At 44.3% G+C, this 144179-nt stretch overlaps 2 protein-coding genes across 9 annotated transcripts; one reads left to right on the forward strand and one right to left on the reverse strand.

Annotated features, from left to right (window-relative positions):
• The first annotated feature begins 27688 nt into the window (after positions 1 to 27688).
• Positions 27689 to 44766, forward strand: SPACA1 (sperm acrosome associated 1). Its single transcript, XM_072855937.1, has 7 exons — positions 27689 to 27833; positions 31581 to 31637; positions 35604 to 35705; positions 36086 to 36192; positions 36718 to 36853; positions 44251 to 44395; positions 44673 to 44766. The coding sequence occupies exons 1-7, from the start codon at positions 27689 to 27691 to the stop codon at positions 44764 to 44766; spliced, it is 786 nt and encodes a 261-aa protein (XP_072712038.1).
• A 26651-nt stretch (positions 44767 to 71417) lies between these two features.
• On the reverse strand, positions 71418 to 89653 carry CNR1 (cannabinoid receptor 1). Of its 8 annotated transcripts, XM_072855441.1 has the most exons (5): positions 89516 to 89653; positions 82123 to 82215; positions 81621 to 81677; positions 78322 to 78453; positions 71418 to 76577 (listed from the first exon to the last, which is right to left on the reverse strand). In XM_072855441.1, exon 5 carries the CDS (start codon positions 76514 to 76516, stop codon positions 75095 to 75097), a length of 1422 nt encoding a protein of 473 aa, XP_072711542.1. In that variant the 5' UTR covers positions 76517 to 76577; positions 78322 to 78453; positions 81621 to 81677; positions 82123 to 82215; positions 89516 to 89653; the 3' UTR covers positions 71418 to 75094. The 8 variants fall into 8 exon arrangements, with proteins under 8 accessions (XP_072711542.1, XP_072711543.1, XP_072711540.1 ...); XM_072855442.1 differs by lacking the exons at positions 78322 to 78453; positions 81621 to 81677; XM_072855439.1 differs by lacking the exons at positions 78322 to 78453; positions 81621 to 81677; positions 82123 to 82215; positions 89516 to 89653 and adding exons at positions 88570 to 88607; positions 89090 to 89213.
• Between the last annotated feature and the right edge of the window lie 54526 nt (positions 89654 to 144179).

The raw sequence follows: 144179 nt of genomic DNA on the forward strand, positions 1-144179 counted from the left end.
GCAATAAACAGGCTCAAGGATTTGGATGGAGAGAAAGAGACCAAAAGGAAAAAAAAAAATTTAGTATAATTGAAAATAGGTTTACTGCTTTCTTCTCCTTGAAACTGGATTATCACATTTCAGAAACAACATTTCAAACCCATTTCTTATGGTATTTTTCAGTCTTCTGGCTAGGAAATATGCCTCAACTTCAAGGTAAAGTCTTGGAGGCAATATATATCTCATGCTACAGGAGATACAAGTTAATTTGTCTTGTTCTCTGGTTCCTGAAGCTCAGGTGTGTTAAATGGGAGAGAAAGCAGTATTCTCAACTAAAACTGGATGCCCAGTATCTGATTTTCAAAAGCTTCTCAGTCCCTCAAAGGCTCAGCTCAAAAGACCTCCTCCAGCAAAATCTGGCTTTAAAAATGTGAGTGGTCCCATTGACTTCAGCAGAACTCCCATAGGCTTCATCAGTGACTTCTGTAATTTGTTGGATTAAGGCCTTCATGTGCTTACTGTGCTACAGACTTCAATGCCACCACATGCTCCTAAAAATTAGGAATTGTTCTCTCTTCAAGTGGAGACATGGGGAATCAGTATCTGGCCAGACCTGTTATGGAGGAACACGATGTTCTCAAAGTCAGTGGTGCTACACGGACTCATCAGACTTTTCCGACCGTGGGTTGTTCTGTACATGCGCAATAACGAACTAACTTTTAGCTCCAAAAATACAGCGTTCTTATGAAAAAAAGAGATGCCAGGGTTTCAGGGAGTTTCTCTAAGCCTGCAGGGCTGGTGGGGTACAAGACAGTGGTGGGCACAACCTGTGGCTCTGCTGCATGTTCCCCAGGCAGTGTGAGCAGAGCTGGCTTGGTGCCGGAGGGAGAGTGCGGCGCGGAGAGTATGGCAACCTAATCTGTCTCTGCTTGGAAATACGGGAAGGGGCTGTCCTGGGCTGGGTGCCCAACTTGCTGCCTGCCCCACAGGCTTCTCCTGCTACCACGGGCAGACCTGGGCAGGTCGAGCGGAGGAGGCAGCAGCCTGTGCAGCAATACCCACTGCCAGCCCACATCCCGTGGAGCAGCAGCAGGGAGCCCTGCTATACGGGCTCCCCTCTGGCCCCCGTCCCAGGCTGACCCTTCCTCCTGCCTCTGCCAAGAGGCCTGGCCTGCTAGTCCCTAGGAGGAGATGGCGTTGATGCCATCAAAGGTTGTGGGAGATGGGAAAAGCGGTGCCTTTCTCCATTCCCAGCTCCCTGAGCACCTCAAATTCCTTTCAGCATCTCTTCACCACAATGGTCCTCCTGAAACACCTTGCAAGGCCTTGCAAACATGCGCCTTTCCCTTTCCTGCAATCTCTCTGATCCCTCTTCGCCCCAGGCGTCACCACCCAGAGCCCATTGACGCTCCCCCAGGTCTCCCACTCCCCTTCCCACTATTCCCAGTCTTCCCTGTTTCATTTTAGCACTGGCATCAAACCGCATTTTTCTTACTCTGTGAAAAGCTGCGGCTGGTTCGGGTAAAATCCGTTATTTGCACTGCCTGAGAAGAAATGCTTTGCAAATATTTTGTTCTTCCTGATTTGCAACCCAATCAATTCTGCGTTGAGTTTAGGGCTTGGAATAAAAATCTGACAGTGCTCAGTGTGGTCCTTAGTCAAAGGCAATTTCTGCTTCTGACTGGAAAATGAAAATTCAGTATAGCCTCCATGCGAACCTATAAACCACCACAGGCTTAGAGAGGAGCTTTATGGACCATTCAATCCACCTGGCTGCTGAGATAGATAAATGTATAATTTTACAACATTTCCAAGCAAGACAATGTTTGTCTGTTTTGCCTACGAACCTCTTACGTAGCTTCGGCAGTAACACGAAGTCCCGAACTGGTGAAAGCTGTTGCTGAAGCAATGGCCTTATGCCAGTTTATACCATCTGAGACAAGCTCTGTCCAGTATATATAATAGCAATTATAGTGCAGGGTGCGCTGTACATCTGACAAACCGAGCTGTGGCATAATCAATAAACTTAATTACCTATCACAGCCTGCCCACGTAGTACACAATTTTAATTCAATTATAACTCCCCAAAAAATGATACATAGCAGAGCAGATATATTTATCACTGAGGTCTAAATCAGCTGCGTGTGTCAAGGCTGACACTGAAAAATGAAGACGTTTATAGTTTCTGGAGCCCAAAGAAACCCACATAAAAAAGCACATTCTTTTCTTCTCAAAATAACTAACAATGATCTGTCACTGATGGAGGATTCTCTGCCCAGAAAATGAGTCCAGAACCACAGCAAGTAGCACATTGCCTCCCCAGAGCCCTGAGCATAAAAATAGACCCCCCTGTATACACGTGGCAGTGGGGGGAATCGCAGAATCATCTCCAATGAAGCGGCCAACAGACTCCCCCTGCCTCCACCATCCTGGTCTCTGGGGAGCAGCAAGTCAGGAAGATGCCTCCTAACCCAACGGGGCCAGAAACGGTCCCCAGCCTGCCTAGCACGATATTAAAAACCAGAAGCCTTGGTCACAGCTATCGCAAGTGCAAAAACTTCCCACATATGTCCTCACCTGAGAGTTTCCAGTTTTCATCTTTAGAGATCTCGTTCATCTGTACATCTGCCCCTGCAGGCAAGCAAGTTTCAACAACTGCCCCAGTTTTTAATGTTCATGTACCCTTTACCCTGAGGTGTGATTTAGGCAGTCCCTTCTCTTTTCTCTCCCTGGCTTTCTCTCACCAACATCAGGAACAGCTTTTCCCATCTCCTGCATGACTTGGGATGTGGGCTGGGGGGGTGGGTTAGGTGCTCTAGCTCTAAATATGCCTTTCCTATGACAAATACACTGGGATGTTACACCCTGAGGAATTAAAAATGACTAGCTGGCAAGGACCATAAAGCTAATAGCAGAAAAATTAATCAGGAACAACAGCCAGGGGATTCGCTGCACAACTTAAAACCAACGGGGCGTCCTGGTCACCGAGGCAAGTCCTTTGCTATTGTAGACACCATGTCTTGTAATCATATTCACAAATGTTATTCATGGCCTGTTCATACCCTTTTGTTCTTGTGCAAGTGCTGTCCTTCAGCATAACAGCTGTTTTCCTTCCCTGGTGTCTACCCCCAATATGTTTATAGGCAGCAATCAGATCCTTTGTTTTGCTAGCTTTAACAAGGCGAGCTCCTCCTCCTTCTTCTAAGTGAGGCTGCCTGTTCCCTGTAGCATGTCCCTGGGTCTGTTCCAGCTGATTTTGTCTTTTGTGGATGTGGATACCAGGTTGGCATGGATGGATTGAGGTCTTACTGGTGCCTTCTACACCAGCACGGATCTTTCCCTTTCTCTTGTGCAAAATACATGGCCTCTGAATTGCTTTGACTGTTTTTTTGCAACAGCACTAGGTGATTACAATCACCGTTAAGTCAGGTTTGACAGAAATCAGCCCATGCCATGTCTCCAGACACTTTCCATCCCAACCCCTGCCTAAGTCCTTCCAGAGGCTGTTTGTCTGAGATATAGTCTTGCAAGGATGGGCCCATGCCCAAATTAAAAATGTCACCTTGCTTCTTTCTTCACCCTTAGGCAAAGCCTATTTTAAAATCCATTTGGGGTCTCTGGTCTTGAATTGGACTCATTTGCTGGTTCCAGTTGTGTCTGTCTAGTGCCAGTGACTGTAATGCCGGATGCGCAGGAGCCTGCAGCCATCCTGGAAGGAGCCATGGCCACCCCACACTGGTGGGAATCCAGCAGGGCCTCTCCAACTGGCATTGTCGTTTGCTCCCAGCATCTTAAACCAAAGCCGTTCTTCATCCAGATCCTAATCCCATAGGCTTGCTAAGGCTTATGCAACGCTGTTCCTCCATCTGTCTCTGCAGAGAAGTGCCTTTCCTCCGTGGGACAGCTGTATGTCGTTTTTTCCTGCTCCCGCTCCTGACTTGGCTGCGGGAATGGGGGAACCCCAGCAGCCATTTCAGCACTTCTAGGAAACCTGGTCCAACATGCCAGGAGCTGGGACAGTCAAAGGACCCCTGAATAAATGAAGCTGAGGGAGGCTCATTCCCTACAATCCCCCGTCTCTCCAGGACAGAGGTGCCAAACACCTGCTCTGTTGGCTCACTGTGTCAGGGCGGTTTATGTGCCTTTATAAATTGGCCTTATCTTCATCAAGGAAAAAGACTGTACTCCTGCTATGTATCAGCTGTGGCTGAGGCTATCAAGACAGTTTGTAGAATTAAAACAAGCCACTAGGGCAAGATATAATTTTCTCCTTCCCCATTCTGTTAATTTTGACACGTAAACAGGCATGAAAGCTACAGATTGTCTTGGCTTCAGTAGGGTTTTACCCCAGCAGTACTACACATAGTGGCTGAAATAAGCAAACAGCATACCTTTCTTTCCCTTGTAAATCCTCTGTTTCTGCAGAATCTTAACTGTCATTAAAAAAAAAAAGAAAATAGAGTTTCCAGCCTTTTTGCTTACAAATTAACCCCTAAATTGTGAGCAGAGCATAACTGATGCTGCACAGGGTTCCTGTTGCTCCTGGCAGCCTAAAACAATGGCTCGGAGATGTGCAAAATCCGCTGTCCTTGTTAATGCACCAGCAGTGCTAGCGTGAATACTCAGCAATAACCCCAAGCCTGACAGCGTTATAATTTCACATTATCAGGAGGGGTCTGAGTCGAAGAGGAGCCGGAGGCCTATGGTGGGATAGGGAGTCATTGCAGAGAAGGGAAAGCAAAGGGAAGTAAGAGAGCAGGGGTAGGTGTCTGAGGGATCAGCATTGCTACCTCTTCTCTCACCTGGCTCCCTTGGGGGCTGTCTGTTTGGAGGGGCTCTCCTGTCTGGTTACACACGGTCACTGGAGGGGACCTAGTGCTAACGATCAGTTCTTATGTGGTTGCCCTGTTACTCTGCCTGCCCCTGCTCCCCCATTCCTCTGACACCAGCAGGACATGGTTGCACCTCCAAGGTTAGGATGAAGATTGATATTTATGGAACACCCCACAGACAGGGGTCCAAAGACCTTCTGAAAGTGCACCTGGTGGCTCAGACTCAGGGTCTTTCCCATTCTTTGTTACCCAGGACCAATATGCTGGGGGCAGAGTAAGATCTGGAGATAGTCATGGTCCTGTTTAAGTACTCTAGGAGACAGAAGTAAAGAAAGAGCAGACAGGAAAACCCAGAGAAGGCTTTACCTTGCCATTTCTTTCATTTATTCATCCTTCACCGCTGGCAGCTAGCAAGGAAGGAGACGAAATCTGGGGGAAGATCTCACTGGTGACAGATGAAGTGTGGGGGGGAAGTCCTTCCCTGTCCCACACGCTGCCCCAACAGAGGTACAGGGAAATGAAATGAAAGGGGCAAGAGGCACTCTGAGGAGCCTGTAGGAATTGGAGGAAAGTTGGAAAAAGGGATGTGATTGCTGCTGTGTTTGGAAAGATTTTATGCTTGGACAATGGCAGGAAGACTTTTAAACAGAGTGAAAAAAACCAGCAGAAAGAGGATAAGAGAAGGGCGCAGATCAACGTGAAGGTCTAGGAAATGCATTTTGTCAGAAGGATTTTGGATGGAAGGTTATATGGAAGAGAGGCTGGAGAATATAAGAGACAGTGGTGTGGAGCCTGGGATGGCTAGTCTGAGATGCTATTGAGGCAGAGGTGGCTGGAGGTGTCTCTCATCTGACTTTGGACAGGAAGATTCAAAATCTGACCAACTGCAGAAAAATAAATATGTTGGATGTGTGATGGGGGACTGAAGAGTCAGATCTACCCACAGGCTAATAGTCTGATAGCAGATGAAATGGCTGGGAGCCTAACCAGGTTTAAAAGAAATAATGTGAAGAGACTTCTGCAAATAAAACTAACCTGGCACTTCTGCTCTCAGATGCAAGGATATATTTATGGTGATTACGGTGGATGAGCAACGAATGTTCAGTTTTTATATTTTCTCTCCTGACATCTATTCTGATTTGCAAATGATAGGCCAGCACTCTACTGATTACAGGATTATATGACTAACTTCCAGCAGAAAAAGAGAAATCTGTCTTTTTTTCTGCTTGAGATGGAAGCAAAGTCATCAGCACTGAAGATTTGGCATCAGGGCTCTAGTTTATTTTCAGCTGAATATTGAGAATTCTGGGCAAACTCAGCACAGTTCATCACATTCAGATCTTTTCATGTGAGACTTAGCAAGACTCACGGCACTGACGGAATAGAGGAGAATGCAGGAATTATTAATGCCAGCAGTATTATGTAGTGCTTGGTACCTACCTTCCAGGAATAGTAGGAAACATTGCTGACATGCAGTACAGTTTTATTTATTTTTCACTACTCAATCTGTTTCCAAATTGCATGAATCCCACTTGTTCAGGCTGAGATGTGAGGCAGGATGATCTGGGGAGCGAAGTGGGAGGAATCTGCCTGTGTGCAGATATTCTGCATAAGATGTGCCTCACTGTGATGTCCTGTGTGAGTCCTCATCCCAGGCGGGACTAGCATCTGCTGCTTCATTTGATATGTCTGCAACCTGCTCCAGAAGGATATGCATCATTTGGAAATCCTCTGGAGGTCCTGAGGGGTAAAGCTACCCCTGCCTCTGACCCTGCATGGCCATTACCCACTCACTTAGCTTTCCTTTTACTTTTCCATGAAATTACTCTTAATTACATTTTGAGCATCACAGCTGTGCTGTGGGCCTAAGCTTAATGATATCGGGAATATATGCTGTGATCGTATGACAAAACCAGCTCCTGGGTGTGCCATGGGTCTGTGTACCACGGTTAGGATTGGAAGCAGGACCACAATATCGGACTTTTAGCCAGAAAAGTCCCTGCTCCTGGGTAACACATACAGTCCCAAGAGCATGGGGTGAAGGAACTGGGGACGAGTGCAACTCCCCATGTAGGAATGTAAGGCAGGGGCTGGGGGGCAGAGCAGAAGGGGGAGCTGTCAGCCTTCCCAGTCCTTATGATAAATCAGCACCGAATATTCAACTCCTTCACGAGCCCAGTGGCGATCAGGGTTTGTGCAGTTCCTGGAGAACTAAATGTTCCAGGTAAGTGCTATTATTAGGTGTCCTGCAAGCAGAGGAGCAGAACAAGCAAGCAGCCAGCTTTGTAACCTACGGATACTGAATTTGAAAAGTCAGGAAGGACAGAAATGAGAGGGACTGGGAAAAGGAGATGCTCTTTCTGCAGACACAGAAGCTGCCCTGACAAAGATGTGCTTATAGAGTGGGCAGAGACGCAGGGTAACAGCAAGGTTTGAGCTTCAGCTTAAATGATCTGACTTTTGGATCTGCACAGAGCAGCCTTGCAGAAGGAGAAATGCCTTGGGATGCCAGAGAGCTGGCTTTTTTGCACCTGGGGAAGGAGTCACACCTAGGAAATCAGAAAAGGTGCATGGGCGGCAGTGAACAGGGAGTACTTATTCACTGTTTCTCCTACAACATGGCTGGCACTTCCCCTGAAACAAGCAGGCAGTGGACCTAGCGCTCACTGTGCCTGTGTGTTTTTTCACCCAGTGCATTGCTAACTCACTGAATAGTCTTTAATAGCCACCACATTTAATACGTGATGATCCAGGTATGATCTGCTGTGGAAGCAGATGAAGCACAACTCCCTGGAGCCTGGAAATCTTTGTCTATGGAGGGAACCCTCCGTGTGTGCCCTGTTTTGTATTCGCAACAGACCTTTTGCAGGATGAGCCCTGGTGTTCACCCCCGGAGTGTGTCAGACTGAGAACGGGTGAGGATGGTGAAGCGGAGTGAGCGATTCTGCTGGGCCTTTGGGGACTGCCGCTCCTGCGTGCTTCGAAGCGGCTCCTCTGATGCTCTACGCTCCCATCAGAGGTTGGCAGAGCTGGACCTAACCCAGGGCCAGCTCCTCCCATGCTGCCCGTCCGTCCTCAGTCTGCGTGTGTCACTGCTGAGAAACTGGCCTCCGGCAGGATGATTTGGGGTGAGACTGTGCGAAGTTACTTCCCTGCCTGGAAGACAGCTTGGGAAAAATAAGACCAAGTGAAGGTTCCAGACATCCTCTGCCTAATGTCTGCCCTCACCTGCAGTAGCAAGCTCAGTTCTAAGTTTGGTTCTGACTTTGGACTTAAGTTTGGTCCTGAGTGGTCCCTAGATATCATCTAGACCCTCACCCTTGTCTCCTGAGCTGACTGGCAGAGAACATAGCTCCTGCGTAAGCCACTGGTTAATCCAGAAGTACAATTTGGCCCTGGAGGAGCACTGCCTGGCAGGCATGCTGCCAATGGGGATAGCCCAAAAGGACCTGGAGAAATTAAAGAAAAGATCCCCTCCCCGCAGCGAGCCTTACAGCTGCTGCTGCGTGCTCAGCTGCTGCCCAGACAGCAGGCAGCAACGCCTGCGGGAGCAGGGGAGAGGGAAGGGAAGCTGTCCCTGTCCCTAGCTCCGAGGATGGCTAGCATGGCCCAGGAGCACGGAGTCCAGCGTGCAGTGCTGCCACGGCTTGCATGGGAAAACAGGACAGGGAGGCAGAGGTGCGAGGCTCCCCCATGGCTTACGAGCTCGTCTGCCCGCCTGAAAGTGCTGCTGGCCGCCTGGCCGGTGTCGACAGCAGGGAGCCTGGCCTCAACACCTCCCCAAGCTGGGCTCAGGGGGGTACCCAAGGAACTGCTGTAGGAACACAGAACAAAGCAAAAAAACCCTGCCCGTCTGTAACCCCAAAGTGCAATGCTCCCCGGTCTCCGGGCTCGGGGCTGTACACACGCACAGCCAACCCAGGGTCCCTGCACCGGAGAACAGAGATCCCCATCTTCTTCCTTCTCTCAGGAAGCTTCCCTGGGGACTGACTAAGCCTAATGGCAGAGATCAATAATTACTACTGCTTAATCAGGACTGGTTTAGGATAAATTCTATATAATGAGGATCCATTTTGCATGTAGCAGGCAATTAAAGGACGCTTAAACAGGAAAAAGAGGTGTAAGATTCTGAACACGGCTTTGTGCAGGGACAGTATGAAACAAAGACAAAAGCCTGTATTTTGCTGAGTGTTTCCGTCAGTACCTGGAAGGATGAAAAATGAGTCTCTTTGCAACCCAGGCCACTGCACCTTCGCCAGGATGGTGCTGTGCGTGTGCGTGTGTGTGTGTGCAGCCACACCAGAGAGCTGCCCCCGAGCTCTGCGGGAGACCTCGCGCCTCACTTGGCACGGAGCAGCGAAAGGCAGCGCAGTGACCAGAAAAACCTGCAGCCCACCATGTGCATGCTCCAGGGATCGCTGCATGAATCGGGGAGGGATGAAATCACTGTGAATTGAGGGATTATCTCACTATACAGGACAAATGGAGGAAAAAAGAGAAGCCATTTCCAGTTTCATTATCCTTAATATCCCATTCACCATTGTGCCCTCCTATGCATCTCTGCCTTTTTTTTTTCTTTTTCTCCCCAGTATAGGGTGTGCTGGTGGGCAAGCAATGCTCTGACGTTGGGGGAGGAAGGCAAACTGGTTTTGGACAAGTTTGCGTGCACAGCATGGCGTCTCTGAAGAAAAAACGCCCTTCCTCACTGACACCAACAATGGTAGCTACTGACAGAGGATGGGAAAAACTTCAGGGAAGGCAGTGGCTTAAATGATACATAAATAAAAATGACACATTCAGATTTCACCTGCCCTTGGAGCCCCCTCCCCCTCTCCTGGCTTTGTCCTCCTGAGCCTTCCGTATCTCCAGAGGCAACATTTTAAAACCACAAAAATAGATGTGTGGGAATGAGGAATGGCTCAAATAATTTCAATTCCTCTCAGCAATCCCAGAGGCTTCTACCTCTCAGCAGCAAATACCTCTGGAAGGCAGCTCATACCAGCTATCTTAGGCGCTTGTAGCTGAGGAGATGACCAAGATGACCAAGACCTCTGGAAGTGACTGTTTCTCTCTGTCAACACGATGAGGGAACAAGAACGACCAGTTTAGATTAGGCATCCAGAGAGAGATTCATCTCGCCGAACTTTAAAAGCCTGTATCATAACGATAACAGTCTGAACTCTCTTTATAGTTGATGGAGAAAAAGCCATTTCTACATGTGATTCGCTGGATCTCTTTTAGACATATTTTTTAGGATGAGATGTGCTTACGCATCAGAAGTGCCTGTTTCTCTTCATTGCCTATAAAGGAGTCAGTATGACTAGCTCAGCTGTTGACGTGTGCACTGTAGGAATCTAAATTTGGGCAGATGAATCCCATTTCCAACTTTCAGACTGCTGAAGTTAGGTAACATGAATTCCACTGTGGGCATGTGCTAAATATTTGAATAGATGCTATTTTTTAATTCACCCTCTCCTTGCAAGACGACCACATCAGTAGGGTTATCTGTGGGAAGAGGAAATAGTGTGTGTCATTAAAACCAGAAGACATCCAAATTCTGTACTTTTTTCTGGCACAGATTACCATGTGAGCTACAGCAGATTCCTTAATCCCTCTGCTTTTTAAGCTTTACCACTATTCAATTTTCAAATGTTAGCTTACAATTTAATTCCTGAACATGCAGAAGATACTTTTTAGCACTTCACTGTTCTGTTTTTTCCTCATAACAATTTTATGTGAACATATAATTTTGTGTCCAGATTCGTTACGTTTTGACTGTTTTGGCTTCCCCCCCCCCCCCTCCAGGAACTGCTATGCATTTCTTTCATAAATCTGAACTCTCAAGCCTGAGGAACGGCACTAGTCTTTAATATCAGAGCAGTACTCCTCCACATTTGCTAGTTGTGAGACGAGTACTTCATATTTTCTCTCCCTTCTAATTTTCTTATTTTCCTTGAGTCTTCAGTTCTTTGCTGATGTGTAGGGCAGTATGTTCTGTTCCAGAAGAAGACTTGGGAACAAATGCCTGCCAGAGAAAAGGCTTTTATAATCTATTGTGTGTGTGCCATTGTGCTACTGGGTAGTTTGACACCTATTTCTGCTTGGCTCACAGTTTCTTCTAGGAAAGGCTCTTTCACTTTGGAGACTTGGGAGAGAACCATGGAGGGCAACTATTGCTTTCAGAGATACAAACACTCACCCCTTATCCCACATGGCAAAAATGTGGATTTCTTGTTCGTGGTAAACATTGATTAAAAAATCAACAGATGAGGCTTAAAATCCACCAGAAAAGATGCTGTGTGGGGAGGCTTGTCACCATATTCAGATCATTCTGCCTCAGAGTCTATGAATTTTAAACGGGGGCAAACATCATTGCAAGCACCAGCAGGATGTTCACCACCTCCGAACAAAGGAGCAGGGAAGCACTGTCAGTTCCCCGAGGAGCTCAGGACTCGCAGCGCAGCCCAAAGAGTGGCCCGAAGAGAAACAGGGAGGGAGAGCGCTGGGGCGTCTTGCCGAGGTCACGGCTAAATGGCTGGAGAGCATCTGAAGAGCTTGTGACAGCCTTTGAAATGAACAGGAGTATTTTTCTAAAGAATGCACACGAAAGAGCCACAAACATGGAGAAAGTGTAGAACATGCACCCACAAAGACTAAATTTAAAAGATGTGCTTAGCAGGGAACACATGCATAGCATATGGATGCAGCTGACGGAAGAGCTGTTGGACTCCATTCAAGATACCACTCACATAGCAGATGAACCGTCATAAATTTAAGCTACACATGTCGCATCCTTACCGCTAAGGTTCCCTTTAGTCATGTGTGAATGCAGTTTAGTTGTTGGATCCTGGCTCGCGAGCTTAGTCGCTCTCTGAGCGCATAAGCATGGTGGGCAGGACACATAACAGAGAGAGATCCCCAGCTGTTCGTTACCTTTCGCGATTTATTAGCCCATGGGCTTTCTGCAGCCGCTACCTTGGCATTTGTTAGTCCCGGCACTCGCTGCATAACGGGCGTTGCATGCTGTCCTTCAGCTCTTCAGCTGCTCGCTGACTGACAGGCCAACTTCTTTAACATTTGCTTTGATACATTTTCTCATATTAAGTTAAGCTCCTTGAGCTGATTAAAAGCCTTCCAAGATTGTATCATTGCCAAGCCTTCTACGCACACGCACACACGCACAAAGACAATCATTCTGAAAAGGAAGACAAATAATAAAACCTATTCTGGATCTCTCCAATTAGGATGCTAGTAGCTAAGCCTCTGTCCTCCAGCCAATTTTTTATATTACTGAGCCAATCCACATCTCTGATGGATATGTAAGAATGCCAGGTTATTATTCTTCAGCAATTAGTTTCATCTTTCAAAGTCTTTTAATCCAAAATACAATATAGTGACAAAACTGGTAGAACAGATGAACATTTACAGAGCAAAAATCAGACCTTCCTCCACTTCCATGTAGCGCTGGAGTTGTAAGAGATTCCTTGCAGCTGCTTGCAAGGAATTAAAGTTTTAGATTTGCACTATCCTTTGGAACCTAATTTTATAAGCAGCTGCCGACAGTCCATTAATTTGAATCCAAGATGCCCTCTGAGTTAGACTAGTGCTAAAGAAAGCATTAGTTTCCATTCTAAAATGTGCTTTATCACACATTCCTGCTGCCCCTTTTGCATATCTGTTTGACTCAAGGCAATAGTAGCATGGTATTTAAGTGCCAATTACATTTTGGTAATCCACACAATATTTTGACAGGGAGAGAAAGACTGAATGACCTTAAACCTTGTTAGGATCAGAAAAAATACCCCAGACTTAAGCATTCACTGGAAGCATTTTTAGGGAAGCCTTGCATATTTCTTGGTAGTGAAGCTTTTTAACATTATGCCTAACACTCAGATTTTGTGGATGTACAAAACTGGAACTAATTTTTCTGGATTTTCAGGTTTCTTTTTCTCTAATGGGTCTAATTGAAATAAAAATTCAAACACATTCTCTCTTTCTTTAGAGTCAGGTTTAAGCAGAATACTGATATTTGTCACTAATGAATCTATATTATGGTAGCAGCCGGTGATACTGCTCTGTGATGGCAGTTTCTTTCAGATCTGGGGCTGTATGGTAGAAACACAGATGCAGAGGCAGTCATATGATTTGGGGCTGTATGGTAGAAACACAGATGCAGAGGCATCTGTGATATGATTTAGAGGATAACCTGCTGTTTGATGACACTGTAGCTGGTGCAGGATTTGGAGGTTTCTTTGGTGGCAGGTTTTGTTGCTGATATTGCTGTTATTGACTTGTGGCAAAGAGGTAATGAAGAGAAATAGCACGAATGTAAAACTAAGCTGGAGTGGAAAGTATAGGAAAGAAAAATTGTCACTGAGACAACTAAGGACAACAGTGTTTTGGGTTTTTTTAAGATCTTATACAGAGGTGAATATTAGTACTGCTGTGAATATGGAGATTTTCCCCAAATCTAAAATGCATCACGGGAAGAAGATGCATCTTTTAGACAGAAAGGTAGACGGATAGGCAGAATAGGCTGAAACTATTCTGCAAGAAATGGCATGGTTAGTGTCAGAATTTATTCATCTAAATAGAACTGGTGAAGCTAAGAAATGAAAGGCCCTAAATGCACAAGTGAGAAATTTTGACTAAACCATAGGATGCACTTGAAGAGCAGTGTGTTGTGGCCAGAGATAAGTCTGAAAGATGACCCGAACAGTTAATAATTTAAATTAACTTCAGGGAGCTAAAATTGCAGAAATGAAAGGCAACGAGAAAGGAAGTGTTGATGGCAAAAGAAATTGAGCTTCTGGACAAGTATTATAAGGACGAAAAGGCCAAAATCTAAATGTGATGTGGGAGAACTGGGTCAAAAGTAACACATCTGTGGTACTGGAGAAAGATGGAAAGAAGGCAGAGTTTCACGTAGTGGAAAAACAAGCATCAGTTTAGCCATCCTGAGTTTAAGATTACAGCTATGAGATAAATAAAGTCAGAAAGAAAATTAAAGGTGTGGTTTTCATCAGAGGTCTGGATTTGCAAAGCACACCTGAAATTTCTCATCCCAAAGTAGATAAAGGGGTGCAAGACTTGAGACTGTAGGAGATGGGCCAGAAGGTCAGATCCTTGTTGGACTCTTGTAAACCACCAGAAGTACAAGGGGACCACAACAAAGTGAAGGAAAGCTGAGAATCGGTAAAGGACTATGTCACAAAACCCCCAAAGTGAACAGGGCTTCAAGAGCAAAACGGCAGAGAAGTTTGAAAAGCAAGAGGGCAGAAGATGTAGTAATACGCTGAGGCATTGTATTTGTCCGCATCTACCTAGTCACAAAGCTTGTTCTTGCATGGTATGTGTAGAAATTCTGCACCTCAATAATTTTTATTTTATTTTAAATTAAATTGACCAAGATGTGCCTATATAAGATTCATAATGTTTCCATCTGCCTGGAACTTTGTACTTGCGAGCCCTTAAGAAGAAGAAAACATCTTGTATTAAATTTTTTAAGCAGCCAAAGTGCTTTTCATTTTCCCCCCCCGTAGTTTAAATTTAAATTAATGTTTCTAAATTTACATATTCAAAAACTTAATCTGAAACCTGTTTGGAATTTGGATGTCTCTTTTTATCACATTTCATTTAATTGCAGCTACTTCTGCAATTGAGGCATCACCCCTGCAGCTACTGGATGTCAAAGGACAGAAAAAATAAATTGCTTGAAAGAAAACTGAAGCCACATTTCTATTCTGCATTTGAGCTGCTGACATTTTCTAGATAACACCAAGAGATGTCAGAATACTGGCTGTTAAAGCAGTCTATGTTTGGAGCCTATTAAGTTGAATTCTGAGAGTGAAGGGAAATGTGAAGACTTCTGGAGGGACTGACATATACCATTACTTGCTTTATTTCAATTTTATAGGGGAAAAAAAGGAGGGGTTTTCCTACTTTTTTGCCCAAGAGCTCCTCTTAAAACGTGGCAGGTTGCCAAGAGGCTGCAATTTCACTCTAATTCCTCTGTGTATTCGAAGGCTCCACAATACAGCTCCTGCCCTTCTGATGAGGAAGGGCTGAGAGGAACTCCTACCAGAGCCTCTTACTCTCTCATTACTGTCAGAGGCCACTGCTGACCTGTCTTCCTCTTTGGCACCAATAATTCTGCCTCTTTAATGCTCCCACATTACATTGCTCAAGGGGTCCAGATTGCCTCTTCTTGTTGATAAAGCTGTAGCTCCACTGAGGTCTTTAGAGTTACACCAGGGTAAAGGCATCTGGAAGGAGGAGGGGGGCTCCGAGTGTCTTGCTCGGGTCACTTGTATGTCATGTAAAGCAACCAGAATGATCTCGGTCTTGCTTCCTAAGCACCGTCTTGTCTTCTGATGCAGTGGTAAACCTAGGGAGGAAATCAGTTTCCTGTCAGCTGAATTCTCCCTGGAGTTCCTTGGCATTCACAGGCAATCTGGCAGGACATCCCTCCAGAGACCATATTCCCATCCCTCAGCCCCTTGCTCCAGGTCCTCCGTCCCATGCACAGAAAGAGCTGTCTCAGCACAGACCTTCCCCCATCCACTGCACAGGGCACTGAGCCTGAGACATGCTAAGAAAAAGCATGAAGGAGTGAACAGACCATGAATACAACCAGCTATGGCTTCCAGAGGCAAGCTGCTTTTCTACAAAGCTTCCCACCCCTCCACACTCACAGCCCTGGGAAGGATGCATAGGGCTGGGCAGTGTGCATAGGGCTGAGTAGGGTGTATATGGCTGGGGAGGGTGCATCGGGTTGGGCAGAGCTGAGCCTGGACTGACAGGCCCAGATGGACTCCTTCCAGACCTAGCTGGGACATCTCTGCCAACCTGCTAATCTTGATCTTAGGTTAACAGACAGCTGGTGGCATTTAATCAGAGGCCCCATTCACGTATACCCTCCACACCAATGAGTCTCCTGAACTGCGTTGTGCTGGATAACGCAGGTCTATCAGTTGCTTCCTTCAGTTGCTCCCAGAGACTTTTGTGTTTGCCAGTTTATAGATCATCTTAAATATTGTTTCTGACTTCAAAGATAAGTGGATGTATTTAAAGGCATTTGACCATCCATCACATCTGAGCAAGAAATATTACAGAACAGCTTCTCCCCCTGCATAGCAGTTGGCCAGAGGTTTTCTACTGAACCTCCTGCCTCAGCCTACACTACCCTTAGCATTGACGTTCCCCGTTTCCCCACACCAGCCTGCTCTCATGGCACAGTCCTTCAGGAGTACTGCTGTTGCCTGCCTCAAGGGCAGCGAGGGTGTGCGTCAGCCTGATCGGGGCTGCCACAGAACCACGTAGACCCTTTGCCAAGCTACTGGAAATTTAGAGGAAACAATCCGAGCAAGCAGAGCTGCATCAAGCAATGCACATCTCGGTCTAGAAGGCTGAATCCAAGCAGAAACAGCCCAAGAATCCGAAATCCTTTGTATATGCCCATGTTACTACCACGTGAAGTGATTTGCAGCTGGTTTCACCAAATTTAGCTTTCTAGTGATGCTTTTCAGGACCTAATTCACCGTTTCCTCAGTTTGGATCTTTGTGTTATGACTCGTTGTGATGAAGGGTGCAAGTGGGTGGGGGTAGATAGCTGCTGTCTTTACCAGCACTTTACCTTAACTCAGCCCCTGGGAAGATCTAAGTGCATTATATATGGCTCAAGCCTTACTGCAAGAGCTCTAGGTCCCTGATTAGCTAAGCCAAGGTCAACTTAAAATTCAGTGAAACACGCGCTACTTCACAGGGAAAACACAAGAGGCTGAATGCTTTTCAACCTAAGCAGTAATGTTTGACTCTTCCCAAGACCCAGCGATTATCAGCTTTTACTGGTGAGCTAGTCAGGAAAATAACAGGCTTCATTCTCCTCTCAGACTAGAATCACACAGGAGATAGTCCACCAAACTCGGTTCACCTAAGAGGTACAAATGTAACGCAAATGAAGAATGAGGCCCACACAATTTTAAGGTTTTAACTGTTCTCTTAGTCTGAAGGAAAAAGACTGCCTTGAAAATACCAATAGCTATTCCAGAGGAGATAAGAGAAAAATATGTAAACATCCCAACCAGTACTGAAGGCCCTGCAGAAGGAAAAAGGATTGCTCAGAAAACTGAGACAATATTCCAGAGGACAAAAGAATGAAATAAACCCCTAAATTACCTTCAACCATGCATTCAGGGACACAATTACATTATTTTGCTCAGTCCATTCTTTCTTTCTAATCAGATTAATAAATATATACACCAGGAAACATTTATATTTTGTATATGTGGGAGATGATTTTATTCAGCATTTTGAAAATCCTTAAGCCTGCTGTTTATTTCGATTATTTATCATTTTGCAAAGAGAATGCAGGCACCCAGAGCTCAGAAAAAGATCAGAGAGTCCAGCTCTCCTCAAGGCTATTTTTTCTTTTTAATCCTCAGGGACCTGATTGAATTTTTCTCTGTTTATTATTATTTTATATTTCTTCTGCACATTCTATTTATTTATTTTGATTTATAAATTATATTACCATGCTAAGGGCAACTGTCCTCTCTGAATCATTCCTCTTCTGCCTGTGACATTTGTGCAAACCTCGTGTCTGCCTTCCACGTTTCAGCCCTCAGCCCCAAACTACTTTAGGCCACTGTATTGTTTAATTTTTTCCTCACTTGGCCAAGCAGCCTGAAACCAACTGCATAATATTCTATTTGACATTAAGCCTCACATATACTTTACAGTCTCTAAGTTCTCTGGGGCAATAGCTGTCTTTTTAAATTATGTATAGTGGGGCCAGCATAATGGGGCCTCAGGCCTTGAAATGGCTCCCTCAGGCACTGCCACAATGCAGCGTGTATTTCTAACAGCAGAGGAGATGAACCACCAGAAGAAGTGCCCAATTCTCTGTCCCTCGGTAACATTGCATCCCTGCTGGAACACATGCTACAGCTAAACACGAGTTCAATGTGGGGGTAAATGATGACATTTAAGGGCTCATGGAGGTCAAAAGAGATGATCCAATGGTCCCTCCCAGCCTTCGATCCATGAATCTATGAATACAGATAACAGCAATTAAAAAGCAGCTCTGTGAAAAGGTCTCCACAGCCACTGCTGCAGGGACACCGCGAGAGTTTTGCTGGAAGACTTCTTCAGGAGTGAGGCCATGGAGCAACTCTGCTTGCGATGAACAGGCACCACCTCAGGGGCAGAAAACATCTGCCGGGGGCGGCGGAAAGAGATGTCTCTCGAATAACGTCATCTTAACTAAGCTGGAGGTATGACGACTCTTGCCGATTCCAAAGTGCTGCCACAAATAAATGAATCAAATTCTCCACGCCTAATTTTTAGGAGTGAGCAACCAGGAACGGTGAGCGGCATGGATGAATTTCGAATCGTTCACTGACTGGCTGTTGACCCTCCTTTAAATTCCCACCAGTTTTGGAGTTGCTCATCTCTGCTGGCTCTGGGTTCACACTGTAACTCAAAGTAAGCTGCAGCTAAGAGAAAAAAATAAAACTATCAGGACATTATTTGCAGGTGTGGTCCAGGCAAGACAAGGACTAGGACTCTCAGACGGCACAGCTATGGAAAGCTTGCTAAGTGAGGCAGAAGATATGCAACATCCCCAGACACCCAGCAGCAGGTCTTTGAGTCAGAGCTGAACCTCACCTTGTTTGAGCCCAGAAAAAGACTCCCTGTGGAGAAGAGGTGGGAGTCAGTACATGCCCGGCTGTTAACTTTATGCCCTTGCTATACCTTCGCACAGCACCGCCAAATGGCAGTGGATCATTTATGGACATGGAAAAAAGGAGCTGCCTTTTTCAACTAGCCTACTTACTTAAGCAGCAGGCATCAGCAGTAATTGGCAACAAGAGCAAAAAATAAACTTTGAGCAACCTCACCCTCCCACCAAATCCCTTCCCAAACATGTATTGTTTTGCAAGCAGATAATATTTCTAGTAATGAAGCAACAAAGCAAATACAGTTCAGTGCTCTGTAAACACGAATACACACAGACCAATACATGAGCCTTGGAATAAAATTCTTCAAAAAAGCACTTCTTCAGATGCTTCCCAGTGATAGAGTACCTGCCAACGAGAAATCATGACTTTTCAGAAATTGCTTTATAATGCAAAAGCACTGGAAAACATAGTCATGACTTTCCAAAACAAATGATGTTCAGGCTCTGCTTGGGTCAAAGATGCAACAGGAAAGGCTAGAAATGCGAGGCTGCTAGCTGGTGGGTCTTGGCTTTGACTCAGCTCCCAGAATGACCCAGCAACAATTCCTCTTCACTTACCATGCTCTGCATTATTTTGGCACAGAAACACCCCTAGTTCTCTGGCATGTTTTCATGACAAATTGTTTGATCTTCGCCTGCACGTTTCTGCAAGGCCTTGTTTCTCCTGCTGCAGCGTGACACCTTCCTGACTTCTTTCTGTCAGTGCTGGCATTGCCGATAAGGAGCCGCAAAAGATATGTCTGGGTAACCTCAAGCTGCTCTGAGCAACCGTAAGCCCGCAGGACTCTCATGATGCAAGTCAGCTCCAGACATCTCAGAAGTGCTGGCAAAATTGAATTGTGTTGCAAAAGAGCAGCAGCAGAGCCAGGGGAGGGTCCTGGAGAGGCACACTTTCCAGCTCTGCTACGGCAGAGGTGTCGGGGGAGCAAAGGGTGGATGACAACAGTTGCGGGGAAGCCCTTAGGTCTTCACTACTGCCATCAAAGGCCACCCCAAGTGTCCTGATTCCTCTGGCAACAGCCACCAGGCTGGCTCTCCAGGGCACCCGCACTGACAAAGGCGGCTGCAGGAGCCTGAACTCACTCTGGTTTCACCAGCAGTCTGTTGCCATAGGCAACTGCCTATTTTGCCTATACCTAGAGCTGGCCCTGAGCAATATACGCAGCAGGATTGCTATGATGAGATTAACACTCTTTATTATACTATCCCTGCCCTTATCACCAACCCCAGCTCTCACAAATTCAAGATAAGGAAATTTCCCTCATGTACTTACCATGGTCTTGAACAGCACTTTAGAGAGAAGCAGTGAACGCCACTGTATTCACATTTACATGGGAAAATTTAGGAGCCGTTGCTATTCTTGTTTTCAGGTCCTCTGAACTCTTCAATGTCCCAGTTCTGGTCTGGTTGCTTATCAGTTACCCCAGCTTGAGTAGCTTGAGGGTGTCCTCTCTGCACTAGGCTAATGTCAATATGGGACCAAGGCATCGTAATCCCCTCAACTGTGGCCCGTAATCTTCTCCATTTGTTAAAAGAAAAAGTGTCTCCCTCCTGATCCTTCTAATACAGGAATAGCCTGTTTCTTAGGCCAGCTTTAGCCTGCGCACCACTTCACTTTTGGTAGCTGGGATAGAGAGCTACATCAGGTAAGCATACCTGTTAGCTTACAGGAAGGTAAAACATCTCTCAAAATGCTCTAAGTCTCACTGAAAGCCAGAATAGGACTTACTCCCTAGAGACTCAGACACGCAACCAAATCACTGCCGCTTAACACATTACCATCCATCAGCTGAGCAGCTCAACTGCAGGCATGGCTGCATTGCACTGCCCTGGTCTGACTTGGGATCACCACAGGGAAATGGAGTGGACCCTAAATTGGAAACGGTGAGCCTAAACCCTTTCTTGCATGTATTTTCCATTCAGGTTCCTCACTCCTTATTGAAATACCTTGTTGATTGTGGGAAATACCTCCTTGAATGTAGCCCAGATTCTCAAATACTGCTTTTTAATCAGAGTAAGGCATCTAATTCCTTTAAAAATCTTAGGCTTTAGATCCTTCAATACTTGCGTAGCTCTAGAATTCTGAGCCTCAAATTGGGTTCTGCAGAAAGATATTTATGTAATGTGAAATCCTGTTGTATTAAACAACAAATAGAGGCCTAAATTGACCTGACAGTGACCTTTTTAATAATAGAAAATCATCAAAATAAACAAAGCACAATGCAAATGCAGAAGATTTGGTTACAGTAGATTTGATCAAATAAAACAGACAATCTAATTAACCAGTGATTAGATTAAGTAGAAGTCTCTGTACTGAGTGATGGATAATTAACTGGAATTGTATTTACTTTTTTTTATTGTACTGCAGAACAAGGCACATCTTTGCCTTTCTTTCCTTTCACTGCAGACTTTTAATTAAACAAAATTATTCTGAATGTTTTACACAGAATCTAGGCCTCTAAGTAAACACGGTAAGTTGGAAAGGGAAAGGCAGCCCTATACTGAGATTTAGTTGTCGATCAATACTGTTTGTATAAATCTCATCCACCGTAACAGTTACAACCCTGGCTTTTCAGAGCTGCTTGGCATTTATAGCTCCAGCTGAGTGGAATGTGAGCTGCAGGTGCTCAGCCCTTTGGAGAGCCATGCCATTATTGTTCAAACCTAATTTATGCTTGAGAACAAACAAACAAACATATTCAAGGCAACTCCTAATTTCTGCACCTGAGTCGATCAAGATTTATTTTTATCAGGGCAAAGGCACATAAGGGAATGGTGCACAGCTGATCAGCATCTAAGACAGAAATGGATCTTGCACTTTGAAATCCTTATCAGAAATGGCTGTGGTGACTTTTAAGTGTAGGTTATGGAAGATACAGTCTTTTAAAGTGATTTAATTCCCTCCTTTTAAGAACTGTAATCTGGAAGATTGCTTTGGCTCCCCATCACTCCCAGGAAAACACTATACTATTGAAGAAGCCCTTTTAATAACACAGCTTGTCAAATGTTAGATGTTGTTTTATTTTTTAAGCATTTTGCTAATTGCATATTTGCCAGAGCCTCTGTGATATCCTATAAAAGCTGTCATAGCAGACAATCACTAGGTTCACCGTACACATGGGTTGCATATTCACATGTCCCTCTGTTCAGAATGTATAACAGTTAATTTGATGAAATATCTGCTGGCAAAATTTCTCCCCTAGCTGTGGGACTACTGTCTGTCTGTCTGTCTAGACACTCTTACTGCTCTCATTACCATGGTATCTCAGTGCATCCAGACCCATGGATATCTGAGGAGGAGTTAATAAGCATTAGCTCTTGCTAGGTCTCTTCAGAGGATGCTTCTGCCAAACTGCAGGGGACAGCAGACGAAAACAGCATGATTCCTGAATGCGATGAGCTGCCTGACGAGGAAAGCTAGCAGGACAGTGTGGAAGCTCTGGCATCTATTTAGCAGTGCCTTGCAGTCTGCCTCTGGCTAAGTGGCAGGGCATGCGTGTGTTGGCTTATACGCAGGCGTTTTTCTCGCTTGTGTGCAGAGACGAGCAAAGCTGGAGTTACTGCAAGCTCTGCGCTAGCGAGGATGCCAAGGAACACCATGTGGAGGCGGGTGAATTCTGGATGAGAGAGTGGGTAAACAGAAAGGCTGAAGCGCCAGGGGTAGCCTCGGGGGCATTCCCTTAGGGAACAAACAGCAACTGAACTAGAAAGTAAGGCCTCACTAGAGCAATTAGCTTCTCGAGCTGATCTAAGGTATCAGCTAGACTTTTAAGAGAAAGACCTAGTTGACCAGGTGACATGCATGCCTGTAGCTGCTGTATTTTAAGGCTATATTTTTTGGTCCTGAAATGCCAGTCCATGAATTCACCCATTTACCCATAAAACCTGGAATCTCTTTCATGGTGCAGACTTTATTTTCGGTGGTGCCGAGTGCAAGATGGAAACAGATAAAACCGCACCTTCTCAGCACTGTTGATGCCCAGGTAAGAGAACTTCTATTGCCCTTCTCAGGAGCAGGCTTTTAACTAATTTGACTTGTACTCAGTCCCCACTTCTGAACAACCTGAACAATCACTCTGACCAAAAATGGCTGTAACCCTGGGAGCAAAATGTGGTGTGTGGTATGTACAGAGGCAGAAGGCCATTTCAGCAGTCATTCTCCCAGTTGTCAATCTCCCTCTCCTCACACGGAGTTACTGTGCCTCTAACCTTTCTCACTAAAGTCTGTCCAGAGTAACAGGAAAATGGATGGGACTATATGAGAAAGTCTAAGAATATATGTGAATCCTCTGATATTTCTAGCATAAAATATTCAACAGGTATTGTTGTTGAAAAAGCTGGGTGTCAGGAAGGCCTGTGGAGCTCCTAAATAACATGGACAGAATCATATCATCACAGCATGCTATTGCCCATGGACAAAAATCTCAGCTGAATTCCCTCATCTTTCTCTTCACAAGGCTGCCAAGACAAAGAATTACATACAAGCCACAGGACTCGAGAGTGTTTTCCAGTGTCCACCAGCCTAGATGCATCCTGACTCCGTCTCGTGCCAAAATCCAGACATGTGTCTTCTTTCTCCCCTACTCCTTTCTCCTCTTGTCTTCCTTTCTGGAAGGCCAGATGTGTAGATGTAGGCATGAAGGCCGCAATGCCAGCAAGGAAGAAGGAGTTGTAGAAGGTAAAGGAAAGGTCCTCCAGCTTTGGTGAAAGCAAGGAAGTGGGAGAATGAGTAGATATGGAATACTAGTTCTCCTGAGAAATGTCAGATAAGAGGAAAAGAAGTAGTGCCTAATTTTTTCTGCTCAGTGGTGATATATACATGCAGACACCAGCCTAGGAAATGTGGGGGAACTCTAATGAATCTCTCCGAGTTGTGTCTATGGTGCTGATTACCACTGTTCCCGCAGAAGCCACTTGTATTTGTGATTTGGAGATGTTTTCAGCAGGCAATGAAGTATTAGTCACTATTTAAAAAATGTACCACATAATTGCAGAAGATAGCATGTTCCCATTCCAATTAGAAGTGAATAACTGCAATACCTGAAGGAGCCTTGTGCAGCATCTGTAGGTAAATACCACTCTTTGTAAAGGAATCTACACATAGAAAAATGCATAATAGGCTTGTGAATGGTAAGGTTTAGATGTAAACTACTGAAGTAAAAGAATCACTATCCCATGGAGAAATCTAAGCAGAGTTTGAGATGTTTTTTCTAAAAATGCAAAATATATTGCTAGAAAATTGTGCTCTCCTTTATTGCTTGTATATCAATATGGCAAGCAGAACACTTTCTACCTGAGAAAAGTTTGTCCTCAGCTCTTCACGTTAAATTCACAAAAACATTTAGACATGGCAATGCTTCATCTTCACCCACAGCCTGTCTTCATACGTTAACCATGCCTGCAGCCATTCTCCAACACTGAGGTCAACTAGCATCAATGGCCCATATTGACTCTTAAAACTCCTACACAGCATGGCTGTTGCAAACTGTTTACTGGGAATGGGACTGTTCCCAGTAAACACCTAAATTAGCTCACTGCAAGTGCTGAGACGTGCCCTAGCTGCTAGGTTATGTAGGGGAAACGTAGGGGCCTCTATTCAACATGTACGCAGTCTTTTGGCATGTGTAGAGCAGATGGGCAGATTCTGATGATCTACATGTTGAAGGTGGTTGCTGAAAGTGGCAGTGCAGTGACTAAAGCCATGCTTTTGTAGTTTCAGCCCTCAACATTTCACTCCCACCCTAGAATTAGTAGCATCTACTCAGCTTGAACCTATGCTGTGGCAATATGTCAGGTACCTACAGAGTGTCCATGAACCAGCGAATGAACTTTAAATCAACTGAAAAATCCCACTGATTTGTGAATGGAACTATATCTGGACCCTCAGCAAAAAATGCAACCAGTTCTGCAGCTTTGGTGCGTTCCTGCATTTGGTGAGGTGTTGATAGGCCTACAAGGGCCAAGTTCAGGACTTTGATTAAGCACACGCAACTCTACTCTCTTGACAGAACTGCACTTGCCCATTGAAGGTCTGATTCAGACCCGAGATCTTTGTACACCATGTTTATGTTGCCTTCTTTGCATAATTATACAGTGCTGAAGGATCTTTGAACAAACTTATTTTATAAAAGGGAATAGAAATATATATGGGGTATGACTGCAGGCTTGCAAACAACATAAATACCTGAAAAACCCTCTGTTCTGCTATTGATCCAAAGGAGTGCTGGAAACATTACTATGGCAACAATTCTTACCCAGTGGAAGAAGCATGCCATTATGTGTGCATAGGAACAAAACAAGAGGAGGCGTTTTTCAGAACTGTTGCCCACCTCCCCTTGACCTCTCCAGATGTGCTGACCTTCTGGCATGAGCTCCTGCTGCAGGAGCTTTCAATGAGATATGACTTACAGAATTATTTAGTGGCCCATGCACAGAGAATAAAGAAATTCTATTGATGAACAGAGTCCTGTCGCAGAAAACAGCACTGCATGGAACTCCTGTTTTCTAAGAGTATCAAACATCTTCCTTACCTCGTTAACAACCTGGGTTATCGGTGTGAATAAAAGAGACAAGGCTGCTCTGGCTCCCTCTAAATGTTGTCTATGTCATTTGGCTGCACACTACTCGAACCTTTCGCAAGTACAGTTATTAACTCCCAAAACTACTGAGCATCTAATCTGGCCATGTTCTTACTGAGAATGAGTTCAGTCTAAAGTACAAATCTGTTGGCGTTGTGGTAATGGTGTTATTTGGTCTATTAATTAGCAGCTAGACTAATAAAGTCAGCAAGAAACCGGTTTGCATTATATGGCTAAATTGAAAGTCCACATCCCATATAGCCTGAAGGCAGAATCGAGAGCTAATCATATTCCAGGTGTTTGTAACACTTAAGAAGCTCTGTCTGCTGCTCCTGGCTGCACCTCTCATCCCCAGCCTCACATATGGGTAATTTTAAGGAGTACTGTGACTCTGCCCACCGTTCCTAACCCTGGGGAGGGGAGTGATACTGGCTACAAGTCCAGGCAGACTGCTCTTCCTGTAAATGGCTGAGGAAAACGATTGTGTGGGAGATGGTGCCAAGTGAGGAGAGAAAAGGAGCAGCCTGGAAGAAAGCTTCCAAATACACACTCCCACTGCAGAAACACTTTATGGCTGTCCTGAGGCTGGGGAGGACAAGAAGCAGCTGCAAGCTCTTTCCAAGCTGTTTGTTTGCCAGTCTTCCCTCTGGGCAGCCTGTGGTACAGCCAGCGGTGAGAGCAACACGAGTAGGTGGAACAGCTCTGCCCACTTGGGAGCTCACTAGTGCTCCACAGATCCACCTAACAGCATGAGCCAAGCGGATATTGCCCATTGCCATTAGTATTGTTATCCCCCTTTTTAAAAAAAAAACAGAAAAATAAGAAGGGTCAGAAAAAATGAGAGAGAGCCTGGGCAGAAGATAGACTGTACAAAGAGACTAAGACTAATACCAAGTATGTGAAGTGCAAGGAAGGAATGGAAAGGACATTGCTACTATCTAATCATGTTGAGAAAATACACAAAATGCCATCCAGCCTTTTACTAGGTCCTAGCCTAAAAAGCTGAGTTCCTGCTTATTCTGTAGAGATGGTAAAGATCTATTTTTTCTAGAGAAGTATGTAACCCTGCTGTTCCTGGAAATTATTCACCTTTCCTTCATGGAAGATGTCTCCTGCATCCCATCACAAGCGGCCACAGTGGCACGGAATATATGTGCATCTGTGTGTATGTATACATGCATACACATAGATAGGAAAGTGTGTTGAAAATGTCTCGATGAAAGAAAAACTAGAATACACACTTGGATTTAACCTATTTGGTCAATCTTTTTCCCTTCCCTAGAGGCAGCTGGTTTTATTCAATATTGACTTTTTTTCTAGTTCTAGGTGACTTTGGGTCCTGAACATATAGAAATAGGGGCTATTATAAAGGACATAATTATTATTTTGACAACATCAACTTTGACAGCTTCATGAACTTTATTGAATAAACAATGGTTCATTACCCACCAAATAGTATTTTCCCACTTCTCCAGCTTTCTCTGCCTTCAACATCTGTGAGCCTCCCAGGTATTTTATACAAGTAATAATCTCTCTTCTACCCTTTAGGGAAGTAGCTTGATCAGTTCCAGGAATTTTCTTCTGTATTGGTTGTTGCACGTGTGAGAGCAAGTGTCCTGGGAAGAAATTATTAAGAAAAGGTAAGTCAAAGAAATAAGATACACGGATAGTCTCAAATGCAGGGAAAACTCTGTTCATTTTCAGCTCCCATGAAAGCGAATTTCACACAGCCCAGGTCCATCTCTGCACTCACAAGCAACCCCTTGTTGGCTGCATTTCTTTATTCTGGGGAAAGGCAATAGCCGATGGAAGTCATGCTCACTGAGAAGGAAGTTCTCACCCAGATTGCTTGGGACATCTGCAGAGGCTTTCTGAACATCGAAGCGGTGACTACAACATAGATTCGGTGTAAAATGTGGGAGCATCACTTGCAAACACTGATGTTGGGTGGTGGGGATGCTGACTGCAAGCAGGCTCTTATAGCCTCTACCTGCTGGCCCGGGGTCCCACTCACAACCAGAACTGTTGTCCAGCGTGCCCATTGTACACGATTGCCAGTTTCCCGCTCTGAACACAGGTGCATTTCTTCGGTTTGTGCAGCCCCCCTTTGCACAGGACGCTGGCATACGGGGGGTTGAAAGGTACTGTGGAAATCCTAGGATAACATTTTAAGAAACAGGAGTGAGCCACAAAGATTTGAATCTAAACCTGCCTTTTCTGGACTTTGGAGTAACAAAAGCTTTAGTTGCAAATGCAAATGTTACTATCCAAGATCATCTTTAGCAGGTAGCCACAAAGTTTGAGCGCCACAAAGTTTGCCACCCATTTTATTAGAAAGGGGGGCTTGCGCTCCAGCGTGCGAGCGCCGTATTGCCGTCACCAGTGACCGGCAAACGAAGCGGCTGCAGACTGCCCTCACTCCCGTTGCCAGCTTCAACCTACGACCTCGGGGCTCCCGGACCAGCCGCCGGGGCCGGGCCGGGAGCTCCGCCGGGGCCGGGCCCGTTGTGACGCGCCCGGGGTTGCCGGGCGGCGGGGCGGGCTCGGAGCGCGGAGGTATGGCGCTGCGGGCGGGCGGCGACCTGGCCCTGCTCCTGCCTCTGCTCCTGGCCTTGCCGGCGGCGGGCTCCGTGAACGGCAGCGGCGCGGAGGCGGCGGAGCCCCTGCGCGGGCGCGCCGAGCCGGGCGAGGCGGCCCCGGGCGGTGCGGGCGCCCTTGGCGGGCGGAGGCCCCGCTCGTCCCCGCCACCTCCGGCCCGAGCCGCGCCCGCTGGCGCCGGGGCCCTTCCCCGGGAGGTGCGGGCGCTGGTCTGCCCTCAGCCCGGCCGGCTGCCTGCTCGTCTCCCCTTACGGCTTCTCCCGCAGATGCCGGTGATTCCCGCTCCCGCCACGGGGAGTTTCCCCCTCCCCGCCCAGCTTCCCCCTCTGGAGGCAGGGGGTGCGCGGCCGGGGTGCTTCGTGTGGAAGAGGAGATAGGGCCGGGGTGCAGGGAGACCAGGTTTCGTGTGGAAGAGCAGATATTTGCGGGGCTGCTCGGAGTCGTGCTTTCTGAGCAAGGCTTAATCACCGCCAGGATGTAACGATCTCTCCTCGGTGTCATATGCAGGCAGTGGGAAGGTGTCAGAGTGTATTCGGTGCTTTATTAAGCCATGCAGCATCACAGGGGCCCTCCTGAAGGGGGAGGCTGGGGAGACGGGGAAAGCTCCAGATCTGCTCGTCACTCTCGTAGCCAAAAGTGTGGGCTACGGAGAGTCGGATACGTGCAAACCCCCTCCGTCTGTCGTTGAGCAACGAACCGCACAGGTTCACAGCTGACGTGTTGTCAAGTGCAAAGGCAATTGCCCATGGAAAAGATTTCCGTCCTGGGAAACCTGCGTCCCCTTAGCTGCCTTTGTGGTACGACTTTGGGGAGGGAGCAAATGCTCTGCACTTTGGCCTTCGGGACCCCAGAAGTACTAAAGCCACAATACTTGGCAAGAATGAGATGCCCAATGCAGGAGTCAGCGAGTTCCCCTAGGGTGCGTGGCCGTGACTTTGAGTGCTCTCTGTTGACATTTTTAGTAGGACTTCTGTGGGCTTTTTAAGCGTTTATCAAAATAGTCTGCATGTATGCTGTGATGTGGCCTGTAATTAAAATGGTGCATAATGGCAAAGATTTCTGTTCTACATAACTTTTACAAGGCTTCCAAATGTAGAGAGGAATACAGACTGCCTTTGCTGTGCTGGTACTAATTGCAGCCCCCTGACAGGAATGTAAATGCAGTTCCTTAGCACATTCTTATCTCAGCATGTGTGGGATTTACATATATAACTCCTATTAATGCTAATGGAAGCTATATACATAATTCTCTTTGCACAGGGCTGACACTATATTTTTATCTGAACCTGATGCAACTGGAACCAGCCATCTTATATAAGTGAAAAGATCTGTAGTTTCTTACCGGAAGCTTTCTTAACATTTTGGTTCATTTAAAATGCAGGGAGGAAATGCAAGTAAAGGAAGCAATACAAAACTTTGTATTGTGATATTGGCATGGAAGGTTCATAACATTCATATCAAAAGTGGTGTGTTATCCAGATGATTATCAGTGAACCTGATCCTGTTTCCCTTAAAGTTTCTTTTTGTTGTTTTTTGTTTTGTTTTTTTTTATTTCATTAAATCAGAAATCAGGATTGGTGATTCCTGATTAACTCATTAATTTAGAACCAATCAACTTTTAATGTTTAGTGTTTAAAGGTTTATTTGGAGTATTACTACTTAGAAAACACAGTATCTTTTTTATTTAGAGCTATAGTCAGTTCACCATTATGAACCTCTGACAAAAGAGTCGCGTTGCGCATTGTGGTGCTCCTGAAGCCAGAAGCATCCTGAAAGGGTATCATGGTTGATACCTTCACCTATCATTAGGAGAAGTTTGCTTTCACTGCTTAGCAAAGTCCCTCAACCTTCTATTAGTAATATCTGAAGTTTTGTGTCTCTTCTTGTTTCTAAAGCTTTTTCTTCTTCTTTTTTTTTTTAAAATTTGTGTCTGGATGAGAAGTGGCAGCTTCTCCTTTCAGATATCATGATGCCCTGCTGTGGCTACACTCAGCTTGTCACCTCAGAATTGAATTACAGTAATGCCTGCTTTCAGGGTAGAGGTTTGGGGCTTACCAGAAGCTGATAGGAATTGTCAGAAATCTATTGAGTTGAGAATTTACATCATCTGAAGCTGTCCTAGCCCTCCCTCCCTGTTTATGTTTATTCTGCACACAGGAACAAGTGCAACTCACGTTGTACCAAGTTGAAAACAGGCATTTTTAAACAGGACTGTGTTTAGACTGTAGACAGGATCCTTACATTCCCCTCCTCTCTGCTGTGCTGTGGTAGTTGCTGTTAGACAAGACTGTTGAATGACTGCCCCATTAATTTAAAAGAAACTAAGGGAAACATGATAGGGTGTCCATGGTGGGCACCATCTTCTAAAGAAGTTCTTATTTTTTAAGGCTCATTAGAGATAGAGTTTGAGGATACAGTAGCTGTTTTAAAGGTTATCTCTGTTTTCGTAGGATTTTAGTCTTATCATTTTTTTCCTTATGTTTTGGCTAAGGTTGGATTCTTTATAACTCATCTGGATAGTTAATTTATTGTGTAAGGATTGTTGTGCATACGCTAGAAGACTGTTCTGACGAGCACAGCTTATATGCTGAAGTAAATGTCAAAACCATAGAGACAGATAGAGATAACAGAAGAATAAGATTTTGATGGCTCATTTATAGTGTTGGGAAAAAGAGTTCAGTATCAGTGTATCATTGTGGAGAATGCACTGTGCTGCTGTAGTGTAAATCCTTTACAATGGAGGAATAAAGGTTTTATATTTGTATAGCACTGACTGCAAGAGAAATGGATCTGTTCCTTTCAACCTGAGAAATTTAAAGTTTTGGATAGTGTGTGAAAACTGTAAATGTTACTCAGAGATTTAGTAGCGAGAAGTGATATATAAACTTGAATTGCTGCACAGAAATAACATTTTGTAAACATAAATCTTGAATATAAAAAACTGAGAGACAGTGAAAGCAAACTTTACATTGGTAAGTATTTGTTATCAGAAAAAAAATAATCTGAGTAGGCGGGACTGGCAGTGTAGACTTGTAAAAACAGTCATAGTGACTTTCTCTTTGCATTTGGAAGAATTGGAAAGACCTATTGCTTACTTAATGAATAATTTCCAAAGGAGCTTCACTAAGTTATTTGCTCTATGGAACAGTTACTGTATCTCAGTATCCTTATAAACAAACATTCAATTTGCATGCTATTAGGAATAAAATATATAATCCAGATTTGAATCCCAGATGGAGATGAGAACCTTTTGCTTTTGTACATTCTGTGAAACCCATTCTGTAACCTCAAAGTACCATTAAAAAAATGGAAGGAACCCAATCACAGTGATTAAAACCCCTGTACCTAATTAAAATACTGTACCTGGTTGACTCATCTTTGTGCTGGCTGTCTAAACCTGACCTTGAAGTGTGATGGGGAAAGAATCGTGTGGGAAGGCGTATGTTAGCCAGAAAGAACAAGGAAATGAGTTAACTGAATATTGTTTAATGAAAATTCTTCTTATCTCTTTTCAGGGAAGACCTATAATTTGCATAGAACCTAGACACTGTACTTCCCAGAGCATTCAGTAGGCTAATTTAACATCATAGACTGGTTTATAAGAAAAATACATTTTTTCCTTTTAAAGAATTATCTTAAGGTTTAAACATAAATGCTATTCACACTGGATTTTATGATAATTTTTTCATAAATGTCTTGTTTTTCTGGTTTAGTTAGTGAAAGCAAAAATGTTGGCAAATTTCATATTTCAACTAAAAAGTAGTAAAGATTTCAAGGATTGAGTTTCCTGTTAATAGGGCATTTCCACCCCTGTCATTGTATTAGAGATGTAACTTTAGACTTTGTGTTCAGGTCTGAATGCCACTGTGTCCACGGAAGTAGAATTTGGAGTATGCACAGTTACATGTGGTAAGTAGGAAAGCAGATGAATAAAACATATTGTCATTTGTTTTTGAAAAAAAAAAAAAAGTGCTAACTGTAGCATTTTAGCAGTTGTAATTTGCTTGCCCTCGTTCACCTCTCATTGATTTCAATTGCCAATAACTATAATTAACAAAAACAATCAGGCTGATTGTCATTAGGAGTTTAGGTCAGATCTGTTGTTTTATTAATTTCACAGCCTGCAAGCTCCTATTTTAAACCAGTTCCCTACATTTATTGGCACATGAGCTGCCTTCCCCAAAGTAACAATTTTCGCTATTTGTGAACATCTGTGAGATGTTCAGAAGATGAAAGATCTTCTGATGCTTCTCACAGATGTCTTCCCACATACAATATTGCCAAAAAATTGCTTGCCTGCAGTAGCCTGTTCTGTATTCCACATTTATACAATTTATAAATTGTGCAATGGAGAGGAGAGGTATCATTCTGGAGTAGGAAGGGAGAGAGGAAAAACGAGATGAGCCTTAAGAAGACATCTCTGCGTTTGGGGTGATGATAGAAACTGCTGTGAGGTGGTAATTATATTGCTTAGGAAGCAGTCTTGAATCAGAAAAGCTATTAATTTTTTTCTGAACAAATTCAGTTTCTCATAAGACCACAGAAAAAAGAGAGATGAGTTTTTGCCCCATCAATCTGACGTTTTCTAGAGTATGCCTTTTTATTTTTTCTAGCCACTTTTTGATATTTCCAATGACAGAGCTTCCTTGATTCCCTCCTATTTCACATCTTAGGACATTATGGGTTTAGAAGATTTTTTTGTTGCTTCTACATACTTTAATATTTCTCTTTCTTCACTTCATAATTTCAAACCTGCTTATATGTTCCATATACCAATGCCATATAGGTATCCCTATACTCTTAATAACCGCACTTGCTCTGATGTAGAAATCTTTTGGATACTAAGAAACTGTTCCTTATGTCCCATTCCTCTAGCAGATGTCTCAATGTTCTGTATTTCCAGGGAATTTCACTAAATTTTGGCTCTGTTTCGTCTTTGGTCCCTCAGAGTTAATGTTGACTGGCTGCCAGGTGCCCACCAAGCCACTCTATCACTCCCCTCCTCAGTGGGACGGGGGGAGAAAATAACATGAAAAACTCACGGGTTGAGATAAAGGCAGTTTAATAAAGAAAAGCAAAGACCGTGCACAGAAGCAAAGGAAACAAACAAACAAAATTATTCTCTACTTCCCATCAGCAGGTGATGTCCAGGCACTTTCTGGGAAGTAGGGCCTCTGTATGCATAGTGGTTGCTTCAGGAGACAAACACCTTAATAAAAACGCCCCCCCTCCCCCTGCTTTCTCTTAGCTTTTATTGCAGAGCACAATGTCATATGCTATGGAATATCCCTTTGGTCAGTTTGGGTCAGCTGTGCCGGCTGTGTCCCCTTCCAGCCTTTTGCCCACCCCCAGCCTACTGGCCTTTGAGGGGGTGTGAGGCGTGAAGAGACAGCCTTGCTGCTGTGGGACCACTGCTCAGCAGTAGCCAAAACATCGGTGTGTTATCAACACCATTCCAGCTACAAATACAAAGCACAGCACTATGAGGGCTGCTATGGGGAAAGTTAATTCCATCCCACCCAGACCAAATACAAATGTTTAAACCCTTTAATACTGAAAATTATATAGTCTTACTGAAGAATCAGGAAAGGGAAGCTCTAACAAAAAAGAAAAAGGCATCGTCTCATATCTGGCATCATCTAGTATCTGGAGTTCAGATCATGTTTGTAGCCTTCATTCTAGTCTAGGCTTTTCAATGCATGGCATGTTTGTCTGCTGAAAGGCTGAAAGGTAGCTTCTTGGTTCTTCCAGTAAAGCCGTAATCTCTTTGTCTCCTTCATATTCCTTTTTGTTCCCTAGATTCATCTATCTAGCCCTTTCTATTTCTTGCTTTCTGAACGGATTCCAGTTTCTTTATTTTTTCCCCGTAATGCTGTGGCTCAGATCCATTGCTCCTCTATTCATAGTCCAGGTTTACAGAGGCATTAAAGCACAATTAAAGCATATGTTAATGATGTCTTGTCATACCTGCCTCAAATTTGCCTTAGTCTCTTTGTGGTCTAATTGTTTTGGCCACTCTGACCTCTAAATTTCTCTCATAACTGCTGGTTTTGTATTGCTAAGTATTCAGTTCTTTGTGGATCATCCCTCTTCACCCCCTTCCCTCCACCAGTCTATTAATGTACATTTCTCTAGGGTAAATTTCATTTGGGTAATTTATTTTACTGCATTGTGGCCAGTTTTCTGTTAGGTTAACTTGTATGACTTGTTGAAGTTAAGACTTCATTTGTTAGAGCATCTCAGTAGATTAATTTCATCAGCATTGGCAGCTACTAAGAAGAGGTGGGGAAAGGAAACACGGGAATGAAAGAAAAAGCTGTCCAAAAGGAAGAGGCAAAGGAGTACCAAGAGAACTTGCAGATCTAATTAAAAGAGCTTTTTTCATCAACCCTTTGAGTGGGATATAATTCCCAAATTTTAATATTCCTGTAGGTAAGACACAGTGAGATTTTTCCTGATGAATGTGACTACAGTTAGCCAAGCACCCAGATTTTATCAAGCCAGCTTTTTGAGTTTTCATAGGTTTCCTGTCTTTTTTTGTTAGCTAAAAAAACTACATGGCACTGAAGAAAGAGGAATGCCTTTAATAAAAGTGTCAGTTCACTGCCATTTACACCTCTGTCTCTGCATCCATGAGATGAGACATTCTCTGGAGTGGAGAACGATCCTCATTTTGTGTCATTTTCAGTAAGTGGTGTTGTCTCCCTCTGTCACTTGAAGTACTGTTTCACGAGTTACATGACATCTCTGAAACATTCTGAAATCCATTGGTTTATATAATACACATTTAAGGAATGCAGATGCATCATAAATGCAATATTCAAACCAATTTCCTATTTATTATTCTACTGCAAGGGGGGTTTAACTCTCCTCTTTCCATGTCTATTAGTAAACAAAATGCTTCTGGAAAAATGGCAAAACCTTCAGTGTTTACTGGGCCTAAACATATTACTCCTGCCTCCCCCACAAGCTATGTCATTCCAATGAACTGTGTACACACTGTTTGGCAAAAACAATTATAGCACTTGTTTTGAATTTGTTCGTAATTGTTAAAATGAGGATGTTCCCATTGAAATCCTGATAGTGAGAATGAACGTTGTTTTTGCTTCCTTGAACATTGTGTGGGAATTTTCCTTAACTTTTCACATTTGTGATAGGTTATCTCCTGTTCTTTGTCTTCAGTAGGACCCTCCATGTTGCAGGTGGAGTCCTGCTGGTCAACACTTGATTTCACCAGTTTCTCAGGAGAAGCTCTATGTTACTGACCACCAGCCTCCGTGTTCTGAGAGGCTTCATTTTGGTGGCTGTGGGTGATATTCCTGTATCACTCATTGTTGGTCACTGTTAGGTAACTTCAGACTCCATTCCCAGTGCCAGGAGGTTTTTAGTGCCTTCAGTTTCTGTTGACCTTGGTGGGAGTTGAAGACACTCAGACAGTCACAAGACTGGAGGCAGACTGAGTTGGCAGTCTGTACAGGATTCTCTGTGCCATCTGATTTGAGCATTTAAAGGCCAGAAGCCTGAATGCTTTGATATTTAAAGTGAATTAACTGTTTTGCAGAACATATATTAGTTTCATTTCAAATTCTTTTTCTGTAAGAAAAGTTTTGAATTCATTTTGAATTCTTTTTCTGATACATGATGATCCTAAGAATCTGGCTCCTTCAGTACAGAGTCTGACAGAAGTAAATGTTGTCTTGAAATCTTAGATGCCAACATGGGATAGCTTTAGCAGGCACTCTGAGAAGATCTGTTTTGCCTGGTATTTGGTAGATACATCATATTAACATCCAGGATAAAGAAAGAGAAAGCAAAAACAGAGTTTGAAGGAAATGAAGAAATGCAGAGTGAAAGATTCTTTTTTTTCACCCAAAGGGATTGGCATTCGAGAAGTTCTGTTAACCAGTGGATGCCCTGGGACTGAAGCAAAATGTATTGTCCGTGTGGAGGAATGCTGGGGGCCGGTAGACTGTGGATGTAAGTGGAACACTGTGATAGAGTAATCTAGAGCAAGTAAGTTGATTTGAAGGAAACATCCTTATTCTCTGTTAGTGTGGTGGAAGCGGAATGAAGTGATTGCGTTCTACCCTCCAATTACCCTGTTAAGCAATCCAGTAATGTTTCAGATCTCATTTCTGTTCTGATGTGCGCTTGATTTCAAGTCCCTGTAAAATACCATTTTTCTGCTATGTGCTTCATTCCTGACATTAGACCAAGCAAAAATTATTTGAAGTAATTTTAAGGGAAAGGATAATTTCCAAGTAACATTCTGTGGTTTGAAGAATTATGAACTTTATGATCTATACAAAGATGTTTCATATAGTTGATGATGTACCTATTAAAAATTCCTCCTGTAGGGGGAATACCAATTTCTGAGGGCCTTGCCTGTGTGAAGATGCCTTGTATTTATATACCTCCTAAAAATCGATTTAAATATGTTTGGAAGATGTTAATTCCAAACAAGGTGAGTAATTGAACCCCACTTTGTACAGAAGAATTGCATACTGCATGTATTTACCTGCAGGTAAATACCTGCAGTTCCATCTGAATTGTACAGACTTCTGGGCAGGTTATTTCCTTTGCCATCATAATGCAAATAAGCCCTGATTTATCACTGGCGAGCTGGTAATACAAGGACTTGCATGGCTTTGCTCCTTTATGCAGCTTCAATATCCTGTTTATGTGAGGGAAACAATAATTTTAGAGAGTAATGTTTACTGTGGTTTCAGAAAAATGGGAGATAGTGGCTGGTGAGTGCATACATGTCAGCAAGTCACAACCACGTTGCCCTTCCCAGTTGTTCAAGTAGGAGGTGCTGAAGAAATGGGAGGAATTTTCCCAGGGGCCAAGGGGTCCTGACAGGTTGAAAACTGTTGGGAGTAGAATAAGCACTTTTCTGGGCATCTGACACAATGCAACTTGTCTTTGCAGATCTATTTGAAAAAATACAACCCCTTTTTTTCTTTTCTTTTCTTTTATATATGGCTAGACAGCACGCATTCTTCCCGATGATTCAGCTATTATGGAAGTTTGCAGAGATACCCGCTCGGTTACCTTCCAGTGTGAAACTCAAGAAAATGGAAATATAATTGCCTCTGTAAAATACACAGTCTACACAACAACTGGTGAGCTGATAGAGATGCTTACAGTCTTCTAGTGATAGGGCCATGTGTTTTTTATGTAGTACTCAGTCTTTGTAAGATTGCACGTCACCAGTAGTATATAGGCAGGAGCTTGTGCACTGTGGTAACGACTGTCATGAAATGTGGGCCAATAAGAGAGGCATATAAAAGGAAATTACAGAATGGGAATGAAGAGGTTCCTTGTGGTAGGAATGAGTATTCTCTTTACCCTTTGTAAAAATTCAAGCTAAAATAAGGAGGTTTTCCTATTACCGGCTTATTTTTTACTGCACCCAGGTTGGTTAACATAGACTTCTTTTTGCCTCGCTAAGCCACGTAGCACCATCTGCATGGGTTCTGCAGTTAAATCTCCTTTCCACTTCAATACTGAAGCAGGAAAACAACCTTTGGGGGTTTTTCTTTTAGCAGCCATCTGGAATTTGCTTATGCACAATGGATTTAGCAAAGCTTAACATTAAAAAGAATACATCATAAAACAAGTTCCCCAGTACTATCTTTCTCACCTCTGCTAATGGGATTTTTGCTGACTTCATCAGGAAAGGTAGCAGTGTGCTGATTTTCTCAAACCATGAGAACAGGTGTACAGAAACTCCATTTTTCCTAATCAGAGAAAGGGTGAAAGTGTCTTGCTCATCAAAATTTAAAGTTTATCCTGAAATAATGTAGATTCAGCTCTTACGCAAAATTATGGCAGACGAGAAAGAAAGAAATCCTTGGAGATATCCCTCACTACGTTTCTCCCCTCTGTGTTGTTTACCTAGGTAAAACTGGCCTGGGAATCCTGCTTTTTTTCCTCTCTCTTCATTAAGATAGGCTATTTCCTCTATCTCTGTTGAAGTCCTTTCTGCCATTGTACAGTAACATGGAATTTGTTTATTCATTTTCTAAATCCATCTGGCAGTCACAAAACACCCAAAGCTTTTTTTTTTTTCCTTCTCCCACTATTCAGTCTCTACGTTCCTTTTTGTACAGAGGAAGCTTCCTTTTTGAGACCCGAATTAGCGGAGCACATAATCTGTTTTAGGCTGAAGCATGCAAATGGCCCCATTGACTTGAGTCGTGAGTCATCAATAGGACGACTCACACACTTGTGCCTAAGCTGTGACTGAGCAGTCTTGGTGAAAAGTGGTCAGATGAAACCCGCCCAACAGACATACCCACTGAGAACTTCTTACAAGGACTGAGATTTATTGGTTCAGAAAATGTTTACGACTATAAAGAAATCTGAGGGGGACAAGCTCTAAGGTTTATTAAGTACCTTAAAAGGAATGGGTTGTTCTGCTTAGTGCCAGATCAGCGTCCTTTGGCTTGGTGCAGAGGTGTGTAGATGCCCAAAGGAGTTTCTGGGCTTTGCTTCCCCAGGAATGACATTGTTGGGGCTTTAGAAATTATTAACTGTTAATTAGGTACATGGAAGAAGTTACCAGCTGAAGTTTTGATTGAGAATGTACCAGGACTTTCATCGTACAGATCTAGTTTTGCTCTCTGTGGATGGTCAGAAGTCTAGCCAGATCAGAAGATGGCATTTACTTTTCCAACAGGATCAGGAGGAAATGAGAAAGATCCTTCTGACAGCATCAATGGACGCAGCAAGACTCCTTGTGTTTGGATGTAGATTTTCTTAGCTGCTGCCTTGTATTTTGCAGAGCTGCTCTGTTCTCTGGGAGCACGTCTTGCTGTGTTGTTCAGACTTTGGAAAGGGGTAACGTTTCTGCCCACAGTACAATGCGGCCTTTCCCAGTTCCTCATTAAAAGACTTTTTGAAATGAGGGTTGGGGAATTTGAGACTTAAATTTATCATCCCTGTCAAGCAAGATGGTTTCTCTGCCTACTCCAGAAAATGTAAGTCTTTCTGTTGAGTGAACGTCTTTTTCTTTGCCATTTATCTATCTGGTCTCCAAGCTGAAATGTAAAGAAGGGCAGCATCACAAAATTGGTGTCAGAAATAGTCAAAAATCTCCTTTTTCAGGTAGCCTACAGGACTGAACTGGATTTTCTTCCGGTACCCAAAACTGGCCACAGAGGTTTCTAGTCAGCGTGGGTTGGGTGGCTGTGGTGGGCTGACCCTGGCTGGCTGCCAGCCCTACTCCGGCAGGTCCGGTGGAGCCGGCTGGAACCGGCCGCGTCCAGCACAGGGCAGCCCCGGCCTCTCCTCACAGCGGCCGCCCTGCAGTCCCTGCTGCCCGGGCACCGGCAGCTGGTGCGACAGGCCAAACTGTCTTAGGGAGGGGGTCTCGTGTAGATTTTGGGAGGTCTATTTGAACCAGCTGAAAGGGCAAATCAGTTTTAGTCAGGAAAAGAGCAGGTCCTCTCTGTTACCTCCTGAATTACTTTTTTTGTCTGATCCAACTGAGACAATTCTGGCCATCTCTCTGCCTCACTCAGGTCAATAAGCTTAAGTTTGTATATTTTGTCTTTCTCATCACCTAGCTCACTCCTTTCACCATTCCACAGAGATACATTTCTTCATTCCAGAGCTACAGAACAGGGCAGGGGAAGTGGAAATGTGTTTGCTCCATGGCTGGCCTTTCTTCTTGGCGCTTTCCTAGAGAGAAAGCCTTGAAGTCGTCAACAGAGCTAAAAATTATCAATGCAGCCGATAAGGGGTGAATGTGTTTGCTTTTGTCTCATCCTTCCTCCTCTTTCCAGCACTCTGATGTTTTACTCACATGAGCAGCAGTGGCCAGATTCAGCAACACCATCTGCAAGCCTGGCCCCAAAGCCACCACTTGAAAATACATAGCGTGACACTTTCTGCTTCAGACTTTGAGGCGTCTGAGGTGGGAGGAAGGGAAGACATTTTGAAAAAGGGCAGGTAAAACCTCACAGGAATTTGTGTGTATTTGCCATGTGGCAAAACTTCATATGAGTTAGTTTTAAATCTGTGCACGGAGAACTTCCATGTGTCCTTTACCAGTGATTACTACGCTTCTCAGTGACCTTTTGATGAACAGTCATAATGACCTTTTTGCATAAGTGAGTGGTCTTTAGTAATTTGGCTCTTCCTTTTGTTTTCAGAACTATTCAGACCTCTTTGTCTTTTATAGCAAGAGAAACATAATGGGAAAAAAAAGTATTTTATCTTCATCAAAAATTATGGGGATCTCTGCAAGGAAAATCCCATCTTTTTAATAACTGACATTTCTATATGTCCTTACTAAATCACTACCCTGAAACACTGAAGGATGTTGTTTCACACTCCCACCCGTTGTGTTGTTTGGTGTTTCGTGAAGACTTTGGAGCTGGAAGGCGGTTTATTCATATTTACTAATAATAGTCCTGTGAGGAGGGAGGACTCTGCAAGGGAGGAATACGAGAGCAGAGAACGATCCTCATTAGGATGCTATGTGAAGGGTGTCAGCCTACTGAGATCCCAGCTGTGCTCCGAGCTCCACGCTTCTCATGAGCAAGAGAGCGAGTTGGGGTATGTGTCTAGTGGCACTTCTGTCGAGAAGATGAAGGCAATAGCGTTTCTGTGTCTCAGAAGCCATTCTAGCCCCCATCTCTTTTCAGTTCATTTCCTGCTGATGACCTCAGTGCCAGAACTTCCTTGAGAGAGAAAAGTCACGTCTCTGTAACCAGCTACTGTGCAAACATGTAATCAGCATGGCCACATTGTCCTTGCATTTGCACAGAAATGAAATGGGGAATCCCAGTACCCAAGATTAACAGCCTGGATCTCCTCTGTGTATATAATCCTGCTCTCTCATTAGCATATATCCATCCATTTTTAATACATAGAAAAAGGCTTCTAGATAATCTAGAAGGGAAACAAAAAAGGTATGTGTCACCATTATAATAAGGGGAAAAAAAACCAAAACCAGCCTGCAGAGGCAGAATCTCATTCCCCTCTGCCAAACTTTCTGGTACATACTTTCTGGATCTGAAAACTGGTGGAGAGAATTCCTGTTGGCTGCTGGACCGTATAAACAATTGGTTGAGCGTCTGCTTGTAGATGGAGCACTGCTGTACAGTCAACATCATGGTCTAGGAGGAACTCCAGCTCAATGAAAAATCCAGGGGAAGAGGAGGAGGAAGAGGAGAAGTGCTGCTGGCAGAAGTAGTGGGTTTTCTTTGGACAGAAATGGTGTCCCACTTTCTTTATGTGTATAGTTTACAGTATTGTGAATCTCTCTCTTATTGAAGAAATGACTGAATAGAATGCAGAGACAGAATTTGTATTGCTGATATTTTCTGGAGGGAAATGCTAGCAGTGGCAACGGATGCTTCTGAATGTATTTGGATTTAAGCAAATTAAAGGCCAGAGGGTTCCATGAAGGCGGAGAACAGTCCAGAGATGCATTGCCCTGCATAGAAAGCAAAGCAGCTTTGTGGAACTATGGTATGCAATGCAAATATGGTTGCTGGGCCACACCGCAGCAAAGAATGTGCTCTCTGTTTTAGAGCTATTCTGCTCTGGTGCTTGGTGTGAGAGGTATGTGATGTATCTCTTTCGGCCCAAATAAGAAAGCAGTGAATTTCTAAGGTCCTTGAGCCAGGTCCTGCACGGTGTCTCAGACTAAGTATCTTGTTCTGATTGCAGAAGGGAGGTAAAAAAGCTGTCAAGCTTCTTAGCAGCTGGTAATGGCCATACAGACGACACTTTTGGTTTCCTTTAATCCAGCCTGTCGTTCCCCCATTGGCATAGCAGATAGGATCTGGGGTGGAGGGAGTGTATGGTGCTTGGACCGTTTGAGCTGTTGGGAAGGCTTGCATGAGCTATGACCAGCACACTCTGGAGTTTCTGCCACAAGGGCTGGCCTCAAATCAGCAAGCACTGGTGGAAGCTAAGAATTAAATCTGAGAATTCCTTCTTTTCCTTCCTTCCTGCCTTGTTCTGACTTGCACAAATAAATGGATCTTCATAGTTTAGATCTAACAGTGCCTACAGTCTAAGTGCAGTATCTCACCCTTGCATTTGATTTAAGTGCATTCCTCTTTTAGTTAAGATGAATATAAATAATCAACAGGTAAAGTGAGAATGCCAACCTTCCAGTAGGGCTGGAGGCAATCTGCTTGAAACAGTCAGATATGTTATCAATGTCATTTTCATTTGTAGAACCCTAGAAAATTTCTAGTGGAGTGCACGCAATTTTAGGATTTTTTTGACAATGTAATTGCACAATATATATGATGATAGTGCTTTCTATCTTTTCTTTATAGTGAAGTGGTCCACATACCTGCAGTAGGCTGTAGACTTTAAGTTGAAAGTCATTGAACTAGACTTTGCATGTTTCAAAGAAGAATTGTTCTTCCTACTTCTACTAAGCTAAGTGGACTTTTTAAAAAAGTTGATGTAAATACATCTTTGTAACCTTAACTGTAAGCTGAAGATGTTTTTAAGGCATATTCTGGCTGTTCCAAAATTCTCACTGACCAATTGGGAGTGTTGCCTGGACTTTCGGAGCGCAGTCAGGGGCTTAAAAGTGCACCTGATGTGAATCAATCTTTGCTCATTGTAAACCAGCTTATTGGGAAGCTGCTTTCCTGTCTGCTTCCTGCTTGCATTTTAAACACGTGTGTTTACTTGGAAGGCATCCCCTCTGTATTATCAGGTTGTCTCTTGGGCAGTTCTGGTTCTTGACTATTGGAAGAATTTCTTGCCTAGGAAGAAAACTTGAGTAGATTAGCTGTGGATAACATGAAACTCGCTTTTCTCTTCAGCAGCCTCCTGTTGCAGCCTGTAAACAGAGGTATTCTTAGAGCTCTAAATTCACATCTTGCCAAGGGGAAAATATATTACGTTCATGAAATTGCAAAATCAAAGATAATTTTCATTAACCTCCATGCCCCACAACTGCATGTAATTCTAGAAAGACACAGTCCAGTCAGTGAAGTGAATTAGTCTAAAAGCAGTTAGCTCTACACTGTATGGAAACCCCAGTATTCAGACTTATTATGTATGATATTCTCAGACAGTTCACCATTCTTACCTGTCCTGTATCTTGCAGAGAGATCAGGAGAATCTTATAGATGAGCTGTGGTTTAAGAATATCAAAATGAAAATTCTGTGATGCAGGAGAATGAAGCTCAAATGATGCGATGGAAGAGTTGCTTAGATACTACAGTGATGACAGTGGCACAGGACCTTATATAGAAGTAGAAACAAAATAGAAATAGAAATGGTTTTCCTGCAGTCATTCTGCTACACAGAATTCCTACCAGTGTAAGCATGAATTTTGCATACCAGTCAGCAATGAGATAGCACCTTATAGTTTTAGAAACTATATGAGGGAAAATGAAAGAGAAATTAGGGTTGGTTTGTGTAAAATTGTCAAAGCTGGAGGGCTCTGGGAAGATGCATGATGGTTCATTAGTTTGGTTGAATGTGGCTGAACAAATAAGGTCAATTAAATTTCAGAACAAGGTGACTGGGTTTGGTTTCCAGGCATTTCTTTATCCAGTGTCCAGAAACAGATGGGGGAAGTTCGTTGACCATCTTCAGCATTTTCCACTCTTCCTGGGTTGTTTCTTAGAGGGATCTCCTAACTGGTACGTCTGGTCTTAGAGAAACAGCCCAAGTAATGGCAGGACCCTCAGTTTCCTTAGGTGAATGGTTGAACAGGCTGCAGCATTGCAAAATTGCATTTTTACTTGATATCCTTGCTACATTTTTCACTTCTCAGCTTCATGCAGCTGGTCCTCACTATGCGTTTCTGGGCCATGCAGAACAACTCCTTTCCATGCGCAGTGGTTATTTGCTTTACATAAAGGCTTTGCAGGCCTAGATAGAGACAGGGAACTAAAAAGCAGCACTTAAGTCCTTGAATCTGGTCTGTTAGCGTACTCTCTTTTGGCTTCATTATTTTCATTATTACTGCAGCAACTACCATTGTTAGAATTCTTCTGTAGCACGGTGGTACCTTGGTGCCTCAGCCCTGCGTGACGGAGCACCTGGTACCAGGCACAGAACAAAGAAGTCAGCCTGCCTCGAGTGGCAGATAGCCTGTGGTAATTCACACATCTTACATGGATGTTCCTTGAAATCTTACATTAAGGCATTTCTTAAAGCAAAAAAATTGTTATATTAGTAATTCTTAACATGTACCAAATAGACACACTTCCCTCTCTAATATTTTCCTTGTCTTCAGGAATTGCAGTTCTTTGTGTTTCACGGCTGTTAAGTGACATGTATCCCACTCCACATGCCTTGATCTCCATTTCTTTGTATCTTCTTTGGTTAGATATGCCTTTGCAAAGAAGGTATAAAATGTTAACTATTCTAACTTTTGCTGATACGGTAAAGGCCCAAAGGTTGTGAAAGATGTCAGATTGTAAATAATCAGGCCCTGCTCCTTTTCAGTCCTGTTCATGAGATTAAATGCCTGATTCATTTGAAAATTTCAACGTAATAATGACCATGTATTTCTTTTCTTCAGAAATGGAAACAAAAAAATCAAGGAGAATAGAAACTGGGAAATCGAGGAGAACAATGACAGATGCCATCCTGGTCTTTTGCCTGGTAACTGGAATCATTGTGACTGTTGGTGTGATCTTTGCCATGATCTGTATGATTCTTCACTGGTAGGTGGACAGCATACAATGTGATTTATGTTTTATTTGATGAAAATATGGTACTACTGATGACAAACATGACCTGGGGTGAACTATTTAAGTTTTTCTGCAGTTTAATATTTGTGTTGCCAGTAGAAAAAACAGGAGCAAGCTTCTGGAGATTTGAAAGAAGTACTTTGCAGAGCAGTTACAGTGATTGTGGATGTTCTGGAAGGGAATGATTCAGAGCAATTTATGTAAACCTACTTAAAGGTATGTTTTTGTTTAATTCTTTTTTCCATTTCAGGGCTGTTGTAAAATCTATTTGGGAATCAAAATCTGGGCAAGACAACCAAGGCAAGAAGCTGGCCAACAAAAGATCACTGTGTAACACGGAATAAATAGCCCTTCCCCCCAGGGTCCGCATTGGCCTTTCAAGGAATTGGAGTCTCTGCACCTGCAGCTACACTGTTCTCACCATCTGCATTAGCCATAATACAAGAAGCGGCAGAACCTTCACTCACAGAGGATGAAGTACAGAAGTCCCTCCAGGACTTGCATAATGAACAGAATTAGAAAAAAAAAATCATTACATAGAAATACTGTATAAAGAAGATTAAAATATGTTTGAAATACTGGTTTTAAGATAATAAATAAATAAAAAAATAACAGTTCATTCACTGTCTTGGATTACTGAACTTTAAGTGAAATGGGTAAAAATACTTCTATTTTAAGGTGGACACCATTCCCCAGGTAGTTTAATTCCCCAGTCTAAGCACCTCTGAACTGGAGAACCAAAGCCAGATTTTTGTGAGGATGGTGAAAATGATATATTTAACATGTCTTAATTTTGTGGAGATGTTAATCTAGACTAGATGAAACTAGGCATATAGTGTAGGCAGAGACCATTTTTTGTAAAGTGCTCCTTATCTCCTCAGTGATCTTCCAAGCACAGCACCTACTGTGTAATCACTGCAATCCAGTTTCTTCTTGACGCATGGAAGGATGTGTAATGGTAGAAAAGATCATTAAAAGTTTCTTCATAAGATTCATTAAATTTTTACCTGCACATTTGCACACATAACCATTTCTGCCATCAAGGGGACCAAAATATGTGAACAGAAGAGTAGCCCCATAGGGTCACACCAATGATTCAGCTACCTCTGTAATCAAATCAATGGACAAAAAAAGGATGTCTAGGGAAGAGTACAAAAACAAGACGAGGCTGTATGATGTTTTTCACAAGTATTCCTCCAGCTTCCAGGCATTTGGAGGCAATTGCATCTTCTAAACCAGATGCAATTTCTGAGCAGTTGGCAATCTTGAATAGATTTCTTTTCCTTGGCTTTGCTCAGTGTCCCCTTGTACCTGTGTAAGCTTCTGTCACATAAACCATCCTACGGCAAGGAGATCCACAGCACAACCACATCTTTTGTCCAGCTTGAACCCACTTCCCAGCTTCATTTGTTACACCTTACTTCTTGAAAAGGCAGTGAGCTGTCAATCCACACTGTCCTCTCCCTGAAAGTGACTGTCTTTTAGACCTCTAAAATATTCCCTGGTTATTTTCTTTCTGGACTGAAAAGTGCAAGATAACTTAGTGATTCTTCATCCTGAAACCATACCATACCTCTGACCATCCTTGCTGACCTCCTCCATTACATGACTATCTTGTTTATGAAGGTGCTTTCTGTTTGTGTAAATAAACATAGTTTGATGAAAATAAAAAAACCTGAGCTGATGACATGTTGAAAAATGGACTGTGGATTGATTAAAATGTTTAATAGATTTTATGATTAAGATTTTCTCTTGAGTATAGTAGAAGCTCTGAAAAGAGGCCAAATATTGAACACTCCAGGGTAGAGAATGCTTCTCAGTAAAGAACATTGCAAAAAAATTGCAAAAAAAATAGATTGGAGGTAGTAACTCATCCTCTCAAAGAATTCCTGTTCTCTTCAGATCCTCTGTTGCTGCAGATGTTCTAATTGCACCATCTGCACATCCTTAAAAAAGCATTATCATATTTTTCAGAGATACATCATTTTGTTTGCTGTTTAGTGAAAAGATCATTTACATTTTTGCAAATAAAACATCATATTCAAAAATGACGTGCACTTAATTCTATAAAAATACCTTTTTTAAAAAGGAAATGATATTTTTGGTAACACTATCATTAGCTATGTCATTTTATATCATTTGGTAGACAAACCTAAAAGTCTTGCAACATAAGAAGAAAATGCATAGAGAAGGAAAAAGCAGACAATAACAATTTTGCAGTTTGCAAAACTAGCTTACACGTTCAAGGTGAGTTTTTCATCCCATGCAATCAAAGACAGCATATTGTGGTGGGTCTGGGATTAGGGCTGGAATGCTGGTCTTAAAAATAGACCAAAACCAGTTGTTATTACTCAGGAAAATGTTTCCACTGAAAGTATGGTAAATATGAAGCCCTTCCCTCAGCTCTGCGATTGACTTTTGAACTCTTGCTTTCATGTTGTAATTAGGGTGTAGCATAACTCTAAGAGAAAGAGAGGGAACTAGAATATTCTTTTCCATTATGATGCAAAGGTGTACTATTATACAACCATTTTGCATTTTAATAACATTTGCAAAGAACCTCCAGTCTTATTTGGGTTGATATTCTGAGGGTTTTAAATTTCCATGGTCTGCTGGCAAATCCAGCAAAAAGTAATAGATACATAAGCAGAGCAGTTCAGAAAATGAAATTCAGAAACAGCTGAACTAATCCATACTGGTGACTGTGGGAGTCCTTAGGGTAGATCAAGGAGGTTTTGTTCTTTATGGGCTTATATTTTGTAAAATATTATTCTGCCTTTTTTTTCCTCTTATAACTCCTTAAAGCTACCTGCAAGATAGAAAAAAAATTGCTAGAAAATTTGATGCAAAAACTGTAGCATGAAATACGAAGAGTGCCTTGCTGCTCAACAGATAGGGTAACCAGGCTGTTCCGTTGTTGAAGCCGCAATCAGAAACTCCACAAAGTGAGGAAATTCCTGAAGTGAAGATTACTCTGTCCAAGCAGCCATTGCACAACCACTATATTATCATTCTCTCACCCTAAATATAAACTTGAATGAATTGCTCTTTGTAGTAGATACAGTATAAAACACATAGGAAGTGTGAAATTATTATCTTAGGACAACCCATAGCAACCTTCCCTGACTTTTGAGCCCATAATCTGAATAATATACTTACTAGTTTGGTAACAGTGGACAGCCATGACAGATAAACGACATCTAGAAATAAGTGGTTTAACTTAAGTATTTTTAAAGAGATAAAGAACATGTTGCAATCTGCTTGAACACTTCTGGCAAGAAGTGTTCACCATCTAGGATATATAACTGCACTTCATGTAACTCCTTTTATCTGCAGTGCCTGAGAAATGTAAAGAATGTTGTCATTGTTACTTTCTGATAGTGGGTTAATTAAGAGAACCAACAAGAGTTTCTCCTTTTCCACAGATTTAAGTACAGTATTTCTATCTCCTCCTGCTTGCTGACTGCAGTGGAAACATTATCTTTACTGATCACCCCAAGGTACAAAAGTATTCTTATTCTCAGACCTTAGGCATAGGCCCAACTCCTGTTTAAGCCAGTGGTATTTAAGCGCTTGAAGTGAGAATCTGCTGCATTTCTAAGGGGAGAAGCACAGAAGAACTAGAAGCAGAAGCGACAAAGGTCACATTAAAAATATGTTCATGATCTCGGGAGCTTGTGCTGCCTACAAGAGCTTTTGGCCAATGCAGATTAGGCAGCCTCCCTAGTCTGCTCTATCAAGTGTGGTCTGTACAGAAATCCCAGCGCTCTGGGAGCTCTTAGCTTTGCCCTCATTCAGATGCCCTCCTACACCACACCTTGGAGGGCCATCAAGCTCAGTTCATCTTCCAGGAGACCTTTTCATGTGTCTTAGCTGTACAGAGGACTTCTAGTATCTCCTCGTACTATTCCAGCTGCTGGATCCAGGACACAGGGGCCAGAGTGAAGGTGGAAATCTCATCATGCTTAAATTTAAGCTTGTACTTACATTCTTTCCTGAACTAAGATGTCCTCATTCATGCGTTTAAGCAATTTCCTGAATCAGGGCCAAAATGACTGTGTCATCCCTTGCTTTCATTTGCTTTGCATTGTCTAATATTGCAGCATAATCTTGTGGGGTTTGTTTTAATTTAATAGTATTTTAAACTTTTCCCCACTATTCTTTCATCTTCCCTTTCTTATTCCTCTTAAAGAAGAATCTTTTTGGAATGCATATCTTGTCTGTGTATGATCCACCATCTGTCTCAGGAAATTTAGGATGCATTTATATAGTTATTTAGGTCTTGATGTATGCGCAGTTTCATTTATGTATGGTCTAATAGTATATACCATAGAAATGAATTTTTTTTCTTTGACAGCTTTACTGGCTCTTTTTGGAAATGAAATTTTTATGGCGAATTGCAGAGATTTTCATTATTTTTTTATAACTTCATTTAGTCAAACACACTTAACAAAATAATAAGTACTCACGGTTTTTCTTTCTTTGCTGCTATGCATACAGGAGAGAGACTGCCACAGAAATATGGGTCATTTTTTAACCTGATGCTCTATAAAATAAAATAAAGAAATGCTAGTTGAAAACCAATTCAGTGCTCCATGATTGGTGGCAAAATTTCAGCATTGTGCAGCTATTACAGGGAGAAAATAAGCAAATAATTTGATTTATGATTTTATGAATCAGAAAGCTACAGCTAAATGTTAAGTCAAATGTACAGCATTTTGTGTGGGTTTTGGAAATAGAGCTCTGTGGTTTCCAGGTGTTTATCTGTAAAGTGTAGAGGTGGATTTTTCAGGAGCTGAGCATTCAGCTTCTACTTCATTATGAGACTCTCGTTATATTAGGCCAATATTGTTCACTTACGATTTGCTAAGTTTTTTACTTAGCTGTATAGAAAGCTTTTGACTTAGAACTGGGTCAGAGTGCTCAGACTGGAAAATTCATTATGGTGAATTTTCAGGACAATGCTACTTTAACAGGAAATTGTGTTTGTGGGCTGTGAAAAGATAACTGGAGAAAAAGCTTGCATGTCTGAAGCAATTAAACCCCAAATCCAGCATGGCTGGATATGGATAATTGGTTATTTAAAATTACTTAACCTACATGTGTTTTGCACTCTATCCTCATGTTCTTATAATCAGAAAGTTACGGGGCAAAATGGGAAGACTTGAGCTGATTAAATCTTCATTTTGGACTGTAAGCCCTTTCCCAAAGAGATGGTTTTGTAGTATATGTGCCTACGAAGTCTTACAACATGGTGTCCTGATCCTTATTGAGGGTATCACATGGTACCACAACATAAGAATTAAATAATAGTATGAAGTTGTTATGCAGATGAAGCAGTTACTATTTTGGGATAACATTAAGTTGTATTACACCTAGAATAATGGCAAATTGTTAATTAAGATCCCTTGATATTTGCAATGATCCAGTTTTCTGCTACTTATAACTGCCAAATTTGAGTCTTTAAGGCATAAATTTTCCATGATGAATATGTGATCCTCAGGCTACTATCTTCCTTTCTGGGTATGCAGAAAGTGCAGTCAAATGTTTTATTTTTTCTGGGGACCCACTCAATGGAAAAATAGGCTGCTAATCCCATCCTGACCGTTTCTCTTGCATTCCTAGTTTCTGCTCCCATCCCAGTTTCCCCCCTCCCAGCCTATTCTCCCATCAGCAGCTCTTCCTTAGTGTGGTAAGACTAAGACTGAACAGGGAAGGAATGACACTGTGACTTGGAGATGATGGAGGAGAAGTAAGAAAGAGCAAGAAGATTAAGACATTAATCTTCTTGAGTATTTTGAGAGTGGCTGGTGAGAGCAGGCTGGGAGGGGGGAAACTGGGAAGGGAGCAGAGACTGGGAGTGCTAGAGAAGTGGTCACGGAGGGAAGGCTGAGAAGAAAAAAGAAATTAAGCAGCATCCTGAGATTAGTGGGACAAAGAGGCTGTGCTTAGAAACCTGATGGGAGTGGGGAGAAGGAGCAGATACTGTGAAAAGAGAAATGCCTGTGAGCAGGATCCTCACCGATGGGAAGAACTGGCTGGATAGAAATCCAGACAGGAATTGTGAGGAACCTGGGGAAGGAGACTGAGATTGTGAGACCCTGGGAGGCAGAAGGAGAGATCAAACAGGGAGCTGAGCATGCTGAACATGAATATGGAGAGAAGAAAGGCAGGATGAAGACATTGAAACTGGGGAAACAACCTGGGTCTGAATGCTGGGACAGCAAGGCTGGGGGACTGGAGTGATGAAGAGCAAGGCTGGAGGGAAAGACTAGGACTGAATAGGTAAGAAGACAGAAACCAGGGTGAAAAACCTGAAGAGTGGAGACTGGAAGTCACTGGCAAGAAGAGACTGGAAGAATGAGCAAGGGAGACACGGGACTACAGCAGGCATCGTTTTTGAAGGGACAAGACAGAAGAAGTCAGAACAGAAGATTTGTTTGGAGGTACCTGTGTCCATTTGAATACTCTGCCATCATGAGCCTGGATTAGGGGCAGTTTTTCTGAGCTTCCTTGTACCTCTGCTGCTAGCAAACATCTATAAGACCTGCGAGCAAACTATGTCTCTTGCCTCCTGCATTGGCAGTTAACTTGAAGGGTGAATATGTTACTGCATTAGCTCAAGTATCCAGAGCCCTGTCCTGGGGCTGAAAGTCCTGACCCTGTTGATGGTGTACGTTGTTATGAGTATGGTGCTACCTGGTAGAACATCTGAATTGTTAGTATGGAGTTTAAGAAACCACAGAAAACTTTAAAGGAATTGCAAGTTTGAGTGTTAAGAAATGTCATGTGTACATGGGCTGTACAGCACTGGTCCAGCCCCTGTCTCTGGTGTGCACTTGAAGACAGAGCGGGGTGCAGGCTTGTTCCTGCAACACACTCACACAGAAGCGGCAGAAGAGCTGGGGAGCAGAGGACCAGCCAAAGCTGTCAGGATCGGTAGGGCTGGTTAAGCAAACCTGGGGAACATACCCAAGCAGATTAACCAGAAGGCATTTTAAAGGCAAAACAGAGGCTGAAAGACTTCCTCCCTTCTCCCCTGTTAAGTTTGGCCATAGACTGATGTGGGGCTAGGACTTCATCCAAACAACTGAAAAAGGAGAAAGAGAAGGCCAGTAAGAAATATAACGGGGCAAGATGCTGAGAGACAGACCTTATAAACTGGTAGATTAGTGTGCGTGTTTACTTCACTGTAAATGGTCCTGAAAAGGCAGTCATGTTTTTTACTTGTTTTTCACTTTGAATCCTGCAGATTTTTATCTTTGTAGATAAATGGATAAAGCTAAATTCCTTGTCTCATAAAAAGTTCATCAGGTGAATGATGTAGTTCTTTCAAAATGTCATCAGTCTTCCTGGTCCAAGTGGTATTCGCAGCAGGTTCTCAGCCAGTGGAAGTCAAAATGTCAGCTCCCTTTAAATAGTGTAGAGGCAAGTCATGTATAATTGAATCTCTTATTTTTATTGTTGAAGCACTGGTTTTTATCCAGGCTGCCCATGTGCTGCACTTGCTAATCTCAGGCGAAGACATTTGTGTTTTTCTAAGAAAGCTTTAAAGACCTTAAGTTCTTGTGTTCACAGAGCACACACTGTTCCAGAAGGACCCGCTGGATCATCTGGTCTGATCTTGTGTCTGTAAGATGCTCTTCCCATTCTGTCTGTTAGTCTTGTGCTGAGGCTGGTAACTCGACTGAGGTCTGTGTTTAAACAATACCTGTGAGAAAAGCACCCAGCCTTGCTTTGGGGACACTGAAAGACTGGAAGCCCAGCACTTCCCGTGGCAATTTGTTCCAGAGGTTTATTGCCTTCTGTGCTAAACAAGAATTGCTCCTCATTCAAAATATGAACACATCTGGCTTCATCTTTCAGCCACTGGTTTTTGGTTCTGCTAAAATCAGCAATCTTTTAGTGCTTCATATTTTTTCTTCATGGAAAAATTTTTCTTCACCAACACACGCTAATCAATCACTTTTCAGTCTTCTTTTATGACTAAGCTCCTTAAAGGTCTTTTCAAAAGCTTTTCTCTCTCATGTTTGGGTACTTTTTCTGACTCTTTTTGACAGCTGCTAATTTTTCAGCATTATCTGTTCAGCCAAGAACCATATATGCCCTATGACACTGATGTCTGTGTTCAGCTGCTTGCTATCCCTACATCCTCAATCCTTTGCAGAGTCGCATCTTTATAAAACACAGTTCCTTGTTCAGTAGATACAACCTACATTCCTTGTTCCTGAACCAACTTCTCATTTGGCCCTGGTAAATCACACGGGGATAAGAGCTGTTGCTATATGTTCCTGATTGTTCCATATGCTTGTCCCAACTTAATTTACTGCTTCATCCATCTTCATGTCCTCCACCCATTCTGTCTTCACCAGGAGCGGCTCTTGGAGCACAGCTGCTATTCAGAGAAGGATTCAAGATTCGTTGGCCTGAATGTACAAAGGTGCTAGTAGGAACACAACCCTGAATCCTGTTCAGTTTGAAGGGGATGCCTGTGTCTGGATTTTACATTAGACAGTTGCATGATGAAATAAGAGAAGAAGCACAGACTGCTGTTTCACCACTCGTAGCCTCTTAGCAGTGAGGCTACATAAGGGCAGGTCCCTGATTTCCCTTATGCCATACCCCTGGAATCTCTTATGTTTCTATGGACTGGTTCAACTTGAGTAGAGAGGGTGGAGTCTGGGATGCAGGGAGGAATTCTGCATGTTAACCCCTAGCCTGGTAGCTGAGGTGCTTTTCCAGACCAGACATAGGTCTGCATTTCCTTCAGCTGAGAAAATGGATCTTGGATGGGGTCTTCTGTCGCTGCACATTTCAGCAGAACAGGAGGTTAGTTTATAAAGAGGACAGTCCGTTAAATTGCACTTATAAGTGCTTTTTGGTGCTTTGTCATTGCCTCTTCTCTTTGCTGGAGACTCTTATTCCCTTCCCTTCTGACTCATACAAAATATCGCACGGTGCATGCATCTGGGGAAGCTCTCCTCTGCCTCTGCCTGAGGCTAGTGCTGGTCCAAACTGGATAGATTCTTCATACTGTATTTCATTCTAAAGAGTGTAAAATTCATGTTTCAACATTTTAAATAATGAAAAGTTGGAGTTCCAACTTTTTCTACAAAGTTGGAACCCCATCTCTCTATCTTTCTCCCTTCAGGACAAACAAAATGAATAGTGGTTCATGACTGTGGTCACCCCCAATCTTTCTTTGTTTTTCCTTCTCTTTTTGTTCAAGCTTTTTTAACTGGAGAGGGGACAGTGTGGCAAAAGAAAGCCTAGAGGCCTCTAAAGTTTCAAAAGTTAAAATGGCAAATTTAGTGTCTCATTGTCACGGGTTTTCTTGTTTATGGTTTCCATAAAGCATGTCGTGGCAGGGCTGTATTCAGGCATCACTTACAGCAGGTCCACACCACCAACTTCGGTGCGTTTAATTCCTAACTTAAACCCTTGTGATAAAACTTCCTTGCAAATTCTGGAAAGGACTTACCATACCCTTCAGTGATGTCTTAAAATTTCAGCTTGTGTTTGGCAAGATTGGTTCATCAAGCAGTGACATGTCAGACCTTAGCAGAGAAAGAATTATATCTATCTGTCTCTGGCAGACTGATTCACAGTGTTGCTTGAAATGTGAATTGTATTGCTAGACTTTTCCAATGTGAATGAAAACACATTAAATAAGAAGCAAAATGGAAGGATCAGAACACAGTGTAGAATCGTTCTTTTCAAGTGTCACTTGTAAATCCAAGTATAATTCACCTAACCTTGCTGGCTACAGAGCAGATTTCTTTCCTTCCTTCCTTCTTTCCTTCCTTCCTTCCGTCCTTTCTTCCTTCCTTCCTGCCGTCCTTCTGTCTGTCCTTCCTTCCTTACTTCCTAGAATCACAGAATCATAGAATCATTTAGGTTGGAAAGGACCCTTAAGATCATCGAGTCCAGCCATTAACCTAGCACTGCCAAGTCCACCACTAAACCATGTCCCTAAGCACCACATCTACACGTCTTTTAAATACCTCCAGGGATGGTGACTCAACCACTTCCCTGGGCAGCCTGTTCCAATGTTTCACAACCCTTTTGGTGAAGAATTTTTTCCCAATATCCAACCTAAAACTCCCATGGCACAACGTGAGGCCATTTCCTCTTGTCCTATCGCTTGTTACCTGGGAGAAGAGACTGACCCCCACCTCACTACAGCCTCCTTTCAGGTAGTTGTAGAGAGCGATAAGGTCTCCCCTCAGCCTCCGCTTCTCCAGGCTAAACAACCCCAGTTCCCTCAGCCGCTCCTCACAAGACTTGTGCTCCAGACCCTTCACCAGCTTTGTTGCCCTTCTCTGGACACGCTCCAGCACCTCAATGTCTCTCTTGTAGTGAGGGGCCCAAAACTGAACACAGTATTTGAGGTGCGGCCTCACCAGTGCTGAGTACAGGGGCATGATCACTTCCCTAGTCCTGCTGGCCACGCTATTTCTGATACAAGCCAGATGCCATTGGCTTTCTTGGCCACCTGGGCACACTGCCAGCTCATATTCAGGCGGCTGTCAACCAACACTCCCAGGTCCTTCTCTGCTGGGCAGCTTTCCAGCCACTCTTCCCCAAGCCTGTAGCATTGCATGGGGTTGCTGTGACCCAAGTGCAGGACCCAGCACGTACCCAACCCTTGTTGAACCTCATACAGCTGACCTCGGCCCATCCATCCAGCCTGTCCAGGTCCCTCTGCAGAGCCTTCCTTCCCTCAGGCAGATCAACACTCCTGCCCAACTTGGTGTCATCTGCAAACTTACTGAGGGTGCACTCGATCCCCTCATCCAGATCATTGATAAAGATATTAAACAGAACTGGCCCCAATACTGAGCCCTGGGGAACAGCACTTGTGACCGGCCACCAACTGGATTTAACTCTATTCACCACAACTCTTTGGGCCCAGCCATCCAGCCGTTTTTTTCCTTCCTTCCTTCCTTCCTTCCTTCCTTCTGTCCTTCCCTCCCTTCTCTTGTTCTCTTTCTCTTTCTCTTTCTCTTTCTCTTTCTCTTTCTCTTTCTCTTTCTCTTTCTCTTTCTCTTTATTTCTCTCTTTCTCTTTCTCTCTCTCTCCCTCCCTCCCCCCATTCCCTTTTTACCTCCTCCTTTCTTTTCCTTTCTTCCCCCCTTCCCCCTCTCCCCCTTTCCTCCCTTCCTGCTCTCCTCTGTCCCTCCCTCCCTCGTTCCTTTCAAAAACTATTAGCTCTGGGTAAAAGGAGGCAGTTTTTTAAATTAAAACTGACATAGGGAAAAGTACAATGTCCTGCCACCTCAGCCTTAGTTCTGAGGATTCCAGGATTGTCAAAAAATAGTTTTTGAAAGCACAGAATTAGCTCAGAAGCTTGGGTCAACTCTCACAGATATCAGTGAAAAGTCAGGTCATGATGACTAAAACTGCTTCATAACAATAATCTCCAAGTAATAATGAAAGTCTAACTCTTTGCTTTGAGAACCGTGGCTGAGCTCCTGGGCTGTGTTTTGGGAGCGCAGGCGCTGGCGGGAGGCGCAGGACACGGCCAGTGGGAACCAGGCAGCATCTGCTGCTCCCGGTAGCTCCTGATAACAGTGAAGCTACTGGAAGGTTTTGCTGAGCCTCGCTGGCTGGGGGGACCCCAGCTGCAGAGAGGGCAGTAGGGTAGGGCCAGCACCAGCCTACAACCGGACACATTTTGCTGCCTGTGCCAAGGCCATGCCCACCAGCGCCTGGCCGGCTGGGGGGCTGTAATCCACACAGGTGGCTTTAAAATCCCCTTTGCCTGGGAAATAAGCCGCATTGGCACTAACTCATACCCAGTTGTCCCCCACATGCTGCTGTTATGGCTGAGCTTCCCAGGCCACGGCGACAGATCAGGCATCCTCCCTCCTCGGGCTCTTCATCCCATGCTGAGGATGAGCCCGGGGAAGCCACAGGTTTCCTTACACCGCTCTTTGGGGTCACGGGCATCACTTCCTCACCCCAGGAGTTACTGCTGCCAGTCCAGGGGCATCACTGGCAGCGTCTGCAGGCTCTGCAGAGAACCTGTCTCTGCCAGAGAAAGAGCACCTTTCTGGGGATTGCAGTGAGATACCATGCTGCCCTGCACTCCCTGCAAGTAAGGGCTGGGGACAGGTCTCGCCTACGTGCAATGAACTCTGCTTTGTGTGTTTGTGCTAGGTATGCCTTCTGCTTTGGCTTTCTATTTCTGATGGATTTCTGGTGCTCCTAGGGCTTTGGACATGGGCAACCACGGGGGACTAATGCCTTCTGGCTGGAATCATTTCACCACTCCCCACATCCCACTGCCCCACTGGGTGTGTTTTCCCAGATGAACCTCCCTGCACAGGAACTGGCCACAGGGTTGGAAACGTCCTGTTGCTGAGATCGTCATCTTGTGCCTCAGATGATTTCTTCCTTCAACAGGGCATGCCGAGAGCTTCAGGTAACCAGCAGCCCTGGTGAGGTGGTGGGTGCAAAGGACTGTGGGGTGAGTTCATGAAGTTTTCCTCCTGCCTTTCATAGTCAGCTCACAGGAATGAATGCACTGTAGAAGATGGCAGCTGTGTCGGAGCAGCACCAAAGAGCTACATGATTTAAATTCTGGTATGATAAACACTTGCCAGATAGCTGACACTAATCAGTAAATGTCATCTAATAACAACAGACTGCCATCAGACATGAACTCTATCCATGAGCCTTTCACCTTGGATTTACAAAACACCTCCTGAGATCAGCAGTTGGGCTTGTTACGTTTCTTGTGAACTACAGCTCTGAAATTCTTGGCTTACCTCTCTCTGCATGTCAAGGCAATTAATGTATTTTTTTTTAATTTCAGGTTGGGTCAGTCCACGTATACATAACAACAAAAATGATGCCAATAGAATCACATGGCAGGAAATATAATGTTAACTTGATCCTGGCTGTGCTTTTTATGCTTAACAAGAGAAAATGAGGAAATAAGGAGAGTGTTGGATTTAATTTTGAATTTCCTGGCCCCTTGCTGTTTGTTGTCTTGAAGATAACACCATCTAAACATACAGGGTCTTAAAAATTTAATTTCCTTTTTCTATTTCCTAGTTCCTATTGCTTAGGCTTTCAGGCTTCTGTTGCGGCTCCTCCTGAAGTAGAGACTTTTTATAATTCTGAGTGTGTTTTCTGATTCATACTGCATTTACATTCCTCTTGTTCCTTTCCACTTTTCTCCCGAGCGAAAGCTCTGCGTTCCCGCACGCGGAGTCAGCCTGTGGTGCTAGAGGGAAGGCACAGAAAGGAGAATTTGTTGATACTGCCAGACCTTTTGTATTTTCCTTTTCACTCTTCTCTCCATGTCACCAAAGATAGCTGTTGCCCAACGGGGCACGTCAGCAGACCTTACGTAGGGCATGTTTGATCTCAGTGTCCAATATGCTCTGCAAGAGCGAGAAATCCTCTTTCTAGAGGCTAAAAATAAAGCGCATCGTGTCATTACACCTTGAGACCAATAGGCACAAGCACAGATGCTTCCCCGTGATGTGACTGAGCTCACCAGTGTCATTTCCAGCTGCTGCCACCTCAGCGGAGGAGGGACCCTTTGTCAGGAATTTGGCCACAGTTGTGTCCTTGCTGCCCTTGCTAGCCGGGGGCTGGCGGTCGCCCATGGGCCAGGGAGCTGACTTCCCATCTCCCAGTGGATTCTCTGCAAAGAAAGACCAGGAAATTCAGAGGGATTCTGGCAAGGGACACGGTCGCTTCATCAAGGGCTCTTTGAAGGTTCGGCGTTTACCCTTGCTTGGTTAAAATACAGGGTCCACAGATAGAAAAGTGTCTGCTGTCCTCACACATTTGTCTCATAGTCTGTGCTTTTTTGTGCTGACTCCTTCAGTGATTTAAACCTGCACAACGTTTCCCATCATTAGATTTTTTATATGAGCCATTGTTTTTATTGCTGCTAAAAGGGCATCACCTATTCTTTTAGTGTGGCCTGGCAAGCGGCACTCTGCAGACAAGGAAATAAAGCTACGTTTTCATAACAGAGGGTCTTCTGCTAATTCTAGCCAGGCACACTACTTCCCACTTAAAATCTAAAACAAATTAAAGTAAAAGGCCTGGTATATGTGGAAATTATTTTCTAATAATGGGTAGGTATTCTTGTTTATTATTTATGTGCATATAATTCCGGTAGCAATTAACATCTTAATGAAATCTTTATATAGAATAATTTTTTAAATGAAAACACAATTCTGAATATGATTTGCTGCTCCTAGCAAACCAAGGATAATTAGATCCAGTTTAATAACGTGCAAAACTATTAACATATGAAGAATGTACTCTGAAAACATTCCTGTGATGACACAGGATCATCAGAAGAAGCTGAACTTTTCCCAAGGTCCTGCAACACAGACGAGGCTGAGATGCTGTTGCAGTTACATCACACTGATCCCATTGGTGAGATACTCAGCCGTTTATTTGCAGAAAGCCTGTGCACTGTGAACCTTTATTTGCCTTTTCTCGCCAGAGGATTTTGCCCCTTGAGCAAGGGATGAAACCTCTTTCAAGTTTAGATTTCAGGAAACTCAAAACTCAATGAGAAATTAAGGTCTTGTTTGGTTTGGGGATTTTGCCATATTATATCCACTGGTGACAGCCACTGATGGGCCTTTGTCAGCGTTGTCCCCAAGTGCATACAGGCAAAGCTGCTATTTGCACTAGTGGAGATTAGCTGCCCCCCAAACAGGAGTAAATTGCACAAATGCAAATCGCAGCTTGCCGCGCCTTGCTGACTTGCATAAAGGGCTTCTCCAGTGTCAATATCTTGGCTCTGCAAGTGGAGCATTTCTTCGGGGCAACTAAAGGCTGGTGGCTAGCAGGTATTTGGATGCGACATATCACACCTAAAGCAGAGCAGTGGAGAGGACAGGCAAGCCACGAAACGTGCTTCGGGGTGGCTTGACGCACACACGGGCCAGGTGACTCACAGCCCACCAGGTTCCCTCCTAGAGTACACAGAAGCCTCTGCAAAACTTCTGATAAGCCTGTGCCCAAGATCTGAGCTTATAGCAAAGCTTTCATGACTTCTGTCCAGGTTTTTGATTTTTTTAAATGAAATAATCATCCTATTCTGCTCAAACTGACACTGGGCAGACCAGGAAAGGACTGAGGTGGGAATCCTCTCTGGATGCCTTAAGAGCTTGAAGGCCATTAGGGGCACTTTAGCAGGCTTTGGCCAAGGTTAAATCCAGCTGGGCTTTCTCTTGCCGAGATCCATTTTGCCATGGCCTCACAATTATTTCTACATCAGGACTCATATTTTCCAGTGTGGCTGTGTACAGCCGTTTTTACACACCTAATTAAGCCCAGAAATGCATGTTTAGTGTTCTAGCAATGACAGAACCACCCAATAATCTTTAGCACTTATGTACATATGAAATGGTGCATACAACATCAAAGCTGTGTACACACATTAAATAATTCATCCTTATAATAACTGCCAGAGGCGGGGGGAGAGGCATTAGCTACATAGCTCATCCCCGTTCTTGCAGCAAGTCACTGGTAGAGTCAGGGTTAAGCGCTGCGAGGGTTAGGTGCCGAGCTTTGTGCTTCATCTATTAGCTCTCACTTCTCTGCAGTGGATGTCCGTAGCAGCTCATATGTTATTTGGAACATTTCCTACTCCAAGACATTCTCCTGTGGGAAGCAGCTACGAGTCCACATGAACAAAATATTCCGTAAAAATAAACTAGCGATCCCCGGGTTGGAGTGGCTGGTGCTGTCGAGGAGAGGCAACGCTACACGCATTAGTGATGCTGCTTGAGTTGCTCATGATGCTAACACCCACGAGCGTGTTGTGACGCCGGGAGGCCACGCACCACCCGCTCCAGCAGTGGGCAGGGGCACCCAGGTGCAGGAGCAGTGGGGAACGCGGCGCAGAGGAGGGCTGGGTGCTGGCTGGTGGAGAAAAACCCGAAACAAGATGAGCGTGGCAGCCATGCCAGTGTCTTTCTGTTCTGCTGTGCTCACGACCAAAGAGTACAGCCCTACCTGGGTTGCCCTCCTACTCGCTGTCGTGATCAAATTCAATCAGCTGTCACCAAAAATGACATAAAAAGCGACCCTAAAATCCCTTTCAAAACATGAGGGTTTTGAGACTACTGGGGGCTCCCTTCCCCCTCCCTCAGCCTTTTGCCAAAGTGAGCAAATGGAGCACTACTGGAAAACTGAATTTCTCTGCAGACATCCTGTAGCTTTATGATCAGGATGCACCCTCTTGCACGGTTCAGTTCTGTGTCACATGCGTTGGCTTTTGCCTGTGTCTGCCCCTGAGCAGCAAGGTGTACGACACCTCTGAAAAAGCCCATCTGCAGAAGGCAGCTTTCCGAGGCTGGTAGAGACGGTATCCGATGCTCTGGGAAAGAGCCAGCTCAGATGCAATAATAATTCGATGTCTCACTGGCCGAGGATGGTAACTCTTGCTATTCTGCTGGCAATTTGCAGGGATATGGTTCTCCACATCGTGCATTTCTGACAGACACGGCTATTTTTCCAAGAAGCCTTTGGACTTCAGACATTACAATGTGTTGCTGTTTTATTTTAGTCTAGGTTGCCATTTGGTGTAGTTATCTTTCTGCTCAATACAAGTTTACTTGTGAAGTTTATATTGCCCCTTTGGGATGTTAGCACCGAGTCCACATATTCTTTAAAAAGCCACTTTCTCTTCAAAGAAAACACCCTAAAATTCCTGTACATATTCCAGAGCTTCGCACAACATACGAGAGTCTCTGGAGAGACCTAGATAACAGGGACCATTTTCTATCTAGATATGTTTGGACATTCCTTTATAGAGCATGTGGAAATATATTCCATTTTCAAATAGATACACCCTCCTTCTGTAACATGAGTCAAGAGGAGAAAGCCCACACAGTTGTTTTGGTTACTTAGGAACTTCCATGCCTGATTAATCAGTTTCTCTCCTCTGCTTCGAGGAACCTAATTGAACTTGTCATTTTATTCCTCTGAAATGTACTCATAGATTGAAAAAATTCTGGCATTTCTAATATTTATTTTCCACACTGCAGTTGCCAAACGTATGTCCCTTGGGGATAATATAGATTGGCTTCCATATTAGCTAAGATCATCCTGTACATTTTCAGGTCCTTGCCTATGGGGAATGGAGCATCTTCTGCTCTTTTGGTGCAGTCTGGCAGGAACTGAGCCCATTCCTATACCATGGGGTCTTCGTATCAGCAGTGCACCTCCTTCTCCTGCTCCCACCATCTCTTTTCCCTCCAGCATCTTCCAATTAAGTATTCCTTCCATTACCATTAAATTTAATATAATCCATCAAGTAGTCCCAGAGGGGATATCTTTCACTTTGGATTTATCTGCTAATAGACACATGGTAGCAGATGATCTCTCTCTCTCTCTCTCTTTTCTGGGAGGTTATTAATTACTAACGCAATTTTATCGCAGAAACCTGACAGTCTCCAAACATAGTCTCGTATCTTCCCATTTCATTTGAATTTCTCCAGTGTAAATTAGTGCCTCACAGTCCTGGTTTCTATAGGTGCTCATTGAATTCCAGCATAATTCATTAAAAAATAGAAATAAATTATTTTATGTGTGTGTTTCTTCGTCTTTAGCTCCTCATCCATTGTTTGATTCTATTCTCTTTGGCGCATTTATACACTCATTTTTCACAGGTTTATAAATGTTGCAGTGGGGGCCTTGGATCAAATTCTCAGTGATAGGCACAGGGCTCCCATCTAGATGAATAGCTTTTTAGGTTTAAGGCCAGAAAGAAACATTAGATCATCTGTTCTTATTTCCTGTATATCACAGGCCATTACATTTCACACAATTACCCATGTATTGAACCTAATAGCTTCTTTGGCTAAAGTACATCTTCTAGAAAGGCATCCAGCCATGATTTGAAACTCTCCAGAGATAAGAATCCACAGCCTCCCTTGAGGATTTGTTCCAGTGGTTAATTACCCCCTACTCTTAAAAATATATGCCTTATTTCCCATTTTAATTTGTCTGGCTTCAGCTTCCAGCCACTGGCTCTTGTTATGCATTTTTCTGCTGGTTAAAGAGCCTTTTAGTAGCTGGTATTTCCTCCCGTGGAAATACTTCACATGCTACAAGAGAGCCATCTTTCAGTCTTCTCTTTGATAAAAAAACAAATGTTACGAGCTAGGTCTCTCACAGAAAAATGGATTCTCAAGCCATTAAATCATTTCTATGGCTTTTTTGGCACCTTTTCCAATTTTCCCTCACAAGAAATGACATTTATGTGTCTGGTTGTGATCTGCAGAAGGAAGCCCTGCTGCCTTCTCCTCCATCCATTTAGGATGTAGTCCAGGTGCCGTCAAGACATGATCACGCATAAACACAACGCTTGGGTCCAGTCCTGGGAGGTGATGAGCTTTCTCAATCAGTTCAACACAGCCTGAAAACTTAAGTCTTGTCCTTCCCAGGACAAGGAGGCTCAGGACAGTAACACAGTCTTTATCCTCCCTCCTGCCCTCCCAGCTCATTGTGAGATTGGCAAGAAGGGCCATGCTGCCGTGTGTTCCCTTGGCTGAGCTGGCTGAAAAACCTGCTGCACCTGGCAGCATGTCTCTCCAGGGGCCAGGTATGCATCAGGGGACTCTCCTGGCCTCTGCTGCTCTCCTCCTGTTAACGGAGTACAAAGCGTGGGGCGATGGATGAGCAACCACACTGTGGTGTGGTAGATGGGCTTCCTGGGCATGGTCCATCAGGGATCCACCACGGAGAATCTCTTTTGGGTTTTCGTGTTGTGCTTTCCTCCCCCAAGAAATGGCAGCTTCTCTGCGAATAATGGTACTTCCAGAGAAGAGGCTCTTGAGTGGCCATTCCCGTCTGGTACTCGGGCAAGGAAGAAGCAGCTACTGAACAAGTGCACTGATGTACCTAGCCTGTCCAGGCCTAATGTTTATTTTTATTAGCAATAAGTAGCTGTGAGTGTCTCTGAATGTCTCTTCTAGATAATGAAAGCTTCACTTCAAAAAACAAACAACAAATAGCTTTAAGGAAGTTTTATGACTGAACTGGGAAGCACTGTTGTTTTTGTAGCTTGCAGACCCCAGGGGGAAGCGAGAACTGGAAGCACTTTGCATCGGGCTCAGGCTGCCTCAGTTCCATCTGTGTTCAATTAAATCCTGGCCAGCTAGTGATACCCATCCTCGTGCCTGCTGCCGAACCCAGCGCTGCTGCTGCAAGAGGTTAGATGTGGCTGGAGTCTAAGGTGAAGGGTAGATGACTGAGGCAGCCAGCCCTTGCCCATCTCTTCAGACCTGGACTAGGGTGCTGCCCCAGAGCTCCTATTTAGGTTCAGATAAACCTTTATGCTCCAGAATGGAGGTGCTAATGGTGGTCGCTAACGATTTTAAGTGCTTTTAGATATTAGATGCTGCCAATGCGTGCTGAATTAATGAGGCTTAGGGTGCCTGAAGTTGGCATACGGTGGGATTTGGATCTGTTTATGGCTCGTGGCAGTACAGGACAGGGAAGGCATCAGGCAGAGTTGCCTGTGCACGGATGCGTGGCCCCAGCCCTGTGCCTGTCCTTGCTATGTGGTGTTTCATGGCGTTGTCTTCTAACATGCATGCAAGGATGGCAACCTGTGCCAGCCATTGCTGAGAAAGTGCTTTGACTCTGCTCTTTGAGCTTCATTAGCAGGCTCCAAGCACACATCCCCAGCCAGGAAATCAAAGGCAGTAAATACATTCAGACTTTCAAAGCAAGCTTAGATACTGTGAGGTGCACTGGAAAAGATTATGTTTGCAGGCTGCTGAAGGCAGCGGGGAAGGAAGAGGCAATGCCGAGTGCTCTGCAAGACCTGCCCCTGGCTGACAAGCCATCAGCCTCAAGGTTTGGTTTTTATCTTGGAGCCCCACCAGATGGGTTGAGATGTAGTTTGGTGTGTCACTCTCAAGTCCCCCCTGGATCCCTGAGTTCATGGATGTATTAGACAATATCTGTGCTAAGAGATAGTCCTTAGATCTCGGTCTTCTGCAGACTTTGTGGCCATGCTGTAAGGTCCTCCCTTTGGGCATTTGGAGAAGGGAAAGATGAGGCAGGGAAGAAGCTTTCTTTGATGTAGAAACACTTTATTTTTTTTTTTGGGGGGGGGAGATAGCTATTTATTTGCTTTTGATGGAGCCAGGGCAAACCATTTGTTTGATGGATTAGGCAGTTAGTTTTAATTTGTCAGGTTGCCTAGGGTACGGGACAGGCAGGTTAGCTGCAGCAATTGTCTCTATACAAATGGAAAGAATAAGGTCCTGAAAAGACAGCATTAAGGGGACTGCTCTCTCCTCTGCAGACCGTTCCACAATACTTACCCTTTAAATCCTAGTCAAGTCTCTTGAGGAGACCTGAGTTAGCAGTTAGAAGTAAAGGCTTCTGTGGCCTTTTAGCTGCAGACTAAATACCGCTCTAATAATGCAGCCTTTGACATATGCAATGCTGTTTTTTCCTCTCATAGGAATGGTTTGATAAAGGCTGTTTATTTTTTTGTGCTGTTGCTAATACCTCAAGCCTCTATTAGCATGAGTTGCCAGGTGTAACAGCAATATATGTAAAAACAGGCCATTAACTCAGTGACATGCAAAGGAGAATATTATGAGTGTACTCCTCTGTGGCCAGAGAGCTTACGCATTACTGGTAATGTCTGGCTCGTTTGGTCCCCAGTTTAGGTTAGGATAGCTTAAGGGTACACGAGGTACAGACGTATGTTAGTGTGAGAAGAGGTACAGTCTGGACTGCCAGGGATGATGATGCCTACCAGCTTCCCATGTGCATCTTTGCACCCCAGGGAAAATATGGGATACTTTGCCCTCCTGTGTAAGGATATGGTTGCAATTACTTTTGTGGAGTAAACACATCCACAGCTCAGCAGTGTGGCTGACTGATGTATGACTGGCCTCTATCGCTCTGCTTGCGAATGTGGTAGAGCTCTTCTAATTTACAGCAGCTTCTCCTCCTGGTTTATTTACCAACCAAGCCTCTACAGAAGATTGATTTTTTTGATACAGAACTAGACAGGTTTTTTTTTTAATAATACAGGCCTGTAAAATCAAAGTTTGACTTGTTTTTTCTAAGAGTGAACATTTCGCAAGTGCTCATGCTGTCATTGGTAGGGATTCAAGTAAAATTTGAGGAGCAAAAAGGCACCGAGTGGTCATGCTGCTGAAGAGGTTGTAGTGGTTGTCCTGCCTGAGTGCTGCGGATGCACCTGAGACGTCGTTTGCTTCCACGATCGCCCACCAACTGGTCAGCAGCTCCTTCTGCAAAGCACCTCCATTCCTCTCTGCAGTGATGAGAAACTAACTGCTTCAACTCCCAGTAACTTACCACTTTGATTCCCAGTAGCAACAATGCAGAAACAGATAGAGCAGTACAGAGAGGGGCAACATGAAGCAGGCAGTGAGAGGAGTTTGCCCCAGAGGTGATGGGCACCTGCGCAAAAGGGTGCTCACACTGCGATACGAGGGCTGCTGCAGCACCAAGATCACCCTGCCTGCCCTGGGACTTCGTATACCAGTGAGGAGAGGCGTTCACTGTGGCATGCCCAGCGCAAGGCATGCCCGCAGCGAGTCGGCCACGTGGCTGGTAGGCAGAGGGATGACTTGCATGTTCTGCCCGTCCACCTGAGCATGGGCATTCCCAAAGGCTCAACAGGAACATAGGTATCTTTCAAGAGAAGGAAAAGACAAAGGGAATTTTCCAACCCAATCGTTACTTTTGTTGTTGAGAAAAAGTGTGTATTCATGCCAGCAAAGTCACTGAAACTGAGAATGGGGAGAGTTTTCTTAGCTCTGATGAGGACTTTGCTTTTGAAGGACACAGATGCAGCCCCTGCAGTTTTGATGCTTCAATGGGCTCTGAAACTCAAGTTTCTGTCAGCACTCCTGTTTGGAAGTGCAGAACACTTTTAGACTGTTCTGATAATGAACAAGACGACCCTGAAAGTTCCATTACATGCTTGGCACAGTAGGAACCTGGCTTGATGGAGCTGTTGAGTTGCCTGTGTGACAAATCCTGTGCCAGTTTCCAGCTCTGAAACCCAGGTCACACAGTCTGGAAATGATCTGGCAGGCATAACATGTCCAAAAAGGATAAAAAACTAATGTTATTTTTTAGCTGGATCAGTTCAGCTGGATCTGACTTACCAGGCAGCCATGCAAGTGCTTGTGTTGGCACTATGGAGGAGGCACAGCACAGAGAGCAGAAGGAACAAACTGCCAGAGGGCACGGGACCACAGAAAATGTACATCAGCTCATGTGCTCATACTATGCCATTGTTCACTTTCCTACAAGAAACACTTTCCCATTCATTCCCACCTCCACACTCTGCTCTCTAGAAGGCAAATGCCCTGTTCCCTTTTGAGACTTCAGTCTACACTTTCATAGCCAGCAGAAGGATTTAAGCCTCAGCAGGGGCCAGCTGACACAGCAGCTAAGATTAGATCACAAACAACTATTAAAAAACCTCGTGTAATCAACAAGAAAGGGCAAAGAGCAAAAGTGTAAGAATAGAGCGGCACTGAGTTTAAAGCCCCCTCTGTCCTTTCTTATGACAGCCAGTAGCTTCATCATACCTGCAATAATAAAATAAAGCATCTGCAGGGCCCAGCAGTATTTTGAATGGGATTAAAAGGAAATGAAATGGTGGACACCCTCACTTCAAATCAGGGCTGACTGTCTTGAATGAGAGAACCCAAAACATCTCAGCTTAGATATCTGTTTAGGAGGTCAGCTGTCGGTCACTATAGGAGTGGTCCTTTCCAGCACCAGATGCAACCGCTGCTTGCATTGCCAATGAGTGAGACAACTCAGTCCTTTGACTAAGCTAAACTAGATCCTCAGCTTTCCCAGGGGAAAATGATGTTAAATAGTTTACCTGCGGATATCACTTGCATAGAAAACTGGGCTAAATGCACAATTTGTAGGTGGATAATGTGGTCTTTTTTGAGTCTTTTATGACATTTTGCTGTTCAGCTACTCTTCCTGTAATCAATCTACAGGGACTGTAGCCCAGTGGTTTTTAATCTTCTGCACATAGCCACATTTTGGTCAACTCCGGGATCATGAGTGAGGACCACCAAAGCTGAAAGTGGAACCTTTTCTTAAAGAACAATTTGGGGTAACAAAGCAGACGTTCAAGCTACGCACAATCCACACTCATGGCTGATGAAGCACAGGCAGGAAGAAGCCAGCACCCTTTGCAAGTGCCTCGCCATAGGCACTAACCCTTGGGTGCAATAATTTTGGCCGTGTCCCTGCCAAGAAGCCCATCAACAGCTGCCCAGGTGGGAGTGGGGGGGTTTGAACCTGAGGCTTTCCTCCCCTGCGTGGCAGTGTCCACCCAGCACCTCCCAAACTGTAAGGGGATGTAGGACGTCCCTGGGGAAGGAGCTGCAGCATAGAGAGCTTTGCTCTTTTCTCATCTCCTACTAGGCTTGCTGTGAAGTGGCAAATCCTCTTTCTTCACCTCCTTGTCCAGATCAATGTTTTGCAGCGCCTGGGTGCCCTGGCCCCGCTGCTGCAGGCAACTCAGCAACATTACATGTTGGGTGAGACCATCCCTCCCTCTGCCAGAGCTGTGAGGTTTTGGTAGTGCTATAATAAGAATAAATAAAAGCCTTCAAATAAATAGGAAAAGATAAGGAGGCAGATAACTGTAATTCTCATGACTGATAGTATTACTCAATTTAGACATTAACATTCTAGCTAAAGCTTTAAACCTTGGATTTACTGAGCATGCCTGTTATTAATTTTGCCTACTCAGACTGCATTGGTAGCAGGTAGGTGTATAATTTCAAAATGACTTTGAATTAGGTTAAAAGTTAAGCATTGCAGAGACAATGATTATATTTTTTTCCCAGGCTGCTGATGAAAGGCCTTACAGGATTTATTATTACCCTTGTGAAGGTTTGGGAGGAGTGTTTGCTGGATGGATCCATAGCCTGTATAATTCCCCACGTTCCTCTATTAAAATGATACCCCTAATCCTTGTTCCTTAACTAAGAAATGACGCATAGCAGGTCCCCACCTCTGCACTATTAGCCTGCTTTGTCTTAAATCCTTTCTTTTCAGAGTTTCAGCCAGAGATGATTATTTGTCACCCCTCTTGACGAGGTTTCTGCTCTCGGCCAGGTCACAGCAACCACCAAGCCCTGCCTTGGAGGACAGGGACACCGCAGGGGAGTCCCCAGAGACCCTCACAGCATTACACACACAGCGGCTCTGGGAACAGCCTGCCACAAACAAGAACTGGGGCATTTCCAGCTTCCTTCCCTTCCCCCTCTCTTCAGCTCCATGGAAAGTGGGGTATCCCTGTGGTGCTGAGCCCTGGAGGGACTTTCAGTAAGGTCCATGGGGAAAAAAAATAGCAATGGCAGGACTTGATCCATCCAGTTATGGCTATAAATGGCAGAAGAGGTTTCCCCTTTGTGAAATCAGTGGCTGTGAAGTTGTTTCATCATCATAATAATAATAATAATAATAATAATAATAACAACAACAACAACAATAATAATAATAACATTCATATTATTATTGTTGTTATTGTTATTATTGTTATTATTATTATTACATGTAGAGAGACTTCTTTATTTGGGGAAAGATTTTTGAGTATGCGTGTAACCTGTTTTCACCATGCACACACATATATGCCTATATATGGAGAGTGGGGGAGAAAGCAGCGTCAAAACGGCATCAGTGCAAGTGGTCAGGAAGCGACTCTGTCAGCATTGCTGTGAGAGCAGTTTTGTTCGTGATGTTCTCTACCCCATCTGCACACATATGGATAAATAAATTGCTTCACTCCCATGACAAGTCCATTGAACTCCTGCCAGACTTTATGATTCTGCATTGACCCACCAGAATTCAAAATAGATTATCTGGGAGGTAAAAAAAAACAAACCCCAATGAATATAGAGGCTGTTATTTATTCTGTCTCATCTTTGTTTTAATGTCAGTGAAAATGCAAATACAATGGAATATAAAATTGCACTTTCCAAATGCAAACTCATAGTTTGAAAATCTAGGGTAAGATATCATTTCTGCTGAAGTCAATAAAAAATTCGTAGTGACTTTATTGAGACAGGATTCCATACCTTAATATGCTTCAACATTAAACTGCATGCTGCTCTGAATACCAAAGATGATTTATTGGAAAGCAGTACCAGGGCATGTCATACCTAGTCATTAGGATTACCTTGGGCTTATTATCACTCTTTCTGTTAACTGAATTTTAAAGATTGGTATTCGATGGCCATTCATAATAAGGAGCCCTATTAAGGCAATCATGTGCTTCATACATTGTGCTGCTATTTAAAGAAAACTGTGTTGATATTCTTTATATCCATTGCCTAAAAAGACCAATGGACAAAGGCAGAACAGAGGAAGACATGAATTCTAAACTGTCAAATAAATCCCCCCACCCTATGCTTTCTTAAACATGGGCAAAATGATTTTTTTCTCTTCTTTTATAATGTGTTGCCAGATATTATGATTTAAGTTTTAAATCAAGCCAAAGCTGGACTTTCACTGAAGAAAGAATGTATTTCTTTAAAAAAACAACAAAATGCAGATGTTTTATTGATGATATGTGTGCATGATGATATTGTGACTTCTTAACACAACTGTCAGAAGAGCAGAAATAATAATGGACGTTAATGTGAAGGGCTGAAACGATGACAGTGTATTTGCCTGCACACTTCCTGAGCTGGTATAGTGTGGGAAAGCAGTTGCTTGGAAAGTTGTCATTATTTCATTATTTCCTCTTGTTTAGAATAGACTTAGGTGTTACCATCAAGAGGAGCTGTCGGTTTGTGGCAGTATAGCCCTTATTTTATAGTGAGCATGCGAATACAGCGGGAATTGTCTCCTGGCTGCTCTGGAAGTGACAGCTTTCAGCAGAAATATTCAGACTTCTTCATTTAAATGTAGTATGCAGCTAAAGATTAAGAGCTCATCTTTCATTTCTAGTTGCTTTTGTTTTGCCAAGACTTTCTCAATTCATCAGTGACCTAATTTTTAAAAATACAAATACTGTGGCACAACCATGATCCAAAGCCCCAGGACATGCCTACTTCATCCCCTAAGGACCTCCACTGTTTTCACACCACAAATGTGGAGAAGGAAAATTGCCCAAGTAACATGAATCTGAGATTAAGTCATATGAAAAACTAATCCTTTGAAATGGGCAGGGACCTTTCTATGGCATTTAGTGGGCTTTGGATCAGGCGTGTGGGACCACAAAGAGATTATAAGTGTTTTTTCAACCCTTCCTTTCAGGTGTGGATGAGCAGCGGTCGGGCACTTTAGTGTGCCCTACAGGCAGTGGCATGGCTGAGCTTGCTCTCCCTGCACAGCTTTTGTGCATCCCTGTTGGGCGACTCCATCGCCCCCCCCCAACTCTGTCCCCGCTAGCCCTGGCCAAAACTAGACTAACTTTTTGTTTGTCTCAAGTCTTTGATTACATTTACAACCATCAGTAACTAATTTAGGCCGTTGTTGCTTTTGGCAGCACTGTTTTGGTTTGTATTCCTTTCTTCTGCTCTTTTGTGTTTTGTTTTTCTGATGTATATGGGTTTCTCTTAATGTGACATCTCTGTGCAAACATATGCATCTGAGGAAGGCAAAAGAGATTTATTGCATTTTGGCTAATACAGAGGAAAGGGGAAATTGCCTACATAATGAAACAGGAGATTCAGTTTTAACTATGTCATTTCTCTCTTGTCTCCATAGTACTGAATACACAAATATAAAATATAAAATCTACCTCCTCCTTCAAACATATCAACGTACAATTAAAACCCACAAAGCTTGACAACCTGTTGTCAAGTTGTTTAAGCAGTTGTTTCAGAATCTGACAGACAAACTTATAAACAAAACGTAGAGCACCAGATTGTGGGATGAGGCAGCATCATCACGTGGCTTCCTCAGTTATCTCAAAATTTGGAAAACAAAAAAAGTAGAGGAATACTTTTTCTCCTTGAATAAATAACAGTTTAATTACATTATAGAAATAAAATATGATATGGTAGGAATACACTGGAAATCTTACAGAAATACTATTCTGCTACTGGTAGGTAAATGGTCAAAGCTACTTTTCATGACAATCTGAACAGTACTTGTGTACAAACTATTATACAGGTTGCTAATGAAAAATATTGCAGCAGTTGCAAGGATGTTACCAGCTCAAACAAACATCTAATGATACAATATTCTTCTAAGAGGAAGTAATAATGTTAGATTTACAGACAATAAAGAGTTATGTTCTCCACTTTGAAACACTGGAAATAAAAAGCTCAGGTAATCCAATTTCTTTACCTCATATTATCACAAGGAAAGATTTTCCTTTCACTATGAAACAGCATCCCAAGACACCCTGTAAACAGTTTATTCAAAGGTAGTACTTGAGATGTCACAGCAACTTCAACAATTGTCCTAGTCTACAATTACAGACTTTTTAGGCCACTGCTTGTACAGATGACTTTTTTTATTTTTCACTTATATACATACATTCAGCCCAATAACAGCAGGTAAAATGCGCTGTCTATCTTACAATAGACACACTAAAATTTTCATCAAAAGGCCAGTGCAAGAAGATGTGGATAGTGATTGCACAGCATCGAGGAGATTGTATTATACAAATATACAATTAGACTGTTGAGAATCTAACTCTGCACGCATGTGACATAGATGGTCTTCCTGGTAGATACGCGACACTTGGAGTTGGTACGTATACGTAACTGCAACGATCGTTGCTTGGCTGATGATGACGGTGTGGGTGGCTGTGGAACACAGTTATTGTTTGGCTGTGCTATCACTAAGTGAAGGTAGGCAACTGCAAATTAGGAATACCTAAAGCTGAAGTTTAAGTACAGCTTATCTTGGAACGGCAACAGATTTTTCTAATGAAAGAGTAGTTCTACTTAGTGAGCAACGTGTAGGGAAATTGTTGCCACCTCTTTAATAAATGGTTCTAAGTGAACCGACACAGTTCCCAGAGCTTTAGAAAAACTCATTATGCAAATGAAGATACTGATGATAGACGGTAACATTTCACAGGATGCTATTTCTTATTATATCAGTAAGCACCAAGTTAAGTGCCAAGACAGCCCCATTGTCCCATGATTTATCATGTAAAATTTAGAACTTGAATGCACAACAAAAGTCCATGAAGTTTGCATTTAATTCACAAGAAGAGAGTTTCAAAAATGGCTCTTAAAATACCTTTACATTTCAAATGGGCTTTCCCCCCCACCTCCTCCAAGAGGACTTTAGGATGGACCTCACCTAGATATGAGAAAGATCTTTCAGGAGGAGGACTTGCATGTCCTCCAGGAATCCTCTGCAAGCTGCGGGTTTCGGCTGACTGCCGGGCCCCTCGAGAAGGTGGTGCCCTGTCCAACCGCCCAGCTAAGCTGCAGGGCAGGGGGGTGGAGGAGGAAAGTACCCCTGTCTCCTCCAGCCGCTGCTCAGCACCTCGCCTGATGAGATCTTTAAAACGTGCCGCCCCTCACCAAGCCTGAACTTGGAGCCACTTACGCCCCTGCAGAGCCACGGGCTGAAATCGGCCGGGCCGTTTGGCTGCTCTGGCCCGCACCGAGGCATCAGAAGCACCACGGGGACAGCACGGTGGCCAGAGAGCCCGGGGCTGCCGCCCTGCTCTTTCCCTACGTAACCCCGAGGACGGGCGGCAGGGCAGCACGGACTTGGCTCCACTCGCCCAGTGCCATGGCGGGAGTCGCCCCTCTTGCGGCAAGCGTCCGGCAGCCAACGGGCTAAGCCGCCTTCGCAGCTATTTTGGCAGAAATCAACCAGGAGGGTGAGGAAACGACCCAAAAAAGCAAGGCAGCAGAGAAGAGGACCCCATACCTTCTGATTCAGAACGGAATTACAGAATATCCATGCCTCAAAGGCTATCCGGTAACATGCTCCTTGCGAAAGTGCCAGGCTGCAGAAACAATCCCACCAGGGAACAGAGGAGCATTTTCCTTCAACAACTTATCTTTCCCCAAAGCTGATGGTGTCAAACCTTGCCATCTGTATTCTGATTTCACAGTGAGACTCACCTCATTTCAAGCAATCAGATTTGAATACTGATGGTCTTAAAACAAATTATAATTTATTTCTGGCTTTCTCAGTTTTCAGGAACACCATTGACAGACGCTGCATTTGTCAGCGCAGGCTCATGCCATGCTCTGCCTCTTGTTTCCCCTTATTCTCAAGTACAACTGAAAGGCTGCTTTCTCTAGCACATGGATACACCTCTCAGAGTGGATCGGGATGTTCTTAATACGGTACTTTCATCAGTAATCAGTTGGAAGAACTCAATTTTAGAAACAGAATTCGTGTGCAAAGCGTGCAACAAGAAATACAGTTTACATTTGGTCATAATGACCCATCTTAGTTATGCTACCATGACTCACACTGATTAGTATACTTACACACACACACACACGCACACACACGTACACACACATAGATATTTATTTATATACACGCTCACACAATAAGAAAATGTCTAAGTCTGACAATATTTCCTCCTCTTTTAGTGAAGATGGGAGTTTGGCATCTCAGGCTCTGAATCTGCTTAAACCTGGGATACAGGAATGCGACACACTTCAAGTATACATCGACTGCACAGTGATAACATCGCACATTGAGTCTGAGACACATGCTGTCTTCAGTGGTCCAGCACCAGCACGTGGCTTAAAACCAGTTGCCCGTTAAAGGAGCCAATATCCGGGACCTTCGCCTTTCAGTGTTTGTATTCACGCAACGCCCGAGAGCAGGGCGATAGTCTGTACGACCACAAACGTCCTTCTGTATAAACGCAGTGGTATTTAAAAGTCTGAACCAGAGCATTCCTCTCTTACATTCCTCCTCTATTCCTCTGTTGCTGTTACTCTCGTATGCATGTGAAAGTAAAAGGTAGTGGGGAAATAATTTGAATAGAAGAACACAAAGCCTCTCCTCTAAGTCCACAGAAGACCACTAAAAGTGTAAAATTTCCAAAATAGCTCATAGGAATTCTTCAAATACAGTGTTTTCAATGGGGTTTACATATCACATTTCACATTATTTCCACGGAAGTCTACCTTATCACTTTGTTTAATCAGACAAATATCAATAACACATAATAAAACAGCATACAATTCACGGGACACGACACATTTTACAAAACCTCTAAAACTCAGCACTGCCGCTTTTGGAAAAAATCAAAAACTCCTATTACTTACAGACATGAAATACACTTCACATTGAAATGAACAGCATGATTACAAGGCTTTTTTTCTTATTTGATGGTATCGGTTTAGGATGCATTAGTTTTCAATTAGGCTTCACAATTTTTCTTCACACCCCCAAAAGGAACTGTTGCTAACCTGATATTTTCTCTGTGCTCTTTCAGGAAACTTACTATTATTCAGTAAACACTTTTTGAGAAAAAAACTTTTGAAAATTTAGCTTGACTCCCTAATTGTAAAACCTGAAGAACTGGCTGATGGTAATGCTCGTAACACAATCATCGCTCAGCTTACAATGACAAACCAAAAAAATATTACAGGAGGGTACAAACACGTTAAGCCACGGGTTTGGTTTTCTCTGTTGTTGATTTTTTTTTTTTTTAACTAACTCCTTTTCTCACAACGCTGAGAAGTCTCTGACTTACAACGCTTCAGCAGTCGTGTCTGTGGAGACAGACATGGTAACTTTGGCAATCTTAACTGTGCTCTTAATGCAGCTCTCGGCAGCCCTGTGCACGTTCCCCGCATTGTTGGCGTGTTTGTGCTGGCAGTCAGACTCCATGCTGTTATCGAGGGGCTGCGCGGTTCCTTCGCAGGTGGGGAACATGCTGCGGAAGGCGTGTCGCAAGTCCTTGCTCCTCAGAGCGTAGATGATGGGATTCACTGTTGAATTCAGCAAACAGAGCATGCTACAGAAGGCAAAGACAGTCTTGATGAGCTTGTTCATTTTCCCAAAGACATCGTACACCATGATGGCGAGGAGAGGGCCCCAGCATATGATTAAAACGACTAGGATAAGGACCAAGGTTTTGGCTAACCTGATGTCCATACGAGTTTGATCAGGCCTAGTGATCTGTACCTTACCATCCTCCGTAGACTGAATGATGATGCTTTTCTGCGTGCCCCGCTGAATCATGCGAACAGCGTGGCTGTGAGCCTTCCACAGTATGTACATGTAGGCATAGACAATGAACAGCAAGAGGACGCTGGTGACCCCGATCCAGAACATCAGGTACGTCTCGTCGATGAGAGGGAATATGTCCGAACAAACAGAGTTGAGCTTTTTGCAGTTCCAGCCGAGCAGAGGAAGAACGGCTATTACAATAGCGATGGTCCACATCACACAAAACGCTACGACAGCCTTTGGTCGGGTAACAATCCTTTTGTAAGCTAGTGGCCTGTGTATAGATATGTACCGGTCTATTGCCGTGAGGAAAAGGCTACCTACGGAGGCGGTGAAGGAGGCTGTAACTCCACCCAGTTTGAACAAGAAGACGTTGGGGCTGTCCTTCCGGTGGAAAACATGGAAATCCACAAAACTGTAGACAAAAATCACGCTGCCCAGGAGGTCGGCCACAGCCAGGCTGCCGATGAAATGGTAGGAGGGTCTACATCGGAGGCTTCGGGAGTGGAGGATGACGCACAAGACGAGGAGGTTCTCTAGGACCGTGAAGGTGCCCAGGGTGAGCGACAGCACGGCGATGGCCAGCTGCTGGCTGGGGTTCAGGATCATAAAGCACTCCATATCCATGAAGTTCTCCCCACACTGTATGTTCTCCTCATTATCCTTAAACGTGGACAGGGACTTGTTGTAAAACTCTGTGATGTTGACCTGATCTGAGGGAATAATGCTCAACAGGGGATCATCTCCTGCAGTCATTTTTTCTTGGAAAGGATCACCCCTGAAGGAAGAGAGGGGGAACTTCTGGGGGTAGTATCCCAGCTTGGATGCCATGTCGCCTTTCATGTCTTCGTACTGGATATCGTTGGAGCCCACGTAAAGGAGATCTGTTGTGATTGTTCGGAAAGTTGTATCTGCGAGGCCATCTAGGATTGACTTCATAACCCCAGTCTTGTTGGTTTCAGAGAGACTTAGGGGAGGGAAAAATGCATCGGAGGAAATCCTAGAAGGGGAAAAGATCAGACTTTATTAAGATAAACAGGGAGACAAACTCCACAAACAACTTAGTTGAACTGTGTCAAACAAAATCAACCTTTCTCTTGTATTCAGTGCAGGTCTAGCCTTTGCCACCTGTGGGAATCAGGGTGAGTCGAGCACTTAGAGAGAAATCACCTGGATTTCACTAAAACTGAATTACACTAAGAAGTGATGCAAAAACCAGAGGTGCAGGGAATTGAGTATTCCACAGGAAAGTAATTTTAATTTCTCATCAAAACCTTCCGAGCCACTCCACCAGAAAGATATTTTTCTCTAGATCTGAACTTGGCTTCTGATTGCAAAGTACTTTGCAGACCAATATTCCTTGGCCTTGCTTCATTTAGATAATACCAAGTGCCACTGCAGGAGCAGCATTAAACTGAATCATCACCTTCATTGCTTTTCTTTCAAAAGGCACTGAGGATTTTGAAAACCTGACAACAGAGAGGGAATGGGGAAAGAGCCAGGCACTCTAAGTTTCACAGTTCACCCAGTATGCCTATATATTCACATTACCTGGTTACAGCAATCTGAGGTCTACTAACATCCTGAATTTGTTATTGCAGATGTATTAGCAAGGTGTTTCATCTACAAATATAGGCATCTGGATATATCTTCGTTACTCCGTTCCTTCCTTCTGCTAAGCATACCAAGGCAACTGGGATGTTTGGACTCTGTGATGGAGGTGGGTTGTTACCCACCCTGTCCACAGTTTTAGGAAAGGTGACCAGCACTGAGTCAGTGAGTGCACCAGTGATCCATTCTGTGTGGATCAGAAGCCTCAATCAGAGCAGTTCACGCTTGCCTGGAAAAACACAGCACCAAGTTTGAGTCAGAGAGCAGCTCTGGCCAAAACTCCAAGCAAAAGGGACCAGGACCCACTGCTCCTGCGAGAAGCATGGAAATGTAACTCGTCCCATTGGGGACACCCTCAAAAATATTCTGTCCCCTCAGAAAGGAGAGCCCAGCAGAAGGTCCCCAGGTAGCCAGTGGTCTCTGAGTCCCGTCATGCCCAGCCTTTGCTCATGGATGGTGATTAATTGCAGGGTGTAACTCCTGGTCAGGGTACCCTTGGGAGAGCACCCTCATCAGCATCTGAGCATCCTACGTGCATCAACATGTAGGACAGGTCTTACAGCTCTTCTTATGCTGTGCTCCTTTATATAACTTTGCCCATACAACATGCCTTGAACATGCATTGAACATCTGCTTTAGGGCCCCTTCCACTGCCAGAGTGGCTGAGAGTGTTCTGAATGTAAATAAGAGACAGAATCATTGCTTCGGTGCTTGTGCTACAGCTATTCTGCATCCGCTATGGGACATCTTGATGATTGCATCAGCAACAGGAGCAAAACCAAGCTTTTTCATGCTTTTAGAATGGAGGAAATTGTTTGTGACACCCAAGAAATCCCAGATGCCATATATAGGCTTGTACTGACTTAACCTGTTCACTTTACACAACTGACAATAAACAGCCAGAAAGGCCACGAGAGATTATCTGCCAAAACCCAGAGTACTGATCACCTCAACTCCTAAACACGAGACTTGCACAGTAGGTACCATAGCTCAGTTTTCCCATGAAAACTAAAAGAAAGATGAAAACGATTAATCTCTACAACAATACCAATACTTAAAAACAGAATAAATCACAAGCATCTCCAAAAGAAGCAGAGATCATTTGGCTGATGAGATATTTATGCTGCACTTACACATGGCACCTGAACACTCAAGACTTTTTCCATAGTTCGTTAAAGTTTTCCGTTTGATTCAGCAGGCCTGGACATTGAGTGTTAAAGGAAATCTAGGAACCTCGACCTCCAGAAGACACTGCAACTCCAGCGCTGCAAACAAGGATGAGCATAAGCAACCCTTACCAGGATAGTCTAACACACAACACGGACACTTGCTGGGTCAGCTTTTGCAGACATCGTTGCTCAGCAAATAACAACATAATCATTAGACAGACAGACAATATTAAGGAATTTAATTTTGAGGGTTTGAGCAGTGAGGGAGGGAAATGTCGCTGAAGCACACATTAAAAATGAACAGCAATAATCTAATACGCAACATACTTTTCATCCAGAAGGTGCTTTACAGCTGTTCTTAGTAGAATTTGCAGATGTTATGTGTTGCAAATATGACCCTGCTGACAACTGACAAATCTGCTTTGGGTGAAGTCTGGCAACTTTAAACTTGGCATTATAACACCAGTTTAAAACCAGAAGTGAAGAATGTGTTATTCATTTGAAAACTACCCCCAAAAAAATTAAATAAATCAAGTAGTGCTATGGTATTCTCTGTTATTCCAGCTTATTTCTGACAGAAAAAGAAGACAACCATTTTAATGATTAAAGCTACAGCCGCATGTCGAGAAGATTATGTTTGAGTAAAGCTTCAAAAATTGTATGCAACTGAGCACTTCTGCTAGACAGACAAACAAATTGCTATGAGGTAGCTGGTCCCTGCTGGAGTCATGTTAAGTACAGACTACCTCAGAATAAGGTGCAAGCTGCCGTGCAACCCCTACCTTTCTTTGAAATACAAATGAAAGAACACAAATTCCTGCGTGCTCTTTTGAAGGTGGCAGTGAGTTATGTGACAATATCACTATGCATGCATATGCTATAACAACATAGTTAATGGGATCAGGAGAGGCAAGTATTACTCTGAATGTCAATGATTTTTTTTCCCTCTGTATTTTTACATTGAGATTATTACCATAATTTCCACCTTATTGTCTCTGCAAAGAGAGTTTTCTTTGAGAGTACTTGGGAGTTCATTAGTGGTGTAGTTTAGGCTTTGGGGGATGCAGCTGACATCAATTTTGTTTTTGTTTGCTGCTGGGAATATCATAATTGGAAATTTCTAGCAGTATGTGTGCATGCACCTATTCAAATAGCAGTTGATTTTTATTAAAGTTGCAGTAAAACAGCCATTCGCCTGATCTGGAATTGCACTTTACTGGAATTTCGTTTATTTTAATTTAGATACTAGCTTGCCCTGCTATAAGCTAAGACACTGAAATGCACTGAAGCGATCAGCGAGGTTTTCCATGGCTGCCTGGTGAAAATAAGACTGGACCTTTGGCACTGGGGTGATCAGGAGAGTCCAGGTCAGAGCCTGAGGTATTGCACGATTTGACATAGACTGAAAAGCTGATGGTGGGAGCAGCGGTCTGGTTCCTGGTCTTTTTGTTTGGTTAGGTGGATGTGCCAGTGTCACACAGATTTTGTCTCTGAGCCCTTCTGTCCGAACCTGGAGCGGCGAGGAGGCACTGCCCACAAGAACGGGACACCGCGCTCCACGTGGCCGCACTGCTCTTTGCAGCTGGCTTCAACGCAACCCAAACCCATGTTGCCTGAGACCCATTAACGTCTCTATCTGGAATACCCTGGGAGCCTTCTCACAGCCTCCCTAGCAGACAAGGGTCCCCTGCACAGATCCCCCCTCTCTGGAAGGGACCGGGGTGACGGCCGTGTGCTGCAGCAAGGTCCCCTCGCAGGCAGGGTGGCAGCGAGGGAGAGCCTCCCTGCCCTGCCAAAAGCTGCTCTGCCCACAGAGCCTTTGAGACTCCAAAGCTCTCAGCTTCGTCCCTTCCTTAAATGAGCTCTACTACCTCTCTCACTTTAAAACGACTTTAAAAAGTACTGAAACATTGATTAAAGATGAGGAAGAGCCCGTGCTGATGCCGGCACTCAAAATTTTTGGTGTATTTCCATGACTGCATGCAGCAATTCACAGTAAGTAATGAATTATTATTACGGATAAGGATTAAACAACAGATAAAAATTTCAGGCATCTTTTATCTTGAAGACCAAAACCAGAAAACCCATAGCTGAACACCATTTTAGACTTTTCTCCCATCAGCCAGCGGCTGTTGGTGGGTGCTGCCAGACCAGCTGTGCAAAGTGACTGCCACTAGATGGAGTGGCTTTTACAAACACACCGCTTAGCTGTCTGCAGAGACCTGGATTTATCTTCCTCTAGCACTTTCTTTACAGCCTGCTTTACCGGGGTTCAAACATACGAGGTGTTAAACATCAACTGAAGGTTGAAGACACAACTTTGTAAGGCTTTGCCCTCAAAGCGAAAGAATTAGTGAAGAGCTGAGGGGGCAAGTCTTACTACTGCCCTCCACTGTGTGGTTACATGTAGCCTTAAAAGAAGCTTGGATGCTATCAGAATATAAAGACCCCTTAGGTAAAATATAAAATATATAATCTGTAAAAGGCTGGTAACTCATCTTGGACACCAGGGAGAATTATACCTCCCCTGGACTTCTCGTTGGTCCACAGGACCGGTTCACTTGGGGAACAAGAGCGTGACTTCATTAAAATGCTATTACCTATCTTCTCCTGCTGTTCTGGGGGAGAGGGAGGGCTGGAAAGTTTTTATCGTTGTCTAAAAAAAAGGCTGAATTTATTATAATTTTCAAACCAGGATGATTGATGAAGCAATTTTAATAGTCTAAATAGAAACAGTGAATATTTGCCTTCTTCCTCGGAAAGTAATTATGAGCAATACAATGATGCTACTGATAACTGCACAAATGTTGACGTGGCAAGAAAAGGAATCAAAACAAGAAAGGGAAATCCACAATCAAACCTTTCTAGCTTCTATTTTAGAAAATATTTTCATCTCCATGTCTATACATTTCTTCTATGATACCCACAGCTAATTAAGAACAGGCTAAAGGACAAGTAGGTATAATTGAAACATAGTTTCTGAATGCACAAAAATATGTAAATGCATTCTCCTTGTTTCCACGTAAGGCTTGTAAGTCCTTCAGAAGGCTTTCTCGTCCAGTAAGTCTGCAGAGCGCCCAGCACACTGGGACTCCTACCAAACTGGGTCCGCAAAGTACTACCACAGAAGAAACAGCAGTAATTTGTACTCGTGTGCAGTCAGCTGAAAAAGTGTGAGAGAAATGAGATCTACCATAGTAACTGTTGGCCTCCAGGAATTACAACTGTCCTATAAAATTAAAATTTATAAGGCTAATAATTACCTTATCCCATATGACGATGAACAATACTGCTTCGAGGACAGAACAAGGTTTCTAAGCCTTGGAAAAAGAAATGCGCAGTCTGAGAAATGGCACTCTAAGACTCAATAACACCGAGCAAGGAAAAAACCCCACGTTGATGAGAATGTGAAAGCAATGTTACCCCTATCCCATTTACTGTTTTACTACTCCATCTCCAACACAGTGCTACTTCTAGGCTATAAATGGCAAATACACTGTCACTCCTAATTCAGGAAAATCTGCATTCACTTCAGAGAATTTTCTCTGTGTGAGGGATCGGGAAGGTGCACAGACACTAGGAGAGGAGCAAATGAGGGATGCTATCTTCTAGTTACAGCAAGGCACTATCAGCTATGGGGTAAACGAGGGCATGCAAGTACTGAGCCAAATCTTGTTCGTATGTAACAGGATAGTATCTTTGGCAAGTTGAACCTTAATTAGCAAGAATCCACAGCTACATGGTTATTTATGTTAATTAACATACCGTTTGCACACTAGCAGGGTAGGGGCTGGATTGTTCTAATTTGGGGGCGAACTGCCCCTACGTGACACCACCCAGCATCCAGCAGCTGACAATCTGAACAACAAAAACAAAACAATGGGGAAAACAGAGCATTAATCAGTGACCAACAACGTTTTTAAAAGAAATAACGTTATTTCTTCCCTCCAAAGTTTTGTTGGTGAGATGTGTGTACCAGATTTAGCACAAGTGACTTGCAGGCGCAGGGAAGAAGAGGCTGTGTCTCCTCTCTAAAACAGCCAGGGCATACGCGTGCGTCTAAGATCAGAGAGCTTCAAAAGCGAGGCTGAAGTCCTGCTCCGTTTGGTGCAGGCAAAGGACCCGAACTTTGCTCTCCTGCGAGCCAGGTGAGCGTGCTGGCAACCTCTCTGTTCTGCTGCCCGTCTCTCAACCACTCGAGTTGTTCCACGTTGTATCAGGAGTTAAACATCAGGAAATAAAAGCACCAGGGCACACACCTGGCAGGTGAGAGGCTTACCTTGAAGGCCTTTCTCTGAATTAAGGGAACCAAGGACGTGTCTCCCACATCCCACCCAGCCGCAGGGGGAAGAGCAGGGACAGCCGCCCCATCTGCCTGTGAAAAACCTCCAAAGCTCCTGAGTTCACTTGAAATCCCTCAGCTTGTGAAATACAACTCCCTACACACATATCTCCTACCAGGTTGGAGACAAGACAAAGTACTGAAGGCACAAACCAGCAAGGGGACTGTCAGGATCATGTTAATGGGAAACTACAGCTACCTGGTCTGCCCGGCTTTTGGGAGAAAGGAGGGAAGGCAGAGGTGGCTTTCTTAAAACAACAAAAAGACTGTATGAACGTGGGATTTTATCATCTTTCACAGTTTACTTTACATTCGTTTTTCACAGTTTACTTCATTTCATTTAAAGACATAGTTTTGGGAGAGGATAAAGAGGCTTGTTGAAGTATGAAAAGTTCAGATGACAAGGAAACAGTGAAGCAAGAGTGAGCTGGAATTTGCTTAAAATCAGCTCCAGTTTAGGGACCCATTTCCCAATAAAGCAGAATGAACAGGTAATAGGAAAAGTTTGATACTATGTTATGGTATTTACATGTTAAAGAAAATGAAAGAGAACTCATTAAGCTGGTCAATTTTGAACTCAAACTTTTTCTTTTTCACAAAAGGGTTTATCTTGGATTTCAATATTCCAACAGAAATTGCTTCATTTCCAGCCTCTTTTCTAGCCATTCTCTAATGCCAAAAGGTGCAGGCGCTTATTACTGCTGAGCAGAATTGACATAAATGTTAAATGGAGACAGAGAAGACCAGCCAGGTGCAAAAGAGATGGAGGCTGAACACTCAGTCTCCTGGAAGGACCTAGAAGAGACAGCAGATTAGCACACAACATGTGGTTGAAGGGAGAGAAGTCATCTGAAAGAGCAGAGCAGGAGATAAAAGACCAAGGCTCCACTGGATGCTAGATGCTAAAAGTCCCCAGAAGAATGTAATGTCTAGAGGATGAAACTGGGGGAAAAACACATTTATTGGGCAGGGGGGAAGAGATAACCACTCCAGGAAAACAGCTTCCATGTAATGTCCAGAGCAGAACAAAAAAGGTCAAGAATTTGTTGCAGCAGAAAATATTAGTGAACTTCATTAAAAGAGTAAGAATTAGAGACAGAAAGGTAGCAAAAACATCAGGCTCCAGGGAGAACGCTCATAAACTGTGCAGAGTGCGTGTCTGCCTCCTCCTCCCCACGTAACAAACTGTGGCCATAACAAGTTTTAATCAAAGACTTTGCAAGACAGCAAGGAGATGCTGAGAGCAAAGGTAATGGGGGTTAAGTGACTGGTGTGAAGGGGATTGGGAGGAGAGAGGAGAGGTAACTACTGTCCTCATACAGGGAACAGGACCTCTCCAGGTGAGACCGGAGCAAACCAGGGAAAGGTAAGAGAGGAAGACCCAAGTGGAAGGAGCCCCGGAGAGGCAGGGGATGCAGATTATAGGGAAAGAGAAGAATTGCCTTCATGATCGGCTCGGGGAAAGCAGATCAGGTGAAGGAGAAAACTCACGAGAGAAAACCTCCCTCCTCTTTTGAGCTACGCAAACTTCAGAGACAACTCCGTAAGCTGAAGGATATAGCTAGTGGGATTTTCAGATCTGACCGAAAAGAAAGAACAGACCCACTGCTCTGCAGGCAATGACTTGCTCTTTTGAAAGTCCATTTCTGATCTGTATTCAAACAGCGAAGGAAGACGCAAAGGGCTCTGAGAAGCCATCCTCGCTAAGGTCACAGAAAAGGACAGCGCTGTACGCACTGACGCATGGGACCGAGCTGGGGACACTCAGGAGGGATCAGTTGAGCAAATCTGGCCAGGGACATTAATGAAAATCAAATTGCTTAAGGAAAATGAAGTACAGAGGCGGAAAGGAAGATGGAGAGCTCAAAAAGAGCCACTGAGTGACCCATACAGTGAATAAACGCACCGAAAGGAGAAAAGGGAAGAGGGGTTTACAGGCAGTGACAAAAAGTTAGTGCATAGAAGGTCATCAACACATTGCAAAGCAACATCCCTTCTGCCTCAGTCCTCAGGAGTCTACTTCTCCCAAAAATTGTTATTAGGCCACCAAGTATTAGTAGTGCTCAGAAGCTAGGACAGAAAGACTTGGTAAATGTGATGTCCCACGCCATCAGCATTAGCAAAGGATGAAAATATGCACTCCAATTAAAAAATGTAAAACATTCTTTCATTTCTGGAGCTGTCTGGCCTTTCATAAAATTTAAATAAGCTCAGATAACTCTCTTCATAGCTACATTCAGAATATAATGATATTCAAATACACTGCCTTCACACACACAAACAACTTGTGAAATTATTTGCCAGCATATTAAGCCACTACACCAGATTGCTTGGCAATGGTGCATGTCTTCGAAATATGCAGATGCTTTTCTTTTTTAAAAAAAGGAGAGAGGGAGAGAAGAGGAGAAGTGAGAAAGAATTACAGTAGAATCTGATATCCAAGTAGTCAGAACAACAAATTGCAGAGAGACTCCAACCAATATTACATCAGATTTGGAAAAATAGTTAAAAGGTACTGAGGGATGAGTTATGACTTTTTATTTTTGTGTGTGTGTGTACGTATATATATTTCTATGCATCAACTTACAGAGAGACATACACAAACACATACACATGCCTAGAGGAACAACTATGCAAAGTCTCACAAACGCTGCAGTAGCGTTTGTCATGCATAAACTCAAATTCCCGGAGCCAGAGGACAAGCAGACAAGCTAGAAGTGTAGGGACAAAAAATACAGGCAAGATGAACGCTGAATATCTTTTTGAATTCCCCCATACACAGCCTTCCTGGGGAAAAGCAAGAATTGAAAATGAATACATCTATCACTGAGATCCCGTGAAAACTATTTTGCGCGCGTGCGCGCGCGTGTATATATATATATATATATATAGGTACCTCTATACAAACTCCAAACCTATTCCACCTAATTTTCCAGGCACATGCATAGTCCAGACTCCAGTATTGTATTGTTTTAAACAGAGGCAGAATTGGCTAAAAACAATGATTTCTAAGAGCACGTTCCACATATTCACCACAATGGGAAGGTGGGAGCCCCCCAAGCCCCTAAGCACAAACTTTGAAAGGTTTCCTAAAATGCAGAAATATGAAAATTACTCCAGCGAGGGCTCAAAGGGAACTGACAGTATTCCCTACAGAACTGCTCCTGCTCAGTACTTTGCAGTGAGTAAACACGCCTTTCTTAAGAAGAATATACAACTGCCATAAAACAGGTTAACACAGGATAAGGTACCATTTGATGCCATCTAGCCTCAATCTACACAAACAAGACAACATCTGAAACGTATAAAACATCCAGTTTCACCAACAGTCCAGCCAAAGTATAACAAGTGACATTATATTAACACACACAGTACTGAAATACCTATTTTCTCTGTAATTTGGATATTGGTAGCTTGATCAAAAACGGATGTCCTACTGAAGAGAGGCAGAAGCGGGCTTGGTGTGTACACCGCTATAATGCCCCTGCATGAGGCACAAACGGCAGAATAAAATGTGCTCCAACCTTATGTTGCAAACCCAATCATTTTTCATGGGCAACAATGGCACCTTCGGGAAAAAGAAAAAAAAAAAAGTTCTTTCTAATGAGAAATTGATTTATAAGTCATTATAACCATTTCAAAAGGACAGGTCGTGGCTGGTTTCAGCGATCATTAACAAAGCCACACACTTTCGAAGAGCCTGAGTTCTGGAGGGGGGAAATTCTTATTCCACCGACAGCGACCGGATGTGCACTTTTTGCAGCAGTACAGCATCAGTCTAGAAATGGAGATGTAAAGAGCAGTACTGAGAAGACAGGTTGTCACATTTTTAACTTTGCATTAATAACAAATGCTGTTGCTGTCTATTCTGGCACATTTGCAAGCTTGCTTTTAAGTACAAGGGGCTGGCATGCATTTCTACTATAGATAGGAAAACAAGAGCAGCCTTGTTATGATTAAAAGGGTCTATTTCCCTCTGCCTTCTGCCTTCTGTGTCCATCTGCACAGCTGCTTTGAACTTGGCCAAATCCCAGTGTTAGGGTCGCCCGCAGTACGTATTTTAAATCAGCAGCAGACTCTGTGAATTTGCTGCTAGAGAAGAGAAAAATCTCCAAATTCTCACTTAAATGGTTGATGACTGGTTTTGTAGAACATTCGTCATTTTACATAGCCTAAACTATTTGGGAAATTGCAGGGAAACATATCGAAAACCATTTACTGTTTCAGGAGGAGACTCAGATAAAGCCAAGACAGACATCTGCAAAGAAATGAAGAGCAATCAGAAAAATGAATTCTGCGGATGCCTATATAGCTGACTGCATGACTAGAGAGAGGTCACAAAGTTTGCATCGGAGAAGTTACAGCAATTTATCTTAAAACGTGCAGAAGTAGAGAAACTAGGTGAGTGGAAGACAGTGCATGAGACCTGCAGAACTAGGAGCGGCAATGTATTTGTAAAATTATTGGGCAATACTAAGTGAATACATGGGTTTGGGTTCTCCCTTGCCTCTTAATCTCCTCACCTACTGCTACTCAAGAGAAATGAGAACCATCCCAGCTCTCCCTCCCTAGCACGTAACACTTTAAGCACCAAAACTCCCAGAGGGGTGACAGCCCGCAAGTATTTTGGGACGGCCACATTAAAGGCTGAAAGTCAGAAATGACTAAAAAAAAAGTTATTTAATTTCTAAACTTCTGTTGCCCAATCAGAAACCTGTGAACAGAGAAAGGGAAAGAAAGGCTTGCATTGGCTAAGACCTGCCGTTCCTTCAGCAGAGCACGAAAGCCCTTAATGGGGTCCTTTATGCAAGCGAGCTAACACAATTCACCAAAGAACAGCAGCCAGGATCAAAGGCACCCACCGGCTCATCCTCACGATACTATAACCTGCTTCCACCTTCACCTTGAGTTTTGTAGGTATTTTGATTTGATTACTGTGGGTTTAGGTGTATCAAACAGTCGATGAGGTAAATTTGCAGCAAATAGTCGATTTCTTTACCTAGCCAACTTCCCCCCCCCCCCCCCCTGCAAAAGATGCCTGCTGGCTCAGTCAAACAATTATTGCTTTTATCAATTCTGCTTGAAAGTGTTTTTATTCAAAGGGTTCTGCCTCTCATTCCAAAGACCCGTGGATAATAACGCAAAGCTGTTCCTGGTTGCTACAAAACTAATTTTAACCTCAAGCAAATCAGGAATTACACATTCATCTTCTAAACTGTTTAAAGATGTTACATTCGTTTCTTTTACAGCTGATTTAATAAACTCTGCCTGCATAATAAATATTCCTACTACAGTCACAGGGTTTTTTTCCTTTCTTGAGAAGGGAAAACCCATGCTGGCAGTTGATACGAGGTGTAATCCAAAAAGAATTAAGCACGCCCAAGTCATTTTTGCAATGTTGCACATTTTGTTATTAAATATCATATTAAATATCACTCTGATCCTTCGCATGATCTTGGTACATGTGAACAGCAATGCCACCCCCAGCAGAGAATGCTGTATTCCTTTAAGAAAAGGTGAACAATAACAATGAAAACAAGATAATACATCTAAGGAAAAAAGAAAGAACCATTACTACACCTTTAACAGGTTAAAAAAGCCACACTACTTTTAAAAAAAAAACTTGTAGATACTCAAGAAGGAGTATTTTGCTATCTGGCTCCATGTTATATATGTCCCTTTACCTTCTGAAAGAAGAAAACATATGCCGAAACTGTTAATATGAGCATTTGCTGCCGTACAGAAAATAACACTGATGATAATTTCAGAGAAAGAAGGAAAACTACGGACTTCATCTTCTGACACCATTTTACTTAATCAAACTGAAATCGCAGTAACGAGCTCTCGCCTGCCAAAGGCTTGGTACATACCTCATCCAGGGGTGTTCTCAATGGAGATTTGCAGACGTCTTTGAGACAAAAAGATGCCCATTTAAAATAAGCCCATCTGGTTACTCAGAATTATTTCTCAAGAGCCGAAGATTTCACACGACAAACACCGCGTGAAGTTTAAAAAGCTCGCTCACTCTTTTTCTGCTGTTTCCCCCCCAGACCTCCGAATTTCAGACAAAAACAAACGAACCAAACAAAAACCCTACTGGGATATTCTGAAGGTGCTGGATGCCTAAGTGACATCTTTTAACGGAACATCATTGCGCACAAAATCACGAACCCCCTTTTATTTCGGCTACGGCCTCAACGGCAGAGTTTTGGGAGGAAAAGTGCACAGGAAAACCGGGCTGAATGCCACCCGCTGTAAGGCACCGGTGGGTTAGGACGAGAGGAGAAACCTCCGGTGTCAGATAAGGTCCTGCGGGGACCCGGGAGGCTGCCGGCTCCGCGCACAGAAGAATGGACGCGTCTTAACCGTAACGCCGGCAGCCCCCCGCACCTCCGCCCGCTGCCGGGCTCCCCCGCGGCCGGGGTCCCCCCGTCCTCCGGCCGGGATCACGAAAGCACACCGCCCGCCTCGGGCCACCGGCTTGTCCCGGGTGGCGCTGGGGCACCCTCCGAATCTCCCCACCCGCCCCAGGCGGCGGCGCGGGGCCGTGCCCGGGGCAGCGGCGAGACCTGCGCTCCCCCGGCCCCCTCCGCAGCGCGGGTCGCGGCGACGGATCGCGGGGAGGGATGCATACGCAGGCAGCCGCCTCCCCTCCGGCCGCTCCGCCGTCGGGGCAGGCGGTGTCACCCCCGGACTCCCCCCCCCCCCGCTCCCCGCCACGCCGCCAACAAACTTTGAGGGGGACGACGGCTACCTGGCCCCCGGCCGGGGGGACACCCCCGCACCCTCCCGCCCCCCGCCCCGCGCCGTCCTTACCCTCCGCACGGCACCGGCCGCGTCCCCCGCCTGCTCCGGCCGCGCCGACCCCCGGCAGGGAGCGGGAGCGCCGCCCCGCCCGGGCACCCCGGCACTGGGGAGCGCCGAGGAGGCGGTGCCGGCGAGGGGAAGGAGGAGGTGGGAGACTTCTCCCCCCGGCTGCCTCCCCTTCTTCCCTTCCCTCCCCTCGGCGCCTCCTCTCCGACCACCGCCGCCCTCGCTCGCCCGGCTCAGGCGGCGCGCCGGGCTCCGCCGCCCCGCCGCCGCCGCCGCTCCATGTGCCGCCCGCCCCCCCAGGCCGCCGCCCCCGGCCCTCCTCCGCCGCCACCGCCCGCCGCCGCCGCCGCCTCGGCGCGGGGAGGCAGCGCGGGAGCCGCCGGGCGCCCGGCGCGGCTCCGGCACACGCCGCCGCCGCGTCCCCCCCCGCCTTCCGCCCCTCTCCGGTCCCATTTATGAAGCCCGGCTCCCATCACGTGTCAGTGTGCCTTTTGTCCCGGCCCTGGCAGCGGCGGAGGCGCCCCGCACGCGCGGGCAGCGCCGGGGGACGACGGGCGGCGGCGGCGGCGGCCAAACTTCGCCCCGGGGGAGGGACGCGGGGACACCGGGGGACACCGCGGGGGCGGGCGGCGGCGGAGCGCGGGCCCCGGCCGGCTGGAGCCGTGCCCCGCGCCCCCGGCCGCCCGCCCGCCGTTCGCCCCGCGGTGGGGCCGTGGGTGATTGATGGCGCTCAGCCCCGTCCTGCCGGCGCTGCGCCGCCGCGGCCCGCCGAGCGCGGGGAGCCGGGCCGGGGGAGGCGGCGCGCGGGGCTCCAGCCAATGTGGAAGGCAGCGCCTCCTCCGGCCCGCGGGGGCGGACGGCGCCTCCCCGCCGGGGGGGCAGCGCGGCCCCGCCGCGGGGCCCGGCCCGGCCTCCCGCCCTCTCCGCCCCGCCGCGGGCTGAGGCGGGCGACCCCAGCCTGCCGCCGGCGCGGCGCGGGGCGGGGAGAGCGGGGACAGGCCCCGCGGCCTCGGGGTTGGTGCGGCCAGGGGGCCGGGCGGTTGGCGGCCCTGGGGCCTTAGGCCGTGGCTGCGCTCGCGGGGCGTCCCTCGAGGCCGAGCCCCTTCCCGCTGCCGTTATTGCCTGTGAAACGGCGGGGTTTCGCCATCCTTTATTTCCCGTTGCCTCGCTATCCTTGAGTCCTGCTTTGGGTGTTTTGGGGCTTACGCGACAGCCGTCGTGGCAGCCCTCAGGAGAGCCGGGGAATCCCTCGTCTCTGAGGGACGAAGTGGCTCCAAAGGCGGACGGGCAACGGGCAAAACCGGAAAGCTGGGCATTATTCAACAGCCAGTTCCTAAAGACTGTAGTATCCAGCTGGCTTTGCTCCGCGTGCTTCTGCCTCTGCAGTGTCATAAATATGTATTTGCCTTCACACTTATTAATACAGAAACGATAAATATTTATCATTTGACATAGTGTCTAAAGACATTAACTGGTCCATCTACCGCATCCACCTGTGAGGAGGAATATGCCGTATTCCTGGTTTCTCAGCAGAAAAAGGGACTCAACTCTTCATGAGTGAGGGTTGAAGATTTCCAGTGGCTGTATTTTTTAGGGGTGTCCAACTTGAGATGTGCCTGCGCTCTGGCAGTGAGTCTTCCTCTTGAAGGTTTCTTGAGCTGGGCCCCAAGGCCTGAGGCAGCCAAAATCTCAGGGCTCCATCCGGGAAAGTGCATCTGCCGAGGAGCACAGACCCATTCTCACAGTCTCCGGTGTTTTCCTTGCGTCTAGTACCACAGCGAGTCTGCAAGGTCATAATTACTGCCTATGTTTCTTCCACCGCTGGCTCTTTCCGATGGTAATCGTTAAATTAACAAGAAACGACATCATTTCAAACAGCATTCCTGTGAGAAAAGTGGAAAAGAAAAAAAGGCTAACGCATTTGTGCCCAGCTCGAGTTTCTGATATTAGTCAGTCTGTCTGTTTGGTCATTCGGAAGTGGTGGTGTGTAAAAAGAACTTTATCTAACACTGCAGTAAATCAGAACAAATTTCTCTTTGGCTGTGCATTTCAGAAAGTACTGACTTCTCCTCCTCATTTAATTCTTTGGAAGAGTTGGGTACTTTTGCTTTTAATGTGAACCTACCAGGTTAAGCTTCTCTTCCACGTTCATGGAGGGACACATCCCCTCGGCACAGGCAAGTCACGTGCAGTGGACATCGCCGGACTAAAATCAGCCCACAGAGAGAATTTAAGGGCACGTGTTACTGCTCATCCCACCTCCACATTCATGGCTTGCTGAAGATCCCTATCCTGAACTGGGAGTTACTCCAGTCTCGGGGTAATCCTTCTTTCTGTCACTTCTGAACTCAGATGGTAGAGAGGGAAATTGCAGTGTTGAGCATGTAGCCATGCCCACACGCTGAGGGCGTTTTTTTCCCCCTAAAATCCCCCACAGTTGCTACTGCCAGTTCAGCCCACAGGCGTAGCAGTTCCACAGGAGACAAGACGTATGGGTAGACAGAGGTGATTCCAGCACCAGGTTCTCAGCCTTCTTCACAGTGGGGCGTCCTGTCACCCCTCATGCCTTGCGCACCCCAGCCACTTTTCCAGGATCTTGCTTTTAATTTAGCAAGCTGGCAAAGGGAAGGTTGCTGTGATCCTGTGACACCTGTTCCTAGCGGAGCTGGTTGGAAAACCTCTTGAAAGAACAGCTTTCCACTGGAAAATGCAACCCTGTCAAAATCGAAATGCTTTGCAAACTTGTGTCGGTTGCACTGAAAATGTCATTTAAAAAAGAGTAAGTGGTGGAGGGATGTTCCAACAGTGTGGGAACATCTCGTTTTGACATTTCCAAGCTAAATGTTTCAATTTCTTCCTTCAAAATGAGTTTTGGTTTCAAAATATTTCATTTTATATTATATATTACAAAATAATACAAAATTTGAGAAGCTGAATCACGTATTTCCATCGATCTGAAATTAATGTTCTCAACAACTTTCTAGAGGTAAAGAATTCAGCTATTCTGATTTGGAACAAAATTTTAACCCCCAAACACCTAGGGAAACTAGAATATCTGAATTTTGTTGGGCTCTCAACCACATGATGGAATTCCAGAACACATCGACGGCTGCTTTTTTAAGTGTATGATTACAAACTTCTTAAAATAGTGCAGGGCTAGTTGCAGTCTTGTCTTTACTTGCACTTTGCTGCCACTGGAGAGAAAACCATTCAATAACAAAGATGAGGTCTGAGGGAAAAGATGGGCGTGGACACAGACCCTGAGAGCAGAAATTCTCACTTTTCTTCTGGTTGCTGCCAGTCAGCGTATTTCAAAGCAGTCAGGTATCTGCTGGCCACCCCCAGTACAACTGCAAATGGAATTTCCTTCAGTTCTTATTTCAGGAAGAAGAGGAAAGGGGGGAAGAGATGAGATAATCCAGCTGAGTCTATGGTCTTTCTAAATCACAAATTCCACCAGTTCTTTGCTCTCTCAGATTTTTTTTCTCAAATACTGGTATTTCGTATTTTTGTGAAAAGTGAACTTTGTCCGTCACTTGATGAATGTTGTATTCCATCCATGAAGCACTTTATTTGTCTATTTAGGTTGATCAGAGGTGCCTAATGTGTGAATTTGATGATTTACTTAGCAAGAATGCATACAATGATCAGGTTAGCTGCTTCAGCCATCTCAGAACTTGCTTTGCTTGCTTTTTGGAGTTCCATGGCTGCTTTCAAGATTTCCCCGTCTCTTCTTTTCAAGAATGTTTCCTGCTGCTGCCTCATATTACAGGCTTGGAGGTTTTGCTCACTTTTATCCCTTCATCCATAGGTAGATACAACTATCAAACAAGACATAAATGATCTCCCGAGAGGCACTTGGGAGTACACTGGCTTCTAACACTCTCGTCCTGTGTCCTGCCCACAGGCACATGGGTTTTCGCAAGGTTTATGTGGCAGTTTATTAAATCATTTTCAAACGAAAGATGAGATTTGGTCTTAGGTCCATTCCTAGTTTAGAAGACTGTCTGCTTGTCCCAAAGGCTCATCTTTATCTGTCCAGTTTAGGATACTTTGCTGCTAGGATAGCACTGAGCACCGTGGGTGCACACAAGCCCTTCCACCATTTCACAGTCATAAAATCTCTGGAAAAAGTTGAAGAGGGTCTTCACCATAAATATATTTCTGCTCCTGCATATCTTGAGGGCCTTGATAGAAATTCCTTTGGACAAGGAAAAAAAAAGGTTGAAAAACAAGACCTTAGACCTTGACCGTTCCCTGCACTAGCTTTCTCTTCCTAAACCACAGAGCCTGAGAACCTGACGTGTTCAGGTGCTGCTGCAGCAGACATAAGGACATGTGCTCTTCAGGCAATGTGATCTTTCAGCTTTTCTACGTTTTCTCTGCAGGCTATCAAACAAGCAAGGTCGGGTTGGGGCCCACCAAGTCCTGATTCTGCCCATCACTTGTTATGTGATGTTGACCTCTTTTTTTCAGTTGTGTTGAACACCTGCAACTTTCACTAAGTTCAGCACGAGCTCCGGGAGCTCAGCACCTCAAGACGTCCTGTTGCTCGTCTTTCTGTGCTGGTGTTCCCCAGCTGTAAAATGAGGATAACAGTATCTCTTTTCTTTCACCACTCTCAGGCTTTTCTATTTAAAATATAAGGCCATCAAAGCGAGAACTGTCTCTTACTAGTAGTTTGTGAGTACCTATCACAACAAAGTCATAATCCTGGCTGTGACCTGCAGGCACTAAGACATTGCAAATAATAACAATAAAAACCCAATCAGAAATGTTATTGTCCAGGAGTTTATTGCCATCCAGCAAATAAAAAAAAGCTAGCCCAGGGAATGACAGGACCCATGAAAGTGAGTGGGTTACCCAGGGGCTTTGCTAATTATCCAGCTCCATATTTAGTCAAATGTTGGTCTCTTGTGAAAGGGTTGAGCTGCCAGCAGGCAGTCGCTGTTTGTGTCGCTGGCGAGGCATGGCAGTGTCCTTGTTTTGGGTTGTCCCCGCAGCACGCTCCAGCCTGTTGCTCAGGTGGCACGGTAGCCCTGCCCCTTCCCCAAGCCTGACCTTGGCTTTTCCACTCCACCAGCCACTGAGAGTGGGAGATGTGCTGCTGGCTTTTGTAACGCAGGTGACCACCAGCTAGGAACAGACCGAGACCACCAACTCATCTCACGCAGGAAAACTAACAGCTCTCATATGGTAAGGACTTTGTGTCACTGCTGCCCCTGAACCAAATTAAAACCGGTGATGCAGGCATTCAGGTCTCTCTATCCCATCATTAACTATCCCTTGAAGCTATCCAGTTCCCCAAATATTATTCTCTTCATCTTCTTGCTTTGTCCTTTTAAATTGGAGTTGAGCAATGATGAACCAATTTAGCCACTGTTCTGTGTAATGTAGGTTATGAACTCAATGAATTAAGAGGAGGAGAGAGACGTGTAACACAGTTAAGAATGCATACGTTTTTAAAAAATTCTCAGTTTACTGCTGAGGGGTGTTAGTAGCCGTACCAGGCAGAATGCATTTGAGCTTAATCTTCTGCTATATTGATTTTGTGTAATGTTTTGCCTATTCTGTTGTGGGTGGCACTGCAGGGTACTAACAAGGTTTTTTCTTTTGCTCTGATGGCAGCGATACTGTGCTGTATCACGTTCCTTCCACCAAGTCCTGACAAAGATGACAGAAGAGAAGAATAGCCAGAAGATTGGTGAGCACTCACTGTGGAGAAACCTCTGTTTTAAAACAAAGGCTTCCCCAGATTCAGAGGCGGGGAATTGCTTATCTGACATCTGTTGCCTGTCACACATTTGCTGATGCCTGGGGAAGGACTCTTAGAAATGTTCCTTTGGGCTGAAGTCCACCGTCCCCTCCTCCCTTTCTCATTCTGTCTCTGATGCACAAGTCTCTGCTCCGGCACACTGGAAAGAAACTGCTGTGTTCAGTGTGAAGCCATGACATGGTGCTCCCGTTCGGAGCAGTGCCTTCTGGCTTCAGCGACTCTAATTGGCTCTGTGCTTTGAACCATTCGGCACTGTGTGCTCTGCTCAGTGTGGCTTGGTATTGACTCACTCATCATCGCAAGTCTCCGGAGCAAATGGCAGTAATCTCATGAGCTTAAAGATCACCATTTTGGAGTCTCTTTTTCTGCAGAGTTTGAATCTGTGGCTGCAGCTCTAGGTAAGGGTTCATGAGCTGCTCTGTTAATGGTGCATGCAGCTTCGAGCGCCTGCTACGGCATTTTTGCGTGTTCCTTCAGAGCTAAAAGCTGGCTGAGGCACACGAGTTTCTTTTCTCTCCACCATCTGAAAATTACAAAATGCTGGTCCAGGTGGATAAAGGAGGTTGTCGGGGAGGAGAGTGAGTATACTCTGTTAGAGAGGATGGGCCTCTTTGACCTTGGGGATGCTGCTTTTGAATCTTTTTTTTAATATTTTTCTAACACAAAGGAAATCACTGCTGCTCCTAAGTGATCTTTCAATGCAGAGAAACACCCTCATTAGGTTTTTTTTCACCTTCTCACCTTCTTTCATTAAACCATACTCTTTACAGTCCCAGCTGAACAGCAGGGAACATTATGAGCTGACTGAAAAGCATTTTCCTTTGTTAACATGTTTTTTCATCATCGAGCAATAGAGCAGTAATGAGGACACAGATCATCCTTTCATTATAAATATGCATAGCAAGGTATAAAAAAAAAAGTAGGTTCCTAAAATAAATAAATAAACAAAACAACTGTGTGGTAAGGGGAAGGAATTGAGAAAAACAAGATGACAAAGCTTTTTCCTGATGCTCTACCTTTGCTAGTGTACAGAGGCATCAAAGTCAGGAAAGTCTCCAAGTGATGTTGGGTGCTTTGTTGCATTTAATGGAAATAGACATAGGATTGTATCTGCAACTTCTGTGCGATGCAAATCGATATCATTCATCAGTATGGCAAAAGAAACCAACAAATAAACAAACAAAACCCAACTAAAAACACAGCCTAAGATGACTCTAAAATAGATTGGCTCTTTCATGGAAATATACAGATTTGTTTTCTCTCTTGACTTTTGTTCACATTTTCCTTGTTCCTGCTAGATATGAAAAACAACCCGTCATGTCAGTTTTTAAATAGGGACAGTATATATTAGTCTGTGTGGCATACATGTTCCGTTCCAGAAAAGAGAAACAATTATGAGTTTGGATGAGAACTACACATTTTCTAGCTCAAGTTCGTTTGGAGATGTAGCTGTGCGGAGGAGGCACTGTTTCTGTGTATGTGTTTGTACGGCACTTAATAAAATGCGGCCATTATTGGAGGGTGAGGGAAAGAGCTCAACTGCTACCGTAATGATGATAAAAGCCAGCTATGATAAAATGCACTGAAAGTAGTAGTGCATAAGTGCTATCCGAGGGAAAGGCGCACCGCTGCAGAAGGAAAAGGGACTTGGTAGCTCCTCATGCATCCCCACAGGATGCAGAGAACTGCAGTGGGTCTTTTCCCTGGGCTCTCCTCAGCCTCCGCTCCCTCCCCAGGCTGGGTCTTCCCATCAGTTTGCCTGGCACAGGGAAGCATGGTGAGCCTGGAAAACCTGCTTCCCCCTGCATTTCAGGAGAAACATGCAGTGACTCCAAAGGAGAAAGAAACACAAACTTCCCTCTCTTCTTTTGTGCCAGCCTTCAGGCTGTATCACAGCTGGTCCTCAAGAGACAGTCTGGCTATTTCTTTGGCTTCTGCCAGCTTTTCCGGGCCTTTTCCACAATTATTACAATTATTGTGGCTACATTTGCTCATATGGTCAAAGACTGCTAATGCTATCCCTTCCTGCCCCACAAATTATTCATTATATTGTCATATAGTAATCAGCATAAAATGTACACTTGCGTGCTTGTTTTCATTTAATAAAACACTTTGGTCATGGAGGCACTGTCAGCTCAGGTTTTGTTATTTCAGAAGATTCACCTTAAGTCTTGTGGCACCTGTGTGACTGAGAGGTGACCTAGCATTTTCAGCTCTGTAAAGCAGGTTGTGCATGTGCGTGCTTTACAGCTGCAGGTTTAAACAACAAAACCCAAACCACAAAGCTCAAGCCCACTCAACATTTTCTCTACTAGGGCAAGGGGGAACTGGATGCCAACAGCTGATCACTTCACAGCCCCACACCGTCCCTGGATCCACTGGAAAATAAATCCACCTTAATGGCAGTGAGGTTCTGGATGCAGATCAGCCTGGGATCAGCCCATGCAGCTCACCTTGTAGCATTAACTTAAGGAAGAGAGCAGGACAAACAGCCAGTGGGACAGGGGTTCTTCAGAGGAAGCCCTCCTGTGATTGTGTTTTGGCATCACCCCATCCTGAAGCCCTGCTGAGAAGAGTTAGATTTTCTCACATCATTTTGTGGTTGGGAAGGGCATTTTGGCTTCCAGAATCAATTCACTTTATGAAGAAAACACAAAACAAATTAAAGGCCAGAAGATGTGTTTTATCTCAAGGAAAATCAACAACATGACATCTCCCTGAGAGAGCACTGTCTTGGAAGCATCCTTTATGGTTGGGTAGGGAAGGCTGACTTCCGAACTCCAACCGGGGGAGGAGATTCAGAAATAAAATGTGCTCTTTTCATAGCTACTTCCCTATAATATTTAAATTCACAACTCATATTGCAGAATATTAAAAAAACCCAACAGGATAATTTAAGGACTAGAAGATGGGGTAGATTATTTTATTATCTACGTTCCAATGCCCTTCCCTTGTTTCTGAGGCCTGAGCTTATCTTCTGCTCATCTATATTGGCTCTGGCTCAAAGGGTCATATAACCGGCTGAGTCAATAGCAGAGCTTTTAGCACCAGCACCGGGAGCCATCTTGGACAAATGGAATCACGGATAAATTCTTCAATTTCCCCCCTCCTTCAGTCATTTATAAAAGCTATTTTTATTAAAACCTCCTTGGGTACTTCTCCTGCTGCAGCTGGGAGACCATGTGATGAGCATTTTCTATTAAACCATAGAAGAAAGAGGCAGAAGTGTTTCATTTACTTCAGTGTTGGCTTTCCTTTGTTTCTGCAATGATTGTTTTCTTTAGGGTGACCAAGAATACTAGAATGCGGCAGAAAAGTCCTGACAGATGCTGCAGCAGCAGAATTTCTCTGTTCAGAAGGGTATTTTTAGATGAAAAGGTGTAAGACACGTTTAGCCTGTTTGTCAGGAAATTATTATTTGGTTAACTCTTTTTAAGAGCAACACAGAGAGACCATCTATTTTAGACCATTAGGTTATTTAGGAGGCTAGCCTGCTGGACCACACTTGTCTATTGTATCAAGTAAGAAATGAAATAGTGTGGCAAGGTATATGATCCTGTCACTACAAACTAGGGATGTCTTCTCTCATTAACAGTGATGCAGTTGTGGTTAAGTTATTCAAGACAGAAGAGTGACAAAAGACATAAAGCTCTCCCACATATTCACATTGTCTAAAATGTGAAAGAGTCTTAGCCTGCGTACTTGCCCAAGTCAGTCTTCTGCTGGATTCAGTGCAATAGGATGACTTTAAAAGAGGAAATTCTATAGCAGGGATCGCAGAATCAAATTCTGTTGTGCCTGATTTTTGTCCTTTATGCAAGTCTGTGTAACCTGTGCCTCCCACTTGCTTTGTACTCTCCCCCCAACACACACACCTTCACCCCTTTGGAATGGGTATTACTATGGAAACAGTTGTGTCCTTGCTATTGTTAAGGGCAGCTGAGTGACATCCAGAAATCCCGTATACCCGCAGAAAATTGTAATAGTAAATCATCTGACCAGCTATTCTTAGCCATTCTCTTTCTCATGTAAGAGAAGGATGATATATAAAGAGAGATTATATGAAGGAGCTTTTTTGCTCGTAGAAATTTATGGCCGCTCAGCTGAAGCATAAGAGTAAAGGTAAAAAAACCAAAGCATTTCATGAGCAGCAGAACTAATGAAGCCTAGTTCCCTATGGATTTGTAGCCTGTGGTTGGATTCTCTGATGACTAATACAACGCTAGCCGTCTGATCACATCTTTTCTTTTAGCTGAGGCATTCAGAATGCCTTTGTGCCATGTGGATCCTCAGGTATCTAATAGCACTTGAGTTCAAATTGCAGCCTTTTGTGAACAAGGGTACTGACAATGGTCTATCTCATCTACCCACACACTGCTTTTCATTAAATTTGGAGAAATCTAACATCTGAGATTGCTATATTTCCATCATACTTGGTTGAAACAAACTATCAAGTTCAGAAGGTATTAGTGGGGAACAGACAGACACAAACACATTGAATACATGATCTTGTGAACCTCTTTTCCTTGGGAAATCAGCATAAAATTTTGCTTGAATTCTTGTTCCTTGTAAAAATGTTTCTGTGCCCAGGTTCTTCAGGGTAGCAGGTGGATAATCCTTCTCTATTCCATAAGAGATGATGTAAAGAGTTCAGTCTTTTGTAACAAATTGTTAAAAAAGGCAAAGTTGCAGCAAGGGAAATTCACATTAAATATTAGGATTTTTTTTTTTTTCACAGTGAAGGTGGTGAAGCTGTGGAGCGGGCTGCCCAGAGAGCATATAGAGTCTCTGTCTTTGGAACTAGTCAAAAGTTGTCTGGGGAAAGCCCCGAGCTACCTTCTGTGACTTCTGCTTTGAATGGGGACTGGACCAGATATCTCCAGAGATCCCTTCCGGTCTAGAGTTTCCGTGCTTCGGTATTACTTATTACTTCAGATTTCACTTCTGTAGGTCTCTGTTACCCAACAAGAACCACAGTCAAGGTCAAATTCTTCAGGAACGTGATGTTCTGATAAACAGTATGGGCACACTGGCATGAACAAACTCTTCATGGAAAAGTTCTGTTTTTTACTGTCTGAGACAAACTAGAGCTTTTATATTGAGTCTTCAGTATGTTCTGAATATTAGTTTCCTCATCAGTTCATTTTAGCTGTGTGTAAAGTCACTGTGAAACTTCATATTATATAAAAAGCTCCAGCTTTTGCCACCTCCCTCTCCAACAGAGTGCAATGCAGGCAGCAAGACTACTGGAGTCAGGTTCTCTTGTAGATAACAGATGCTTTGTATATTCACTACTTTTCTTGTATAATTTTGGATAGTATGCTCTGGAAAACTAAGATGAAGTGGGAGAAAAAAAGGGAAGTATTATTTTTATGAAACATATCATTTTATAGTGTGATTGCCTGTCCCAAGTACAATCAGTCTGTCCATTGAGCTGGCAGTGTTTAGAAGCAGATGAAAGTCTCTGCAGATTTGAAGACTCTAAATGTTCCAGAGCCCCATATCGGGAATATATAGACACAGGAACATAAAAAAATACATACAAAACCATCATAAATGTATTTTTTTCTTACTGTTTTTTTTTCTTTCCATTGACATTAGTGCAGTGAGAGATGGTGAAATAGTACAGTAGTAATGACCCAAATGGCCATAATAAAATATGTCCAGTGATAACACTAGCCTTAATTCTTCCTCCATTTCCTACCCCTGCAAATTTTATGTTATTAAAAAATCTTTTTACCAGTTTCAACTTTGCTTGCCTTAAACCTTTTCACCAATTCCCGCAGCACTGTTACTTAAATAATTGGGTGCTTCCTTATTTATTTCTCACCTTGTATCACATGGGGGCCCACGGCAGGGTCGGAGAGAGCACACTGGAAAGCAACAGCCCCTGTAACACAGGGTTTAGGAGCTCAGACCAAAGACAACAGGTGGATACAATAAACAGCCAGAGGCAGCTCAAGGTATCAATGGGGCAATTATGAACGGCGTGACAAGCAGCTGTCACAGCACACCAGCTGCCTAGCCACCGACATCTCACACTGAAGAGAGGAAAGAAAGAAACCAAGCCACCAATAACTGACACCCCTCCCCAAGACTCACTGACAAAGACAAGTCTAATTGGAGCTGCTACGTCACGGTTTTTTGGTTACTCACATCCTTTTTCACCTCTACCCACTTCCCAGTGGATGTTGTACCCTCATTTGTCTGTCACCTCCTGTCTTTAGGGGTAGACTGTTCCACATGAAAGGCATGAAGCAAAACTTTCCTGACCTCATCAGGAAGGAAGGGGAGATTTTAGATACTGGGAGGTGGAGGATGGGACACAACACATTAAGGGCAGGAATAGGGGAGTAATTTTTTTCCATAGTACATCCTGGAACTATGTGAGCATTTGCAGAGGTGAGGTTGATAAAGATCTTGGGGACCTGAGGGGGAAGGAAGGGACAAGAGTGGAGTACCCTTATTTGTGTACTGAGACACCGCTGTGCACCAGAATGGGAAATCACTGTGGTCTGGTCCCTCAGTACAGGCTGAAGCCTACATCCATCCTTTAGGGTCATCACAGCAGCAAACTTCCTCATCAGTATGATGTACTGCATAATCGCACACTGGGAGTGGCGGCCACCTCCATATTAAGGCACCTAAATGTAAGTGACTTCTTGTAGGTGTCTGCATGTGGCATGTCTGAGCTCTCAGGGTAGTCTGTGAAGACCCAGTCAATACAGTCAAGAGATCATGGCAAGCAACTCAGGTGACCCACTACTGAACATACCTAGTGACACTCTTCAGGTGCAATCCAGTCCTCTTTAGAGCATCCCATTTTGCCTACAGCCACCCTTTCAGAAGTGCATAGATGTTCTGTAGGTCCTTTTCATACCTGCTGCTCCAGGGTGGACTTCTCAGATATCCAGGCACTTCAGATGCACCTAGTTTTGGAAACCCAGTCAAGCTCTAGATATGTAAGTTGGACCTAATTGAATTACTCTGCAAATTCCACTGACTGCACTGACTGCCTCTCTGCTGACTTACCTTGGGGGCTTGCACAGCTATGGTTAACACCTAAACACCTGCACGTACATACCAGAATGTAGGTGTCTTAATCTAGAGTTGATTCCACTTTGGCCTCTCTTGTAGTGAGATTCTAGAAAACAACAGATAAAAGTCATAGCAATTACTGCAAGGACACAGCTGTTAGTTGAGAAGCAACTTAAATTAGCACATGTAGAGCTCTGTGCCACAGCAGTAAATCAGCTTCCAGTACCTGCGCTAATGTGTTTAAACCTGTCTGATATCCTCATGCTGCATTGCTGCCTGCAATGGTAGTGCACGTGAAGATTGCTGGTCCTTAGGCCAATGTTGCTGTTGAACCACCTTCTCCAGGATCATGAGATTACTGCACTTTGCAGAAGTGAAGGTTAACTTGGTGATGTAACCTTGTGGGTTTTTAACTGATACTGAAACTATAAAACATATAAGTCAGGATTCAAAACAAAATGTCCTGTATTTTTCCTGCAGTTTCTCTTGGGGAGAAGGAAGGAAAAAAAAAAGGAAAAGTGCCAAATTAGTAACATTAGCAATCACTTGACCAGCACTGCTACTAGCATGGAAGGTGTCCCCAGCCAGAGGCTAATACCAGCTTTAAGATTAGCTTCAAGCTTAAACTAGCTTCAAAAATATATGCAAAAGGAGAGAAGATGAGCATTTGATGATGCCAGGGGAGAGGTTAGTGCAGAACTGAAGAGTAGGGGGAAGGTAGAAACCTAGGTCTTTAATGTTGTGCTTTTTAATAAGACTTATACTTGTCTTGCTTTTTCTTGTGGCAGAAATAAGGTAGCAAATCCTTCAACACTGCCTGTAGATTAATGAAGGACAAGCCTACCCCTGCAAAAGAGTGTGATATGAGGCTGCCCATACTAATACTTGCACTGGATCCAGAAGCAATATGGTATATCGATAAAGCACGGAGCCAGCCCTCGGCACACATGGGCTTTGTTAGGCACAACGGTGCACAGTATGGCTACTTTGTATTTTTGACCCCAGCTAGTGTCTTTGCTGTGTAGGAAGAACTTCTTCAGGTATCTTCATCATCAATTTTAAAGGAGTCTCTGTTGTGGGCTCCAATGTAGACATGGCCAAAACTCTTACATGTGAATAATAATTAATATGTGGCACATATACAGACCAGCAGCAATATATCATATTTTCTTGATGTATCTGAAAGTCTATACCCAACACACAATCAGTCACACAGAGACATGAGTAAATGTGGTTTTGGAAGAGGAAAGAGTAGTGATTGCAGGCTATAAGGGCGTTTGCAAATGACTTGCAAATTTGCATTAACTAATTTTAAAATCAGAAATAAATGGATTTTTGATTGGTTAAATTAAACAAGACTTGGGAAAAGAATAAAAGTAAGGAGAAGCATTTGAAAAATGTAATTGCAGACTACAAAATCCATTAACATTATGTAAGGATTTACAAATCAGCCTTGAATTACTGGGTAGTGGAGACAAGCATTTTGAATTGTTTTCCTGAAACCCTCATAGAGCTTGAAAATACTTTAAGAAGGATAAAGGTGGTCTCAAAAATGATGTTAGAAATGCACCCTCATATTTCAGTTTATAAGGAGCCTGTTAAAAATAATTCCCCATCCTTATTATTATTTGAAATAGGGAAAACGGAAGGAAATTTCTCTTGGAATTCAGGTAGGTGAAATTACAAGCAGAACTTCACAGTTTGAAGATCAGGCCCTCAAAATGTCTGTCTTAGGAACTGAACTCTCATCAAAACTCCTGCTACCCACTGAAGGAGGTTTGGCTGATGGAAAAAACCCACCCAGCTCTGAGGAATTTCTGTTTTGTAGTTAAAGGTCCAGATCACCTTCTGGTTGTCTGAAATAGATGCAATCTCAAAAATTATACTCTCTTGTTAAGCGGTGGGTATTTTACTTTGAAACACAGGCTCTTTGTATTCAGTTCATAGCTTTCCTTTGGCTGCTTCCTCTGTTCTCCTTTTGTACGTATCGCATTGAAATCTCCCTTCTTGTAACTGGATGTAATCCCAGTCCCAGTTCATAATAACAGTGGTCACTGGTGGTGAGAGGTTTTCCAGAGGGAATCCATTATCTGAGGCATTTATAACTGGGCTGGATAGAGCAGTCAAAAATGTGTAGGAGGGAGAGGGAACAATTCTGCAGAGCCGAGGGTTGGGCTGGATGACCGAAGGGGTCTTTTCTATCTTGGATTTCTATGCTGATCATGGAAGCACACAGTCTAATGAGCCAGATATTCAAACATCTTCAGGCAAACCATTTTGGCCAGGAAGAATGTACATTGGATGCTCAACTTGATGCATCTGAAAGAAAATCAATAGTTTTCCAAGGGCCATAATAGGACAGAAATAGTGCTGGCAGTTCTGGATATTTCTCTGTGAAAATTTGTACCATCAGTTATATAAGCAACCAAGTATTTTTTGCATCAAAGGCTGTAGAGAGCAATTTTAGTTACTCTTCCCTTCAGATCTTAGTCTTGCTGTCTTTATGTGGATGTCATTAGCATATCTCAGCACTCCAAAGTCTTTTTTTTTTAAAGTCACATGGTTTCCCACCCAGTGGATTGCACTGTGAATTCCCTGTATCGCAGAATGTCAAACAAAGGACTCCCAGTATTGGAAACGATCATCACGTGTATATGGGAAATGAGGAACAACCTGTTTGATGGGCAGACCCAGCTTCTTTTACCATATCTGACTTCATACAGTGTTAAAAATACCAGTTGAAGAGCAATATCGGGGAAAATTCTGCCCAATCTGCAAGGAGAGGTGATGTTCAGATGATAGTTCAGGAGGGGATGTTTCAAAGCAGGATAACAAGGAAATGCTCTGCTGGGGGCCATGACCAGGAGGTGTTCAAGTGGGTACTGTCAGGGCTGGGTTTCAGCAGGACCAGCTCAGCCATGGGGCTGACCCCTGCCACGTGTTCCTGCACAGGCCAAGTCATCTTCATAAGAGGAGAGGAGAGCCCTCACGCATTGCAGCTGTAAACTCGCCCTTGGTTCAGTAACATTTCCGACTTTCTTCAGAGGCAGCTATGCTGATGCCATGGGGACACGAGTGACAGAAGTGGCTACAAAACTGCCTACGTACCTGCAGAGATGCGTCACCCTGCTATGTTATCCCACAGGGGTAGCAGGCGGGTGACAGACCAGCTCTGTAGCAGGTTTGGGTGTTGATGCCACAGGATGGTACAGTTAAGCCAGTCAAACATTCTCCAGGAGAATACTTATTTAATGGGAAATAACTATTTGCTGAAACTGAAACATTGAAAGGGTCTTGTTGATGTCCACAAATTTCAATTTAAAAAAAATAAGTCCTTAAAATTAGGCATTTTTCTTAAAATGAGACATTTTGGTAAGAGTTTTTTGGTTTGGAGACATCTGATTGTCAGTTTCCTAAACTAGCTTTCATTTCAAAACGTTATGTATTTTATATTATTAATAGATGAATGTTTTGATCACTTATTTTGTACTTGCTACAATGCCAATTGCTAAATCAATTACCAAGCCAATTATCTATTACAAATGACCACTTTGCTCTGTTACCAATGAGAAAACCAAATATGAATTACCAAACCAATTAGAATACCAATTAACAATTTCCATTGTAATTACCAGTCACTAGTAAGAATTACCCCAATGGCCATTTGGAACAGCAATTGCCAATTAAAATACCAATTACCAAAGCAAATACCAGTTACAGTAACACTTACCAATTAGAATACTAATGAATTATTGCATTACCATATCGATATTGTTTATAATTAAAATAATTATTATGCTCTATTCATATATAAAAATTAAATTACAAAATTGAAAGAGCTCTCCAAATCAAAATAGAAGCAAAACCTTTCAGCTGATGGCAATTATATTTTCTGACAAAAATCTGCAGTATGGGAAGTTTAAACCCGGGGGCTTTTTATGCCAGCGATGAATGAAAAATGTTGGAATTCCCCGTAGAATGGAAATCTGAGGTTCCCATTTGTAGCAGCAAACTCCGGATCTGTTGGAAAGCCCAGCTGCTCCTGGGCACTACGGCATCAGACCTTGGTCTTCCTAGTCCTGAATCCCTGGGGTAGGAACCAGGGCTACTTACCCGTGCTCCATGGGGGATCGGGACGGTTGGGTCACAGCTGTCACAGCTGTCACTCTGTCCATGCGTGACGCAGAGGTGCGTGTCTTGTCCTCAGCATGAGCGACCCGCGGAGAAGCACTCCCCCTTCTAGAAAAACAGCTGATGAAGACACTGCTGCTCACTGCCCCTGCTTTTCTGTACCAAGACGGGGCTGCAGACCCAGGGTTAGGCCAGATTTAGCTGGTGTTGTGTGTGTTTGAGCCCAGAAATCCCGTTCCAGGAGAATTTTGTAGCCACCGGGATGCAAGCACGGTGAGGCAAAGCCTTCAGTTGAGCTGGTGGAGCCGCCTGGCCTGGGGCAGTGGGGCTCAGCGGGGAGGCACGGGAAGGGATGGAGGAGCTCCAGGGCTGAGCTGAGCTGATACTCCCAGCTTTGGACCTACGTGTGTTCAATGCCAGGTGCATAAACTGGAGTAATGAAATCCTTTCCCCTCACGGTGCCCAGCCATGAGAGCACTCTGGCCTCTGGCAGTCCCTGGCCACTGTCTGGAAGAGCACTCACTATTCGATCCACATCAAAACCTTGCCAGGGCCCATACTAACTATTTGACAGTGCGGAGAAGAGCATGCAACTCCTTCTGCCTGTGCGCTGGGCCTGTTTCACTAGAGGAGACACAACTTATGCCAGTTTTTGGTTATGCACCCTGTGGAGCTGGGGTTTAGCACTGCCATTTCTAGAATGGGCTCGGGGACTTGATGCATATAGACCTCAAACTGCTGGTTTCCTTCAGATGTCCATTTCTGACCAGTCTCACATCCAGCCGCATCACTGCAGGGCTGTGGCAGCTCCTCTGTTTTTGTGGGGACATATAAGCTGAAGGACTGCCACATCACACTATATGAATATATAACCTACTCCCCAAGCTGTATGAGATCCCAGCAATACACAGGCTATTGCTCATTACATGGAATCTGTGAGTCCATATGTTCAAATGATGATGTGTGATACATTATTCACCCTTGCAGTTACTTTATAATTACATGTATTTGACTTGTTGGGGCATGTAACAGTTCCTAGGTACCAGTCAGTGTGTTGGAGGCTTCTCTGAGAAATCCAATATATTGCAGACTAGTGTTTTTTTACGTAGCCGAGCTGCTCCTGTGGGATATTCAGTACAGAACATAAGCCCTGGCAAAAGTCTATTGGTGATCCAGTCTCAGGGGGCTTCTTCGCAGATGCCAGAACTGACAATTATAACCATCCATGGCAGAGCTTAGGAAATTACAGACAAGTCTGTCTGTCTGACTTGGGGATCCAAGTATTCAAACAGTGCCTGAGCGTGACGTCACTTTGCATGAACGCAGATCACAGCAGGGTGGGTGGGTGTGGGAGGCGAGGGGGCGGCGTGGGAGGGAAGGGACCAATATGGTTACGGATTCAGCTTGTGCCCTCTGGGTCCTTGGCTGCTCTGGAGAGCGTTGAGGTCCTTGGCAGTGTTCTAGCAGTCCTGGGGGGCAATGTGGCATCTCCTCCAGGCTCTGCTGTGGCCTCAGCCCTGCCCTGAATGCCCGCAGCATCTCAGCAGAGGCCTTCAGTGCTTGGCACAGGCACCTTCTGGTGGTCTCTGCAGCTCTTGAACTTGGGGACTGCTCCAAGAGGAGGGTAAGAGACTTCTGGAGCCCTGTAGCACCTCTGTAAAAACAGTGGGAAAGGGCAGGAGCAGAGCAGACACCTTCCCTCAAAGTGTCACAACGTTCAGTAACTCCTGAGAGAAAAGTATCTGAGAAGGGAAATATTTATTTGGATTAGGAGTTAATGTGTGGCACAAAAAAAAAAAAAAAAAAGAAAATTATCAATGTTCTACTGTAGTTCTGGCTTCCCAACAAGTACTTAATCTCTTTCCCAGACAGGGTTTAAATGATCTTTGTCTCTTTCAAAAAATGCAAGTGTTATTCTCTTTTTTCGCATTTCCTCCTACAAGATCTGAAGTTTAAGACTAAATGCTGGGACTCCTGAAGTTCAGCAGAACTTTGATTTTCCGTGTGCGAGTTCTGTTTGTGGCCAGCAAGCCAGGAAAGGATTTTCCTGCAAGCATTTGACCAGGGAGAAACATACCATCGCTTCTTGCTCCCATAGTAACTTTCATCCAACACTGACAACTTGCAGTAGTAAGCTGGCAATATTATCCTCATCTTCATCATTAAAGACAGAGATTAATTGTCTGGTCCAAACTCTCATTAAAGATTAAAATGTATCTCTCTGCAATATCTCTTCAACAGAGCTAAACCAGAATGGACTTTCCCTGCACTCCTTAAATTGAGGGATTGAATGATCGTATTTTACCTTTGCAATATCAGAGCATGGTCAATTAACAGAGGTGTTTGCAGTGCTCTATTATTTCCTCTCCAGTTTATGAAAAGGTGGATTTGGGAACTACAGAGCAGTCAGCCAGCTCAACAAAGTCATTCCACAGGATTTTTTTGGTGCCTGTTGGTCTGTTTCCACTCTCAGTTCTTCTAGAAATATTTAGGCAAGTGTCATGGGTTCATGCTGCTAATGGGCCCGTTCTGGTCTACTCATTGTTACCACATCTCTGAAGGATTCATCTTCTTTGTCACATTTGCAACTACAGTACTGCCTAAGTTCTTTCTGAGGTCTGTAATTAGGCATCTTTTTTTCATAGCAGAACCAAAAAAAACCCCCTTGCTCATCTCTTGTTTGGGGAAATATGGGATCACCCTCTCTATTTATAGACTTCCAGATGAGTTATCAGACTGAAAAGAAAATGTTTTGCTCTTGGAAGGACCACACACTGTGGGCTTACCAGCTTACAACGTAAGCATTCATTATACCATAGTGGCTTTGGAGGCAAAATTTAATTCACCAGCTTCATGAGACTTAATAAAACTGATTGGTGGTGGAATCCTATTACTGTGCTATGAACAGGGCAAGGCTCAAGTCTGGAAAAGGGTATGGGCAAATTCTGGTAACCCAGTACAGGAGTAAGAGCCTATAAAGCTGTGCTTGCTCCTGCGGATGCCTCAAATCTGTAGCTACATTTCTGACAGCTATATTCTCTAGGATCCTTGAGTACCTGAGTACCTTATCACAGCTTAGCAACTCAGCCCTTATCACGTGCTTAAGCCCAGTGACATCCACAAACTATGTGTTTTCCGGGTGGTCCAGAGTGGAAAATGGATTCTTAGCACAAAGTGGGGATGGAGAGGATAGTGAAAACAGGGACATATTATTTACCTCCTAGCAGTGTGGTGAAGGCACTCACCCTAGCTGTGGCAAATACAGGTTCAGTTTCCTCTCCTGCCTGCAAAAGTTCAAATCCACATTTTTTCACCTTCCTGAGGACTACCCTGCTCTTGAATCTTGCCTAAAAAGAGAGCCTCTTGGAGCAAGGACTGGCATGATAGGAGAAAGTAAAATTTAACAAATTTCCTATCTGGTTCTGAAGAATGACCAGTTTTAAGAGGAGGGAGTGGAGATTCAGAGGAAAGGGATTTTTGCTTGGTATCTCTGCCATCCCAAGTCCGTGTGATGAAGATACTGTGTGAAAGGGGAGGAGGTAGGGGGAAGGGAACCCCAAATGCATTCAGCTCTGTGAGCATCAATTGGGAAACAGCTCTTTCTTGCAGCGTGCATGCAACCACGTCCTACGAGGGGGGGAAGTGGTGCCATTATGTTATACAGCCAGTGTCAGCATTTCATATGGGGTAACCTACACTGAGCGGTATACTCAGCCCACTGGCTCTTCCAGCTTTTATTCGGAGGTGCAGGGAACTCAGCACCTCGTCTCTGGCTCTGGACTCCACCCCAAGGACCAGGCACCTCAAAATCCAGCATCAGGATTCGTAAATCATCTCCTGCCTGAAATCCTTGCCCTATCTCTAGCACAGCACGCAGCCTTTAAATCAGTGCCCAGGTTCATGCCGGTGAGGGGCTTTGGCTTGCAGGAGTCACAGCAGAAGAGAAACCGAACACGGGGCTCAGCCCTGGTGCTTCCAGGAACTTGGCTGTCCCTCACATTCCCCTCCCCTGCTCCTAGTGCCTGGTGCCAGGATAACTAATTCTGCCTCCCCAGCTACCCAGGGAGGATTTAACAAGCTGAACCTGGAGCAGCTGCCGGCAGGGTTTGAACCTGTGCTAAGAATATGGGTCAGCAGAAAAGCATGATTACACAAATGCTATTTAAGGCATTTCACTAAAATATAAAGGCCGTAGAAGAAAGGTAAGGAATCTGCCAGGTCAAGCCCGGAGCTGTCTGTCCATCCATGGAATAAAAAAACCTGTTAGGGTTCGCAGCCGGTGTCAGTGGCCGAAAGGCGAGATGCCAGGTGGGAGCAGTGTGTGTGGCCCAGTCCTGTGTGGGTCTGAGCACTTCCCGGGAGGTGACAAGAGCTGTCAGCACCTGTGAGCTCCCGCAGCGCTTTGCAGGTTTGGGTGTAGGGTGCCTGGTGCCATAAACTCCCACTGATGGCAGCTGCAATTGAGGAACTGTGAAGCGTAGGACTGACTGTGCCACACATCCACCCCCTCATTTCGCCACTACCCACCAGGCACCCTGCACCCAAACCTGCGGAGCGCTGCGGGATCGCAGGCAGGATCTCCAGGATTGGGCCCTGCATCAGCAGGCTGCTTCTCCCTCTGCCTGGCTTTGCCTTCGTGGCCGACGGCCTTTCAGAACAACAAATGCCGCTAATTTTGTACTCATTTCTTATGGGGACCCTGCCAAGGTCAACAGGCCTAAAATTTCACACGTGTGCTACCCTAAAAACATTTAATTTGGTGTTGGTTCTGTTTTTCACATCTCTATTATTAAGGGGGAAAAATACCACTTTCCAAAAGGAGGGATGTAGACGTATTAAAATCCCAGCTGGGTGAACTGCTCACAACAGATTCAGCAGATGCAGGCATGCTGATGGCAGGGTTTTGCATGCCAGCTGTGCCCTCTCTTGCCTCTCTGTGTCAGCTCTGTCCCTGATAGCTGGCAAGGAACGTGGGCCGTTAGGATCCTGTGTGCAGAGTTCGAGAGATTCATCTCCAGGCAAGTTTCGGCTGGCTCGCTTTGGGTACCAGGCAGGAGAAGACGTGCACGCTATCGAGGCTTGTCGGCAGCATAACCGTGCACAGAATCCCATGTGCTGAGTTAACTCTTCAGCACCAAGCTGATGAGCTGGGGTTTTTTATCCTCCTGCAGCCTCGGTCTCGCTGCATCCTTCAGCCCAAAAGGGGATTCTTTCTCCTGCTGCCTCAGCACGCACTTAGAAAAACCCAGCCGGTTGAAGGAGGATCAAATTTTGGTCTTGTCAACCTTGAAAATGTTCCTTTAGCTTCTTCACCACCCACACGTGCTGCATGTATTCATACACATATGCAAATAAGCAAATATAGTCATATGCAAGTGCATACACACAGAAAGACATACACTTGCACCTACATGGGTTTTGTGTAGCATAAAGGACCAGAAGGATGTATAAAACAAGAAAGTCTCTCAGATCAGTGCAGGAGCTTTAAGCCCACCAGCCTGCTTTTTGTCATCTTAATTCTCCAAATCTTGTCAGAAACTGTGCTGCCATCTTCATTCTTTTTTTTTTTACCAAAAGTCCTGCTGTTACCTGTGGGATGGACAGATAATTACAAATATTGACTGACTTTAAGGCAGAGAGCAATAAAACATTGCCTAGGGGATAAAAAAACCTGCTCCTCAAGTTGTCATACGTTGCCTGAAGGCAAAGAGCCAGCAGAAAATACACAATCAAAAGGAACTATTTTTATCCAAAGACAATTTCATTTCCCGCTCTTATCCTCAGAGACAGTCACTGTTTGTTGTTATTACCTGTAGGTCTGGTGTGCCCAAAGGCCCAGTCAGATCAGGGATACACTGTGCAAGGCACTGTGCAAAATATAGTAGTGCTGTTGATTTTCTTTTCTCCGAAGATTACCTCCTAGAGCTGACTCCAGGGATGAGGGCAAGCCACAAGGTCTTATCCGCTGCCAGGAACGTCCCATGAGGAGGAGAGGAATAGCTGCATTTATCTAACGCTGTCCTCTCACTCCTCTCCCATGTGGATGAAGAGTCTCTGAGGTTGCAAGTTTCCCTGGGGAAGAGGGGGTCAGAGTTTTTGGATGAGTCTCAGAAGGGGCAGCGCCATCGCTCCCGCTGCCACGGCTCTGTACTCCAACTCCAGGGTGAAGAGCGCGAGGGGAGCTGATGAGATGGCAAAGAAAACCTGTCTTCAGTCATCAGCGGCTCTTTCTGTTCCCAGTTCTGGTCTCCCCAGACAGCTGATACTTTGCAGTCCCAGGGAGCTGGTATTTCTTAGCAGCATCTTCTTGCTGCTGGCACCTGCACTTTATGTTCTGAGTCAGACATCCATGCTATATTGGCACACACAGTACCATTCTCTATGGCCAATAAAAATGTGTTTGTGCCTGTGTTCTTGGAAATGAGTCCCCATCTCTCCTCGACAGCATTCAGCTTCTGAGTTAGTGTTCAGATGGGAGGTAATTAGGTCCTACCAGGGGTCTGGATTTACCGTTAGCTCTGAAACCAAACAAATGCATGACCCATAACTCATGTTCTCCATTCCTGAAAGCTGTCTCCAGCATTTACCTCTTTGGTCCTGGCTCTTCTCCCCTTGGAGCAAGTACCACCAGCCTTTGTGTCTCAGTTGTAGTTAACGCACCTGAGAGAGCGAGTGAGGAGGTGTTGGCATAGATCTAACATATGTTGTTAGCACAACACACAAGCATATCCCTCAGGCTACTTCACTGCCATCTCTAATGCAAGCAGTGAAGTCTTTTATAACAGAAACATCGTGCTCGTTCCCTTAGCCAGAGAGAGAGAGTACAGGTGCATTAGCAAGGTTTGTTCTTTCGTCTCCCTGTACAGATTAAGCAGAGACCCCACCATATGCCTGTGATCCCAAAGCATGGTCTTGGGGATCAGAAAAGTAAAAATATTACAGTAAACATTCAGGGGTTGTAAACCATACTGCTGAGATATCAGTGGATGCCTGCCATGAGTTCCCAGATACCTCAGTGGCGAGTTCAAATAGCGTAAGTGCTTGATAGATAGAGATCACCATCCAGCCAGCTAAACAATTAAAATCAAATGCAGAGTTATTACTGTGAGCATGTGAGAACATTATCAGGAGTACTGAATATAAAAGAGCACTCCGGTGCACTTTAATTCCTCTTACACTCCCGGTACGTGCCTGTCTTAACTCCTGCAATAAATTCCCATCAGTTGGTGCTCAATAGGTTGTGCTGTCCCAGTGATGCACATAAACATTTTTTAAGCTTTCTGATTCTGCTTTTGTAATTAATTCAACACTTTGAAGCCTCATTTGCCGATTCTGTGTGATACATTGGTGAAGTAAATCTAAGGGCTTCCAGTATGAGTCCGCAGAATGTGGCAACCAGAACAGACATCATTTCAGCTCCATGTACAGAGACATTCTCTTTAATTATCATAATATATAATTACAAATATTCACATATATATTTGTACACATTTATGCACACACATGCTTACACATACATGTGTACATTTCTTACAGCGAATACTGAGGGATAGATAGACAGATACTTGGCATATACAGAACCTACTCTCCTAAGAAACCCAACAGGGATATTAATTTCCTTGCTGGGGGAGACAGCTTATCAAGACCTGTATTTTCTGAAGTACAGAAACTCCTGGCCAGATAGCAAGCCCATAATCTCCCTCTTTCCCCACTGAAAGAGCAATGCTAGAGCTCTGACATAAATACATGAAAGCAGAAAAATTTGAAGTTAAAGCTTCCGTTCTCTGAATGTGTGCATTCTCTCTGAATATGAAATATATCATACTTTAACCTCAAGATTGCTACAGTATCTAGACATGGCTAACAGAATTAAGGTCAGAACAGAAGATGAATCTCAGAGGATTTTTGTACCGGGCTTAAGACAAAGAATATTACCGACTTTTCAAAAGCAGAACTAGTGGGGAAAGATATTTCTATGTAGATGTCAAAGAGAAAGGGATGCCCTTGCTTTATAGCTCCATGCGTATGTGCACAGACATGCACTCACACATACAGACACAGACACACATGTGCTTATACGCTGCTAACAGAGATCATATATCTGTATTTTTTAGCCTATTGTATTTATATCTGTATTTTTTAGTAGCATTGTGCATGCATTGAAAACTTGTTAGCCTATTTTTTAGCCTATTGTATTTGTATCTGTATTTTAGCACTATTGTGCATGCATTGAAAATGTGTTCTTAATGGTCATTCACAGACTTTTTTACCCCAATCCTTCCATTCAAACAACTTCACTGACTTCTGAAATTTTTCCTATGAGGATACGAGTTTCTATCACTAAATTATTATTTGCATGGAATATTGCAGTGTTATCCTTTAGCGTTCAGTTTGATATCAGAATATTTAAGAACAAGGCAGGCTGATAAAAGATTGACTCTCTGTACCCTAAATCTATCGGGCAGTTCTCATGGGAGCAATACTGCCCCGTACATTTTGAAATGTAGCATTTCTTATTCGTTTCAGTCATTTCCGCCTTTCACCAGTTGATAATGGTGCTTAATATCACATTCAACCATTAACCAAGAATGAAAACAAACATCTTGGGCCACATTTAAATTTGGGAAACTGGCCACATTTCAAGAATTAAGAGAGAGTCTCATTTGAGTGACTGTTCAGCTAGTACAGTGTTGACAAATTGCATGACTAGCACTGAAAAAAAAATCCTCTAGAATCTCCATCTTGCTAAAAATGCAAATATCTTGATGCTTTTTTAATACTGCAACGAAATTGAAAGTTTCTCCTGGAATGTGTTGACTGAGAAATATAAAGGTTAACCTTCCCCATGCTGCAGAAGGTCAAACGTACCCCCTTCCTGGGGATTAGCTCTCTGGTAATTCAAGCTACAACAAAACATATGCCTTTGCCTCGCTTCTCCCCCAACCCTGGCTCTTCTTAGGGTTTCCTGCAGGACTCCCATCTGTTAGACCAGTCATTTTCCTGGTGTGTATATAGCAGGAGCTATAATTATCTAGGTATAGATATGTAAAAGATAGATGATACACATAAATGATACAGATACGTATATTCATACACACGTACCTACACATTTGTAATTCTGGACTCTGAAGCCTCTGACAGAATTACCACTGATTTCAACAGAGCCCAGATGCATGAGTTTATGTGCAGGTGCAATTGAGTAGTGCGTTAACAATAGCATCGATCTGAAATTTTCTAACAGAATATTTTTCTGTTAGAAAATGCCAGTTTGTCCAAAGGGAAATATTTCATGAAAATGTACTAATTACAATGACATTTCTCTTGCAGACAGAAATAAAAAAAGCATATTGATTGGGTCAAGTTGTCACCCATTTTGGACATTTTTGGAATGGAACATACTGAGACTTTTTTCCAAACTATTTTGCATTTAGAAAAGTTTATGTAGCGTTTGATATATTCTTTTCTTAATTAAAATAGCAGAATGAAACAGTGTGAGTTTATAAAAATAAAACTCCTTAGTCAACATACTTTTCTTTTTTTTTGTGGAGAAATGTTTTAGTGAGAAATTTGAGAGAGGTTTTTTTAGGTTTTCCTACATCTTACGAAATTTTCTCTTTTTTAATGGCGCAATTCCTAGTGAAACTCAGTCCCAAAGAAACTAATTCAATCACAACCACATCTTACGTGGATTTTCCACGGGGACAGGCTTGAAATGTCTGATCTGAAATGGAAAGCTGAAGAGAGAGCCATGGTCATGTTTTCCTTACTTCTGCCCAGGGCACTGTAGAGACCTCCTGGCTGTACGCTCTACGCAGCCTCTGGATGCTCTGGGAGCTGTCTCCAGAGGACCACTGACACTAAAGGGAGCTGGCTGGGGGTCTCACACCTAAGCATATTGGTTCAGAGTTCCTCTCCACCTATAACTTATAAAACCTTCAGCATATTTTCAGTGCTTAGCCAATACCACTATCATATCAACAAGGGAGAAAGAAACTTCTTGCAGTCCTTTTTTAAAATGGCATTACAAAGCAATGGTCTTCTTTTCTGAGACACTTGCCAGTGAGAGGCTATTAGATTTTCTTCCTTTATCCTTTAGAAACCTTGTTAATAGATTTATTAAATCTCATTTGCTGTTAAATGTGCTACATGGCACTTTGTAAGTGGGTTGTGTTCAGTGCTGAATAAAAGAACAGTATGTCACAAACCTCTCATTATTTTAATTTTGATATCTGTATTTGGCATTTCAAGTCGATGAAAGACATGTACTATTCACAACAAAATGGTATTGTTTTACTTCATTTTGAAACATTTTCACAGGGAATAAAATGACCATATTTGAGTCCTCAATATTCCATTACAGGTAGGCAATTTTATTGTCAGGCTGATAGTTATGGGATTATGTCTTTTCTGGAAATGTTGAAAAACCTGTCACATTGTAGATAAATTTCAGTCTCACTAGCAGAGGAAGTTCCAAAATACACTTCAGGTGATGCTGTTATGAACAGCAGAATCAACCCAGTAGTTCAGAAGAAGGCAGGATTAGGGAAAAAGTTAAAAAAAGAAGAGCACTGCTCACATATGGAAATTAAAACAGTCACTGATGACTCCACAAAGAGACAGCTCAAATTATCCTCACAATTATCAGGTCGAAGACTGCAAATTATACTCCCAGTTCACAAAGAAAAAGCAATCTAGAGGAGAAGTGCTGATTTACATAATCAATATAATACAAATTCAGGGAGGCCACTTTCAGCACACACAAAAAAAGAAAGCAGAGCAGGAGATGGGATTTGCACTAGGCAGATAATGGAAGAACCCTGCTGAGAGAAAACTGAGATAAAAGAAAAAGGACTTTAGAGAGAGGAGGCAGGACAGCACCACCTTGCCTGCGTGCCAGCCCAAGTGCCAGCTCTAAGAAAGCTGCAGTGGGAGAGATGATTTAAGGCATCTTTTAAGTTTCATAATGTCATCCAAAATGGAGAGTAAGCCCTTGGACTGGCTTCTTGCAGTCTAAAATGTTCTTTGCTGGAAGTCACAAGCATCTGATGGTTTGCAGGAGTTACAGGCAGATCCTGAACACGTCTTTTAATTGCAATATTCAAATTCTAAATTATAAAGTTCAATTATAATTATAATATTCAATTACAATTAGAATATTCCAAGTGCCTTTGGACTGTGATGATCCAATGAATCAAACCTCTTTATTCCCCACCCCAGCTCTTGTTATGGTGTACAGGCTCCAGGAGACAGGTTAATAGCTCAAGCAATTGAGAAATATGCCGCAAACTCAGTCACACTGAAAGAGTCCTTCCCCTGAGCATCACATAGGCCTGAAAGAGCAAATGTCTTACAGTTATTCTCATATGGATATTTCTACCTGCAACATCTAGCTACTGGGGAGAAGCTGAGCATTCCCAGACATCACTGAAGCTAACACCCGTTCTGCAGATGTGACCTAAAAAGTTGATTAAAGTGCTCATTTCGGCTTGTAGCTGAAACTGAAAAACCTGTCAATGAGAAGGGACTCAATTATACAGGTCCCGATTACGCTTGGCTTGATCCAGAGGCAGGCGGTGATTCCCATGGGATTGTGAGCATTGATTGTCAGGGAGTTGGTCCTGCAAGATAGGCTTTGGACTCTGTCCAGGGTCTAAAAAGCGCTTGGACACATTTGTAGCTTTAGGCATATTTCCATGGCTCAGTGGAATCACTGGGACTCAGTGAGCTCAAAGTTGGGACCACACCTGATGAACTTGGGGAAAGCCGTGGTGATGAGAAAGGATGTGTTAGAGAGGAGTATAAGCGCCAGGGCTCATCGCTTTCTTGCTGTGTGTGGCTGGCCAGGCTTTAGCCCTTGCACGGTCCTCCCCAAGGAAATGTCGCAGGACACAAGCTGCAGCGAGTTCAAGTGTGTGCGTGGGTAAATAGGCCACTGCAGGCACAGCACGGAAACGCAAGCGGCTGAGCATGGCTCATCCCACTCTGTGCAACCACAAGGACATCATTCTCGTTGGGCTTCTTCCTTTGCTCAAAAGCAGCTGAAATACAGTGCTGGAACCAATAGACTGGCCTGTGAAAATATATTTCAGTGCCATGGCAGAAACTCCCTCCTGCTTCCATTGGCAAAACTCCCTCTGACTCCCATCAGGGGGGTCCCAGCCCAAGCGCAGCGTGACACATCCTCCGAATTGCTGAAGCAGGACTCAGGCAGGCTGAAATGAGCCACCAGAAAGCTGACCGCAGCCCTCTGCCGCTCCAGACCGCGGCGAGTAATGCAATTTTCACAACCTTGGAAGGAAACTAAAAATAAATTTACAGGGAAATAATACATTCTTTCTAATCTGAGTCAAACCTAAAAATTAAACAGCTATAATTATCAAACCTAATTTAATTAAAACTAGCTACTCACCATCTGGTGTTATTTGTATAAATTTGGAAATCTACTATTTCATATTAAATTCCTCCATTTCACAAATTATGTTAGAGAATGTATTTCTCCACTATAATCATTATGTAATTGATCATTTTACAAATTATATTTCCTTCCACTTGATAGAAATATATTTTGTATAATAACAGGGCAGATGATCAGCCACTTTTTTCATCAAAACTGGATTTAAAATTGAGACTTGCAACATCAATAAAAAATAATTCACTGAAGCAGAAAGATGTATGAGGAGGCAAGATTTTTTTATTTCTCAGCTTGGTCATTGAGAGTATAAATGAGAACTCCATGGGATTTTTGTCTGCATATGTAAGTGTATATGCAGATAGATAACACTATATATATGTCTATTATGAGTATACACAGATTCTATAATAGCTAGTGAAGGACAAGGGTTTGATTTGAAAACACTGTGTACTTTCCCGATTCAGCGTCGAAATGTACAGTTGTAGACTTTTAGAAACATATTGTCAAAAATATATTTCTCTTTCTCTCCAAATACATGTAATGATCATTTATACAGTGATGTGTAAAACTGATCCTAAAATAATGAAGAGAACATCATGAGAAGACTGCAAACTGATTAACACCTAAATATGAATGTTTGACACAGCTAGCATGGGAGTCATGGGTTTCTCAGTGACTTCTTTAAAAATTTCCATAATTTTTGACATGTAGGTATTTCTGTAAGAAAGTAGAGCAATGTGTAAGTATCATAGAAAAAAATCCATTGCAACAGGCTCAACTGGGTGTGTTCGCAGAGGGATACGCACAGTGGGCATCCGTAGGAGGCTGAGGATGGAGAGGAGTCAGAGCAAAGTGTTCAGACAGCGGAATGGGTGCAGCTCAGGGCATAGGCTACCTAAATCAGATTTGGAGACGTGGAGTTTATCCCAACTTGGCTGCTGATGTGCTATATGAATTTGAGTTAATCTCTTCACACGTTCCCAATCGATGCAGATTGTAAGCACTTCTGGGCAGCGGATGGTTCTCCAGTTGCACTTGCTCAGCACTTGGGTCAAGAGACAGGAGCTCTTAGTGGCAGCCTCAAGGCAGCACTGTAAAAATAACAGCAAAACACAAAAGACCAAATGCATCGTTCAGACTGGATGGAGAGAGAAGGGAAAGGAAGCAATGGAAAGAAAGTGGAGGAAAAAAATTCCTCCCTAAATCTTAAAGAGACATGGTTTTCACAAAATACGTTTCCACCCACAGGTTTGGCATGCCGTCACCTGTGGCTAAAAAAGCACAAGTTAGTCCGTAAGTCACCTATTTGCAATTCCCTAAAAATAAATGCAAGGAATTCCCAAAAAATAAACACAGGGCCACTCCTAAGCCGTCCACAGTGACCAGAGACCTTCCTCAGAGTGAAGCATTCATTAGTAACAGCAGCATTTAGAAACGATAAGGGAAAGAGTGCTCACGTTTAGCTTGTTTGATATACAATTATCTTCTATGTAGGAATCTTGGCTGGTCTAAGTTTCCTGGGGCTCCCTAGCAAGCCAGATGCTTCCACTCCTCTTTCCCTTATGCAGCACCCAGGCTTTTCCCTTGCCAGCCTGGGCTCTGCCCTGGAGCTCCCTCGTTGCAATGGGCCGTGCCGTTATACAATAGCTCGCTTTCACTGACAAATGACTTGCAAAGCTTCACCCCCTTTTTACTCATCCGTATTTACACATTACCACGCAGCAGCATCCAGTCCATCACGTTTGGTACTTTGCTATTTAACAAGCAAATAAATCCGGCACGGACGAGTTTTCTTGGTCAGCAGCTGTTGGACTCTGCCCCGATGGGAGCCTAAAACCGCTGATGCTCTTTGGGCACGAGCCTCTTCGCAGCACAAGGGGCTGAGCAGAGGAGCACGAAGGAGCCCAAACGCGAGATGCTCAGATGTATGCAGAGAATGCAACATGACAAACTGCTAGGTTTGGTTAAATCGGGACTGTTAATTATAGCAGTTTAAATTGGGTTCTGACTCAGATTTTGAATTCATAGTGGCAAGATGACAGCCTGGAGAAGGTGTTTGCAAATGGCTGACTCAGAGGATGATGATCAGCACGACGGTGCCTTCTGCCTGTGCTAGTACTATGTGTTTATAGGAGCAATGTTATAAGGTGACAGTTGCCAGTTCAGCTCCACCCCTTGATCTGTTCACCAGAGATTATGAAGCCTGGAAAGACAAAGTGAGCAAATGGAGGAAGAAGCATATTAATTGGGTGAGTACAAAATGGCAATCCGCCATCTCTCTTAGTGCTCTGTCCTCTTCTTTCCACATGTAATGCTGGTTTTCCAGACTTTTCTGTAGGCATCCAGCTGCTTCTGACTTGAGTTGATGAAATGGCTTCTGAGTGAAGAGCGAGTATTTCCTAAATCCTCTCTGTGAGCCAGAGCCACAGAATTGCCACCTGGTTCTCCAAATTCTGAGGCTGCGGACGGGGGAGGTCACAGCCCCCATCCCCGCTGGGAGCCCCCAGGAGCCCAGCGCCCTTGGTGGGGCTGCAGGAGCCTGGGGCTCCCGGGACCCCTCCGGCAGCCGAGGGTGCCAGAGCCTGGGAGCCCAGCACCTCCCCGCAGGGGCTGCCAAAGGGGTGGACGCTCTGGGGAGAAGCTGCCTGATAGGAGGGTTGCAAAACCTGCCTTAAATTCTAACCAAATTCCCCCAAAATTGAGTATTGATCGTGGAAATACTGGCTGCTGACAGATCTCCAGTGTTGTCTCTCCTCTCCCAAAAGTGCTTTTGCTTTTTTCTACCAGTTGTCGTTGAAGTCTTTTCATTCATGCATTCATGCAAAATAAGTGTCCAAGATTTCCTTCCCTGTGTACTCACGGTACAGATTAGGTCAACTGTTCAAATGGCTGCTGAAATTCATTTGCAAATGTTGTAGGTGACTGTTTCGTAACTGTAATTTGTGAGTTACAAGCAGGGGTCAAAAATCTAATACCACATGAATAATGTAGCTAACTCTTGCTTTGATCTTAGAAATCCTTATACCTGTGCTTGTCAGCCAGCCACTGAACAGCGAGTGGGGAGGATTTGTTATGAACTACTTGTGACTGAGCCAGAAGCCAAGAAGTACATACACTAACATCACTTATCAGTTGCTCGTAGAAATAATGTATAGGTCCTGAAATTACTGTTTGCAAATCTCTAACTCTGCTCTAATAATTAGTAGAATTGAGAGACTAATATATTCAATGAATTACTGTTTTTTCATCCATTGAATAGCTGAGAACAGATTGTGATTCCCCAGTCTATTTGTTATTCAAATGAATTCAACAGATACCTTTTCTAATCTTTAACTCTGTGGATTGAAAGCAAATATCCACAGTACGTAGTTGCTGGTGCTCTGATAAATCATATGCATCGTTTCTGTTTCCTGACAGGAACACTGTGCAGATACCTAGCTTGAATCCTTGTTTATGCAAACATACAACTGGGTTTTCACAAGAGCTTACATATACGGCTTTAAAACCTGTTTCCTCGTGCTTTTTTTTTGTTACCGAAGGTCTGTTCCCCAAACTGTCACAGAAAATGAACACAAAAGGAATTTAAGTGGGGCCAAAGCAAACTTATTTACTTTTTTTTTCCATGGAATATCTATGAACAGACTGTGATTGAGGCCCTGATACAGAAAAGTGATTTATGATAGGCTTAGCTTTAAATGTGCTGCCCTGCTCCTGTTGAATTCAGTGTGACTGTGCAAGCTCAATGAAGTATGAACATTGTCTTGGGAAGATCAGGGCCTAAGCTAAGATTACCTGAAAACTTTCTGAATTATTCAGCTCTAATAATCACTCTTTGGACACTACTCCTGAAAGAACTAAGTCTGCCATCACTGCTTCCCTGTCCTCTAGACAGCCTGAACCTTGGAATATTGACACTGTTCCCCTGTGCAAATAAAACAGCAAAGGTAACGGTGAACATCCACAAATGTATGCACTCTGTAAGGGAACATGCCTGAGAGAGACAAACCCTGGACAAAGGAACAGTCATTGTGTATTTCCTGGAGGTGGCCAACGGTATTTTTCGCAACATAACATATTTCACCAACAAATTCTCCTTTTTTTGTTTCAGAATAAATTTTATACTTTTTTGGAAGTAAGCAAGAACATTTCTCAAGGCCTCCCAGCAGGATTTCACAGAGTTTTGACTGTGTGTAGCTGAGAGTATGAGGATGGGCAGAGGCATACCTATCTGAGGTCATGTCATCCTATTTATTAATCCACAGCAGAATTCCTGCAGGTGACATCGGGGAGCCTGACCACTGGCAAAGAGAAGAAACTGATCTTTATATGTTAACTGAACTGTAATTATCATTTCCACAGCAATAACCCACAATTTCCTGGAAACTGGTCTTGTGTCGGGAGGACCCTTCTTGGTGGCTTTTGTGCCACTGCTTTCCAGTTTGGGAAGCCATCCTGACAACCACGCAAACGATGCACTGCTTTCAGGTTTAAGTGCCTGCTCTATAGAGAAGCCATATAGATCCATCATGCAAACTCAATCTGATTTTCAATCCCTGCTGTGAAATAGGTGTTCTGAAGGTGGGGGGACACCCTCTAGCAAAAGCATAAAACCAGTGGAGCATCTTTCCCCAGCTACAAACTTATGCTTAGCCATATGAGAAACATTCTAACCTACATCTGTGCCTGAAGCAACTCAGTCAATGGAAGGAACAAGGCATAGCTACGGAGATTTACAGTTTTTGATGTTCTCCAGTGTAGAGATGTGGTGACAGATTTACCAATCAGGGATAAGGCTGGGAGAGAAGAGAAGACAAGGCAGAGTGTTAGCATCTCCAGATCAGCTTGCAGTCTGGATGAGCACCTCTGTTACCATCTGTGGCCATCTTTTTTTTGTCCTACACATAGTATCCATCCAGCTATGATATATCCCAATGGTGTAGTATGGTATATCATCTTTGCCTTTCCCCTCACTCCTCTGAACTGCGCATTTGTGGCTGTGTTTGCGCCACAGAAGACACTCATAGGGCACTTAAATCAGAGATAGCCAAGCCCTTCCTTGGAGAAGCTACAGTCAACATCCCCAAACTCCAAACCAGAATCCTGCCACCACGCTCAGTAATTTGAACGGCCCTGGGAGTGGTTCCCTGTACCTGCTGCAGGCAGGACTGCTCCTGTCCGAATCCTTACTGCGGTGGAGAGGGTCCACATGGTGGGAAGCCCTGAGAGAAACCAGTTTCTGGCCTCTCACTACAGTGAGGTGGTGCAGTGGATGGAGGAGGCTGGGTGGCTCCAGGAGCTGAATGCTGCTCTGGAGAATATAACAAGGCACGTGGGCAGGAGGCAAATGGGGAGTGAGTGGCAAGGAGGGCTGGCAGGTGCTGGGGATGGTGTGAGGGTGCTGGAGGGCACATGCTCAGCTCTTTGTGCTTGTTGCACCTTCTCAGGGATGATGGCCTGCAGCAAAGCAGCCGTAAAAGCGGGCATTGTTTCAAAGCACTTACCCAGTCATGCTTAAAGCGTTTGTACATGTTTGTTAGAAGTTGGAAGCAAAAATGTGTGTAAAAACATAAGGCAAGCCCTCAGGGTAGATGTACTCTGTGAGACAGCGTAATCTGGTCCCGCTGCTTACCAGCTTTGCACCTGGTTAACTCTAGGTCAGAATGAAGCTATATAGTCAGAAATGATTATTCGTGACCCCCCACAAGCACATGACCTCTCTATCTTTAGACTCCATTGAAATGGCAATACCCTGATTATGGAATATTTTTCTGCTAATTAGGAATGCAGGCTCTACAGGTCACTGGGAGTTCATACTATTCCCTTGGCATAAGCAGATGTCTTCAAGATAAACCTGTACTAAACACGTCAACAGCTCCACACTATCTTGTATGCACTGGAAAAAAAAAAAAAAGGAGAGACAGCAGCTTGCCAAAGACTGAAGAGCCAGATGACTCCAGGAGCTAGATGTTAATTTATGAACATTAAGTAAATAATTGCCTTTCAGGTATTGGCTTCTGGGCTCTACAGCACGTGGCTACCAATCTGTAAGTAAGCCTTACTGGTGAGGTACAAATCTGAGGCAAGGAAGATGTGCTGCACAGCCCATAAGTCCTGCGGGGCTGTGCTGGCTTCATGCAGGGCTGACGGGGGGACCTGTACCGTGTTCCCAGCCCGGAGGAGGTGAGGAGCACAGCACACAGGCACCCAGGTCACCGTCATCACAAGAGCCTGTGCAAACTTGCTGCAGCAACATCTTCACTTCTGTTTCTTCCTGCCTTCTCTCTTCCTCCTTTTTCTTGACTTTATTTCTGCCCTCCCACCACCACAGTCTTCTTGTTTGCCTTCTAGCTGCTACCCAAATTCTCCAGTCCCCTTTATATCTCCTTCATCTTTCCTTGCCCACCTTAAGCAAACCCTCACATCTTCTCTAAACTTTATTCCTTCCTGCTCTGCTCTTTTCCTGATCTATTTTCCCATTTCTCATTCAGAGGTATGCCTTATTCCACTTGCATTTTATCCAGGATCCTCTTCTACTCATTGTTCTTGCTGTAATTTTCTCCTTTCTAGCAAAGGTCTCCCTCCCAAAGGTCATGTTTCCTGGTGAAGTTACCTCCCTCTGCCCTCCCATCAATCTTTTCTGTACCAACTGCTGGGATTCAGCTGGCAGGCTGGCAAACACTCCTTGCAGCCCATGACCCTCCCCAAATACTTGCTTACAGGAGGAGAGAGCTGCTGGCGTTGTGGTACCAGCGGAGGAGCAGGGTGACAGGCTCTATGTCTCTGAGCAACTGCAATGGCTGTACCAGTCCAGAACTACACCCTTGCTTTCCCAACAAATAGCAAGTATTTTATTTTGTTGGCCAAGCAGGAGAGCTGAATCGTTCGCATCCTCATGGCTTATAAATCTTCACATGACAGGTCACGATGGTGAAGGCATCTGCCATGCTTTGCTCTTTGGGAAGCAACTGGCTGAGTTTCAACTGCTATAATACAGAGTGCTGTTTAACATGAAGATAGCCTATCTCAGAGCTACTCTCCTGGCCATTTTCTGGAAGGATGAGAAACTGCCTACCTGCATCTAGCCTGTGCAATGAACACTGTAACCATACCCCTCGTACGTTCTCATCCCGCAGGATACTAAAGCATCTGCAGTTGTTACAGATGCAGGACAGCGTCAGCTATCCTTCAAGTGCTGAGCTGGGATTTTGTCCGCACTGCCGCACAGCCATTTTCACATGGAAAGAACATAAATAACAACCCTGTATGTGTCTGTGCCCAGAGATTCATGGGTGAATCCTCCCCAGATGTCTGTGGCACGCGCAAGTTTTAGATACACAGGAGGATAGATGAGAAGCCCCCAAAGGGTAAGGGATCTACCCAAAGTCAGCGTTAGTTGTGTATGGCAGGCACGGTGCCTGTGAAGTGGGAAAGGAATTGCCAAAATGTTGGAATTAACATTCTGCTTGAGGCTTAAAGAAGCCAGGGCCGTATCTTTGTGTGCTGTAACAACTCTAACGCTCCTGGTGGGGCCGGGGGAGCCGGCAGCAGAGGGGAGGGGGCTGGAAGGAGGCACACACTGCTGCCAGGGTTGAGCTCAAGCAGGTCTGTATGGGCTGGTCTCCCCAGGATGGACACACGCAGTGCCTTTTCCCTTTCCTGTGCAGAAAAGCAGGCTCCTCTGTCACCGTGCCTCTTCCTCAGCCCAGCAGAAACATCTGCACACAGCTGGTGGGGAGATAGGAGGGGCAGGCAGGGACTTGCTGTGGTACCTGTATTTTCATTAGCGGAAGCATCATCTCCGGTTCCCCCTTTATCACCTTGATTTCTTAGTACCGTTTCTTGCATGAATGATAACATTGTAATACCAGCAGTACTGAGGCATTGCTGTAAATAGGGGCATTTTAACTCTGAGCCCCTTTTCTGTCTTCAGTAGGACAGTTTATGTATTGTTCAAAACAGGAAAAGAAAACGCAAGGCAGGAAACCTATTTCTCAGTGGCACCTGTGATGTCTGTTAAAAATGTGTGTGTTACTGAAGGGGAAATCTTCTCATCTGCCATGTAAAAGAAATTAAGAGAGAACATCCGCTGAGAAATATGACCCAGGCACTGAAGAGATCTTGTTCCATATCCTCAGATATTTACAGGATACAGTGTACTGGCAGAGCTTTTTCCAGATGTTATATCTTTATACACTACCTTTTTAAACATAAACAAATATCTTTCCACAGAAGATGACTATGCCTCTCCTTCTTTAATGTTAACAAAGATGGAGATATTTTGACTGGTGGAGTCATTCAGGTGGGGAGGGATCTCAGGATATGGGACGGGACCCCAGGACACATCGTGATGGCCTCCTTGCAGGTAGTAGGCAGCTGTTAGGTGCCCCCGAAGTCGCCTCTTCTCCAGGCTGAACAAATCCAGCTCTCTCAGCACCTCCTCATGGGGCGAGTGCCCCGACTGTCTTGCTGGCCCTCCGCTGAATTTGTTCCTATTTACTGGTGCCTTTCCTGTGTATCAGGGAGCTCAAAACTGGATGCAGTATCCTGTGTGGTCTAATGAGTAAAGAGGGATAATCCCTTGCCTCGGTCAACTATCTCCTTCACAGCAGGGAGTTACCCACTGCCATCACCCGCACCACATGGAAATATATTTCCACAATATATGCAAGCACCAGGCAGATAGTGATGTCCCAGTGATTTGTTTGTTCCAGTCGGGCCCTTAATAGATTCCCACTTGTCGAGGCCTCTGTGTATTTTGGGGGAAAGCAAAATGTTTTTTTCCAGTGTCATGTTGGTCTTTTAAAGGCTGACATCACCATCTGCTTTTCTTCTGCCAAAAAGGAAAACTGCGTATTAAAATTTCCCTCCTTTTCTCTTTGATACTTAAATAGCCTCTGGTATCACACTACTAGAGTAGGTTACAATATTTAATATAATTTACCTTTCATAGTGGTCCTGTGAGACAGGAAACTAGTTTAATTTTGAATTTATGAATATGTAAATGAGGGACAGAGAAACTAATGGACTTGCCTACAGAAAGGTTGTCACAGAATAGGAGCCTGAACCTGTACCTGCTCAGCTAACGTGCTCTATTCGGGCTATTTGTTCTTTTCTGCTTCTGTTTTGGTGTCCTGTTGCATTCGTGGATGAGCTGACCTGTATCACCGCACTTTGTTGAGATATGCTACAAGCTGCAATCTGATCCCACACACCTATGGAAGGGGGAAAGGGCTTGGGCTAATCCATCAGCTCATCAAAACCGAGAGCCCCAAGGGATGTTGAACTTTGGCATCTCCTTTTTTTCTTATGCTGCCTCAAAACGAGCTGATTTCTCATGCTATAGCACGTCAATACAAAATGTTGCAGAAAGTTAATTCTTCAAATGCTGAACAAGGAATACCAGCGGAATAAACATGGTCTTCCTTACAGCTATTGTGCTTTTCTGTTTGTTTTTGGCATAGAACCTTTTCTGTCCTCTTCGCCTTGTTTCAGTGCACGGATCATACATGGATCTCTCCAGCCTCCACTCCCCCTTTCATCAAAAAAATGGAGATTGAAAGGTCCGCGGAAGCCCTGGAGGGAAGTGGCACAATCCCAGATGTTGTAGGATCTATGTCCCAGCTGCAATGAACCTGCATGTGGCAGCTGCTTTTGCACAGCCATCAACAATAGCAGCTGGAGGGGCTCTGCTGTTAATGGCTCATCCCCCGGGAAGGAACCAGTGTGAGGAAAAGCAGCAGGCATCATGTACAGGATATCACATTGCCACACTTCACTTTTCCTATTGTTATAAAACAAGCAAGAAAGCAGTGAAAAAGAAAGTGAAATTAGACATGTTCCCTTGCATCCCCCTGCCCTAGAAGTACCATGAGATATCCCCCCCCCCAAATTATGCTCTTCCCTTTCTGATTGAGTCCATAGGAGATCAAGGTATTTGCTATTGCTTCACTTATTCTAAATAGTCTTCTTAAAGTGGTGAAAAACAAAGGGGGCCTATAAGCAAAATAAAAATGAAAAAAGGATCACGAGCTCTGGAGCCTGTGCAGTGAATGTATATTCCTAGCCGGTTGTTTTCTCATCACCTGAGAAAAAGACATATATTAGGAGAAATAAAACAAAATAGAGGTTTATATCCTCACTAAAGAAAAAGCAGTTTCTACGTTCATTGTCGCTGTGTTTTGATGTATGTTTAGTTGTATTATGTCCTAGGATCATCTAATTTCCATATAAAGTGTAGCTACTTTCAGTTTTACTGTATAGTGTTCAGGGGAGACTTTGATTTGTGTGCCCTAGGGTAGATCTGAGAAATGCATAATTTTCTTTAAGTCCCTTCTGTCATGCACCATCAGTAAATTCCTGTACAGATTACAACATGGATGTTTAGTCAGAGGTCTGCACTCCCACAGAGGAGAGTGGGAAGCAATAATAAATGTGTGGACCAAAGTGGGGGAAAAAAAAAGGGTAAAAGAAAAGAGAGGAAGAGAGAGAGAAATCCCATTAAGAAAGGTTACTGAATCAAAAAGAATTTATCAAAAGTAGACTGGTGAGAGTGGCTCTTGAATTTTTATGAATTTGTGGGGCACACAAGTCAGTCTGCTTTGGACTGTAATTTCAGGTAATAGCAGAATTGGGACCACTGGGGCATACTCTATCACTGTTTCTAATCTCCACTGCTCTGGAACACCAGTTACACATCAATTCAATTAATCACCGGTGATAACAAAAGTTGTTTTTTTCCCACTTTAGAAATGTTGCATTTTTTTTAGCGCAGAACTTTATCAGACACAATTTCTTTTTCCCTTGCGAAGAAAAGCTTATGAAGTTCATTTATACAGAGAGCATAAATCCTATCTCCTACTGTTTTCCTCTGTAACCTAACATGAAATATGGCTTATAGCTCCGCTAATTCTCAGCATTTAGTGCGGACTGATGAAAGCAGTTCATCACTCAGAGGGATACACCGCGCTCAGAGCAGCACATACGGATCAGGAGGCACACGCGTGTCAGACCAGGGACAGGGAAGGTACGTGCAGCAGCGTCATGGCATGATGCATACGGTCTCAGATACGCCACAGCACCCAGGTGTCTTAATGCCGCTCGTTGGGGATACATAGCATTAAAAAATGAGTACTTCCCATTGTACAGCAAAACCCTCTCTCTTTCTTGTCACTCTTCCCCCTCCACAGATTTATCTCCTTCTGTTAATGATTCCGTTTTTTCAATTTGTGTCTCTCTCTGTCAGATAATACTTTGTCTCCCCATTCTCCTGGCTTGGTGTGCCTCTCGCCTTGTTTGCTGCTCATTATTTGCACTCCGGCAGGATGTAGATACAAGAACTTGCCCATAATCAGTTCAATAATTCCACTTCAAATCCAGCCGTTCTGCTGCCACATATAATCCTGACAACTCATTATCCACCAGCCCAGGTAGGTCTGGCTCTTGCATATTAGCTGTGCTGCGACCTCAGCCTCCTTCCCTTGCCTTCTACACTTTAATTCACTATTAAACTCCTCTTGCCGAGTTTTACTCTCAGCTGCATGGGTGCAGTGGGAAGGAAAGGAGTGCAGCAGTGCAGCAGAGATGCCAGACCCTTCCTAACGCCCTGAATGCCACTTTTCCTGGTGGGAACACATGAAAGTGTATTTCCAGCTTGTGACGTATACATGATGAGAGCTGACATTTACAACATCTCCCATCTGAAGCCTTGAAGATACATTTACCAGCCTGCGAGGCAGGCAGGCGTGATCATCCCCGTGTAATGGAAGGGTAAACTGAGGCACGGGGTGAGGACACGAACTTGCCAAAGGAAGTCAGCCCTGGGCATTAGACAGTTGTTTGCGATGGCCCCAGGGACAGCCAGGCACTCCCCGGCTGGGGAGGTTTCCTTGCTGCAGTGCGCAGGAGGATCTCATCTTGATAGATGAGACCGGGGATGGTCTCGGTGGCAAAGAGGAGTCTCTTGCCACATCCCTTGGCAAGAGATGGGAAAGTCAGATATTTAATACGCCAGGCAATGACCTAGCCACAGCCTTCACAGGGAAGCAGGAGCATACATGTACAGTTATTGTGTCAGTGTGAAAGAAAAAGGTTGAATATGAAGTTTACTAGGCAGCAAATAGGCCTGTCTTGTACCTTCTTCTCTCCTTCAGTCAGGAAAGAACAAGTCTGTTTCTAATCGTGGAGACCCTATATATAACTAACCACAATGTTTCTTCTTGTGCAGTAGAGGACAAGCAAAATTTCACAGCCCAATTTCTCTCAGATGGTTTGTGTAAGACTCAAGCGTGTGCTTGAAGCTGAGCGTTCACGTATAGCTCAGAAGATGAATCAGGGTTTTGGCTCTAGTTCCTCTTTAGAGACAGCAGCCCTAGTGATGACCAAAGTGGTGGCTCTTGCATCAGCTCCTCGAAGTGAGAAACGTCTCTGGCTCGGTGTTTGTGCCAGGCCATACAGCACCACCTGGCTCAGGCATCCAGGTACTGTCATGGCACAAATGACGTAAAGAGGCGGTGCGCTCTGAAGTGTCTTTGGCCACTCAGTAGAGTAGTGGGGAAACTCAGCTACCACCACCCTGAGATGGCTGTGAAGGTCACAGCCAGGTGTTGTGCACTCCGGCACCGTAAACCTTCAGCGCACGGCAAACCGCTCCCTTTTGTAGCACCGACCTACGAGTCCCCTCCATGGCAGGCAGTCGCTATCCCGCCCCGTATAAAGGACGTGCTGTTTGACCAGCACCGTTCCTCTCCATCCCCAAAAGCACAGCCCACGCAAGCGGAGGCAGGGCTTAGACCACCGTTTCCAGTGCGTCACTGGTAAGTGACCCCTGCAGCAGCACCCAGGACGACATGAAACCTAAACACTGCTGGACATGTCAGTTTTGTGCAATCCCAGGCAAGGCAGGGCGAGAGCCAGACATGCTCCAGCCCGTCCTTCAGCACAGGCAGCACCTGCTGCGCAGAGCTCCGGCACAGGCAGGCTGCAGCTTACATCCTGAAAGGTGGGAAACAGCTACCGTGCCAGTAAAACTACCCTCTGGTGGGGCACAAGTCCTGTCATGAACCGAATGTATGTAATTACCATGATCTTTTCTAAAAGGGCCCTGAAGCAATTAGTCCATTTAAGCAGAAGCTGCAGTTACCTGACTCCAGAGCGGTCACTACATCGACATTTACCATGCTGCATGTATCTCTTTGTGGCTCCCAGAGCTCTTGCAGCACCGACAGCCCATACCATGTAGGGCTCAGCTCGTACTCTGCAGAAGCTGCAAGTGGGTGTCCCAGGCAGATGGGTCCCAGGGGAAGAAGAGAGGTGATATTTATTCTGCAGCCCTTATTTTTAAGGGTGAGAACTGATAATTACCTTCAAAAGTAGACTAATGCGCTGGTGAGTGAAGCCATGGAGGCAGGCAAGCCAAGGCAGCAATGTCTCTTCTTGGCTATGTCTCTGCAGGGGACAGTACTGCCTGTTTGGAGATAACGCTGTTCACTTTGGGAGAGTGGCGGCAGCTGACTTTAGGAGACCTGAGGGTAGGAAGGGGCTCTTCGCACCTTTTTTATACCCTAAAGTTTTCTTTGTTGGGTGCTTTTGGCTGGATTTGGTGTGAATGCTTAGGTCAGAGAAGACCTGCTGTCCTGTAGGTCCATTCTTGTGCTCCCTCCTTGTATGGTGCCACCAGGTTGAAGAAACGTTCTCAGCTCTTTTGTGGTGATTCAGTTCCCAGCTGATGCCCCTAAGATGGGTGAGTCTGAGGGCACAACAAAACTGATAGCTTGAACAATGGGGCAAGGATGTGTGTGCTCTCAAAATGCTCTCAGAGGACAGTAATGCTTTGCTGCTTCTTTTCTGTCTTAACCTTTCTGCACCGTCGGGCTTTTGTTCTTTTCTCTAACCACCTTCCTAAGCACACTTGCCAAGCTGAGTGCAGTTGTCTCCATGTCTTCCCTCAAATTCATAAGCCGCGTTTTCCTGGGTCTCTCTTGTGGTTGCTCTTGCATGACCCTTACAGAAAATTTATGTGACAAGAAAGGAAAAGGCTTTACCCAGTAAAAGAGCAGGGCTGCTCACAGCATAGGGCAGTAATTCAGAGGGCCTTGGGTGGCAGGTGGCCGGCTTCACATGAAAACCAAGGTGGGATGTTAAGCGAAGGAGGGAGCAGCGGCAGCAGTTGCCTGAAGCTGCAGCAGGGCTGACCGCAGAACAGGGGCTGCGGCCGTGGCCAAGCGTAGGCAGGCTGAGAGCATCCGGCTGCGAGTGCTGCGCTGCAGTGGCCATCACCGCTTCCTCACCCAGCCTCTCCTCTCCCGTGGGAGCGCTGCTTTGTCCCACCCTCCCCTTCTTCTGGGGGGTGAGCCTGGCTGTGTCCCCACCCCAGAGGGACAGGGCTCATCACACCACCAAGATGCACGCCTGACTCTGTGGTTAGGGACCTGCTGGCACCGAGCAACCCCAAAGCCGACCAGACCTACCTTTCACAACCAGAAGCTCTTTCAACATTTTTTCTCTTGTCAAACCAGGGAAGTATATTTTTATGGAAGGATCAGGATAATGTTGATGGACTCTCTTTCCCATCCCTTTCCATATGCAATCTGCTGTATCTCTTGGTGATGTGCCTGTTTGTCTCCTCTTTCCTACCTCTGTGAAAGTGTCTTTCACTGACCCATATGTCTGATTGCATTAGGTACTTCACATCTCTCACCTCTTAACATCGCTTACCCGCCTCTGCCTTCCCCACACCCTATCCCTGCCTAAGGGCTAGGCTCCCCAGGCATCTCTCAGAGGCCTAGTGTTTCTTAATACGTTTAAGAGAATCTGCAGGATGGAATGGGAGAAATATTAGTATAGAGATGACCCAATGCTTGGGGACAGTAATTAATAATCTAGGAGCTACTGCAATGACCTGGATGAATTAGAGGAGCTGTCAGGAAGCAATGAAATGTAACAAGTGTAAGCACAGCACAGTTAGGAGAATTACAAATGCAAATACAAAACAGGGTATCCACAACTGGACAAGAGCAGTGCAGGGAAAGAACCTGGGGTAATCACTCATGAAGAAATAAGGATGAGTAGTTAATGAAAAGCCATAATTAAGAAAAGGCAAATACAGTCTTGGGATGTATGAGAAGGAAAAATCGTATGAAAAATATTACCCAGAGTGTTTTGCCACAGTAGCTACCATCAGCTAAGATGCAGCTTCCAGCAGTGTTGGGTTTGTACCTCTGGAGGATGAGGACAGGAATCCACAGCTGAGAAACCATACTCAAGAGTTCCCTTCCCTCCCTATGCCAGCAAAGCCTCTGTTTGTTAACTTACACACACACTGCAAGGTCAGTAGATTTTCAGGCTGTTTCAGGGGCTGAAAGAGCAGGGAGAGATTAAACCTTCTTTTCTGGATCAGATGGGAGTTCTCACATCTTTACATTTCATGTCCATTTTTTAAATCTCTGCTAGTACACAGAGGAGTGAGTCCTAAAGCTATAGCAAACACATGCGGGGATGAAGAGTTTATCTCCTGCCCACAGCGTGCTCTTGTACACACTGTAGAAATTATGCATGGTGGTGGGCAATGCAAAAGGAGATGTGACATTGCTGAAATGCAGGTGGGAGTCGGCTGAGCTGCAGCTGGGCAGCATCTAATGTCTGACTAAAACCACATGGTGACTCCTCTGATTTTCATGAAGTTGCTGCATCCAAGAGCTCCCACAGTGTATGACCAGCAGGATCAGGAGAGACAGGAGAGCTGGCAGCAGGCGGGCTGTCGAGCCTCTGAAGGTAGCTGATGGAAGGAGGAATTGCAAGACTCAAAAGTGGGATTTCCAAAGCCCATAGCGGGCTCTTTGCAATTGCTTGCCTGCCTCAGCTCTTTTGGAAATCCTCTCCACCCATAAGAAGAGTCACCCACTTGGGCTACTCAAGCCACCACTCTGGGGATGGTGGGAGACTGGCCCATAGTGTGCATAAAAAGGTGACTTAAAGAGAAGGCAGCTGCTAAACAAAAAAAATAGTGGTTTTATAAGGAAATAAGAATAACTTGAACTAAAGTATAAGCTATATGTGTAATGGAGAATGGGTAGCTGGTAACAGAGGCACTGGCCGGATCCCAAACATGAATAGACAAGCTAGTCTAAGAATGCAACAGAAATGGAAATGCCAGCAAGTGTAATGAACGGAGCAGGAGTCTTCCGTTGTTCTTAATAATGTCAATGGAAAACTTTTGTTGCCATCAGACCCAGAGAGGAAAGTGTACATTTCCCAGATGTAACCATGCATCCCACTCTTTTCCATCATGGTGAAAAGTCGAACCCTCTCAGCCCTGTTCCCTGGGGACACTATCCTGGTCTGACTGAAGCTTGACCACCCATCCACCACTTGCACCAAAGCTGGGGGTGTGCTGGGGCACAGTGATAAAAAGGAAGGGCAAGGGTGCCTCAGGCTGTATTGCAGGGAGGCCCATGGGGCTGATTTTTCTTGCTCTCTTCCTTTCCCCTGTGTTGGCCTTGTCAGCGGACCATCCTCCAAGGAGGCTGATGGATGGTGTGTTGGGATAAGAGCTGAAATGAGGAGGAAAATAGTCAGTGCTCAGGAGAAGATGAAAATGATGAGGGAGACAAAGGGACTATCTATCTACCCAACTTCCTTAACTGTATAGAGGCAAGAAGGTACTTTAGAAGTCAATATTCCCTCTGTTTCCTCACCGACCTGTCTTTGCAGTGAGCTCTGGCCTGAGTTCTTCAAAGTCCTTAAGTGAAGGGAAGGGAATAGGGGTTGTCTTACCTCAGGAAGAACATCAATGCTGATAACTGTCTGGCCTAGCCTTTGATGTAATGAAACTTGAGTATCTAAGTACCACCGCAGTAAAACTGGACATGTTGGGCCCCATGTCCATTTTAATGGCTTGGTAATTCACTTTGCCTGCAGCTGTGGAGAGGCTGCTACAACAAAATCTTATTGCTAATAGACAGGAGGTCAGTCCTGTCCTTCCTGTCGCAGCTGGCATTGCCGTCGTAGTAGTGGCTTTTTGCCCTTTGGATGTAGTGAGTCCCTACCTCCTCTGATACGCAGGAGGGAAAACTCAAACAAGTGTTTTCCATCTGCAAAGCAAATGTGATTCATTATTAATACAGCCCTGTTAAAAGCGCGTTGCACTTTAGAGGCGTTAACTGATTGACAGGTCCCTGACCTAAGGAGATTTCTTTCCATGTTTAAGCACCACAGGAGAGGTCAGCACGGCAAACAAAGGAAGGGTTGGATGGAAGAGGTGGAAGGGCTACAAAAGTAATATTACGTGCTGCTGTGGTTCATTACACACAAATCTTACATGTGCTGCAACATTGCTGACACCAAGACCTCAGTATGGTTCAGGAAAGGATTTGGTATTTTACTGTTGTGAGGAAGTTTGAGCAGTTTCCAGTGAGCCTGTCTGACTCAAAAACCTTACTGAAACCCCTGGAGAGAGCAACAGCTTTCTATGAGGGCCAAAAGAGGTGGTGATTAAATACCCCTTTACTCAATGGTAGCTGACCAAAGAGATGCCCCAAATTATGGGCTAATGTAACAGTCAGGGCACATAGTGTGGGGGTCCTAATGCAAATGTTTGATGGGGCTCTGGGGCTGGGGGCTCTGGGACTCTGGGGCTGTGAGTCAGAGGTAAAAAGATGACAAGAAATCCTTCAAGAAGCTAGAGTCTGGGAACAGCAAGTGGAGCAAACTGCAGCATGGCCTCAGGAGAAGGCTACGAGACAGACAACCTCTTTGGGCAGCATTCTGGCTGAAAAAAGAGGTTTCAGATTTTGGGTAAGGAAAATGCTTCCTGTGTTCCTGGCACCTAAATAAACAGGGTTGCTTCACAGAAATATCTGATCATATACCGATAAAAGGCAGGGTGAGGCAGATCATCTGCAGCAAACACAAGTACAGAAGCTGCAGGAATCAATCAAGGGGATATCCAACTAGCAAGGTAATAAAGTCTGTCTGAAGTTATCGCCACACTGCAGCCTCACCTAGGGCTCTTAATCATGCTTTAGCCCCAGATTGCCTATCATTCGTGTACAAAATCCTTAGAAATGTGACTTGAGCTCTTAGGTTCTCCATGCCTAAGGATATGGTTTAAAGCTGTCGGGCTGCCTCAACCAACTGACTTTGAAGTGGGGAAACATCTCCTGTCCATATCGCAGACTTTGTGCAATGGTCAGTGGGGAAAAGCGGGTAAACGTTGACTGTGATTCATCTCAGCTGCCTTAAACTCCTACCTCAGGGTGCATGAGTCAGCCTCTGGAGGGGCTTGTTCCTTTCTTCTCTTCATACCAAGATCTTCATGTGCTCAGCTCCAGTATATAACTAGCCTTTGCTAACATGCAGACCTCTCAGTCAAGAGAGGCAAATCCCGCTGGAGCTTGGCTGGCAGCAGCCAGGAGGCCTTTGTGAATCTGCTGGAGAGGATGCAATGCACAGGGGTGCTCTCTCCTTCTCGTGGGCAGCTTTCACCCTGTCCTGTACATTTTCTGCTCTCTGCCTGTCTAGTCTTCTGAGACATACATGGGCATGTTTTGTTTTCATAAGCACAAAACACTTTTATTCCAAAACCAATTTACCTTTTATTTATGGGAATCTGGATGGAATTGCACTAGATAAATGTGGTTTTAATCGCCCTCGCAGGCAGTACAAATGTTTATTCTTTGCTTGTTTTGTTTCATTTTGGTGGGGTTTTTTTCCATACAGCTATATTAAGGAGAAGTATTAAGCCTACACAATGTATGCAAACACATTTCGCTGTTTGAGCAAGAGGAATCAGAGTTGGGTGACGTACTGTAATTCATCAAAAGGTCTGACACTGCATTATGAAAGGATACTTTTCTGTATTTTGAAAAACCTTTTGTCCAACAAACATTCAAGTGCATTGTTTGATCAAGCAATAACAACACTTTAATCTACCTTGTGTACTTTCTTCAAAATAAGAGGTCAGCAAATAATGGTTCTCTCTGTTTTTAAAAGGAATCCTTTTAGAAATGCTTTTAGAGGCAAAGATCTGGTGCCAGGATTTTTCTTACTCAGAGAATTTAGCATTTTGCTGGAATACCAACCATCTCCTTGAAGTCCAAGATGACAGATAGTGGTACTTATTCTTTTGGTGTCAGAGATATGCATCCCACACAAATGTACTCTTCCCCTGTCCTTCAGCAGAATCGGACAATCTTGTTCTTGAATCGAGGTCTGCTGAGTTACTCAGAACTTCTGCTGATATCAGTCAGCTCTGTATTAGGCCTCCAGAGGATAAAGGAAGAAGTATCTGACCCTGCCTGTTCATTTGTATCCTCATCCTCCATCGACTCAATGTGAAGCGAAGGAGATTTGGCACATGGTGCTGGGAACTCGGCACCCTATAGAGTGAGCGAAACAAGCTGGGAGATGGGTAACACACAGGTGTAGAGCAGCCCAAGCAGTGTGGAGTTCACCAAACTCTCATCAGCCTCACTCACAGCTCAAGGACAACACGTGTGTAGCGGATCAAAACAGCTGGATCAAACAGCTTCTGAACATGATTGATTGCTACAAAATGTTACTGATCTCAAGCACTGATTTAGAAACACCTCAAAAACTTGGATGTTTCTATCAATAGCAAAAAACCATGATCCTACATTTCTTTTTAATCAAATATTAAATTAACGCTGGGATTAATTTATCCCAGATTTAGCCACTGAAAAGAAATGTGCCTGTTCTAACCTAGTTCACCTGGGCTCCTATTGCTACCAGGCAGCAATGGGTACCTCCAGAGGCCAGTCCATCCCACCCACCTTCCGTACCTCCCTCCCAGGAATGCAGAGTACTAGTTAAGGCTTTTAGGTAGGCAACACTGGGTAATAAAAATGCCTCCTACAATGTGCCATACTTGATCAGGATTTCATTTACTGTAGGCTGTTAGCCTCAAAACTGCATAGCATAATTCTTTTCTCTCTTGGCCGTTCCTCTGAAAAAGATTAGGTGCCTGGCAAGTTTTCATATTCATTAAAAATCTAGGATGCAGCCAGACAGCACAACAGTCAATCATGACTGTTTTTATCAGGACCTCATCTGTTTCAGGATGTCAGTGGAAGTCCTGCTTAACCAGGCGGGGAAGAAGTTGCCCTACATATTTCCCCCCTCCCTCTGGCTATTATGTTTCTTTGTCAAAGGTTCCTGTATTTCATCTATAGTTTTAGGAACAACATTCACTGGAAGTTAGAAAAGTGAAAGCTAAAATTGGAAAGTCAAATTCAAGAACAAGTTAATAAGGATAATTAGGCAATAGTGTAGATAGGCCACCATTTGTCTGAATCAAAGGCTCTGGATATGTATGGCCATGTTAGATAAGATAACGGTGGGAATGATATAATAAGGAATTCTGTAAAGGTAAAGGGTCAAAGTAGAGAGCCGAGATGCTCTTTTTCTACCTGTGATTTTTAAGTATGCCTAACGACACAAGATTTTTAAAGGAGGTGAGGGGAAAAGGATCTTTCAAGTCTGCCCATTTGGCAGACATTAATTCAGCTGAGCTAAGCAACCTGTAAATGGAACTGACAAATGCTATTATCCCAGGTGCTAAGTTTTTTTCTCTTCTATTTTTAATGAAAACAAGAAGGACCTGAAATTTTTCCCACAGAAAACCACATCTGGGGATTTGCCAGAAAATTTAGGGTCACTGATTTGTTTAAACCAGAGCAAATTAGAGCTACCTTCATTTTTAATAAGGAAGTAAGACCTGCACAGAGCGCAGCCCCAGCATGCCATGCTGAGCTGCTGCGTGCAGCAACCACAAGCATGGCTGGCCATCTTGAGGAGCTGCTACCTTGTGTTAAACATGTGAGCCTGCAGGACTCAGTGGTACAGGCACACTGGGACCATTGCACATTGGCCTTGGCTGATCCGAAAACTATTCTTGCCTGAAAAGCTGTTCTTTAAAATGAAACCTGACTCTGCAAAATTATTTTTCTCTTTGTATCTTTTAATAGAGATGAGCACCATCCTTTTTTTTGCAAAGGGAAGACCATAATTCTAGATTCTATGTAGCATTTTAGGTAAATTTCCATCCCTTCCTTTCTGTGGAATATGTTCCCATACTTCTGGAAGGACCAAGTGGAGATAATCTAAGTAAGAACCAGAAAGAATTTTATGAAGCCAAAAGTGATTAAAAAGCAAGTTCCAAGCCAAAAGCACCAATGCACTCAAATGTTTGTGAAGCTCAAACTAATTTGCTCCTTGTTGATGCTGATGCTGCACATTGCCATTCTGAGGTGGCCTTGCATGTCTCCCTGGTGTTATTGATTGGAGAAGGCGAAGAGAGAAGAACTGGGCTTAGCACTTCACATTTTAAGGTCACTTTTTATAGAGTGAACTCATATCTACCATACCAAGCTGTCCCACAGCATTTTACGGTAATAAACAAGCCTTCCTGAGTGACTTTCAGGCATGGGGCAGTTGGCCTTTTACTATAGACTGGGAAGAGTTTGGTTGTGTAGGTTCTCCGCCTGTCTCTGCTAGACCATCCCTGAGGGCCTGAGAAACCTGCCTCTCCTCTGCAGCCTTGTGCTGCTGGGGGCTGCAGCCCCTTCCTGCGAGCTGGACGTCCCAAGGGTGTCAGGAAAAGAAGAGCACCCAGCCGCCATCCGGAGTTGATCTCAGAGCTCATAAAGCTTCCCCACATGTGCAGGGTCTGGGTAATCACATGTAACCCATTACGCAGAGAGCTCGAAGCAGCAGGCAGTTGGTAAAGCTCAATAGCACCCAAGGAAAACCAGTTTATTTCTATTTCAATTAGTTTATAAGAGCGCTTGCATTTTTGAAGCTTCATAAATGACAAAGTAATTTACATTTAACTCAGTTATTATGCTGTGGGATTCACCAGAGCTCTTCAATTCAGGTTACAAACTATATTTTCCAAACCAGGCAGGACAGGCTGCATCTTAGTCACCAGTCTATCTCATGGCTGCCTGGACCTGGCCGGAAAAGGAGGGGGACCTGCACAGCAGAACAGGCTCACAGGCTCCTTCAGGCAGCTCCTTGGGACCAGCAGGAATTACAAACTCTGTCAAGTCAGTGAGGTGGATTGAAAACTGGCTGAAGAACCAGGCCAGTTGTAGGCAAGTGACTAGCAGTGTGCCCCAAGAGTCGGTACTGGGGCCAGTACTGTTTTACATCTTCATTAATGACCTGGATGATGGCAAAGAGTGCACCCTCAGCAAGTTCGCAGACAATATGAAAATGGGAGGAGTGGCTGATACACCCCAGGGATGTGGTGACATTCAGAGGCACCTGCAAAGCCTGGAGAAATGGGCTGACAGGAACCTCAAGAAGTTCAACAAGGGGAAGAGCAAAGTCCCGGGGATGAACAACCCCAGGCACCAGTACACACTGGGAGATGACGATCTAGAAAGCAGCCTTGCTGAGAAGGACCTGGGGGTCCTGGTAGACACCAAGCTGAGCATGAGGCAGCGATGTGCCCTTGTAGCAAAAAAAGCCAACAGTATCCTGGGCTGCATTACAAAGAGCATTGCCAGCAGGTTGAGGGAGATGATCCTTCCTCTCTGCTCAGCCCTGGTGAGATGTCTGGAGTGCTGGGTCCAGGTCAGGGCTCCCCGGTACACGAGAGACATGGACATACTGGAGTGAGTCAGGGACTCATCTTTGTGTCCCTTTTCTGGACGCACTCCAGTAAAGCCTGGAGAAAGGAAAACATCTCACCAGCTGGGGAATCCAGCTCGTGCTACAGGGAGGGGACAACTGGGCTTGAACTTCAATGCAGTTTTCCAGACAGCATAGACCCTTGAAAGTTGTTTGGCATAAAGAACATAATCCCCACATCCTAGATGAATGATAAAGAACGAGAAATGGCTGTTACCTGAGGAACTCAGTTTTTTAGACCTGGAGGGTTGTTTCTGTGGGGGGAAATCTACCCCTCCACACTCAGCCCCCACTGCTGCCCCAGCTTGCCCAGGAGAGCCTGGCTGGTATTGAGAGCCCAGTTGCCTCTGCATCACCCTGATGACTACCTACTTCCAATGCCAAGATGTCCCCAGGTTAGCAGGTGTTCAGCTGGGCCTTCCCGGCAAGCCAGCATCTTTAGGGCATCCCAAAGCTGCAAGGGCTATAACAGACATTCGGACAAAACCTCCTGGATGCCAGTAGAGGATGGAGGAATATCCATAAAGCGCTATGACAATTTTGCCACATAATAGTCATTATTTCCATGCCCCATACCTGCAGGTATAGTGGGATGATGGGATCACTGTCAGTTCTGAGTAGTGCTGTGTAATTTGAACACAGGAGGAGAGAAGTGTTACCTTATTTTGTCTTTAACTAAAAACTATGATGATCTCTGTATTTTCTGTATCATGACGGCCTTGTGTCCTTGTTTCCACTTCCACTTAAAAAAGATGGCCAGTTAGCTGCACTTGTAGTTACCTGCAAATTGTCAGTCATCTTTAGCTTAAGAAGAAAAGTTTCACTGCTACAATTACTACTACCATGTCCTCTCATCAGAGGTTCTGCTATTTAAGTGTATTTATTTAAGTTTCACTCTTCTTATCATGGGAATTATTATAAAAATCTTAAGTGTGTTTGGTATTCTTTAGTTTGGTAATATTAGATTATAGCTGTGGAACAATATATAACCTCTTGTTTATAAACCCAGAATCGTGCATCTAGGCAATGTATCATCCAATATATTTTTTTTTTTCCCAGTGATGAATCACTTCACACCACTGTACTCTAACCTCATAATGACATTCATTATCACAACATATGCAAAGCCTCTGCTTGTGGATGTAGTAAGGAGCTGTTATAATAAGGATAAACGGGATGGGAAATCTGTTAGTTAGGGCTGAGCTGAGTTGCGGTTACTCCTTAGGATAAGAGTTCTGCATTCATCTGTCCATTGGAGGGTAATACAGAGTTTGGATTAAAACCAGATGTAACATCTGGGCTTCCCTGCTCTATTCTGAACTACTGTCATAGAATCACAGAATCACAGAATGGTTTGGGTTCGAAGGGACCTTTAAAGGTCATCTAATCCAATCCCCCTCCAATGAGCAAGGGACGTCTTCAACTAGATCAGGTTGCTCAGAGCCCCGTCTAACCTGACCTTGAATGTTTCCAGGGATGGGGCATCTACCACCTCTCTGGGCAACCTATTCCACTGTTTCACCACCCTCATAATAAAAAATTTCTTCCTTATATCTAGTCTAAATCTACCCTCTTTTAGTTTAAAACCATTACCCCTTGTCCTATCACTACAGGCCCTATTAAAAAGTCTGTCCCCATCTTTCTTATAAGCCCCCTTTAAGTATTGAAAGGCTGCAATAAGGTCTCCCCGGAGCCTTCTCTTCTTCCAGCCTGAACAACCCCAGCTCTCTCAGCCTGTCCCCATAGGAGAGGTGTTCCATCCCTCTGATCATTTTTGCTCTGTCCTGGGCTTTGAGATGTGCCTTATCCTGCTATAATGATCTCTGTATTTGCTATATCATGATAACCTCATTTCAGAGGCTGACATGTCTTCCCTGTTGCAGATATCAACAATCTCGTGACTTTTAGCTATGTAGTAACACAAATAAAGGCAAATCAGGTTGCTGAGAGGCCCAGTTAAGTAGGAGGGGTTTTTGTATTTGATGTAAGGAAATGGCTTATGGTGAAGATGATCACAGAATCACAGAATTGTACAGGTTGGAAAAGACCTTTAAGATCATCAAGTCCAACCGTAAACCTAACACTACCAAGTCCACCACTGCACCGTGTCCCTAAGCACCTCATCCAAACGTCTTTTAAATACTGCCAGGGATGGCGACTCAACCACTTCCCTGGGCAGCCTGTTCCAATGCTTGACAACCCTTTCAGTGAAGTAAAATTTCCTAATATCCAGTCTAAACCTCCCCTGGTGCAACTTGAGGCCATTTCCTCTCATCCTATCACTTGTTACCTGGGAGAAGAGACCGACCCCCACCTCTCTACAACCTCCTTTCAGGTAGTTGTAGAGAGCAATAAGGTCTCCCCTCAGCCTCCTTTTCTCCAGGCTAAACAACCCCAGTTCCCTCCGTCGCTCCTCATCAGACTTGTGCTCCAGACCCTTCACCAGCTTCGTTGCCCTTCTCTGGACACGCTCCAGCACCTCAATGTCTCTCTTGTAGTGAGGGGCCCAAAACTGAACACAGTATTCGAGGTGCAGCCTCACCAGTGCTGAGTAGAGGGGGACAATCACTTCCCTAATCCTGCTGGCCACACTACTTCTGATACAAGCCAGGATGCTGTTGGCCTCCTTGGCCACCTGGGCACACTGCTGGCTCATATTC

The sequence above is a fragment of the Ciconia boyciana genome, chromosome 3 (genome assembly GCF_034638445.1).
Source record: "Ciconia boyciana chromosome 3, ASM3463844v1, whole genome shotgun sequence".
Lineage (NCBI taxonomy): Eukaryota > Metazoa > Chordata > Aves > Ciconiiformes > Ciconiidae > Ciconia > Ciconia boyciana.

Coding starts and splice junctions, on each gene's coding strand:
- SPACA1 (XM_072855937.1), top strand. CDS start 27,689: ATGGCGCTGCGGGCGGGCGGCGACCTGGCCCTGCTCCTGCCTCTGCTC. Junction 27,834..31,580: donor GGGCGAGGCGGCCCCGGGCG/GTGCGGGCGCCC, acceptor CTTTGTGTTCAG/GTCTGAATGCCACTGTGTCC. Junction 31,638..35,603: donor AGTATGCACAGTTACATGTG/GTAAGTAGGAAA, acceptor TTTCACCCAAAG/GGATTGGCATTCGAGAAGTT.